The sequence below is a fragment of the Dipodomys merriami genome, unplaced genomic scaffold, assembly GCF_024711535.1.
Source record: "Dipodomys merriami isolate MVZ:Mamm:240054 unplaced genomic scaffold, mDipMer1.0.p SCAF_3, whole genome shotgun sequence".
NCBI lineage: Eukaryota > Metazoa > Chordata > Mammalia > Rodentia > Heteromyidae > Dipodomys > Dipodomys merriami.
Genome location: NW_027204492.1, coordinates 79,960,276 through 80,082,171, shown reverse-complemented (window position 1 = coordinate 80,082,171; position 121,896 = coordinate 79,960,276). Strand labels below are relative to the sequence as shown.

The following is a 121,896-nucleotide window of genomic DNA, read 5'->3' as shown; positions in this document are numbered from 1 at the left end:
GGTGTTATACACACTGAAGTCAAATCATTGAGTTAGAATGTTTCTACAAGTCACAGTTTTCCCTCGCTGAATAGAATATACTAAGTAGTAATCCTTAGTGACAAGTAGTAAAAATGATGTGATTATATTTCAGCCAGGAAGAATGTTTTTACCATTATTATGTAAGTGAGATCATTATGCATGAGTATTTGCATAGGACTTAGCAATGTGACTCTGCCTTATCTTGTTGGCTTAAACTCCTTGTATGTGTGAATTTTCATGCTCACACAAGAAATTTCATGATTGTCTCTTGTTTAGCCAGTATTGGGGTTTGAACTGAAGGCCTCCATTTTCTAGGCAAGCAGGCTACAACTTGAGTAATATTTTTGAGGCCCTAGCAAGTCTTGTAATTAAGTCCCCACAGGGCATATCTCTAAGTTAATGATACTAAAGTATGATTCTTAGCTCAGCAGTATTGACATGTCTCCCATATTTGTTAGAAATACAAATTTTCTGATATTGCATCATTTGCAAAGAAATGAAAAGGCCTAGAAAATGTCATACTAAGTGAATATGTCAGACCCAGAGACACAAAGGATACTTGTTTTCTCTCATATATGGAAGCTAGAATTAATAAATAAATAAAATATAAGCAATATAATATATAACATAATATTTGATATATCACATATACATGTATATATGTATATAAAGTATGTATATATGATATATTATAATAATGTAATATGTAAGTAAAATATAAGTATAATTTATAAATAAAATATAAGTAAACGCTCAGGTGCTATGCTAGTGTACACAAATGTATTAACTGGAATATGGTAGATTAAGGGGAGAACTCAAATGGTGTAATTCTTTAGAAGTTTAACTCACACTCCAATGAAATAAATACAACAAAATCAGTACAAGTGGTGAGGATAGAACCAAGGGGAGAGAAATGGATAAATGAAAAGACAGGAAGGGAGAGGAGAATGCAGTCATAAAATTCAATGTGTATTCTACAAAATGAAGAAAATTGGGGGAGGGGCTAGGTTGGAGGGTATAGGGAGAATGATTAAAACAGTGACATTAATCAAGATGCATTGTATTTCATAAGCTGCTTTGTTGAATGGAAACTCTTTTGTACAAATACTCAAAGATTAAAAAAGAAATACAAATTCTCATGTCCTACCACAAACCTACTGAGTTTTGGCGCATGGTCAAGCAATCCATGTTTGGCAAGTTCTCTTGATTATTTTCATGCAAACTAGAGTCTGCTTTAGTATACTTTTGTAAATTATATTGTTTGCAGTAAGTCTCTAGAAGTCTTTCTGCAGTTAAAGAAATTTCCTTCCAGCTGGGTGCCAGTGGCTCACACCTGGAATCCTAGATACTTGTGAGGCTGAGATCTGAAAGTATCAGATCAAAGCCAATCTGGGCAGGAAAGTCTGAGACTCTCAGTAAATTACAAAAGGAGAAAGTGGAGCTGTGGTGCAAGTGGTAGAGCACTAGCCTTGGGTACAAAGGTTCAAAGACAGTGCCCAGGCCCTGAGTTCAAGTCCTGGGACTGGAGGGAAAAAAAGGAAAAAGAAAAGGGAATTCCCTTCTATTCTGTTTTCTCTGTGTGTTTATTGGGTTTGGTTTAACTCAGGAAAGAGATTCTTTGAGTCTTTTATTGAAGTCAACTTAATATTAGGAGGTTTTGGATGTTTAAAACCACCTTCTTCTGTGAGACTGGCATATAATTTTTCCTGTATGAAATTCTTTCATTTGATTTTAGTATAAGGACTATGTTGTTATATCATCAAGTATATGGGAAAGTTTTTTCCACTGTGACTGGGATGAGCTTAATATAACATGAGAATGATCTGGTAAAATTCAACAGAAACACTATACACTATGCTAGTTTCCTTTTTTTTTTCTTTTCCTTTATGCTCAAGGCTCGGCACTTGAGCCACAACACCACTTCCAGCATTTTCTGAGTAGTTTATTGGAGAAAAGAAAGTCCCACAGACTTTTTGTCCAGGCTAGCTTCAAACCATGATTCTCAGATCTCAGTCTCCTGAGTAGCTAGGATTACAGGCATGAGCCACCAGTGCCCAGCATAGTTCTTTTTTTAAATTTGTAAATCCCACTGTAGGGGCTGGGAATGTGGCTTAGTGGTTCAGTGGTAGAGTGTTTGCCTAGCATGCATGAAGCCCAGAGTTTGATTCCTCAGTACCACGTAAACAGAAAAAGCCGGAAGTGGTGCTGTCGCTCAAGTGGTAGAGTGCTAGCCTTGAGCAAAAGAAGCTCAGAACAGTGCCCAGACACCAAGTTCAAGCCCCAGGACTGGCAATCAATCAATCAATCAATTAATCAATCTATTTTTTGTTACCTTTTTTAATTTCTTCTATAGCCAGTTCCCATTTTCTACTTTTTTTGAATAAATTGGTAATTTAATTTTCACTGAAAGTCATTCATTTTCTCTTAATTTTTAAATTTATTGATATAATGATAGGCATTCTATATTAGAAACTATTTTGTCTGTCTTGGGGCTTGAACTCTGGGCCTGGGTGCTGTCCCTCAGCTCTTCAGCTCACACGCTCTACCACTTGAGCCACAGCGCCACTTCTGGTTTTCTTGTGGTTAATTGGAGATTAGAGTCCAATGGGGACTTCTGTGCTTGGGCGGGCTTCAAATTATGATCCTCAGATCTCAGCCTGAGATCCTCAGGTAGGATTACAGGCATGAGTCACCTGTGCCCAGCATTGGTACATATCTTTTGTAATGCTATTTTTTTTATTGTGAAAATACTGTACAGAGGAGTTACAATTACATGGGCATGATAATGAGTACATTTCTTATCAAGCATTGTAGCCTCCTCCTTTGTTTCCCCTTCCCATCCCTTCCCATCCTCCCCCCGTCCCCCCACTCAATCCTCCCCACTTCCCCCCCCCACACACCAAAGTTGTAAAGTTCATTTTTGACATAACGACTTGTACATCTCATTGTTGCAATGGGTCCACCTGTATCCCTATTTGTGATGCTATTTTTATTTAAGCGTTTGACGATTATTTCTTCTCAGCTTGTCTTTACATTTGAGACTTTCTGCTTGCCTGTATGTAGATTCCATTTCTCAGAATTTCAGGCAATATCCAATGATTATCTGGAAGGAAAGGAATATGCCATAGGAAAGATGTAACAGTAGCTTACCTGTGAGGAACCAGAAACTCCAAAACCTTCTTGGTATCTCAACCCAAATATTCTCTTATACTTTTGGTCTAATTTGTCATATCTCCTATTGCAGCCTAGTAGTGAAATGTTGCTATGTGACCACTTCTAACTTAAATTCCTAGCCAAACACATAGCCTAGATCCAAGATCATCTGCTATGTTCTATATTTGTCTACTTGTACTTTATATCAACCTTTGGCCCCACAATCTTTTCTGAGTCTTCTACACATAATTATGACTGCAATTTTTTTGTGTGAATCCAATATTATTTGTGTTACTATTTCAGGACATGTTCTTGTACATAATTTTTGGTACAATAAAAGTACCATTTTGTTTGCCAGTGGCTTTAAAGAAAATTTGGTAGTGGTAGTAGTAGTAGTAGTAGTAGTAGTACTGTGATTTTAATTGGGGCCCTTGCATGTGCTAGGCAAAAGCCTTCTGAGCCTACCTACCTGAGTCATGGCTCTAGCCCTTTAGCATTTTCATGGACATAGTTTTTCCCATTGTTTCTAGGGATTTGGAATAAGGAAGAGAAGTGGAGGCAGGTGTTCAACTCACTATGTTTTTATGTTTTTGTAGTATGAGATGTGATCAGTTCTTCTGATTATTTTATTATTATTTTGCTGAGAGGTGGTCCCTCTTTTTTGGGGGGGGTCGGTCATAGGGCTTGGGCACTGTCCCTCAGCTCTTCAGCTCAAAGCTAGTGCTCTACCACTTGAACCACAGCACCACTTCCGGTTTTCTGAGTGCTTTATCGGAGACAAGAGTCTCAAGGACTTTCCTGCTCTGGCTGGCTTTGAACCATGATCCTCAGATCTCATCCTCCTGAATAGCTAAGATTATAGGAATGAGCCGCCAATGTGCAGCTTGATCTGGTTCCTCTTGATGCTAACAGTATCACATTGTATGTGTGTGTGTGTGTGTGTGTGTGTGTGTGTGTGTATGCAAAACCAGCTCACATTTGTTGAATTTTAAATTTGTGCAAAATTTTTTGCATCTGTACTTCAACTCCATAGTGTCCCCAAATGACAAGAAAACACCACCAATCAGTCTTTTTTTAAAAAAAATTATTGAGGTTAGGTGATTACATAAATTTCACATTATTTCACAGTATTGTGGAATAGTGATACTTACTTAAAGTCATGAACACATTTTAACCTTCACAAGGCAAATTGTCCTTATCATGGTCTATAAAGTGTGAATTCTATGAGCTTTGACAATACAACTATTTCTTCCACATCAGGTTCAATTACTGTCTTATTGAGTTTAATAAGTTTATTCCTTCACTTTCTATTTGCAGCACCCATGTTCCTTTGAAATCTCAGTCTGACCTGGCAATGGCCGATAGTAAATTTCTATTCTCAAGAGGAAGAGTTAAGTATCTCTGAGCATTCTTTGTTTCAGTGGCACATGTTCAGAAATGGTACCTTTCTGTAGTTGGAGAGCTTTAAATGTATAGTGAAAAACATTTTTTTCCTCTTTAAGGGAAAGAAAGAAATATACTCCACAAACTGCTTCATCTGGCTGTGCGGTTGTTCCTTTTGTCCAATCCATTCAGACTCTTTTATTTATTTATTTTCTTTTTCTTTTTTTTTTTTTTTGCACTAGAGCAAGAGAGACCAAAAGGTAACTTGAGTTACAAGAAACAAGACAGTGAATTATATATGTGCTTCACAGAAAAACAACAAAATTGAAAAGTCTACAAAATACAACAGAATTATAAAATCCATTCATCCAAGGGTGCTGGAAAGCAGGAAGGAGAGGTAGGAGGGTAAATGGCACACAGAAAAATGAAGTATTCAAATCAGTCCAGGTAGAGGGGCTGGAAAATGCTAGAAAATAGATTCAGAGAAACCATGTGGTCCATTCAGTAGTTTCCATAAGATTCTGCCTTATGTACACCAGAGACAAAGATTCCAGTTCCAAAAATAGAAGAGACTATGCAGAGGGCCCTTGGCAGAGTGGGCCCTGCCTTCCCTGGCAGGAGGAACAGAATAAAGAGCTGCCACAGCTTTCATCCATTCCCACCCATCCCTTCTGAATAGCAGGCAACTCAGTGGCCTGAAGTAACTTTCTATTTAGCTGGAGATGGATGGAATGGTGAAAACTTCTGTGTAGAGGTTGGGCTGTTCAGGAAAACTGCAGTTAGAATGTTTGTGGAAAAGCATATTCCTTCAGAATATTACCATGGTCTCGTGCTGGGTGGCTCACTCCTGTAACCTATTACTCAGGAGGCTGAGATTTGAGGATAGTGGTTTGAAGACAGCCCTGGGCAGGGAAGTCTGAGAGACTTATCTCCAATTAATCAACATTAAACTGGAAGTGGAGCTGTGGTTTAGGTTGTAGAGTGCTAGCCTTGATCGAAAAAGCTAAAGGACAGTGCCTAGGCTCTCAGTTCAAGCCCCAGCCCCAGCACACAAACAAACAAGAAGAGGTACATCCAGAAAAGATATATTTTCCATGGATCATTGGTACTTATGATGAATAATAAAAGAGGATAAACACTAGTAATACATGAAGATTGTATTGCTTGGAGGAAAGCTAAGGGCAAACCAAATCCAAAGTAATAGGGACAGTGCCTTTCTATGTTTGACAAATGTTGGTGCACTTCAATTCTTGTATTCCACAATATTCAAAGCAGTGCCATAAATTGAGAAGGGACATATGCAACAGATTAAGCATCTGACCAACAAATGGATAGGAAAGAGACTCATAAACATCCTCTAGATAAGGAAGAGAAGATGTAGCAAAAAGTTGAAGAGAATGTCAACAGTGATTTTGCTGACACTAGGGAATGGATGAGGCTTCCTCCCTCAATGCCAGGTCGGCTATAAAAACCAAACAACATTCACAAATGTGATAAGAACAAACAGGGGAACAGTGAAAGAGCACAGAAGATTAATGTGAGAAAGAATTCCAGCCACAACTGAACATCTCCATGTAGTGATGGATCACCAGTAATTCTAGCTATTACTGACTGAAACCCAGGAATAAATACTTAATTAAACAAGAGGAGACAAAACAAGAATACTCCACCATTCCAGTCATAGCACTGGAAAACTCTACTAATAATGTATGGCTCATTCTCTTTTGCTCTGTAGGCCAGGACACTTGCCCCTTTTTCACTGTTGTTCCTCTCTCTTTCTCTGTCTCTCACGCTCTCTGTCTCTCACGCTCTCTGTCTCTCACGCTCTCTCTCTCTCTCTCTCTCTCTCTCTCTCTCTCTCTCTCTCTCTCTCTCTCTCTCTCTCTCTCTCTCTGTGTCTCTCAAAATTTTATTGTACGGAAGGGATTACATTAACATAAGTCAGGTAATGAGGACATTTCTTTTTGAACAGTGACACCTCTTACATCATTTTCTCCCAGTTTTGTCGCTCATGACAAGGCTCCCTGACAAATTGTAAAGTTCATTTCCAATATAATGTCTAGTGAGTATCACTGATGAATTGGTTCACCCTTTGTCTCACCATTTCTGTGCTTCCTCTTCTCCTCCTCAAATCAGATAAACTTATATACAAGATAAAGTGTACAGAAATAAAAAAGTAACCAAAGAGAATAAATCAAAGAAAAGAGAAAAGAAAAAAATAGCACCTCAAACAGTATAATAAAAAACCTCTTGTTTCCATTTCCTGGAGTTCATTTTGACAAGCATCATTTTATATGATCCTATGCACATAGCTATTGAGCTCTTATGATCTTCTCCTCACTCTTTTGGTGGATATGAAAATCTAGCTTTAAGATGATACAAATAACCCAGACAGAGTCTTTAATCCTCTGCCAAATTCTGGGAGAGAGCTTTGACACTGTTAGCCATCTCCTCAATACTCTGTCAACTACACAGAAAAGAGAGAAATGCCTCCAAATCTTTCATCATGAAGAACCCCAGCAGCCTTTACAACCCAGCTCTGGCCCTGGTGCATGAGGCCTACTCCACCAGAAAGCTTCCACTGGGGACCAGATTTTTAAAATATCAACAGACCTTGGTGTGTGTGTGTGTGTGTGTGTGTGTGTGTGTGTGTGTGTGTGTGTGTGTGTGTGTGTGTGTGTGTGTGTGTGTGTGTGTGTGTGTGTGTGTGTGTGTGTGTGTGTGTGTGTGTGTGTGTGAACTCAGGGCCTAAGGGATCTTTTTGCTCAAGGGTGGCACTCTACCACTTAAGCCACAGTTCCACTGCTGTCTTTTTGCTGGTTAATTGAAGATATGATTCTCACAAACTTTTCTGCCCAGGCTGGCTTCCAACCTCAATCCTCAGATCTAAGCCTCTTGAGTAGCCAGGATTACAGCCTGAGCTACCGGCTCCAGGCTAGACTTTTCATGTTTATCTAGTCGAGGAACTGGTAAACAGGAACTCTAAAATGCTGCATAGATGAAAATGGTAAAACAGGACTAATGTTGCAGATAACTGTTTTTGAATTAATTTTTATGAGACTATTTAACAAAAATGTCTAGTTGTCTTAATTTTAATACATCAACATATGTTTGATAATCAAGCATCCAGAATTCTTTTAGGACTTACACTATGGCTAAATGTTTAGTGCTACTTCTACTCTACAAGTTAGACTTTAAAATAGATTTATTTATATAAAATTAATGCATGTTTATTAAAATATTAAAATGAAGCACAAAATTCAAGGAGGAGAGGGTAGATAAAAATCTATCCTAAATTCTACCACTTAAACATAATCAATCCTATCAAAAATTTAATTTCTCTCTTATTAAGTATATAGGGTTCATTTTGTTATTACTGTTAAATGAGACCATTTTTTTGTTGGCCATGAGGCTTGTGCTCAGGGACTGGATGCTGTCCCTGAGCTTTTTTGCTCAAGGCTAGGTTTCTACCATTTGAGCCAAAACACCACTTCTGGTTTTATGGTAGTTAAATGGAGATAAGAATCTCAGATATTTTCCTTCTCTGGCTGGTTTCTAACCACAATCCTCAGATCTCAGCCTCTTGAGTAGCTAGAATTACAGGTGTGAGCCACTGTTTCCAGGCAATGAGACCACTCTTTTCCTGATAGTCTGCAAACTTGTTCTTCAACTAACAACACCAGATATTTTCTCATGACAACCAACATAGATCTTCATTATTAATTTTTATCAACCTCTAATATATTTAATTATATGAGTCAAACTATGGTTCACTAAACTGACCACTTAATGATGGATAATATATTGTTTAATTCCGATTAGCAAATCTGTATTGTTAAAAATTCTTTTTTTAAACACAGATATGTGGTTTCATTAGATACACTGTAACATTTCTGTTTATGAATGTATTGTATTTTGATTGTATCCACCATCCCTACTATTCTTTCTGACTCTCTACTTTCCATCATTCCAGACTACTTCCTTTTCCCTCATCCCACATGATTGCTTTTCTAGTTCATTTAATTTCATTTTGTTTGTTTTACCATAACTGAGAAAATAGAGAGCACTTGACTTTTTATCTGGATTATTTCACTTAACATGATGTGCTCCCGTTCCATCCAATTTCCTGAAACACCACTATTTCGTTCTTCTTTGTGGCTGAATAATATGTTATTGTGTATATGTACTATTACGGTTTAATAGAAAATATCCCCCATAAGCCCATATATTGAAAGCTTGGTCCTAACAGTGACCAAGTGGTGGCATTATTTTGAAGGTTTTGGAAACTTAAGAGTTGGAGGCCTAGCTGAAGAAGAAAGTCATTGGAGCACACCTTTGAAAGTTATGCTTAGTTTCCCATCATTCCTCTGTCTCTGCCTCCTCCCCATCATATGGTGAACAGCCTCTTCTTCCACGCACTTCTACCAACATGATTTTCTGCCTCAAGTGGTTCAGAAACACAGAGCCAATCCACTGAAATTGTGAATGAAAATAAACTTTTCACCCTTTAAGTTATTCATATGAGGTATTTGATAATAGTGATGATAATTCCTTTAGCATTCATCTTTTTTTATAATACTGGGAGAGATGTTAATGTACCCAGTTACAATTGTGAGTCTGTCATTCTTTTAATTTCACCTCTCTCAATTTTTGTTTTATGTGTCTTAAGGTTATACCTACTGAATCTTACTCACTTAAGGTTATGTTGTCCTGGTAGTATTGATGAATTAACATAATAAGACATTGCTACTTATTTTACGTGCTCTAAGTCCACATTATCTGATATTAAGTGATTGTCTTGCTTTATTAAAAACAGCTTTTACATGCTATATAATTTCTATATTTTTACACTCAAATTACCTATACTGTAAAATTTTAAATACGTTTCATTAAATAGCATGCAATTTTGTTAGACTTTTTAATCTACCTTGACAATCATTGTTCTTTAATTAGTATATTTAAATAATTGACAATTGATTATTGATGTACAAGAGTTCAACCTTGCTCTTTTATTATTAAATTTTTAGTATGAATTCTATTTCTCTTCTCCTATAAAAATTACATAATATATTTAGGAATCTCATATTGATCCACATATTTCAGGATATATAATTTTTAAAATTTCAGCTCTAGGAATTGCAACATATGTATGATTTGTCACTTTCTTCTGATAATAATATTATACTACCACAAGGATGAAAATCTTATTTTCATTTATGTTCTGTTATTATGCCAACTTTTACATATCATTGTCTTACATATTGTATCGCCTAATAAAATTATTTATTCAAATATAATGTATACTTTAGAAAATTCATGAGCATACTATGCCTACTGTATGTCTATACTTCTTTGTGGCTGTTTGCCTTACTAAAGTTGCAATAGTCTTTCTTTTATCATTTACTCTCTCCTCGAAGAGTTTCCTTTAGTTACATTTTAAAAGGTGGTCTTTTTAACATATATGTGCCAAGTGACAGTACAGATTAAACAAGAACTATTGGACTTGTGGGCCTAGGTAGACTCCAACAAAATAATAGTGGGGGAGATTTCAATACCTGACTCTTATTAACAGATAGGTCATCCAAACACAATATCAACAAACTTCAGAATTAAGTGACCCTATAGACCACATGGGCTTACCATACATCTATAGAGTATTTTACCCAACAACTGCACAATGTACATTCTTCTTAGCAGCCCATAGAACTTCCTGTAAACCCAATAATGTTTTAGGGCACAAAACAAGCTGTAGCAAATATAACAAATGTGAAGTAATAAATAATTCACTGTATTCTATCAGTCCACATGAAATTAAAACTAGAGGGCTGGGAAGGTGGCTCAGTGGTAGAGTGCTTGCCTTGTATGCATGAGGTCCTGGGTTCAATTCCTCAGCACCACATAAGCAGCAAAAGCAGGAAGTGGCACTGTGGCTCAAGTGATAGAGAGCTAGCCTTGAGCTGAAGAGCTGAGGGACAGCGCCCAGGCCCAGAGTTCAGGCCCCATGACTGACAAAAAAAAAAAGAAAAGAAAGAAAGAAAGAAAAGACATTTGAAATTAAAACTAGAACTCAACCTGTATGCTACTTTGGTCTATTTGGTTTGTCTCATGTGACTGTGTTTCTCACTGATCTCTACTGGTACTACTTGCTTTCAAGTAGTATGGAGATGCAATTTCAAGATGGAATTGATCTAAGGATAGTGGTTTATATAGAGGAAGAGTTTCCAGATCTGGGACAGTGTTTGATGGGTGGAACCATGGAGAGTATGTCCTGCTTCTGTTACTTGTTGTTGCAGGATCCTCTCTGTTTATGTGGAATGGACAGGATTTGGAGGATGAAATGATTATAGTGAATAAACTCCTTTTGCCCTAGCTCTTCAGCCAGTGGTAGTAACAAGTATGGAGAGATCTTTGCTCATTTTTAATTTTAAAAAATTGTCTTGAGGAACCTCCATACTGGTTTCCAGAGTAGTTGAACAAGTTTACATTCCTAGCAACAGTGTACTAACATTCCCTTTTCATAACATCCTCACCAGCATCTGTTATTGTTATTTTGATTTGCATTTCTTATATTGCCAGAGATGTCGAACATCTCTTCGTGTATCTATTGGTCATCCTTACTTCTTCTTTTGAGAAGTCTCTCCTTACGTCTTTAGCCCACTTATTAATGGGGCAGTTATTTATTTTAGAGCTGATTTTGGGGGGATTAATTATTTTTAGCTCTAAGTATATTTTAGATATGAAACCATTTTCTGTTACATAGCTAGTAAAAATCTTCTCCCATTCTGTGAGATTTCTATTTATCTTGCTAGCTATCTATGTCCTTTGCCATGCAGAAATTCTTCAGTTTGATGAAATCTCACTTAATCTAGTTTTTCTTTGGTTTGTTGTGATTCTGGATCCTTACTGAGAAAGTTTCGTCTTATGCCAAGGGATCCTAGTGTTTCCTCTGCCACTTCCTGTCATATTTTTATGGTATCTGGTCTTACATTGCAGTCCTTGATCCATTTAGAATTGATTTTTGTACAGGGTAATATGTAAGGATTTAGCTTCAGTTTTCTGCATGTATATATCCAATTCTGCACGCACCATTTGTTGAAGATGCTGTATTACTTCCATCTGGTGTTTTTGATTCCCTTATCAAATATCAGGTGTCAATAGGACTCTGGGTTCATTTCTGGGGCTTCTATTCTGTTCCATTGATCCTTAGGCCTATTCTGGAGCTAATACCAAGCTGTTTTTTTTTTTTTTATTACTATGGCTTTGTAAGGCAGTTTGAAGTTTGGTATTAATAGTTCTCTAGCACTGTTCTTCCTGCTAAGGGTTATTTTTGCTATTTGGGGGGTCTGTCTATATAGACAATAGGATTCTACACTTCCACCAGAAGATAGTGTACCATTTGTAAGGAAAGAATTGGAAAAAAATATATTAAGTAAAGTCAGACCCAAAGAAACATAGGTTGCATAGTTTCCCTCATTGGTGGTAACTAGAATGTGCCAATAAATCTTCAAGTAAACACATTGGATGGCAAAAGACACAAAAATACACTTGGACAAGATAAATTATACAGATTTCTAGACATTCACACAGTGAAACTAAAGGAGAATGTGCTTAGGAAAGGATCACCAAGGTTCAATAGCTATGTGCATATGATTTTGTAAAATGATGTTTATCAAAATGAACTCCAAGAAATGGAAACAATAATTTTTTTTATTTTTCTTGTTTTCCTCCACTATGTTGGAAATAAACTATACAACTTGTAGGGAGGGGGTTGGGGGGAAAATCTGGGAGAAAATGAGGGAAGAGGAGACACTGTTTGAAAAGAAAAGTACTCATTATCTGACTTATGTAACTGTACCTCCTCTGTACAACCTCTTTATAATAACAATTAAAAATTGTCTTGAGTCTTTGTATATCAGGAAATGAATGCTTCATTTAACATAGTTCTCATAAATATTATCCCAGTTAATTTATTTTTCAATTTTATTCATGAAATCATTTTGCTTTGCTTTGTTTTTCCCAAAGACTATGAACCTAGACTAAATTAAGTTCATTGTGTTATAAATCATGCTACAAAGTTTTTCTCCTGCAGTTTCTAAGTACAGATTACTATTGATATTATGTGGAGAAACAACAAATGGATTAACTGCCAGAATATATCATAAACAAAAACCTTAGAAACAGAACATCTTGAGTTTTGTTTTTATTCAGCCATACCTCCTGAGAATTCAGTATAATACCAGTATATGACTAGGGATATTTGGAGTTACATATTTTTAAATTCTGATATTGCTTGCAAAATTTTACATGCTTATGTATGTAAATGAGGATATATTCCATTTTATATAGAAAGGTTGCATAGCACTTATTGGCTTCTCAAGGGGGTCAATGTACCCCCAAAGATTTAGATCAGCCGCAAAAAATAGTTTTCTTTCTACCAACTATAAGTGCTAAATAAATTAATTTGGTGAGAAATAAATGAAGACAAATCCTAAACTCATACATAGATAACAAAACAATATGTTGGAAATGATCTGTACAACTTGGGGGGGGGGTTGGAGGGAAGGGAAAGTGAGAGAAAATTAAAGGAGGGGTTAACAAGTTCTATAAGAAATGTACCTCACTACCTGCAACCCCTCTGTATATCACCTTCACAATAACATTAAAATTTTAAAAAAAGGTGGATCCTAATTCCAACTCTCAGATTCGCTTTCCATTTTCTTTTTCTTTTTTTTTATTGTGAAAATACTGTACAGAGGGGTTACAATTACATGGGCAAGATAATGAATACATTTCTTTTTTTTTTTTTTTTTTTTTTGGGTCCTGTTGTGGGGCCTGAACTCTGGGCCTGGGCACTGTCCCTCAGCTCTTCAGCTCAAGGCTAGCGCTCTACCACTTGAGCCCTAGTGCCACTTCCGGCTTTTTTCTTTTTGCTTATGTGGTGCTGAGGAATCGAACCCAGGGCCTCATGCATGCAAGGCAAGCACTCTACCACTGAGCCACCTTCCCAGCCCATGAATACATTTCTTATCAAGCATTGTAGCCTCCTCCTTTGTTTCCCCTTCCAATCCCTTCCCATCCTCCCCCTGCCCCACACCTAATCTTCCCTGCCCTCCCTCACTTTCCATTTTCTAGGCCTCTATTTGCTCATTTGTTAATGATAAACAAAATCTCTTTCACTTTCTTCTCAACATAAAGTTATTTGATATTTTATACTGATAAATCGAAGAAAAAATGATTCTTGTCAAATTGTAAACTAAGAAAAGAGGGACATTGCAGATTTTGTGGTATGCTGTAGCTCATCCTTAGATTTTTCTTGGTCTTTTTATTGGTTCTTGCTTTTAGTGGTAAATGAGATTAAGAATCTATCCCCTCCAATTAATTAGTCTCTCCTATCATTCATAAAGCCTGTATAGATTGCTTGTTATTTGTCAGGAACTTTACTGAATGTTTTACATATACTATCTCTCATCTTCATGACACCCATACTGGATAGGAATGATTCCAATTCTATTAGTACAAGGTTAGAGAGTCAAATACATGAACTAATATTTATACAGGGTTAGTATGATTAAAATCCATTATTACTGTAACTACATAAGTTAGATATAGATATCTTATTGCTGGGTAGATCAATATTCTTTGTTCATCTCCACAGGTAGAAGTAGAGCCCAAACACAAGATTAAGATAAAGACCTTAAATTCTAAACAATTAATTCTAAACATAAAGAATTCTTGTTAACAGCTTCACTGCTGGGTTTTCTTCTTTCAAGTATTAAGTTGTTACATATTAATTACAAAAATGAAGAGAAGAGATACATGTTTTTGTAGTAAGAAAGAATTCTACTACTTAAGTGTTGTTTGTTGGCCTCGAGCCTGTGGCTCACGCCTGTAATCCTATCTACTCAGGAGGCTGAGATCTGAGGATTTCAGTTCAAAGCCAGCCCAGGCAGGAAAAGTTTGTGAGACTCTTATCTCCTCCAATAAGCCACTCAGAAAATCAGAAGTGGCACTGTAGCTCAAATGTTAGAGCACTAGCCTTGAGCTGAAGAACTGAAGGACAGTACCCAAGCTCAAAGTTCAAGCCCCATGACCTACAAAAAAAAGTTTTTTATTTTTTCTGTTTTTGTATATATTTTTATTGTAAAAATACTGTACAGAGGTATTACAGTTATATGAGTAAAATAATGAGCTCATTTGTTATCGAGCATTGTTAGTTACTCCTTTGTTTTTCCCTTACCATCCCTTCCCTCCCCCACTCCCCAACTCTTCCCTCTCCCTCGCAACCGGGAAGTTGAAAACCTCGTTTTCAACATAGTGTCTTGTACATCTCATTGTTACAATGGGTCAACCTGTATCCTTATTTCAGCATTTTGTTATTTCCCTTCCCCTCCCCAAATTAGAAAAAAAATGTATATGCAAGATGCAGGGCACTGGAATCAAACTGACTGTCAATAAGTATAATGTTTATACAGATGACTTTGAAAATAATTCAATTGCAAAGAGAAAAATGATCCTTGTTTATGCAAGATGATATGAGTAAGGAGTCTCAAGATTCAAGATTTCTTTACAGAGATGAAGAAAACTGTTGATGGAATCAGATTAGTAGGTGGTTGAACAAAGAATAGAATCTGTGATGCAAATTAAAACCCCCATCATTAAAAGTAAGAACAGAGTTAATTCTCCACATACATGTAAGGAAGCCCAACTATTGTCTAAGTTGGTTAAGTCATACCTTACTACTCTCACAGTTATCTACTAGCTGTAGTTTCACTTTATTCAGTTACTTTATGTGTAAGCATGTGTGCCAGTACTGAGGCTTGAACTCAAGGCTTTGCACTTGAACCACACCTGCACTTCTGGCGTTTTCTTGGTTAATTAGAGATAAGAGCCTCACAGACTTTTCTGTTCAGGCAGGCTTTGAACTGTGATCCTAAGCTCTCAGCCTCCTGAGTAGCTTGGATTACAGATGTGAGCAACTGGTGGCTGGCCAGTTACATTTTTAATGCTAGAATAATCTTTCTCAAGCTTACCTTTCATCATGTTATCTTCCTCTTTGATTTTTTCAACATTCTATTTCTCAATGTAGCATTCATAATTTTTCATAGCAACCTCACCCTAATTTATTCACATTTTCCCTAGTCTTTGACATATGGACTTTCTGCACTGTGTATTTTTGCATTCTTCTCGGAACACAGAATACTCATTTTCATGACTTATATAGATTTATCTTGCTATTTCTGCCTGGAAAACCTCACCTTTTCTCTCTTACCAACCAAATAATCCCAAGACCATCAAGTCTTCCATTCTAAGTTGTCCATGCTCTCTGAAGCCTTTTCTAACTCCTGCAATATATATCTATGCTCATCCTTCCTAGTAACGCATTGTAAGTTTATCTTGGGAAATTTTTGTGTGGTTTTGGCTTGTTAATTTGAATTTTACAACTGGACAACATTCTCCTTGGAGAGAAAATGCACAAATTAGCCTCATTTCATTTTCTTGCACAGCCCTGTGAAGAGCCTGTGGCACCCTATAGATGGTTGCAGATTGATAGATGAACTCAGAATATGGATCAAAGAATTAGACCTGGCTGAATGAAGGGAAAGGAGAAATTAAAGATTATATCAAGGTTCTTAAATGGAGATGACTGAAACAATAATGTAGTTATTGGCTAGAAAATAGTGCAGAAAGAACATGTTAAGATAAGTGCTGGTTCTTTCCAAGTAAAAGATTCTTTGGCAATGGGAAGTTGGCTGGAGGAAGGACGATCCGTTCCCCCTTCTTTTTCTGTCTCAAATTGCTTTCCATTAACTTCCTTTGTGTATGTCCCTTCTGTCTTGTACCCTGCAGAGTATACTAATATTTAGACTCCAATAAAAGCAAAATATAATCCACAGACTTCATAGATCTTCCTTTCTCTCTATTGAGAAAAAGCATTTTTCATTACCTGATATTATTCTTAGTGCTTACTTTCAACTTTGTCTAGCCAAAGTCCTCCAAAGAGCAATATAATATTGAGGATGTGAATACTCCTCTGCATTGGTTTAATACAAGTAATTAGACCATATTTAATTTTATTTTATTTGTCAGTTATGGGGTTTGAACTAGGGGCCCAGCTACTGTCCTTGAGCCTCTTTGTGCTCAAGGCTAGCGCTCTACCACTTGAGCACCACTTCTGGTTTTTGAGTAGTTAATGGGAGATAAGAGTCTCACAGGGAATTTTCTGCTTGGGCTGGCTTCAAACGGTGATTCTCAGATCTTAGCCTCTTGAGTAGCTAGGATTACAGGCATGAGCCACCAGGGCCCAGCTGGACCATCTTTTAAAGATTTAGACTGTATTCATTCTCTGCAGGTGAAAAGCTGTGTAACATGTGATAGATATGACAGGCATGTTTCCTACTCTGATGAGCTCAACAGGAAATATTGGAAGCACAGTGGAGTTAAGCCCTGCAGATGTCCAGCTTAGAGACCCTGCTTCCCCCACTTTTGTTAGATATATGTATGTACCAGTGTGCTAAATTGGATTCAATGCCCATCTCCAGGGATGACCCAAGTTCCCACTCACCTGAATAACCAGGTTTTCTGGGAAGACTACAGAAGTACACTCAAATGCTTTTTGTTTATTAGTTCCATGTCCTTGCTTGCTGCATTTGTATTTGTCAAAAAGATAGTTGAAACGACTGAGAGAAAAAGCCTTCATTTACTCACAGGCAAGTCTTTTTAACCAAGAAAGCTCTATAATTACAGTGAACAAGGTTTTAGTTTTTCTTTGAAGATAAACCTTTCATTTCAATTTAGGCTATTATTTGGCTGCATTTTCCCATAGCTGGCAGGAGTGAATTAGCCTCAAAGTAGGGTTGCCAGACTTAGTAAATGAAAATACAGGACATTGAGTTAAAACAAATTTCAGATAAATGATGGATGATTTTTAGAATAAATATGTTATGTGCAATATTTTAGAAATACTTATATTTAAATACATCTGTGGTTTATATGAAATTCAGATTTAATGGAGTATCTTTTTTCTGTAGAATACACTAATACTTAGACTCCAATGACAGCAAAATGTTAAAGAAAAAGTGTTTTTCACAATATATAAACCACACATCATAATTCCTTCTCTTTATTAAGAAAAATCATTTCTCATTACCTGAAAAATTAGCCTGAAATCCTATCTACTCATGAGTCTAAGATCTGAGGATTATAGTTCCAAGCCAGTTAATGTAGGAAAGTTTGTGAGACTCATCTCAAATTAATTACCAAAAAGCTGGAAGCAGAGCTGTGGCTCAAGTGGTAGAGTGCTAGCCTTCGGCAAAAAAGCTCAGACACTGTGTCTAGGCCCTGAGTTCAAGCCCTAGGACTGGCATAAAAATGGGAAAAAAGTGAGTAGCATCAGAATAAACATGAGAACACAGGTATTACTTTGGAAGTGTGATTTTATTTTCTTTGGGTATATTAGTAGGATAACTGGATTTATGTGTATAATTTTGTCTTTTTTCTTTTTTGGTACTGGGGATCAAATTCAGGACACTGCACTTGCTAGGCAAGCTCTTTGCCACTGAACCACATCCCAGCCCTGTTTTTTTTTCTTTGAGGGATATCTATGGCATTCTTTATAATGGCTTTGCCAATTTGCCTTCTCCCAACAGTGTATAAGAGTTCTTTTTTCTCTGAACCCTCACCAAAACAAGATACTTTTTTCTGTATTTGATAATCACTCTATTAGAAGGGACCTCATTGTAGTTTTCCCTTGATGACTAAACATATTTAGAAGGCTTTCATATATTTCTTTTTCATCTGTATTCTTTTGAAAAGCGTCTATCCAGATAATTTGCCTATTTTTAAATAATATATTTATTTGGGTTTATTTTGTCACATTGGGCTTTGAGTTTTTCATCCAGCCCTTGTTGCTTAAGTTTTTTTTTTCAGACAGATTTCTTGTTCTTTAATACTAAGAAGCTGATTTTTTGTTTCTTTTTTTTTGAGTTTATTTACTATGTGGATATTAACCCTTTAAAAGACGAATAGCTGACAAATATTTTCTCCCATTCTGTTTGTTGTCTCTTCACAGTGTTGATTTTTTTTCCTTTGCTTTGTCAAAGCTTTTAGTTTAATGTAACCCAACTTGCCAATTTTTCTTAACTTTCATTTACCATGCTATTGTGGTCCTATCAAGGAAATCATTTCCTCTACCAGTATCTAGGATTTTTTCTCTGTTTCCTCTAGAAGTTTTAAGGTTCTAGGCCTTTTATTCAGCTGTTCTATCCATGGTGAATTGTTCTTGTAGAGTATGAGAGCTAGAGGTGAAAGTTTAGACCACTAAATGTGAATATAGTTTTCTTAGCATCATTTGCTTACAAGGCTGTTCTTTTCCTGGTAGATGTTTTTGGAAAGTTTGTGAAGTCACTTGGCTGTAGATGTCAGCTTTACCACTAAAATCTCTGTTCCATTAATCTTTGTGTCACTATGCTTGATTTTATACCAGTGTAACACTGTTTAGTTAAATGAAGTATTGTGATGGCCTCAACTTTGTTCTTGATCAAGAGATCTTTGGCTGTGTGGGATTGTTCCATGTTTTCATATAAATTTTACAGTATATTTTTCTAGTTATGTGAAGACTGTCATTGGTATTTGACCAAGATTTCATTGAATGTGTGCATTGCTCTGGGTAGTATGAACATTTTAACAATATTAATCCCTACAATTTATGAAAACAGGAAGTCTTTTTATATTTTTTGTTTTTCCTATTTCTTTAATAATAGTTTTTTTTTAATTTTCTTGAAAAGATCCCTTTATACCCTTGGATAATTTGATTTCTAAGTATTCTTGTAACTATTGTGAATGGAATTGCTTTCCTGATTTCTCTCTCAGAAAATTTATATATAGAAAAGCTACCACTTTATTTAAAAAAAGATGAGAGGTCTACATTACACGGGCTGGTCTCAAACTCATGACCTCAAGGGATCCTCTCATCTAAGCCTTTCATTTAGCCAGGATTACGGGAATGTGCCCAATGTCATTTACTCACTTTTGTATGTTTATTTTGTAACCTGCTACTTACTGAATTAATTTTTTTAGTTTTAATAGCTTTTTGGTTGAGTCTTTATGTTTTACTATATATAAGTATATGACCTGTAAAGAAAAACTAAGTTGACTCTCTTCCTGATAATGCACTTTGTATTTCCTTTACTTGCTTAATTACTGTGTCTTACTTCAAGTAGTATATGGAACAAGAGTGGGTGGAGGGGTTGGAGATGTGGCTCAGTTGGTAGAGCACGACCCAATGAGAAAAAGTGTTAGGTACCCAGTTCCAGGCTCAGAACAAAAACAAAAACAAAAACAAACAAAAAAGTGAAAAGAGAAAGAGAAAGAAAAGAGTGGTGAGAGAGAACAGCCTTGCCTTGTTCCTAATCTTAGAAGAAATGCTTTCAGATTTTCCCCGTTCAATATGATGTTTCCTAGGTTTTGTCACATCCAACTTTATTATTTTGAGTTATGATCCTTTTATATTTAATTTTTTCATCCACTTTTTCTTGATCCGTTCATCTACTGAGGGCCATCTGGGTTGGTTCCATATTTTAGCTATGGTAAATATTGTGCAATAATCATAATTGTGCTGGTAGCCTTAGTATGGCCTTGTTTGTGATCGTTTGGGGAAATGCCCAAAAGTGGGAGTGCTGGGTCATAGGGGAGCTCTATGTGGAGTCTTTTGAGGAACCTCCATACTGCTTTCCAAAGTGGTTGAACAAGTTTACATTCCCACCAACAATGCAGGAGGGTTCCTTTCTGGCCACATCCCCTCCAGGATCTGTTGATATTAGAATTTTTGATTATAGCCATTTTAACTGGGATGAAGTAGAATCTCAATGTTGTTTTGATTTGCATTTCTTTTATGGCTAGAAAGGTTGAGCATTTCTTCATATGTCTATTGGCCATCCTTCTTTCCTCCTCAGAGAAGTTTCTCTTTAAGTCTTATTTTTTTTTGGGGGGGGGGTCCCGTCGTGGGGCCTGAAATCTGGGCCTGGGCACTGTCCCTCAGCTCTTCAGCTCAAGGCTAGCGCTCTACCACTTGAGCCACAACACCACTTCCGGCTTTTTTCTTTTTGCTTATGGGGTGCTGAGGAATCGAACCCAGGGCCTCATGCATGCAAGGCAAGCGCTTTACCACTGAGCCACCTTCCCAGCTCTCTTTAAGTCTTTAGTCCACTTATTTATTGGGCAGTTGTTTCTTTGAGGATTTGTTGTAAGGGAATTTAGTTTTTTTTAATATATATATATTTTTTTAATTGTGAAAATACCATACAGAGGGGTTACAATTACATGGGCAAGGTGATGAGTATATTTCTTACCAAGCATTGTTGCCTCCTCCTTTGTTTCCCCTTCCCATCCCTTCTCATCTCCCTCCTCCTCAAAGTTGTAAAATTAGTTTTTCGACATAATGTCTTCTACATCTCATTGTTGCAATGGATCCACCTGTACCCCAATTTAAACAATTTGTTTTTTCCCCTCCCCTCCCCAAATTATACCAACATCAAATATAGTGAAAACAGGGGTTATAATCAAGTGGTTTTTCTTTCTTGCTATTATTTCTAACATATTTATAAGATGATTTCTTTGTTGCTTTGTATGTCCCTCCACCACAGGATTTAGTTTTTTGAGTCCAAGTATGTTTTAGATATGAGACCCTTGTCCATTGTATGGTTAGTGAAGATCTTCTCCCAATCCGTGGGCTTTCTATTGATCTTGCTAGCTATGTCCTTCGCCATGCAGAAGCTCTGCAACTTCATGCAATCCCATTTGTCCAAACTTTCTTTGCTTTGTTGTATTTTTGGGTCTCTATTAAGGATATTTCAGCCTGTGCGAAGCAGCCCCAGAGTTTCTCCTATTCCTTCCTGTAATGTTTTCAGGGTGTCTGCTTTGACTTCGAGATCTTTCATTCATTTGGAATTGGTACTGGTGTAGGGTGATATATAAGGATCTAGCTTTAGTTTTCTACAGGTGTTTAACCAATTTTGCCAGCACAATTTACTGAAGAGGTTGTCTTTCTTCCATTCTATTCTTTAGCTTCCTTTTCAAAGATTAGGTGGCAATAGTTCTGTGGGCTCATTTCTGGGTCTTCAGTTCTATTCCATTGCTCCTCAGGTCTGCTCTTGTGCCAATACCTAGCTGTTTTGATTACTATGGCATCATTGATCTTGTTGATAATTCATCACATCAACAAGAACAAGGATAAGAACCACGTGATTATCTCAATATATGCAGAAAAAGGATTTGATAAGATCCAACATCCCTTTATGATGAAGGTCCTGGAAAAAACTAGAAATCCATGGAATATTCCTTAGTATAATAAAGGCTGTGTATGGCAAATCTACAGCCACCATTATACTTAATGGAGAAAAACTAAAGCCATTTCCTGTAAACTCAGAAATGAGACAAGGATGTCCACTCTCTCCACTTCTCTTCAATTTAGTATTACAGCAATTTAGTTACAGCAATAAGAAAAGATGCAAACATAAAGGGGATCCAAATAGGGAAAGATGAAGTAAATCTCTCCCTCTTTGCAGATGACATGATCTTGTATTAAAGAATCCCATAGACTCCACTCCCAAATTACTCAAGCTGATTCAAAACTTTGGCATAGTAGCAGTGTACAAAATTAATCCTCGAAAATCAATGGCTTTTCTGTATGCAAACAATGAGTAGAGTGTGGATGAAATCAGGAAAGCAACTCCTTTTGTAATAGCCCCACAAAAGAATAAAATACCCAGGAGTTATCTAAAGAAGTGAAGGACCTCTATGATGAAAACTTTAAAAACCTAAAAAATGGAAATTAAACAGAACTTAGGAAGTGGAAAAACCTCCCATGCTCCTGGATTGGGAGGATTAACATCGTGAAAATGGCAATACTTCCAAAGGCTATCTACAAATTCAATGTGATACCTATCAATATTCCAACCCCATTCTTCAAGGAAATAGAAGAAGCAACCCAAAAATTCATATCGAACAATTAAAGACCCCGAATAACAAAAATCAATCCTTAGCAGAAAGAATAGTGCGGGAGAAATATTATCAATACCAAATTTCAAACTCTAAGCTTTTTTTAACCTAATGATCCTTTGTACTCTTTTTTTTTAAATACCGTTCAGAGGGGTTACAATTATATGGGCAAGATAATGAGTACACTTCTTATCAAGTATTATTGCCTCCTCCTTTGTTTCCCCTTCCCATCCCTTCCCATCTCCCCCACCCCGCACCCCTACTCCCAATAGTCTTAGTTTGCAGTTATTTTGTTTCAGAACTTGAAATATGTCATTCTGTTTCTCGCCTATAGGAGTTCTGTTATAAAATATGTTGTTAGTCTAATGGAAATACCCTTAAATGTGACTTGGTGATTTTCTGTTGTGGATTCAAAGAATGATCTTTCACCATTTGACTATAATATGTCATGGTGAAGATATTTTCTGGTCATGCCTATATAGAGTCCTATAGATCTTCTGTACACAGATATCAATATCTGTCATAAGCTCAAGGAAGTTTTCTATTATTTCATTGAATAGCTATTTTTGATACATTAGTTTTGTATCTCCTTACTTTTGGATATTCTGCAAATGCAAGTATTTGTCCCATTATTGGTATCACAGATCTTTCATTCAATTTTTCCCCTTTTCTTATTGTCTGTCCAGGATATTTCATGACCAGTCTTCAAATTCAGATGAAACCCCACCATTTGGTTGCTAAGTTTATAAAGTATACCTGATCCACGAGTCCAAGACCGTCTCAAAACCACAAACAACTCTCTCTTCACTGAACTTATTCACATCCTGCATTATCTTCCTAAATTCATTTAACTGTTTATCATGTTCTTTTGGATCTCATTGAACTTTTAAAAATCTTTAAATATTTTTATCATGTATTTCATTCATATAAAATTCTTTGGAATCTGTCACTGGTATTATTATGTTCTTTCAAAGGTGTCATATATTTTTTCATATTTTTGGTCCCTATATTAAGATTTGTGCTTCTTCTAGTGGATCAGGTATGTCTACCACTTTTATGGGGTAGCCTTCTTAATAAGTAGATTTCTCCTAAAGATGTGTCTTGGAGTATTAGTCTGTTAGGCAATATAGGTTTAGTTTGCAGCTGGACATCATAGTGTAATTTTCCTAAATCCTCTTTGGTTGTCATTTATAATTTTAGGCACAGTGTACATTGTGGTGGATTCAGAGATACTGTTCTTACAATGGGAATAGTGGTCCTTATCAGGTGAAAGAGGTTTTCCTAAGCAATGTTTGTACTAGTTCTGTTACTAACAAGGGATTCTGGCACTTGATGTCACTCAGTGCTGCAGGCCAAGACTCCAGCAGGAATGGCTGCACCCTTTCGTGAGGCTCAGCTGCAACCCAGACAGCAATGCATTTGTCAGAAAATGTGTAGGGATAGGTCACTGTGGAAACCCTGTTTGTGATATGGCATCAGGAGACTGTAGGGCCTGCTCTAGTGATAGTGGTACATGCCAAGGAGTGGCATTGCAACTAGCACCTAGCAAAGTTCCCGTGTACCTCTTTATAACTGTCTAAGCACACCTTAGCACAGGACAATGGAAGAAAATGGGGAATCTCTCTTCCAAACCCTGATTGCTTCAGCTGTAATGCTGTTCTGTGAGTGGGCAACAGCTAAAGCCGTGTAGCTTATGACCTTCTCAGTTTATCATAGTGGGTAGAGTAGCATCTCAATGCTCAATGTTCCATTTCCACCCTCCACCCTTTCAGTTACACGTGGCTTCGCAAAATTCAGAAGGGAGAGGCTACAGTTACAGACTTCCCAGAAGTCATTTGGGAGTTTTTCACTGCACATATATCTGACCACCTCCTTGGCCTCAAAGAACAACTTCCTTCCTTCCTTCCTTCCTTCCTTCCTTCCTTCCTTCCTTCCTTCCTTCCTTCCTTCCTTCCTTCCTTCCTTCCTTCCTTCCTTCCTTTTCTTTCCTTCCTTCCTTTTTTGATTCCTTCCTTTCTCTTTCTTCTCCACTCTCTTCTTCCTTCCTTCCTTCCTTCCTTCCTTCCTTCCTTCCTTCCTTCCTTCCTTCCTTCCTTCCTTCCTTTCTTCCTTCCTTCCTTCCTTCCTTTTTTCTTTCTTTCTTTCTTTCTTTTTTATTGTGAAAATACTGTACAGAGGGGTTACAATTACATGGGCAAGATAATGAGTACATTTCTTATCAAGCATTATAGCCTCCTCCTTTGTTTCCCCTTCCCATCCCTTCCCATCCTCCCCCCTTTCTTCTTTCTTTGTTTCTTTCTTTGTTTCTTTCTTTCTTTCCTTCCTTCCTTCCTTCCTTCCTTCCTTTCCTTCCTTCTTTTTTGCTTCCTTCTTTTTTGCTTCCTTCCTTTCTCTTTCTTTCTCCTCCCCTCACTTCTCTCTTTCTTTCTTTTCTTCCTCCCTCCCTTCCTTTCCTTCCTTTCCTTTCCCTTCCTTCCTTCCTTCCTTCCTTCTTTTTTGCTTCCTTCCTTTCTCTTTCTTTCTCCTCCTCTCACTTCTCTTTCTTGCTTGCTTTCTTTCTGTCCTTCCTTCCTTCCTTCTCTTTCCTTTCCTTCCTTCCTTCTTTTTTGCTTCCTTCCTTTCTCTTTCTTTCTCCTCCTCTCATTTCTCTCTTTCTTTCTTTCTTTCTTTCTTTCCTTCTTTCTTTCTTTCTTTCTTTCTTTCTTTCTTTCTTTCTTTCTTTCTTTCTTTCTTTCTTTCTTTCTTTCTTTCTTTCTTTCCTTCCTTCCTTCCTTATCTTTCCTTTCCTTCCTTCTTTTTTGCTTCCTTCTATTTTGCTTCCTTCCTTTCTCTTTCTTTCTCCTCCCCTCACTTCTCTCCCTCACTTCTCTCCCTCCCTCCCTCCCTCCCTCCCTCCCTCCCTCCCTCCCTCCCTTCCTTCCTTCCTTCCTTCCTTCCTTCCTTCCTTCCTTCCTTCCTTCCTTCCTTCCTTCCTTCCTTCCTTTCCTTTCCTTTCCTTTCCTTTCCTTTCCTTTTCTTTTTTTTTCTCTTCCTTTGGCTATGCAGTCCATGCTGTCTGTGAACAAATGTAGCTCAGACTGGCCTCAAACTAGTGATCCTCTTGCCTCAGCCTTCCAAGTGCTGGCATTACAGGCATGAGTCACCACACTTGGCTCTGATTTGGTTCTTGAGAATGGCATACTCCATTCTTTTCCATGTCACAACAACCATGCCCTGCATTGCATGACATCCAGTGTGCTTAGGTCACAGTTACTCTACTGGACCGAGTTTGTTTTACTTTTGAAGTGGAACCTGTGGAGTTTCATAGATGGACAGAGGAATGGATTTGTGACCCCTAAAACAATCCAGACTCAAACAATAGCTCACTAGCTCCTGGCTACAGTATTCTGAGATTACTGTATAGGTTTCTGGTTAGTTAACTAAGTGGACTTCAAGCCTGTGAGTATTGTGGACAATTTCCATAACTAGTATTGTTAGCACCCACACTGATAGGGTTTGCTGAAACTCTCTATTTCACACTTACCTTTGCAAAGGGGAGATTCCTTCTCTATTAACAGAGGAGCCAGGGTGGCAGATGTTGGGGTATTTTGCTCTTGTTACTATTCTGTCATCCTAAGTCTCTGAATCTTAGAATATTTCAGTCTTTTTCTAGCCAGTGTCAACTGTGTGCCCATAATTGCTCACCTCAAAATGTAGCTATATACTTTTTACTCTGGTTCTTCTTTGTGGATGAGGAAGTAAGTGCTAAATGCTTCTACAGCTATCTTGGATCGCATGTACTTAAATCATGACCTGTGAATCAGTAGGCACAGATAGAGGAAAATTATATTTGCCCTAGAATTACCACGTGCAATTTGGAAAATGGCATAAAGATCTATTTGTAGGTGGCAGCTGATTTTGATTCCCTCTTCTAGTGTTTCTAAATTGTTTTACTTTTAATTTATCTGAAGCTGTCAGCAAAGACTAAGGATGTGAAGAATAAAAGAAGCTTCTTTATAATCATAGAATGGACTACACATGGGACAAATTGGCCTTTTGGTAAGCCTCTGCTGCTTTTAGGCTGAGAACCTTTTTCCATTATGATGGCCTAGCAGTTAAATACATTCATTTTGGTGTTTGGGTAGGTAGTGGGGGGATGGGCAAGAAAAGGGGATGAAAGTATCTCTCACTAAAAAGCCTGGCACAAAACTGTTTTCAAAATGAGGCAAACAGCCCTTGTTGAAGTCTTTCTGAATCTGTAGTACTCTAAGATATTATAAGGTAAAGAGGGAATATATAAAATAGGTAGGCAATTTAAACAGTTTAGGAAGAAGAGATCCTTTAAATCTTAGAATATTTCCCTCCTTTGTTCTCCTGGAAAAAACATCCCTAAGGCTAGAGTGACAAATCCTAATTGCAACATAACACCTGCCCCTTCTTTCCTGTGGTTGCAGCTGTTCTGAGCACCATTGCATTCTGGGCTGTCAAATTAGTAAATCTAACACCTGCCTTACAGGCTGATTTGAGGAATTGGCTCTCATAAGAGTCTTTGTTTGTGTCTTCCTACCTATGGGTCCTTGACCTGTCTGCCTGCCTCTGATCCTACGAAGGCTGAAGGCAAATGAAAGCCATGAGACAACCATCTGAAGAATTAATTTACTGTCAAATCTCATGGATTTGGACTCTCTGACTAAAATTTTGAATAACCCAGGATATGACTGTGATGAATTTTAACTACTATAGTATATGTAATAAAACTTTTCTAAGCAAAATAATACCCTGGACAATATTTCAAGAGTAGATTGCTAACTTATTATGGAGTGTACACATTGTTTTCAAGCTTCTTAAGGGGATGGAGTTGGGAGAGATGGGGAAAATGATGAAAGGTCTGACACAGCAATATGCATGGTATTCATAAACTGATTTATTTAATTGAAACCCCTTTATACAACTACTTGGATAATTTTAAGCTGATATATAATTTATATATATTTAGTTATATTTATTTTAAATATATTTAGTACATATACACACAAAATTCACATGCTTATCTGTTAACTTTCTAAATCACCCCCCATCCAGTTCAATTATTTTTTTCTTTAAAAGAATTACTCTTGCATTTCTTTAAAAAACATCTGGTGTATCTCTAGTTCAAACCACCTTTTCTTCCCCCTTAAAATTAGAGAGCCTCAACTATTTAATTATGAAAGTCCTTGTAGGTTTGTAAAAGTAGTCAGTATTAAAGCTGCTTCAGCAATTTCCCTGGTACCCAGAAAACAATTCTGACCCCATCCTTTTCATAGAGACTGAATGGGTAACCCACAAAATATTAACAAAGGTGAAATAATTACCGAGTTCCCTTTAAAGAAAAACTCCAGTACCTCTGTTAATCATAATTAGTTTTAGCCCTCAGTGGCCAGGTGCTCATGCCTTGAAGAGAGGCTTGGGAAGGGATTGTCAAAAAGCATGCTCAGCAGGGTCCCAGCTCCTAGCAGGAGGCTTGTTGCCAGGCTAGCTAATAACTACAATTTAACTCTTGAGTATCCTCATTTGGACAATAAGGATGATTCAAGTAGAAGTGCTTTCAGGATCTAAGAAAATAGGCTTGATATATATATATATATTTTTTACAAATGATAATAATCTGTTCAAATAGTATTTGAAATTGCATTATTTTTGTTTTTTTAATCTATGGATTAATGAAATTAGGTTTTCTTTCATTTCTTTGTTTTTCATTATGTTAAAAAAATTTAAAAACTGCACAGAGCAATATTGGTCCCTGTGGTCTAATAATGATTCAGTGCCTAACATACAGTAAATCCTTTGTTCTGAGAAATCAAAACCAATCTTCAGCTTGTTCAACATTTTCTTGAATCTGATTCTCTCTCTTATTGTTTTGTTTTCTGAGACAAACACATTTCTTGTTTTTTGCTTTCATGGTATTCCCTAACAATCTGGCCCAGTGTACAAGGAGATCCAGAATAAGATTGTAGGAGGGTCTGGTGACAATTGAGAAAAAACATTTTTATGCCTTAAAAATAGCAAATGATAGTGAAGGGTCAAAATTTGTGTCAAAAAAACTTATGGGGAAAATATTTTTTAAAAAAGCACCCAAGTAAAGGCTTTGTATTTGCTATACTAAAACACAAACCATTCTTTTAAACTAATTCAAAGGAAAGGAAATCAGTAGGTAGAAGAGATATTTTTGCTTCCATGTTCATGGCACCATTATTCTAAGTGTTCTCGCCACAAAACATTTATATGTTATAAATTATATGTTAATTAGCTAGATTTAATTAAATATAGTATCTAATATAATATCTAAGTATATCTATATACTTCAAAACAGCCTGTTGTACATAGCAAATACATGCATTCACACCTGTCAATGATGCATCAAAAAACTACTTGGAGTTTTAAAAAAATATTATTGTTATTATTAAGATGTTTTACAGAGGTGTTACTGTCTCATAGGTCAAATATGGAGTATATTTCTTTTTGGACAATGTCATCCTTACTTTTGCTTTCCCCCAATTTTCTCCTCCCATCCCTGTCCACAAATTGCATAGTTCATTTTCAACACATTGTCTACCAAGTTGGAGTTTTGTAAGATAAACATTAAAACAGTACTAAAACAATAGAAAAATAATTATAGTGTGATCTTTTCTTTGAGATAACATAGGGCAATCTCTCAGAGTTTATCAGCAAGAAAGGTTGAGTTTTGAAAAAAATACAACTCTTAAAATTTTTGAAAGAATTAATACTAGTTATTATCATTTTTTGTCACTCCTGGGGCTTGAACTCAGGGCCTGGGCACTGTCCCTGAACTTCTTTTGCATAAGACTAGCACTCTATCACTTGAGCCACAGCACTGCTTCCAGCCTTTTCTGTTTATGTGGTATTGAGGAATCAAACCCAGGGCTTCATGCATGCTAAACAAGCATTCTACCACTAAGCCACATTCCCAGCCCTAATTATTGCTGTTTTGAGATATTACAATGGTATCTACAATGTAGATATCATTCCTGTTACTTGAACTCCAACTATGTGTCTGGTTACATATTTAGTATTTTGTATATTTTATCTTGTAGGTAAAAAATATCTGTGATTGTTTCTATTTCTTATCATTCCTTTCTTCTTCTTTCTTTTCTTTCTTTCTTTTGTTCTTGCTTTCTTGTACTGGAGTTTGAACTCAATACCTTATGCTTGCTAGGAAAGGACTCTACCACATGAGCCACACTCCCGGTCCTTTTTTTTCGGTCATGGGGCTAGAACTCAGGGCCTGGGCATTGTCCCTGAGCTCTTTTGATCAAGGCTAGCCTCTACCACTTTGAGCCATAGTGCCACTTCCAGTTCTCTGGTGGTTAATTGGAGATAAAAGTACCATGACTTTCCTGCCCAGGCTGGCTTGAACAGCCTTCTAGTAGCTAGGTGTGAGCCACCAGCGCCAGGCTCTCCTAGTCCTTTTTTGTTTCCATTATTTTTCAAATAGTATCTCACATTTTTGCCTGAGCAGGTCTTGAACCTCTGATCTCCCCACTTTATGAGTAACTGGGATTACTGGTGTGAGCCACTTCACTTGATCCAGGAATATGTTACATTATAGATGATAAAACTGTGGCTCATAACAGAAGTCAAGTCATTTAACTAAGGTCACATTACTGAAATAGAAAAATATTAAATGAATCAATCAATTCTTTCTTCTTGCAGCTAGGCTAGTTTTCCTAGAATTTCACATTTGAAACTTGTGTGGGAACTAAAATGTGTAACCTAGGAGGTGTTCAATTATTTTGCTTTAGAAATCTTTAACTATGTACCATAAAATAGTGATGTCCCAAATTTCAAACCACGTACCTTACTCAGTCAAAATAGTGAGAATTGATCCAGCAAATATTTACTGAGCCCAGTGTAACACAGGATTGATTCTGTGTTGGAGAAAAAAGTTAGTCTTTGTCTTCATGCATTTATATTCCAAAAGGGGAAAGTCCAATATACTGTTAAATAAAATATGAAGTCTAAAATGTGTTGTGAATAAAATAAATCAAGAAAAGAGGTTGAAAACTGTCTAGAACTCCTACATCATATACAGTGGTCAAAGAAAGGCATTTCTGAGAAGAGAGCTAGAAGTAGGGCAATGAGCCTGAAAAGAAGCAATTGCTCAGCTGTTGAAATATTCTGAAGTAACTGAACGGTAAGGAGCAAGTGACAAGCTACGGGTTATCTCCATTCTATGTTCATTTATGTATAAATTATGTAGTGGTATTATAGTAAATAAATACAGGATACTATGAAACACAGGCAGAGCAATTGTAAAACCTCAAGTATTATAAATAGATATATTAATATTTCTTTCCACAAAGCTACAAGTCATCTTGTTCCTTGTGCACTGGTGATTCCATACTGTATTAACTATTGGGTGACAGGACTATGGCTTAACATCATGCAATTGCAGCCATAGCCACTATCAAAGCATGTAGTTTCTTCTCAACTGCAATACGGTTTTCAGTATAGCCAAACCATTCATTCATTTCTCTACCTTAGCATCAGCAATGAATACCCAGAATATAAAGGTTGCCCATAAGGACCCAGAATCTCAGAAAGCAAAGTAAATAGTTTTCCCAGGATCCAAAGCTATAAAATGGTGAGACTTAGGGTTCCAAATTATGAGTCATATATCTAGGGTTCTTATTATTAATCACTTAGTGGACAAAGTAAATCCTCTAAATATAAGTGACCAAAGCTGGCACTGGTTATTCAAACTGTAATACTAACTACTCAGGAGGCTGAGAACTGAGGGTTGAGGTGCAAGAGCAGCCAAAGGAGAAAAGTCCATGAGATTTCTTATCTCCAGTTACCCTTCAACAAGCCAGAAGTGGAGGTGTGGCTCAAGTGGTAGAATGCCAGCCTTCAGTGGAAAAAGCCAAGTGAGAGGCCCTGAGTTCAAGCCCCAGTGCTGGCACAAATGTGTGTGTGTGTGTGTGTGTGTGTGTGTGTGTGTGTGTGTGTGTGTGTGTGGATATTTTTTTTTTTAATATTTTTTTATTGTGAAAATACTGTACAGAGGGGTTACAATTACATGGGCAAGATAGTGAGTATATTTCTTTTTTAATTTTTTTAATTTTTTAATTTTTTAATTTTTTGTGAACATACTGTACAGAGGGGTTACAATTACATGGGCAAGATAATGAGTACATTTCTTATCAAGCATTGTAGCCTCCTCCTTTGTTTACCTTTCCCATCCCTTCCCAGCCTACCCCCCGCCCCCCCACCCAATCCTCCCCACCCCACCACCGAAGTTGTAAAGTTCATTTTCAACATGACAACTTGTACTTCTCATTGTTGCAATGGGTCCACCTGTATTCTTATTTAAACGACTTGTTTTCCCCCTTCCCCTCCACAAATTATACCGACATCAAATACAGTGAAAGCAGGGGTTATACTGTGGGGGAGGGACATACAAAGCAACAAAGAAATAATCTTATAAATGCTTTAGAACAAATGCATGAAAGGAAAAAAACCATTTAAATACATATCTTAGGGTTCATTTTCCTAACATCACCTTATCTGACCTTTTCTGCTTGACTCATATATATACTAGATATTGCAAATAAGGGAAACCATGGGACCTATGTTTCTTTGGGCTTGGCTTACTTCACTTAATATAATTTTTTCCAAGTCTTTCCATTTCCTCACAAATGGGGCAATGCCATTCTTTCTGATGGAGGCATAGAATTCCATTGTGTATATATACCACATTTTCTTGATCTATTCATCTACTGAGGGGCATCTGGGTTGCTTCCATATCTTAGCTATGGTAAATAATGCTGCAATAAACATAGTTGTGCTGGTAGCTTTAGTGTGGTCTTGTTTATAAACATTTGGGTAAATGCCCAAAAGTGGGATTGCTGGGTCATAAGGGAGCTCTATGTGGAGTCTTTTGAGGAACCTCCATACTGCTTTCCAAAGTGGTTGAACAAGTTTACACTCCCACCAACAATGAAGTAAGGTTCCCTTCTGTCCACATCCCCTCCAGCATCTGTTGTTATTAGAGTTCTTGATTTTTGCCATTCTAACTGGGGTGAGGTGGTATCTCAATGTTGTTTTGATTTGTATTTCTTTTATGGCTAGGGATGTTGAACATTTCTTCATGTGTCTATTGGCCATCCTTCTTTCCTCTTCAGAGAAGTTTCTCTTTAAGTTATTTGCCCACTTATTTATTGGGCAGTTGTTTCTTTGAGGATTTGTTGTTGGGGGATTTAATTTTTTGAGTTCCAAGTATATTTTAGATATGAAACCCTTGGTGTGGACAGTTTTTATACTGACATTTCTTTACTGTTAAGAGTTCCATGCTTGTACACAAAGCTATGTATCCCCTAAAGTCAGCAGAGTCTGTCTCTTCATTCTTTTGCTAAAGAAATGGGATTGGGCCAATTCATAGGGAGACAGGCACTTCCAATATTTCAGTGAGAAATTTAAGTTCAGTTTAAAAAAGAGGTGAGAAAGAAGAGGTGAGGTGACCGTCATCAGCCATAATCTAATTGGGATTAGATATTGTGAAATAAGTTTAAAAACATGAGATATGAAGAAATAGGACTATCCCCAGAAATATGTACAGAAATCTTGCCTGGGGCAAATTTAGGCTTAGAGAGAAAATCTTCACTATAAAACTTATCTGTGATACAACACAAGAGATTAATTAAATCAACAGGTATTTACTGAAGAGTCATTGTGTGTCAGTTACCATGGGAATATAATTATTGTTATGAGCACACTAATGAAGATATCCAATTATACAGAGTAATTGGGGAAATAAAAGTACTCTCACTTGTTTAATGTCTTCTATGTGCCTTTGTGTGCATGTGCGTGCATGTGTGTGTGTGTATGTGTGTGTGTGTGTGTGTGTGTGAGTGTGATTCAGAACAGCTATACAAGGTAGACATTATTTTATTGCTTCTACCAAATTAGAAGATAGCGTTCAGTGTGGTTCTTTTCTCAAAGTTTATGATTTCTTGAAAAATCAAGTTAACAGTAGACATTTATTAACCTAATTCCTCATTCTAGCTTGCTAAGTAACCAGAGTATTGCTTCATCTTTTTTTCTCTGAAAGGAAGGGACTCTTTGTCTAACTATATTCAGTCTACTTTACTTACTAAATGCTGTTATGGTCTGTGTACAACCAAGTAGTTTTGATTCCAGTTGGAGGATTATTAATGGAATGATGTGAATAACCCCCCTATTCTTTTTAATAGGAAAGAGAAAACAGATGAATTTGCTCTTGGTTACAGACTGAAATACAAATTCAATGTTCTCTTTCAGTCTTGCCTGGCAGATAAATGGAGGGAATTTCACAGAGCGTGCCAGGTTGATGTTTTTCAGAGAACATTTCAGTCCTATGTAAATATACACAGTTCCCTCTCTTCACTTGCTAACGTTTTCCATTAAAGGAAATGCTCTGCTCATATTTTTAATGCAAATCACAAGAATCTGAAAACCAAAAGTTCTTCAAGTTACTTTTTTTGGTGTTCAAGAAAAAATAATTGTGCCTTGATATTTAAAACCTAGGTTTCCAATGCAGCCCGTGAAGTTACCCCGTTCCTCTTCCTGACCTTGAAGTCTATCAATGCACATCATTAAAATATCTTAATATCCATCTTAATGCTCATGCTACTCCATTCTTCAAGAACAAGCAAGCCTTTATTCTAAACTATTGAAGGTTACTTCACAGCCTGCCAATTTATAATTTAGTCTGCAATAATGGAAATACTATCATTTAAAATCACTGCACCAGGCAATGTGATAGTCTTGTATATACAGAAACTCTGAAGTTGCTTGTGTGTGTGTATGTGCCAGCAGTGGGGCTTAAACTCGGGGCCTTAGCTTTTTCACTTAAGGCAGGCATTCGACCCCTTTAGGCATACATCCACTTCTGGTATTTTGCTGGTTAATTAGAGATAAGAGTCTCACAGACTTTCTTTTTTTATATTTACTTTTTTATTGTAAAACACTGTACAGAGGTGTTACAGTTACATGGGTAAGGTAATGAGTACATTTCCTATTGAGCATTGTTGCCTCCTCCTTTGTTTTCCCCCTACCATCCCTTCCTTCCCCATCTCCCCAACTGCCTCCCCCCTGCCCTGCCGAAGTTGTAAAGTTCATTTTCAACATAGTGTCTTGTACATCTGATTGTTACAATGGGTCAACCTATATCCTTATTTAAGCATTTTGGTTTTTCCCTTCCCCTCCACAAATTAGAAAAGTGTATATACATGATGGCCTTTTTCTTTTTGCTTATGTGGTGCTGAGGAATCGAACCCAGGGCCTCAGGCATGCAAGACAAGCGCTCTACCACTGAGCCACCTTCCCAGCCCGCTTTTGAGCTTTTTAATTTTTTAATTTTTTTTTTCATTTTTGGGTCCAGTCATGGGGCCTGAACTCTGAGCCTGGGCACTGTCCCTTAGCTCTTCAGCTCAAGGCTAGTGCTCTACCACTTGAGCCACAGCGCACTTCTGGCCTTTTTCTTTTTGCTTATGTGGTGCTGAGGAATCGAACCCAGGGCCTCATGCATGCAAGGCAAGCTCTCTACCACTGAGCCACCTTCCCAGCCCCAGCTTTTGAGCTTTTCTGCTTGTCCTAGACATATACTAGTTATTGCAAATAAGGGAAACTATGGAACCTATGCTTCTTGGGGACTGGCTTACTTCACTTAATATAATTTTCTCGAGGTTTTTCCATTTCCTAAAAATGGGGCTATGTCATTCTTTCTGATGGAGGCATAGAATTCCATATATATATATATATATATATATATATATATATATATATATATATATATATATATATACACACATAAATCTCACATTATCTTGATCCATTCATCTAGGGGCATCTAGGTTGGTTCCATATCTTAGCTATGGTAAATAATGCTGCAATAAATGTAGCTGTGCTGGTAGCTTTGGTATGACCTTGTTTGTGGTCATTTGGGCAAATGCCCAAAAGTGGGATTGCTGGGTCATAGGTGAGCTCTATGTGGAGTCTTTTGAGGAACCTCCATACTACTTTCCAAAGTGGTTGAACAAGTTTACACTCCCACTAACAATGCAGTAAGGTTCTCTTTTGGCCACATCCACTCCAGCATCAGTTGTTAAATTTCTTGATTATAGCCATTCTGACTGGGGTGAGGTGGAATCTCTTATATGGACTGGCATCAAACTATGATCCTTAGAACTCAGCCTCCTGAGTAGCTGGGATTACAGCCATGAGCTACCAGTACCCAGCTCTCTGAAGTTATTTTTATTCCTTGTTTTTCTTTTTACAATTTGCTGCTGAGATTTAAGAGGTTTCTGATTTGTTACTAAACATACTCTGGTCTTGGGACCACAATTCAATAACTCTGCTTTCTACTTGTGTCTGATGACCAGAGTCCATCTTTTAACCAGTACAGAGAATATATCTTTATTTTTTTCACTACCAAATCTTTATTCCATATTGAAGTCTTTCTGTGAGATCATTTGCCTTTTCTTGTCATTATACCAAGTTCCTTTGCCTAGGACTGTTGTCTCCTACCTCTTATCATATTACTTTGACATAATGCTCTGCCTAGCTACATTACCTTTATCAAATTGGCTTTCCTGAAACCTTCTCCAAAATCTTCCTCTCTTTTAGCAATGTTAGGATGAATATGAGTGAACAATGGTGGGAATAAGCACAGATATCAACATAATATACTAATTCCCTATGCTTTTTTGTAACAGACTCTTTTTCATAATTTATTAATAATTCATGTTTCCACATTTCATGAAGAACACATGTACAAAAAAATAAAGCTTGATTCATCCAGTAGACATTATCAAGTACTTGTCTGTTGCCAAGCACCAGGATAAGTGCTGGGAATTATTTTTAAATCTACTTCCATTAATTTCTTATACAAAATAATGGGTGATGATATTCTCACACATAAATATAATGAACTTTGATCTTATTCACTCCCATATCACCGTCCTTTGCCTCTCCACATTTCACATTGATACCTTCCTCCTCTCCAGAGAGTCTTTCATTTAGTTAGTGTCTTTTTGTTTGTTTGGATTTCTAGATTTTGCATATGAGAAAAATATACAGTGCTTTTCTGTGTCTGGCTTATTTCACATAATACAATGGTCTATAGTTCCACATATTTTCATACTACAAAAGTAATAACTTCATTTTTTAGAAATAATACTCCATTACCTATCACATATCCTTCCTTCCTTCCTTCCTTCAAACTCCCTCCCTCCCTCCTTCCCTTCCTCCCTCCCTCCCTCTCTCTTTCTTTCTCTCTCTTTCTCTCTTTCTTTCTCTCTTCTTTCTTCCTTCCTTCCTTTCTTCCTTCCTTCCTTTCTTTCTCTCTCTCTGTCTCTTTCTTTCTTTCTTTCTTTCTTTCTTTCTTTCTTCCTTCCTTCCTTCCTTCCTTCCTTCCTTCCTTTCTTCTTCCTTTCTTTCTGCTTAAACTCAGGGCCTGGGCACTGTCCCTGAACTTTTTCTGCTCAAGGCTAGCACTCTATCATTTGAAACACAAATTTACCTCCTGATTTTGGTGTTTAATTGAAGATAAGAATCTTATGGATTTTCTTGCCTGGGTTGGCTTTGAATTACGATCCTTTGATTTTACTCTTTAAGTAGCTATGATTACAGGCATGAGCTACTGGTACCTGGCTGTATCACATTCTCTTTCTTTTTTCTTTTTCTTTTTCTTTTTCCTTTCCTTTCCCTCCCTCCCTCCCCCCCTCTTCTTTCTTTCTTTCTTTTTTTCTTTTCTTTTCTTTCTTTTTTTTTTTTTTGGTGCAATTCCTGGGGCCTCACCTCAGGACCTGGGAACTGTTCCTGAGCTTCTTTTGCTCTATCACTCTACACTTTAGCCACAGTGCCATTTCTGGCTTTTTTTCTTCTTCTGTTTATGTGGTACTGAGGAATCAAACCCAGGGCTTCATACCTGCTAGGCAAGCACTCTTCCACTAAGCCACATTCCCAGCCCCTTTTCTGAGTTGTTTATTGGAGATCAGAGTCTCATGGACTTTTCTTCCCAGGCTGGCTTTGAACTGCAATCCTCGATCTCAGCCTCCTGAGTAGCTAGGATTATAGGCATGAGCCACCAGTGCCTAGCTTTGTACCACATTTTCTTTATCCATTCATATGCTGATTGACATTTAACCCAAATTTGGTTATTGTGAATCCATAAAAGGAATGACTTACATTTCTTTATAAATATGCCCAGGAATGGTATAGCAGGATCACATAGTAGATCTAGTTTTAGGTTTTCAAGGAAACTCCATACGGATTTCTATAGTGGGTATACTAATGTTCTCTCTGTTTCTGTCCCATCTCTTTCTGTCTCTGTCTCTCTGTCTCTCTCTCTCAGTGGCAGCACTGAGATTTTTAAAAACATTATTGTAAAAGTGGCGTACAGAGGGATTACATGATTGAGGAAATGAGTATATTTCCTTTTGAACAGTGTCACCCACCATTCTCTCTCAGTTTTTCCCCTCCTGACTTCCCTCCCCACAAACTTGTATTGTTCATTTCTAACATAGTGTCTAGTGGGTTTCACTGCTAAATTGATTCATCCTTTGTTATTCCCACAAACAGTTCCTTCCCACGGGCCATTCTCCCAGAATTTTTTTTTTTTTGTCGGTCATGGACAGCCTGGGCACTGTCCCTCAGATCTTCAGCTCAAGGCGAGTGCTCTACCACTTGGCTACAGTGCAGCTTCCGGTTTTCTCAGGGTTTATTGGAGATAAGAGTTTCACGGAGGAAGTGGCACTGTAGCTCAAGCGGTAGAGCGCTCACCTTGAGCTGAAGAGCACTGGGATAGTGCCCAAGCCCAGAGTTCAAGCCCCACAACCGACAAAAAAAAATGCACATAGGTTCGGGGCTGGGATGATGGCTCAGTGGTAGAGTGCTTGCCTTGCATGCAGGAGGCCCTGGGTTCAGTTCCTCAGCACCACATAAGCAAAATGAAAAAGCCAGAAGTGGCGCTGTGGCTCAGGTGGTAGAGCTCTAGCCTTGAGCTGAAGAGCTGCCAGGCCCAGAGTTCAGGCCCCACGACTGGACCCCCCAAAAAAAAGGAGTTTCACGGACTTTCCTGCCCAGGCTGGCTTTGAACCGCGATCTTCAGATCTCAGCCTCCCGAGTATCTAGGATTACAGGCGTGGGCCACCGGGGCCTGGCCCCAGAATTTGTTGTTGTTTGTTCTCATGATGATAGCTATTTTGACTGGAGTGAGGCTGAATCTCAACGATGGTTTTATTTTTATTTCTTTTATGGCTCAGGATGTTGGGCATTTCTTCATGATTTTATTGGATATTTATACTTCTTCTTTTGAAAACTATCTATTAAATTCATTTAACTATTTATAAGTTGGGCAATGTTCTTTTGGTGTTGTTTTCTGATCTCTTTCTACGTTCTGGACAGTAATTCCTTATCGGATGAGAAACTTGCAGATCCCCCTCCTGAGCCCCCGCATGCTGTAGTCTGTCTCATCACTATGATAACTTGTTTCTTTTGATATGCAGAAACCTTTTAATTTGATGCAGTACCTTTTGTCAGTTCCTATTCTTATTTCCTGATTTATTGTCAGCCTATTCAGGAAGTCGTTGCCTGTTCCTATATTTCAACTAATTTTCTACTTCTTTTCAGTAGTTTCAAAGATGCAAGTATTACACTAAGTTCTTTGATCCATTTTGAATTTATTTTTAAAATTAATTAATTAATTTTACTTTTTATTGTGAAAATACCATACAGATTTTTTTTTTGTACAGAGTGGGAGATAGGGTTTTCGTTTAAATGTTCTACAGGTGGATATGTAGTTTACTGAGCATCATTTACTTGTTGAAGAGGTGGGATTTTCCCCTTTAATGTAATTTTTTTGGCATCTTTATCAAGTATCAGATGGCTATAGTTATATGGCCTTTTTTGTGTGTTCTGGTACTATGGCTTGAATTTGGGGCCTGGGTGCTGCCCCTGAGCTCTCTCTCTTTTTTTTTAATGGTGAAAATACTATACAGGGGTGTTACAATTACATGGGCAAGATAACGGGTACATTTCTTATCAAGCATTGTTTCCCCTTTCTTCTGTTTCCCCTTCCCATCCCTTCCCATCCCTCCTCCCACCCTCCCCTACCCAATCGTCCCCACCACCACCAAAGTTGTAAAATTCGTTTTTAAACATAAGGACTTGTACATCTCATTGTTGCAATGGTATAATTTGTGGAGGGGGAGGGAAAAAACAAATTGTTTAAAAAGGGATACAGGTGGACCCATTGCCCCTGAGCTCTTTTACCCAAAGCTAGTCCTCTAACATTTGAACCAAAGCTCCACTTCCACCTTTTTTGGTAGTTAATTGAAAATGAGAGTCCCATGGATGTTTCTGTCTGAGTTGGCTTCAAAAGGTGATCTTCAGACCTCAGCCTCTTGAGTAGCTAGGATTACAGGTGTGAGCCACTGTCGTTAGGCTTGTATGTGTTTCTCTTATGTTTCATTGGACTCAGAGGATACTATCAGTATTTTATATTATCACTGCTTTATTGTAGCTATTCTTATAATCACATAGGAATATTTCATCATCGTTTTTATTGGCATTTCCCTAGTTGATGTTGATCATCTTTTCCTGTTTCTCTGTCATCATGTCATCATTTCAGTGAAATGTGTCTTCATGTCCCTTGGCCAATGTTTATTTGGTGAAACATGCTATATTCATTAAATATTACTCATTTATGACAGAATCTTAAGACTAAAGAAATTAAACTGAGTGCTTGTGTCTTATGCCTGTAATTCTAGCTACTCAGAAGGTTGAGTACCATATGAAGCCAGCCCAGGCACAAAAGTTCTCAAGAGTGCATCTCCAGAATAACTAGCAAAAACTTGGGCTGGAGATATGGCTCAAATGGAAAGAATAACAGCCCAGCAAGTGTAAAGTTCTTAGTTAAAATTATGGTACAAGGAAAGAAGAAAGGAAGGAAGGAAGAAAGGGCTAATGTCTTCTGGCAAAGGTTTCATATTGCCGGTAGGATGTGAAATGGTACAACCACTCTGGAGAATAGATTTTCAATTTCTTAAAATACTAAACATACACTTACCATAATTTCCAGCAGTTGTACTATAGTATTGATCTTTAAACAGTCCCTTCTAGTTTGTAGCTTAGAATTTCATCTTTTCAATGGGATAATTACTTTTTTATTTTGATGAAGTCCAATTTATCAAAATGTTTGTATGTAGTATATATACTTTTACTGTCATCTCTAAGTGATCTTCACCATGCTTTAGACCTTCAAGATTTTCTCCTATGATTTCTTCTAAATGTATTCAAACATTCCATATTTAACTCTACTCATTTTGAATTATTTGTGTGCATGCATGTGTATGGTGTTGGAGCATATATGTGGTGGTATTGGGGTTTAAACTCAAGGCTTTGCGTTCTTGCATGGCGTTTTTGCTTAAGGATGGTGCTCGAGCACTTGAGCCACCTCTCCACTTCCAGCTTTCTCTTGGTTAATTGGCAATAAGAGTCTTATGGACTTTTCTACCTAGGCTGGCTACGAATCATGATCCTCAGCTTGCCTCCTGAGTAGCTAAGATTACAGGTGTGAGCCACTAGCGCCTGATTTCAGTTAATTTTTGTTTAAGTGTGAAATAATTTGAATTTTATTTATTTGCTCTGGCTATCCAATTGTTCTAACCCCATCTGTTGAAACCTTGTCTTTCTTAAATTGAATTGTGTTTGAACTTTTGTTAAAAACAAAACAGCTGAATGTATTTGTGTGGGTCTGTATTTCTGGGTTTTGTAGCCTGTTCCATTCAATAAATTTGATTATTATGGTTGTATATTTTGGTTATTATAACTTTGATTATAGCTGCATATTGTCTTGAAATTAATGAGTCTTCCCACTTTATTTTTTCAAATTCTTTTCACTTTTTTAAATATACATACTAACTTGAAATATATGTGCCTCTTCATACATAGTAGCTTCCTGTGTCTGCCATAACAAAATATCACAAACGATATAGCTTAACAACAGAAATTCGTTGTCTCACAGCTCTGGGAGTTGAAGTCTGAAATGAAGGTATTTACAGGGTTGATTTTTACCAATAGCTATGTGGGAGACTTTGTCTCATATCTTTGTCTTGGTTTGTCTTTGGTTTGAGGTGATCTTTGGTTTATAGGTGAAATGATCCCTTTGTCTGCATATTGTCTTCCTTTTCTTGGTAGTTTTTATGTTCTATTTTTTAATTAAAGTAGCCAGGTTAGATTAGGCTTTATTACCATCGTTGACCTCACTATTTTTTTTTATTGTGAAAATACCATACAGAGGGGTTACAATTACATGGGCAAGATAATGAGTACATTTCTTATCAAGCATTGTAGCCTCCTCCTTTGTTTTTGTTTCCCCTTCCCTTCCCTTCCCCCCCCAAAGTTGTAAAGTTCATTTGTACATCTCATTGTTGCAATGGGTCCACCTGTATCCCTATTTAAACGATTTGTTTTTTCCCTTCCCCTCCACAAGTTATACTAACATCAAATACAGTGAAAGCAGGGGTTATACCATGGGGGAGGGACATACAAAGCAACAAAGAAATTATCTTATAAATATGTTAGGTGTCAGTGCTTGAACTCAGGAGGCTGTCCTTGAGCTTTTTTTTGCTCAAGGATAGCTCTCTACCACTGGTGCCACAGCTCTACTTCAGGCTTTTTTTTGTGATTATTTAGAGATGAGACTCTCAGATGTTTCTGTCTGGGCTGGCTTTGAACCATGATCCTAAGATTTTAGTTTGCTAAGTAACTAAGATTAAAGGTGTGAGCCACTGGGACCTAGCTTCTGACCTCATTTTTTACTTGATTACTTTAGTAAAGATTCTATTGCTAAATTAGGCCATACGATGAAGTACAGAACATTAGGATTCTTATTGATTAGGTGTGGGACTGACACAGCTTATCATATAACACATATAGATTCTTTAGTGCAGATAAAAAGAAACATTTTAGAAAATATTGCTGGGTCCACTTAGGTGGACCCGTTGCAACAATGAGAAGTACAAGTTGTCATGTTGAAAATGAACTTTACAACTTTGGTGGGGGGGTCGGGGAGGATTGGGTGGGGGTTGCGGGGAGGCTGGGAAGGGATGGGAAGGGTAAACAAAGGAGGAGGCTACAATGCTTGATAAGAAATGTACTCATTATCTTGCCCATGTAATTGTAACCCCTCTGTACAGTATTTTCACAATAAAAAAATTAAAAAAATAAAAAAATAAAAAAAAGAAAATATTGCTGGGATTTTGAAAAGGATTGCCTTATATATCTGCATCTATTTGGAGAGAATTAATACCCTTGCTATGTTTATTCTTTCAACTTATAAACATATTAAATTGCTCTACTTGTTTTGGTCTTTGATTTCTTCTCTCTTATCAGCCCCTTATCATTTTAAGCATTTGTGTATTTTATTACATTTATGCCCAAGTATTCATTTTTTGATGATCACAATTACAATTTCAATTGTAATTTCACAGGTTTCTTGTTAGTATGTAGAAAATACAGCTAACATTTATGTTGATTTTTATCTACTAATTTTCTTTATTCACTAGCTGCAGTATTTTCTTTAATTTTTTGTATAGATAATCATGTCATCTTCAAACAAGGACAGTTTTGTTTCTTGGTTTTTGATCCACATGTATTTGTTCTCTTTCCTTGCCTATTGAAGTGTCTTGGACACCTCATATTACGTTAAGAGTGGTGAGGGTGACTATCTTTACCTTGCTCAAGATTTTCCAGGGAAAGCATATATGTACAATATAAGTTATGAAGTTACCTGTAGAACTTTTTTATAGATGTTCTTGACCAAATTTAGGTAGTATTTCCTATTTCTAACTTTCTGTGAAAGTTTAACATGAAATGAGGGTCAAATTTTGTCACATAATTTTTTTTGGGGGGGGGAGAGTCTGGTCATGGGGCCTGAACTCTAGGCCTGGGCGCTGTCCCTCAGCTCTTCAGCTCAAGGCTAGCGCTCTACCATTTGAGCCACAGCACCACTTCTGGCTTTTTCTGCGTATGTGGTGCTGAGGAATCGAACCAGGGCCTCATGCATGCAAGGCAAGCACTCTACCACTGAGCCACCTTCCCAGCCCTGTCACATAATTTTTTAAATCAATTGATGCAATCATGTCAAGGAAGTCAAAAAGCCTTAGTGAGGAAAAGTGACTCTTGGGAAATCAACAAGAAATCCCTAGATAGAATAGAATAAAAAGGGGAGCACAAAGTTTCAGAGTCTTCACACATTTTAGATAATTTGGAGTGTAGTGCTTCGAAGAATAAACATAAAGGAGGACTGATAGTTGTTTAGAATAAAAAGCATAATTATAATAAACTAATATAATTCCAATAAAAAACAAACAGCAGAGACTTTGACATTTGTTTTCATTTTTAAATCAAAGTAACACATGCAGCACATGCATAATTTTTATTTATTTTTACTGTCTTTAAATAGTTGGATAAAGGACATGCACATATTTTTTTTTAAAAGAACTCAAATAGCACAGCAGGACTTAGCGATAAAAAGTAATAGACCACACACATATTTCCTCTCACAATTGGCAAGCATACTTAACTATTGGGAATATTATCATAACTCTGTAAGTATGGTTAATCCCTCCTTGTAGAGACTAGAGGTGTTATGTATTTGTCTATGAGTGAAATGTCAAAAGTTGAAGAATTTTCTAAGTTTCAAAGTGAAATGGATTCTATTTTCTTGTTCTCCTTCAATATCTCAAAATCACAAAACATTTTCATTTTCTTTATATCTGGACCATGATACTCTTGCATAATTAAAAGTAAAATTTTCTTTTAATTTCTAGCCATTTGTTTTTCTTGTTTACAGAAGGAACCTATGCCTTTTTCATTATACCATTGAAAGTTTGCAGCTTTCTTGCTTCTATTCATTGAAGGAAAATCAGTTCATTCTCTTTCTTGGATACAGTTCTCTTGGAATTTGATGTCTTCCTGTTCTAATTTAGAGTGCTTTCTTTCTAATTTCAAATGGTTGCTGTCTAGGTTTGCTGTACTTCTATTGTCCTGGGAATTCTTTTCATTAGGTAGCAGGGTAATTTCCATGGTTTCAGGTATCACATACTCTGGACTACATCCTTAAGTTACTTGCTTGGAAAAAATGTTTAGGAAGCAAACTTTCTTAGTTTTATATATCCTAAACTATCTTTCTTTTGTCTTTTCATTTGAATGCTAATTTGGCTGGGTGTATGAGTTTAGGTTCAATATTTTTGTCCCACAGAATTTTCAAGATATTAGTCCATTATTTTCTAGTGCCACTGATGGAAGTTCTTTTTTTGAGGCAGTAACAAGATGCTTTATTTTTTTAATTTGAATTTTTATTTGTAAAGATTCTGTACAGAGGGGTTACAGTTACATGAGCAAGGTAATGAGTACATTTCTTGTAGAGAATTGTTACTCTCTCCTTTGTTGTTCTCCCATTATCCTTTCCCTCCCTCACTTCCCTCACTCCTCCCCCCACCCCGAAGTTGTAAAGTTTGTTTCCAATATACTGTCTTGTGGGTATCACTGTTGCAATGGGTCATCCTGTGTCCTTGTTTCAGCATTTTTGTTATTCCTCTTCCTCTCCCTAAATTGGACAAATGTATATACAAGATGCAGGGTACCAATATCAAGTACAGTTACAACAGGAGATATACCACAGGGGCAAGAGCATACAAAGGAAAAAAATCACATATTACATTAAGAATAATAACAATGAAGAAGAACTGCTTGTGTCCAAATCTTGGGGTTCATTTCGCTTAGCATCTTTTTATTGGTATATATTTTTATTGTAAAAATAGTGTACAGAGGGGTTATAGTTACATTAGTAAGCTAATGAGTACATTTCCTACTCAGCATTGTTACATCCTCCTTTGTTTTTCCCCTAACATTCCTTTCCTCCCCACTTCCCCATCTCCTCCCTCCCCTACTCCCCCAAAATTGTAAAGTTCATTTTCAACATAGTGTCTTGTACATCCCATAGTTACAGTGGGTCAACCTATATCCTTATTTCAGCATTTTGTTATTTCCATTCCCCTCCCCAACTTAGAAAAATGTATATATAAGATGCAGGGTGCAGACATCAAATACAGTGAAAACAGGGGTTATACCATGGGGGAAGAACATACAAAAGAAACAAAAAAAAATAGCATAGTACATTATAAATACATTAAAAACAACAGCAAGAAAGATAAAACTACTTGTGTCTATCTTGGAGTTCATTTCGCTTAGCATCATCTTACATGGTCATATGTACATAGCTTTTGAGCTTTTTTTTTTATTTTGGGGGGGAGTCCGGTCATGGGGCCTGAACTCTGGGCCTGGGCGCTGTCCCTCAGCTCTTCAGCTGAAGGCTAGCACTCTACCACTTGAGCCACAGCGCCACTTCCGGCTTTTTTCTTTTTGCTTATGTGGTGCTGAGGAATCAAACCCAGGGCCTCAGTCATGCAAGGCAAGAGCTTTACCACTGAGCCACCTTCCCAGCCCGCTTTTGAGCTTTTTAATTTTTAAATTTTTTTTTTATTTTTGGGTCCAGTCGTGGGGCCTGAACTCTGAGCCTGGGCACTGTCCCTTAACTCTTCAGCTCAAGGCTAGTGCTCTACCACTTGAGCCACAGTACCACTTTTGGCCTTTTTCTTTTTGCTTATGTGTTGCTGAGGAATCGAACCTAGGGCCTCATGTATGCAAAGCAAGCTCTCTACCACTGAGCCACCTTCCCAGCCCCAGCTTTTGAGCTTTTCTGCTTGTCCTAGACATATACTAGTTATTGCAAATAAGGGAAACTATGGAACCTATGCTTCTTGGGGACTGGCTTACTTCACTTAATATAATTTTCTCGAGGTTTTTCCATTTCCTAAAAATGGGGCTATGTCATTCTTTCTGATGGAGGCATAGAATTCCATATATATGTATATATATGTATATATATGTATATATATACATATATACATGTATCTCACATTATCTTGATCCATTCATCTACTGAAGGGCATCTAGGTTGGTTCCATATCTTAGCTATGGTAAATAATGCTGCAATAAATATAGTTGTGCTGGTAGCTTTGGTATGACCTTGTTTGTGGTCATTTGGGCAAATGCCCAAAAGTGGGATTGCTGGGTCATAGGTGAGCTCTATGTGGAGTCTTTTGAGGAACCTCCATACTACTTTCCAAAGTGGTTGAACAAGTTTACACTCCCACTAACAATGCAGTAAGGTTCTCTTTTGGCCACATCCCCTCCAGCATCAGTTGTTAAATTTCTTGATTATAGCCATTCTGACTGGGGTGAGGTGGAATCTCAATGTTGTTTTGATTTACATTTCTTTCTTTCTTTTTTTCTTTTTCTTTTGTTGTTTATGGGGCTTGAACTCTGGACCTGGGCTCTCTACCTGAGCACTTCAGCTCAAGTCTAGCATTCTACCAATTGAACCACAGTGCCACTTCCAGTTTTCTGAGTGGTCTATTGGAGATAAGTGTCTTACAGACTTTCCTGTCCTGGCTGGCTTTGAACCACAATTCTCAGATCTCAGCCTCCTGAGTAGCTAGGATTATAGGTGTGAGCCACCAGTGCCAGGCTTTGATTTTCATTTCTCTTAAAGGCAGAGATGTTGAGCAATTCTTGGCCATTCGTATTTCATCTTCAGAGAGGTCTCTCTTAAGGTCTTTAGCCTATTTTTTAATGAGGTGGCTGTTCCTTTGGGGGTTTGTTTTGGGGGAGTTTAATTTCTTGAGCTGTTGGTATATTTTAGATATGAGACTCTTTTCTGTTGTATGGCTAGTGAAGATCTTCTCCCAATCTGTGGGCTTCCTATTCCTTTTCCGTGCAGAAGCTCTGCAGTTTAATGCTATCCCATTTATCCAGCTTTTCTTTGATTTGTTGTGTTTCTGGATCTTTATTAAGAAAGGTTCGACCTGTGCCAAAGACTCCTAGTGTTTCTCCTATTTCAATTTTCAAGGTATCTGCTTTTACCTCTTGGTCTTTGACACATTTGAGTTGATTCCGGTGCAGGGTGATCTAGCTTTAGCTTTCTACATGTGTGTAGCCAATTCTCCCAGCACCATTTATTGAAAAGGCTGTCTTTCTTCCATCCTATTTTTTTGGCTCCCTTGTCAAACATTAGGTGGCCATAGGTCTGCGGGTTCATTACTGACTCTTCAAGTCGATTCCATTGATTCTCAGGTTTGTTCTTGTGCCAGTACCAAGCTGTTTTGATTACTATGGCTCTGCAATAGAGTTTGAGTTTGAGGTTCAGTATTGAAATTCCTCCAGCATTGTTCTTCCTGCTAAGAATTGTTTTTTGCTGTTCTGGGTCTTCTGTTGTTCCATATGAATTTTCGGATTGCTTCTTCTATTTCATTGAAGAAAGAAGTTGAGATCTAGATGGGCACTGCATTGAATTTGTAGATAGCCTTTGGCAAAATTGCCATTTTGACAATGTTAATCCTCCTCTTTCAAATTTTTGAAGTTTTCATTGTAGAGGTCTTTTACTTCTTTGGATAAGTTGACTCTTAGGCAGTTTTTTGAGGATATTGCAAATGGAGTTGTTTTCCTAATTTCAGCCTCTGTCTTATTGTTGGATTAGAGGAAAGCTACTGATTTTTTGTGGATTGATTTTTATACCCTGCTGCTTTGCCGAAGTTTTGGAAAGCTCAACTACCTTGGGAGTGGAGTTTATGGGGTTCTCTAGATATAGGATCATGTCATCTGCAAGTTTTACTCCTTTTCCTATTTGGATCCCCTTTATGTTTGCCTCTTGCCTTATTGCTCTAACTAGGAATTCTAATACTATATTGAACAGTAGTGGAGAGAGTGGACAGCTTTGTCTTGTTCCTGATTTTAGGGGAAATGGCTTTAACTTTTAATGGCTGTAGGCTTGTTATATTGAGGAATACTCCATGGATTCCTAGTTTCTCTAGAGCTTTCATCATGAAGGGGTGTTGGATCTTTTCAAATGCTTTTTCTGCATCTATAGAGACAATCATGTGGTTCTGGTGTTGCTTCTACTGATGTGTTGAGTTACATTAATTGATTTGCATATATTGAACCAGCTTTGCATCCCTGGAATAAATTCTGTTTGATCACAGTGTATAACTTTTTTGATTAGTTGTTGAAGTTGATTGGTCAGAATTTTGAGAAGTTTTATATCAATGTTCATCAGAGAAATGGGTCTATAGTTCTCTTTCTTCGTTGAGTCTCTGTCTGGTTTTGGGATGAGGGTTATGGTAGCTTCATAGAATGAGATTGGGAGTGAACTTTCATTTCTGAGTTCATGGAACAATTTGAGGAGAATAGGAGTGAATTTTCCTTTGAAGGCCTTATAGAATTTAGCTGTGAATCCATCTGGTCCTGGGATTTTCTTGGAAGGGAGGTCTCTTATTGCTGTTTCGATTTCATTACTTGATATGTGTCTATTTAGTTGGTTTGAGTCTTCTCAATTTTTGCTAGAAGTTCATCCAAGATGTTTTATTCATAAGGATTAAGATTATGGTTTTTATCCCTTAAGGCACACCTTTTTTATTGTGAAAATACCGTACAGAGGGGTTACAATTACATTGGCAAGGTAATTAGTACGTTTCTTATCAAGCATTGCAGCCTCCTCCTTTGTTTCCCCTTCCCATCCTTTCCCATCTCTCACCGCCCCCAACCAAAGTTGAAATGTTCGTTTTTCGACATAACGACTTGTATATCTCATTGTTGAAATGGGTCCACCTGTATCCCTATTTAAATGATTTGTTTTTTCCCTTCCCCTCCACAAATTATACCAACATCAAATACAATGAAAGCAGGGGTTATACTGTGGGGGAGGGACATAAAAAGCAACAAAGAAATCATCTTATAAATATTTTGGAAATAATAGTAAGAAAGAAAAAATATTTGAATACTTATCTTGGGGTCCATTTCACCTAACATCAACTTATCTGACCTTTTCTGCTTGACTCAGACATACACTAGTTATTGCAAATAAGGGAACCCACGGGACCTATGTTTCTTTGGGCCTGGCTTACTTCACTTAATATAATTTTTTCCAAGTCTTTCCATTTCCTCACAAATGGGGCAATGTCATTCTTTCTGATGGAGGCATAGAATTCCATTGTGTATATATACCACATTTTCTTGATCCATTCATCTACTGAGGGGCATCTGGGTTGCTTCCATATCTTAGCTATGGTAAATAATGCTGCAATAAACATAGTTGGGCTGGGAGCTTTAGTATGGTCTTGTTTGTGAGCATTTGGGTAAATGCCCAAAAGTGGGGTTGCTGGGTCATAGGGGAGCTCTATGTGGAGTCTTTTGAGGAACCTCCATACTACTTTCCAAAGTAGTTGAACAAGTTTACACTCTCACCAACAATGCAGTAAGGTTCTCTTCTGTCCACATCCCCTCCAGCATCTGTTGTTAGTAGAGTTCTGGATTATAGCCATTCTAACTGGAGTGAGGTGTTATCTCAATGTTGTTTTGATTTGCATTTCTTTTATGGCTAGAGAGGTTGAGCATTTCTTCATGTGTCTATTGGCCATCCTTCTTTCCTCTTCAGAGAAGTTTCTTTTTAAGTCTTTAGCCCACTTATTTATTGGGCAGTTGTTTCTTTGAGGATTTAATTTTTTTTTTTTTTGGTCGGTCGTGGGGCTTGAACTCTGGGCCTGGGCGCTGTCCCTCAGCTCTTCAGCTCAAGGCGAGCGCTCTACCACTTGAGCTACAGCGCCACTTCCGGTTTTCTGGTGGTTTATTGGAGATAGGAGTCTCGCGGTCTTTCCTGCCCGGGCTGGCTTTGAACCGCGATCCTCAGATCTCAGCCTCCTGAGTAGCTAGGATTACAGGCGTGAGCCACCAGCGCCCGGCCAGGATTTAATTTTTTGAGTTCCAGGTATATTTTAGATATGAGACCCTTGTCCGTTGTATGGCTAGTGACGATCTTCTCCCAATCCGTGGGCTTTCTATTGATCTTGCTAGCTATGTCCTTTAGGGCACACAATTTTATGTGGTTTTCTAATAGTCAATATAGATCTACTGAAATGCTAAGTAATAAGTTTGTAGAATGATTGTATATTGGAATACAGCTTAAGTAATGACAACTGTCAATAGAAAAAAGTGAAGAACAGTTCAATATAGAGGAAATGATACCTTTACTTCTTTTTTTCTAGCATTTTCTTTCTATTTATTTATTTCTATTTAGCGTAGTTTTAATTGGTATTCGCAGAAAACCATGTCAACATTGCACAAGAAATGTCTAGAGATCCAGTACAGCAAGACAGAGTCGTCTATCTTTTTCATATTCTTACAACTTTCTTTTTTTCTGGAATTTCTGATATTAGTGTTGTTTTGTTATTTATTTTGCAGGCAGTCATTTTCCCCCTAGGAATGTATAACTTTTTGTTCTTGATGTTTTGGAATTTCATGAAGCTGTCTTAGGTACTGATAATTTTTTTTAAAAATCTCTTCTGATTGAGTTCCTTTAATTCAGAAACTTTTTTTTCTTTCCCACTTGTGGAGATATTCTTCTTAAATTTTTCTAATTTTTCCCTTCCTTGGTTATGTCTCAAACATTTATTATAGAAATATTAGAATTCTTGAGTTATTACTCATTTTCTTTCATCATATATTTCTGCCTCTTGGACTTATATTCTGGAAGATATTATTAAATATGTATCTTAGGTGGTTTGTGTGTGTATGTGTGTATGTGTGAGAGAGAGAGAGGGGTGGTAGAGAGAGATGCTGGGGATGGATTTCAGGGCCTTGAACATGTTGTATTCCTAGCTTATTATTCCTTTCTTTTCCCTTTCCTCTTCTACTATTCCCCATATCATTTCCTCTTCCCCTTTCCTTCTCTCTTCTCTCCTCTCCCCTTCTCCCTTTTCTTCACCTTCCTTTTGCCAGTACTGGAGCTTGAATTCAGAGCCTCTCACTCATGCTTAGCTTTTCACTCAGTGCTGGCACTCTACAACTTGGAGATTTTTGTAGCTATACTATTCCTACATGGATTCTAGCTTCTGGTTTCTTCCAAGCTTTTTCACCTGAGAAAACATGTCCCAGAAATATGTGTATTTCATATCTTGTGGTGCTAGGGAAAGAACTCAAGACATTGTATATGCTATCACTGCGTCTAACCTTTAGCCCCCATACTTAAATTTTTGTTGAAATTTTCTATCTGATGATGACAACCTGGTTCTATTTGATTGTATGATTTTATTCTTCCCTCTATTCTTTTCTTGCCATTTAATGAGGTATCAACAGAAGAGAACTTAATGAGTATCTTTAATCAATCTTCCTGAAACAGAAGCTCTTTTATATAATTTGTTTATAATATTGAACAAAAGAGAGATCATACCTACTTCTCCTTTTTAGTTAAATTAATGGGGAATCCTAGAACATTAGCCTAGAGGTATTTGCATAGCTAATAGTGAAGGTTTAAAAAAAGAAAGAAGACCCAAAATGGAGAGAAATGATTTTGCCTTGAACAGAGGTAGGTAACTATGACCTGGACAGGTCAAGTTATGGATAGTTACCTTAAAGTAGAGATACTATGTCCCTGGAAACCTAGTATTAAAGCCTCTTTTTTTGATGCCAGTCCTGGGGCTTGAGCTCAGGGCCTGGGCACTGTCACTGAACATTTTTACTCAAGGCTAGTTAGTGCTCTACCACTTGAGCCACAGCTCCACTTCCAGCTTCCTTTGGGTGGTTAATTGGATTCTCTTGAACTTTCCTGTCCTGGTTGGCTTTGAATATGATCCTCAGATCTCAGCCTCCTGAATAGCTAGGATCCCAGGAGCGAGCTGCCAGCACCTGGCATTAGGGCCTCTTTTGGTGATCAATCATTCAACAAATTCATATTTAGTACCTATGATGGGTTAGTTAGATTTCAGTTCTAAGTTTCAGTCTACAGAGAGCTATCTAATAAGAAATACAGTTGGAATGAATGTTGAATGAATGTTTGAAAATGTTCCATTTTCAAAGAATGATATTTGTATATGCTGATATGTGTGTGTTTGTATGTGTGTGTAAATTTTTTGTTGCCCACTAGACTTGATAATTTCTGGAATGGAAAGAATTGGTAAGATATACAAAAAAATCCCTTCTCAGTGAGGGATATTGTGTCTGCAACAGTATATGTAATTACTTTTGAAATCAAAACCAATACAGTAAACTATGTACTTGTTTTAATTAATAGGAGCTCTCCTAAATACATGATTATTATTATATCTACTTGACTGTGTTTAGAATTTGCTGACAAAGATCTTTACCAAAAAGAAGAAAGGTTTCTAACTTAAGTATTAAAGCTTTTTTTCATTTAAATCAACCAGGGAACATTGGCTCAGATCTATAATCCTAGATCCTTAGTAGGCTGAGAGCTGAAGATCATGATTTGAAGCCAACCAGGACAGACAATCTGAAACTCTTACCTCCACATAATTAGCCAAAAGCTGAAAGAGGAGCCATGATTCAAGTGGTAGACAGCCAGCCTTGAGTAAAAAGGTGAGCAAGAATGCTCCAGTTCAAGCTCCAAAATTGGAAAAACAAACACCAATGTCCAAGAAGAATTATTGTATTAAGAGGTATACACATATCTTAGTATGGACACAATATAGAGCTTTAACCAAAATTCTATGTTACTATTTTCAAGTCCCTAAAGGGGGTTCTTCTAAATAAAGCATATGTCTAAGAGATAAATGTCCCTTAAATGTCTACTAGTATTTTTATGCAAGAAGGAATAATCACTGGCCACCAGTAGCTCATGCCTATAATCCTGGCTACTCATGGTTGAGATCTAGACAGTGGTTCAAAGCCAGCTTAACGAGGAAATTGGGGAGACTATTATCTCCAATTAATCAGCAAAAGTGGGAAGTAGAGCAGTGGCTCAAATGTTAGAGTGCCAACCTTGAGCAAAAAAGGTAAAGGACACTGCCTAGGCCCTGAGTTCAAGACCCAGGACATGCACAAAGTAAAAAAGGAGACATATGACATAGTACAAAATGGTAAATTGGAAATAATAAAGAATAGCAAAGATATACATGAAAATAGAATAAAAATGTACTTAAGATAAAATATACTTTAGAGAAACATTAAATATTATGAAGAGTTTTTTCCTATTGATAAAAGATACTATCAAGAATCTATAGCACTGATAAATCACATTCCAGACAGCAGAATTATGAGGCATATAAGGCAAAACTGCTAAAAATACAAAAAATGTGGACAGATACATAATCAGTATGAATTGTCAATCATGTGTGTCGGTTGTGTTATAATAAAAGCCAACTGTAAAATCTCAGTAGTTTGGTACAGTGAAAATGTATTACTCATGCTACATGTGCAGTTTGAATCACCAGAAGATTCTGTTTTCTGTTGACTCACTACTTTTTATCACTGCCACTATCTTAATATAATATATTGAGATAAACTACTGAAGAAGAAAAGCAGCAACAGAGAATTTTGCATGGAAATAGTATGCTTCTGCTTCCAATGACAGTTGAACTCCTCAATCCAATTTCTAGTTGGGTCCCATGCCCATAATTCTAGCAACTCAGCCTATCAGAGGATTCGGTTCAAAACAGTCCAGATGGGAAAGTCCATGAAACTTATCTTCCATTAACCGCCCAAAAGATGGAAGTGGAGCTGTAGTTCAGGTGGTAGAGGGCTAGCCTTGTGAGAACAGGAGGCCGTGAACTCAAGCTACGTGCACACACACACACACACACACACACACACACACACACACACACACACACAATTGCAAGGGTTAAAAGAAGGACAGTTTTTCCATGGGCCTGGAAAGCCTGGAGAAGAAGATATCAGTAAATATAAGATATATCTGGTACAAAGGATAATTTATCAGTATCTCCAAAATTTAAAATATGCATGCTTTCAATTTTAGTAACTATCCTTCAGACATACTAGGTAAGTAGATAAAGCTATATTGCAAGAACATTTACTTTGTAATATGTTTGTAATAGAAAAAATGAATTTTATGGTTACATTATCTAAAAAAGTATACTTTTCCCTCTCCCTGTTTTCTTATTTGCCTTATTTTTCTTAATAGCAACTATAATTACATCATAACAAATCATACTTATTTGTTAATTATTGTCCCCATGATCTTTATAAGGGAATAGTTTTCCTTTACCTAGAATAGCAATCGATGTGCAGTAGATATTCAATACTTATTGAATGAATAATGAATGGCTGACTAACTGGCTTAGTTCATAAAAAATATGAACATGGACATACTATGCTTCTGTATAAAATAATATATGACAATAAAAATGAAGAAAAGATGTCTAAGAATATTAACTGATAAGGAAAACAATGAGAAATAAGTGTAGAAAGATGATATAAGTAATTTTATATATAATTTTCCAATCACATATTCTTTTAGTGTGGATGTATGTTTGTGTGAGAGAGTGAGACAGAGACACAGATAGAAAGACTTAGAGAAACAGAGAGAGAGAGACAGACAGAGAGAGACAGAGAGAGAGAAAGAGAGAGAGAGAGAGAGAGAGAGAGAGAGAGAGAGAGAGAGAGAGAGAGAGAGAGAGAGAGAGAGAGAGAGAGAGAGAGAGAGAGAGAGAGAGAGAGAGGAATATATTCTGGGGTTTGTAATTATGGCCTGGGAACTGTTCCTTAGCTTTTTCACTCAAGACTAGTGTTCAACCACTTGGGCCACAGCTCCACTTCGAGCTTTTGTTTTCCAGTGTGTTAATTGGAGACAAGAATCTCAGGGATTTTCCTGTCTGGGATGGCTCCAAACCATGATCCTCAGATCTCAGTGGCTAGGATTACAGGAATGAGCCATCAATACCTAATCAATCACATATCCTTTAAGAAAAGAATTGTTCAGAATACATTTACTGTTTGCTTATTATGTAGGTTTTTAGATGCTATGATATACCAGTAAGCAAACAAATTTCCTGTTTTAATGAGCTTAAACTTTAGTGCAGTTGGCAAGGACTTGCATACACATAGAAATTCCCGAAAAGTTAAGGCATTTAAGAAACAGTAACTACCTATGAACAGGGGGTTGTGAACAATTTGGAAATTTCATTTTCACTATTTTATTCTATTCCATTTCTTTCCACAAATATGTTCTTAAATTTTTAAGCTTAAAAGCTCTTAGTACAACATAATTCTAAATATAAAAATGAGAAATTTGGGGGAAAATGAAAATACTTTATTTTCGCTTTTGTATAGATAGAATCCTGCATCCAATTATTTAGTCAACTTGTATCACATAGTTGTCTTAAATGCTAAATATAATCACCATTTTAATAACTGAGAATAATATGCTATTATATGGGTTTAGTAAGCTTACAAATCTATTGCCTACTAATAGGGAAAATGTTTTTTGTTTATTTTTTCTAGTGCTTGTAGTAGAGCTTGAACTCAGGGACAGGCCATACCTATATCTACCCTGTGGACCAGGTAAAAAGATGAGGGGGGTATAATTGGGTGGGGGGAGGGGGGTAAAATTGGGTGGGGGGAGGGGGGAGGCGGGGAAGGGAAGTGAAGGGTAAACAAAGGAGGAGGCTGCAATGCTTGGTAAGAAATGTATCCATTATCCTGCCCATGTAATTGTAGCCCCTTTGTACAGTATGTTCTCAAATAAAATAAAATACAATTTAAAAAAAAAAAAAAAAAAAAGATGAGTCCTTCCTTAGCATCGTATGTCAATGGATCTGTTAGCAAAACCATGAACATTTTGCTAAAATATTCCAAACTTTAAAAAAATTAGGTAAAAATTAAAAGTGGCAAGCATATTTTGAACTATAAATATGTTGTGTTTATGTTCAGCTACATAGCAACAGCATCTTGAGATAGTTAAGTGAGTAATCATATTTTTTAATAAATCAAGAAGCAGAGACAAGAATGGTGGCACATGCCTATAATTCCAACTACTTAGGAGGAGGAGAGTTCAAAGTCAACCTGGGAATATTAGTTAGATACTGTCTCAAAAACAAAATGTAAGTGGTAGATCATTGACATTGCATGTGCAAGGTCTTTTTCAATTTTTAGTAGGAAAAAAAATCAAGTCAGGCCGGGCGCTGGTGGCTCACGCCTGTAATCCTAGCTACTAGGAGGCTGAGATCTGAGGATCGCGGTTCAAAGCCAGCCCAGGCAGGAGAGACCGTGAGACTCCTATCTCAAATAAACCACCAGAAAACCGGAAGTGGCGCTGTAGCTCAAGTGGTAGAGCGCTCGCCTTGAGCTGAAGAGCTGAAGGACAGCACCCAGGCCCAGAGTTCAAGCCCCACGACCGACAAAAAAAAAAAAAAAAAAAAAAAAAAAAAAAAATCAAGACAGAATTAAACACAAAAGGATAGTTTCACAAAGCAGAAGATCAGATTATTAGAAAATAGTTGGTTTTAGTCTCATAGGTATAATCTAGAACTTGATTCTGAATATCAATTCTAGAGTCACAGGATACATATATATATATATATATATATATATATGTACACACACAAATTCACATATATACATACATATATACATATATATGTATATTCCAAGGCAGTCTAATATTTGACATTCATGCTTTCTTATCAAAGTTATTCTTAAAAATCTACCAAGGCCAACTCAAGTAATGTTTCCTTTATCAATCCTTTTTTTCTTTTGGTGCTAGTCCTGGGGCTTGAACACAGGGACTATCCACCGTCCCTGGGCATTTTTGCTCAAGGCTACTGCTCTACCACTTGAGGCCACAGCAGTAATTCCAGATTTTTGGTTGTGAATTGGAGAAAAGAATCTCATGGACCTTCTTGTCCAGGTTGGCTTCGAGCTGTCAAGTCTCTTATGTAGCTAGGACTGAGCCAAGGGCACCTGGCTTTATCAATCACTTTTTCACTTTATGAAATACTCCTCTCCAAATTTGTCTGATGGAATCCTAAGACTAGCCTAATGGTTTAGGAGGTATTTTCTGGCTGTGAACAAATGCCTTATTATAGAACCATTAATTAAGTTCAAAGTCAAACCTGGCTTAGATACAGAAATTTGGGAAATGATTTCATTCTGAAAATGTGAAAAACACATTTGAAGCAGATGATAACTCTAAGAAGAGTCACTCAAGTATTAAAATGATAATCTGAAAGTGCTTCATAGAAAAACCAAATTTTCTATTAGCTTTATCATGTAGGTTAAATTACTCAATCAACACAGGACAAATTGGGTGGGGAACCTGCCTGGGTAGGCTCCATAAATAATGGCCTCATAGAAAGTCTGTAGAAGGACTTTTGGTACCATGTGGTACTTATCCCCAGCAAAACAGTCTAGTCCCCTCTAATCTATCATATGCCTAGGAAAAGATAGAAAAATATTCCCATAAATGGACTACATGGAAACTTATCTGCTCACTTTAGAAAATATTTGGAAATGGCACAGAAAGGGAAACACCCACGTTAGTTTTAACAGTTGTTTTTTCTTTTGTTTATTTTTACCAGAACAATATTTTTGTCATTCATAGGACACAGAAAAATCTCCCCATAAGAGGTTATATAGAAAAATTAAGTTCAAAAGAAAAGAACGTGCATACTCAAATTAGGCAAGAATATGCTTTATCTTAAAAATATGTGAAGTAATATAATTGTGAAATGCCTTAATTCGCATGATATATTACTTGTTACATTAACCAGATTAAATTGCTCTGATAAATCTACATGTAAATCTATCTCTCTATATATTTATGAATGTATTTGCATGGCTGAGCATGTGTTTTAGAAATTCTAATTTTTTAAAAAGATCTTCTTCTAGCCAGGTACTAGCTCATGCCTTTGATCCTAACTGGTAGGGAAGATGAGATCTGGAAAATTGTGGTTTGAAGCCAGCCTAGACAGAAAAGCCCAGGAGAGTCCATGTCCAAAATGACCAGCTAAAAGCAGGGCTGGAGGTATGGCTCAGTGGTAGAGCACCAAAAAAGCAAACAACCCAAGAAAGCCTGAAGCCCTGAGTTCAAACCCCAGTATTAACTAAGTATTAAAAAGCACTAAAAAGATGGGAAAGTGGGTATTTTCACAATAAAAAAAGAAAGCACATAAAAAAAGATGGGAAAGTGGGAACAGCTTATGGACTGGAAAAGGGAGGAAAGGTAGGAGAATCAGAATTAAATCTGGTGCTCTCAGGTAGATTAAAAGGACTGGGGAAATTATGGGACCTGCCCAACTATGAAGGACAGCTCATTATTCAAAATATATTCTACATTTTTGGGAAATGCAGATGAGAATCACACTAGACAACCCAGTACCTAACAGACACAGAGATCAAACAATAGACTGTGGAGTCAGACTACTTTAATCTTTGCTATGACAAAATGTTTTACCCTAAGACTGTAAATCTCTCTACTCCTCAATTTCCTCCTCTATGGATTAGTTAATGCTTAACAAAACTTTTAGAAGAAGAGTGTGTGACAAAAGTGAGTGTTAAAAAATTTTGTTAAATAAGGAAACTTAGGCCTGAGAGTGTGGCTTAAGTTGTAGAGCACCTGCCCAGAAAGTGTAAGGTTTTCCAGGAATCCCACTTTTGGGCATTTACCCAAATGATCACAAACAAAGCTACCAGCACAACTATATTTATTACAGCATTATTTACCATAGCTAAGATATGGAACCAACCCAGATGCCCCTCAGTAGATGAATGGATCAAGAAAATGTGGTATATATACACAATGGAATTCTATGCCTCCATCAGAAAGAATGACATTGCCCCATTTGTTAGAAAATGGAAAGACTTGGAAAAATTATATTAAGTGAAGTAAGCCAGGCCCAAAGAAACATAGGTCCCATGGTTTCCCTTATTTGCAATAACTAGTATATGTCTGAGACAAGCAGAAAAGGTCAGATAAGTTGATGTTAGGTGAAATGGACCCCAAGATAAGTATTCAAATGTTTGTTCTTTCTTGCTATTGTTTCTAACATATTTATAAGATTATTTCTTTGTTGCTTTGTATGTCCCTCCCCCACAGTATAACCCCTGTTTTCACTGTATTTGATGTTGGTATAATTTGTGGAGGGGAAGGGAAAAAACAAATTGTTTAAATAGGGATACAGGTAGACCCATTGCAACAATGAGATGTACAAGATGCTATGTCGAAAAACAAACTTTACAATTTAGGTGAGGTGGGGAGAAGTGTAGTTGTGGAGATGGGAGGGAAGAGATGGTAGGGGAAAAACAAAGGAGGAGGCAACAATGCTTGATAAGAAATGTACTCATTACCTTGCTCATGTAACTGTAACCCCTCTGTACAGTGTTTTCACAATAAAAACTTATTTTTTTAAAAAAGAAAGTATATGGTTTTGAGTTCAAACACCAATAGCAGGGAAACGTGTGTGTGTGTGTGTGTGTGTGTGTGTGTGTGTGTGTGTTACCTAAGCCATAAAACTTGATATGTCTACCTAGGTTTCAACTTCTCCTTTTTTTATTTACTAAGTTTAATAAAGTAAATTTTCCTCAAGCCAGATCTAGTGGTATATGCCAACACTTTGGAGGCAAAGGAAGGTAGACTGGAAGCTTGAGATGAGCCTAGGCTACATAGTGAGTTCAAGGCAAGCCAGAGCCACATAGTGAGACTTTTTCAAACAAAAATTCAAGAAACAAGTATTGTAGCTCGTATTTCTTCAAGTTTTAACAAAGTAACTTGTACACTCTGGACTTTCGAACATAAATACAAGCCTGTGGTTTCCTGTCAAAAGCAATAAGCTAGAAGGAAGTTCATGAAATGGCCATTAAACACTTAATCATTTTTTGTGTGCTTTAACTAGGGCTTTAACTCAGGCCCTCAGGCTCTTTCTTGGCCTTTCCCCTCAAGTCTGGCATTCTACTGCTTAAGCCTACACCTCCACTTCTGACTCTCCAGATGGATAATGGAGATAACAATCACAGGGACTTTTCTGCCTAGGTGGTATTGGAATCATTGTCCTCAGATTTCAGACTCCTGAATAGCTAGGATTACAGGCATGAGCCACCAGTGCTGGGCTTACTTCAAATTACTCTTAGAATAGGAACATGCTTAATTGAGTGTCTTAACTTTTCTTAGTTCCAACCCTGCAAACTGATTTTAAAATTTCTAATTGTACTCTTCTATGTACTTTAAACTGAGATGTTGACTTTGCAATCTACAATTTGTAAGAGAACATGAGATTGTAGCACAGAAGAAGCCATAGAATAGGAAATAGCATCAACAACATGCTTCCACCTTTGTTTATGCAGACTCTTGCTTCCAGCCCCCCATTGGTTGAGTCCTCCTCCTGGTAGATTGGTTTCTAATGTGTAAGCAACCATTATACCACCCCCAGTTTGAGTAGTAAGGAGACTACAGCATTGAAAAATATGAAAGGTGTTGGTTTCTCTTTTTGTTTATCACCTATAATACATTCATCAAAGTAGGACAGACAAGCATATACTTCTGTCTTCTGTGTGTCTATTACTGTGTATAAACAAGGCAGAGCTCCTCATGAAGCTTAGTGAGTATGGCTTTAACATCTGCCAGGGTCATATGATATAAACACAAATTTCTACATTCTCCAGCCAATTTCCTATTGTCTGCACTGCCTTCCGTCTCATGGATTGCTTCTTCCCAGGGTGAAGCCTTTAGATCTTACTTTGAAAACATTTTATTCTAGATAGGTAGATAAGTATGTTGGAAATCAGAAGAGGTAGATATTTACATTGTTGCATATAAAGAACAGGGACTCATAATAAAGCTTGACAAACTAGGAAGAACCCCCTTTTGCAAATCTGAGGAAGAATGAGACATGGACCACTCAAGGCCAGAAGGATGGACGTCTGAAAGTTTTTATTTTAATTGGATAATTCTTCAATTTCTCCATTAATATGCCTCCAATATGCCTTTTCAGCTTTCCTCAACATATTGTCTAGATAAAAAAATCACTACAAGTGGTTCAGCCACATACCACTTGCTCCCCAAGCCATATGCCAACATGCCATCTAATCATATATTTCCTGTAGTTTTTTATGTCTTATATTTCTAGTTGTATTTTTAGCACTTTCTGAAAATTTATAAGAAATTATTGCAATTTTTTGTATTTGCTATAAGACTGGTTTTATGGACTAAAATGTATTTTAGTGTCAGGAAACTTCCTGAGCTACAGAGAAAATATGTTGTTTGCAGCTACTGAATGAAAAACTCTGTGGATATCTATTAAGTCCATTTGAGCTACAATGGCTTTGATGTTTCTTTGTTGAATTTTTGATGAGCATGGGGTGTTAAAGTTGCTTATTGCTGTATCTGGAGCTATCTATCTCTTTATGTTCAGTGATGTTTGTTACATGAAATCAAGTGCACCTGTCTAAAGCATATGTATTTCTATTTCTTATATTTTTATTTTTTCTACCTTAGTGTTATTGTAAAGGTGATGTAAAAGGGGATTACAGTTACCAAAGACAGGTAATAAGTAAATTTCTTTTAGAACAATGTCACCTCTTCCTTCGTTTTCCCCCAGATTTTCCCTCCTGACACCCCTCTTCCACAAGTTGTATAGTTCATTTTCAACATAGTGTCTAGTATCACTGCTGAATTTGTTCATCCTTTGTCCCTCCATTTCTGTGCTCCTCCTTATTCCCTCCATAGGGTTTCAATTTAACATGTCAGTTTGTAAGTACAATGTACCTTGTTTTGTGTTGTATTGGTACAAGGGCTTGAACTCAGGGCCTGGGTGCTGTCCCTGAGCTTTATTTATTCAAGGCTAGAGCTCTACTACTTGAGCCACAGCTCCTCTTCTGGTATTTTGGTAGTTAATTGGACATAAGGGTCTCTCAGACTTTCTTGCCCAGGCTGTCTTGGAACTGCCATCCTTAGATCTCAGCCTCCTGAGTAGCTAGGATTACAGGTGTGAGCCACAGGCGCCCAGCACTCTCTTATGCTTTTAAGTATGGATCTTATGAAATTGTATTCTCTTGATGATGACAGTAATGAAGATAGGACAGATCATTCATTCACTGGGACTTTCTCTCTGTCCATATGTCCCTCTCTGTCTCTGTCTGTCTCTTTCCCTAAGACAAATGAAGAGTGTAGAGTGAATTCCCCTCCGAAATAAAAGAGAACTTTTCTTAAACTTTCTCTTTACTTTTCTCATTTTGTAAGTGTAAGACAATCCAGGTGCCAGTGGCTCATGCCACTCATGCTACTCAGGAGACTGAGATCTGAGATTTATGGTTCAAAGCCAGCCTGGACAGTTCTAGATATAATCTAGATATCCAATTTTCTAATATCATTTATTGAAAAGAGTATCCTTCTCCACAACATGTTCATAGCACCTTTGTCAAAATCAGTTGCTTGTAAATGTATAGGCTTACTTCTAGGTTCTGTATTCTGATCCATTGATATATGTTTCTGTTTTTGTCAGTACCATGCTGGTTTGCTTACTACTGCTTTGTAGTATTCTTTATGATCAGGTAGCATTCTTAGGTCTGCTCAAAATGACTTTGATTACTTGACATTCTTTGTGTTCCACAGAAGTTTAGAACTTTTTTCCAGTTCTGTGAAGAATTCCAGGGGTTTCAGTAAACCTGTGAATCACTTAGATAATATGAATGTTTTCATAATCTAGGAACATAGGATATCATTTTGCTTTATTGTGTCCTCTTCAATTTTTCATCAATCTTTTATAGTTTTCACTGTAGATATCTTTTACTTGATTAGTTAAATCAATTCTTAGATTCTTTTTTTTTTGAGGGGGGGGTCCGGCCGTGGGGCCTGGGCCTGGGCACTGGCCCTCAGCTCTTCAGCTCAAGGCTAGCACTCAAGTGGTAACTTGAGCCACAGCGCCACTTCCGGCTTTTTTCTTTTTTCTCATGTGGTGCTGAGGAATCGAACCCAGGACCTCATGCATGCAAGGCAAGCGTTCTACCACTGAGCCACCTTCCCAGCCCTTACATTTTTTTTGTAGTTATTGTACATGGGGTTGACTTCTTGTATTCTTATTTAGATAATTCGGAACTGACTTTTATTTCTTCATTGAATTTCTCTGTTTATATATTTAAAAGTTTCTCTGTGCCTTATTCAAGTTCATTGAGTTTTCATACAACAGCTGCTTAAAATTCTCTGAGATTTCTCTCCTATATTGATTACTGATAGGTTGATTTCTGGCACGTCATTAGGTGAGATCATGATTTCCTAAAAGTTCTTGATGTCATCTAAACATTTAAAAGTCAATGATTTATTTAGTTTTTCTAGCCTGATTTTATTTGTGCCCACTTTCCATAAATTTTAACAGGCAGCTCATTTTCTCTGGGTCTGTAAACACTTCCAATATTACAGCAGTACAACACTAGATGGGACCCAGGTCCAGATTTGCCAGGAGTCTGCTATTGGAATGTTTTCACCATTTCATTAGGGAGGGCAATCAAAATCCGGAATTTCCCAAATATGCCATTGTTTTATTATTCAGAAAGACTACTTGAAAAGTGTAGTCTGTGCTCACAACCCTCTCCCTGGGGCCAGGATATTTAAATCTGAGTGTTTTGTTCATAGTTACTGACCTGTAGTCTGACAGTATATGATTCTGTCCAGTTATGGAAAGAATCACTATGGATGAACAAATGCCAGTCTTCTATCTCACATCTGTGTCCACTAAAGCCATCAAAACATAGTCATGTGCTAAGTTCACAGTTCACCAAGATTACTTAACACTGGATAAGGACTAAGTGCTCTACCCACACTTGTATGAGCTTCCTATTGCTGATATTAATTTATGCATGGTCCAAGACCACTGCAAATGGCCATAGAGAATTCTAGCTGGAGTAGAATCTAGGTAGGTTGAGGTCTCATATCTTCCCCTAGGACTAGAGGGTGTTGCAGAGACTCTGTCCATAATCAGGTCTGGGCTGATATCTATCAGGATCAGCTTCGTGTGAGATTTCACCAGCTCCACATGAAGTTCCATGGCCAACTTGTGATTACTACCTATGCTTACAAACCTCAGTATAAGAGGGCTGTTGTACCATGCTATGAAGACTGAGTTAGGGGCACTGTTGGAGAAGGCAGATCCTTAGAGTTCTGGGTTGTTGCTCATCTGGGACATGCCTGAGTCTCTTAGTCACAATGGCCTATGTACTCTCAGGGGTACAGTGAGACCCACACAAAGCCAACATGTGTCTGTCCCATTATGACACATGCTTCCACCCAGTACCAAGATAGATTAGACTTCCATCTATGAGCATCATCCTGGCAATAGCTGTGCAACCTGAGGTTAGGAGGTATACTAGTAATTCCTAGTCCATAGACTATGTTTCTTGAGGTTCTTAGTAGGCAAAGTGGGTGAAGCCTACGCACAAAGCAGATACTATTCAGGATTTTCTTTTGCCAGACCTGCCTGTTATTCTTGTGTTTACCCATTCCTGGAGTGCTTGCAGCTTACAGGCTTTCAAAGGAGAGGACAGGTAGCCTCTCTTTGGTCTCTTATTCTTGTTAATTTAACATGTAAAAGAAGGTAGGGTGAAAGGGAAGTTTAACTGTTTATTTCCCCTTTACTCATTGATTTTTATGTTTGAGTCGGCCCTTTTGATATTTGTTAAAAATAGTATGATTTCCCTGTCTTCTCATCTATCTCTCCTGCCTCACAGAATTACATCACATATGTTATAATAGCTTTCATTTAAAAGATGAAAGAGGCCTGGCATAGTGGCTCAAGCCTGTAATCTTACCTACTTGTGAGGCTGGCTCCAGGACAGTCTGGGACAAAAAGAAGTTCTTGAGATTCCACCTCAAGCAATGGCTGGGTGCTCTGGCTTGCCCATATTATCTCAAGGATCATAAGGAAGCACAAGTAGGATGAATCCAGCCCAGGGTGGCCCAGGAAAAAAAGGGAGCTCTGATTGCAAAACTAATGAGCAAAGGAGTTTGAGGCATGGCTCAACTGGTAGAGCATCTACTTAACAAACATTAGGCACTGAGTTCAATCCCCAGTATCTCAAAAGGAAAAGAAAATTAAGAAATGAAGGAAGAAAAAGAGAGGAAGGAAGGGAGGGAGGGAGAGAAGGAGATACATTACTGGAGAAGTAAGGAAGAAAGAGAAAGAAAGAAAGAGGAAAGAAAGAAAGAAAGAAAGAAAGAAAGAAAGAAAGAAAGAAAGAAAGAAAGAAAGAAAGAAAGAAAGAAAGGAAAGAGAAAGACAGGAAGGAAGGAAGGAAGGAAGAAAGGAAGGAAGGAAGGAAGGAAGGAAGGAAGGAAGGAAGGAAGGGACATTACTGGGGAAGGAAGGAAGAAAGAAAGAAAGAAAAGTACTTGAGAGGATGCAGAGAAAAGATAACATTGTTGGTTGAAATGTAAATTAGTATATCCATTGTGGGAAACAGTTTTCTCAAAAACTAACTAAATTACCCTACAATCCAATAATTTCTCTTATGGGTCTATATGCAAAGGAATTATCAACAATATGTTGAAAAAATACCTCCATTCTCATGTTCACTTGCAGCATTATTCACAGTATCAAAAACGTGGAAATAATCTATCACTACAAAAAATTTCTCATTGTATTATACTTCATTCTCTTGCTTTCTCCCTAACCACTAGCAATCAGTAAATTTGTTCTGCATTTCACTCATATTGTCATTTACAAAATATTTTACAAATGGATTCACTCAGAATGTCAGTGTATGGCTTTTTGTGATTTTTTTCACTCACAAAGAGATTAATTTAACTGTTGCATGTATCAACTAATTCATTTATATTGGTGAGTTACATTCCATGATAGTATAGTTTAAAATTCACTCAATGAAGGACATTAGATTATGTATAATCACTGGCTATTATGAATTAAGCTGCTATGATACCAATGTACAGGTTTCTGTGTAGGCCTAGGTTTTATTTATCTGAGACAGATGCTCAATTGCAATTCCCAAATCACACAAATCAACACATTTTACTTTTATAATAAGTTGTCGTATTTTCCAGAGTAATCACCAGCTTATGTTTCCACCAGTAAACTATGAGTGATTTGGTGGTTTTTTTCTTTCATACATCATTCCCAACACTTGGTATGATAGTTATTTTGTTTTTTTCAAATTGTAGTCATTCTGAAAAATATGTAGTAATACCTCATTGTCTTAGTCCAGTTCTTGCTGATGTAAAAGAATAGCTGAGATTGGGTGATTTATAGTGAACCGAAACTTATTTCACTTGTAGTTCTGGAGGCTGGGAAATCTAAAATCTGAGGGCCTTAATCTGGTGAGTTACTTCTTTATGAATCATAAATGATGAATGGCCTCACTGGCAAGAGAAAGTCTAAAGATACTGTTCTTGAGATAACAAACCCATACCCTCAATGATGACAGTGCCTTCCATTGGAGAGAAAACCTCTCAAGATATAAAGGTCCTCCCCAGTATGGTTGTACTGGGAATTACATTTCCAACACATGAATTTGGGGGATATATTCAAACCACTACAATCAGTGTGGTTTTAAGCTTGCATTTCCTTTGTTTTGAAATTGATCATTAACTTTACTAGGCAAAAATATCCAGAAGTGTTGTGGTTCAATTGGTAGAGTGCTAGCCTTAAGTAACAAAGCTCAGCAACAGTACCCAATCCCTGAGTTCAAGTCCCAGGACCAAAAAATTAACAACTATAGATAGTTGTTATTAGGGGCTGGAGGCATGGCTCAGTTGGTCGAGTGCCAGCCAATGAGCCACAGTGTCAGGTACCGAGTTCAAGTCCCAGTCTTAGATTTTAAAAAAAGAAATAAAATAAAATATCTATATATTTGATCAAATATGACTGCTTGTTGTAAAATTAGTTTAGACCACTATCCATAATACCTGTGGACTTCATCCAATCAATTGAAAGCCTTAAAATAAAAGACTGACTGAATCCACTGACTCACACTTATAGTCCTAGCTGTGTTTTGGAAGATTGATTGTTGAGGATTGCAGTTTGAAGCCAGCCTGGGCAAGACAGTCCATAAGACTCTTATCTCCAATTACTCAATCCAAAGACAGAAGTGGAGCTTTGGCTTAAGTGTAGAATGCTAGCTTTGAGAAGAGAAAAAGCCATGTGCGAACTAAAGGCTCTGAGTTCAAGTCTCAGTACCAGCACAATAAAAAGAAAATGAAAGAAAAAAATTGATCTCCTCCTAAAAAGAGAGATTTTAGTATCCTAGCTACTCAGGAGGCTGAGATTTTAGCATCACAGTTCAAAGCCAGCCCAGCCAGAAAAGTTTTTGAGATCCGTGTCTCCAATAAACGATTTAGAAAAAGCCAGAAATGGCTTTATGGCTCAGGTGATAGAGTGCTAGCCTTGAGTACAAAGAGGCTCAGGAACAGTGCCCAGGCCCTGAGTTCAAGGACCAGAAAAAAAGAAGCCCAGGGACAATGTCCAGGCCCTAATTTCAAGCCCAAGGACCAGCAAAGAGAGGGAAATGAGAGATTGAGAGGAGGGTGGAGAGAGACAAAGGGAGAGAGAGGGGGAGAGGGAGGGAGGGAGGGAGTGAAAGAGAGAGGGGGAGGGAAGGAGGGAGGGAGGGAGAGAGGGGGGAGAAATTGATTTTGACCTTTAGCAACTGCAACATCAATTTTTTTCTGGATCTCTAGTCTACCAACCTTCCTTATAGATTTTTGACTTGCTAATATTATGTATTTTTATAGAATTATATGCAGTATAGTTTTATGCTATTAGCACTATGGTGGCTGTGTTAATACCAGCATTACTGCAAGTATCTAAGTACTACATTTTGCTACATTATTAGGACAAATGTCCTACATGGTTTAGGTGACAGGATTTTTTCAGCTCTGTTACAAGCTTATGGGATCACTATCATTGATGTGACCCGCTATGGTTATGTACTGAAAAGATATATTTAAGAGATTGGCTTACCTGAGGGGACTTTCTTCTCTAATAATTTTATTAGTTACTGTGAGATATTGAAATACAAATAGTATTTGTCTATCTTTTTTCTTTCACCTGTCCTAGTTTTTGCTTCATGTAGTTTGATATTCCATACTTCTGTGCACACATAGATGTCCTTCTGTCATCTTGATCATTTTATTGTGGTGCGATATTTTGCTTTGTTGCAAGCAATTTTCTCTACTGGGAGTTTGATTTTATCTGATATTAATATAGCTTCTCTTACTATATGTATGCTATCTTTGTATAGCACATTACTAGGAGGTATACTTTGTACAGCATACTCTTCTGGGAGGTCGGTTTTATCTGACATTAATATAGCCTTTATTGTTATAAGTATGCTATCTTTGTATAGCATACTTCCTTGCATTCTTTTATTTTCAACTTATGTATGACATTGAATTGTAAGTGAATGTCTTGTAGAGAAATGGATCACATATTTTAATCCATTCTGCCTATCTATTTTCACTGAAGTTATTGATATATTAGGTTTCAAGATTGCCAGTGGATTGTTTTCTGTTATGTCTTCTGGTTCTTTTTATTTATGTGTATGTATTTGTGTGTGTGCACTGGTATTGGGACTTGAACCGAGAGCTTGGGTGCTGTCCCTTTGCTTTTTCACTCAATGTTACCAGTTAAGGCACGGCTTTATTTCTGGATTTTTGCTAGTAAATTGGAGATAAAAGTCTCATGGACTTTCCTGCTTGGGCTGGCTTTGAACCACAATTCTCAGATCAGATCTCAGCCTTCTGAGTAGCTAGAATTAAAGGCATGAGCCACCAGTGTTATCTAAAATATATTATCTTTTATGCATTTATTAGTGGTGGTCCTAGGTATTAAATACCCATATATATTTTATTGCAGTCTGTTGATACTATTGTTTCACAACTTCAAGTGAGATGTAGAAACTTCTCTATTGCTTAGGTCATTTTAGCCTACTCAATTTTTAAATATAATGGTCTTAGGTATTTTCATTTAGTACATCAGATAATGTGTTACTTTTGCTTAGACCGCCAAATGTGACTGAAGATATTTATAAGGCAAGGAATAGCCTATTATGTTTCACATTATTTATTATCAATTTTGTTTTTTCACCTTTCTGAAGATCTCATCTGTCTGTTATCATCTTATATGTAGGTAAGCCTATTAGTGACAAAATCTTTTAATACTCCCTTATCCCACAATAATTTATTTCTTCTTTATCACTGAAGAATCATTTTGGAAGACATAGAATTTCTGACTGACAGTTCTTTTCTTTCAGTGCTTGAAAACCTGGCTTCTATAATTTCAGATAAGAAATACACTATCATTCAAGTTGATATTCCTTTATAGTTTCTCTGTTTTTTTTTTTTTTTTTTTTTTTTGCAGTGCTGGAGACTAAACCTAGCCAAGTGCTAAACCTTACTCCCTCTCAAAACTTGTACCGCAGGCTACAAGTTAAACTCATGACTTTCTTGCTTCATCCTGTTTAGTTCATTTTGTTATCAGCATGTACCACCATAGCCAGCTTTCTGGGTGTTATAAATATTTTTGTTTTTAGAAACTTCATTTTTATTATATGCAGGTTTCTTTTTAAGAATATTTTTATTGTAAAGATACTGTACAGTTACATGAGTAACGAGTACATTTCCTATTGAGCATTGTTACCCCCTCCTTTGTTTTTCCCCTACTATATCCCTTCTCTGTTCACTTCCCCAATTCATCCCTCCCCCGCTCTCCTGAAGTTGTAAAGTTGGTTTTCAACATAGTGTCTTGTACATCTCAGTGTTACAATGGGTCAACCTATATCCTTATTTCAGCATTTTGTTATTTCCCTTCCCCTCCCCAAATTAGAAAAATGTATATACAAGATGCAGGGCACCGGAATCAAATACATTGACAACAGAGGCTATACCATCGGGGAAGAACATACAAAAGAAACAAAAAAATCACATAGTACATTAAAAATAACAGAATAACTTTTGTTTCCCAATATTGGGGCTCATTTCGCTTAGCATCATCTTTTAAAATATTATAAAGATTTTTGTCTTGGTTTTTATTTCAGAGTTAAATCTTAAATCTTTAAATTTACATTATTAAATCTTTAGATTTATATTTTTAGCCAAATCTGAATAATTTCCTGTCTTTTATTCCTAGAATATACTTTTCTTGTTTTTGTTTCTTTGGGTTTTAAAATAATTTTATTATTATTATTATAAAAGAGATGTCCAGAGGAGTCCAATTACATAAGTCAGGTAATAAGAGCATTTCTTTTTGGACAATGTCACTCCTTCTCTTGCCCTCTCCCAGTTTTTCCCTCCTATCTCCACCCATAAGTTGTGTGGTTCATTTTCAACATTGGGTCTAATGAGTGCCACTGCTGCATTTGTTTACCCTTTGTCCCTCCATTTCTGTGCTCCTCTTACTCTCCCAAAGACAGATAAACGAACCAAGACAAAAGGAAAAAAAACAAGAAAGAAAAAAACTCCTTGTTTCCATTTCCTGGAATTCATTACGATAAACATTATTTTATATGATCAGAGGTGTGTAGGCATTGTGCCTTACTGTTTCTCCCCTAAGGGTGTCTTCCTTTGGTCTTGCTGTGTGCGGATGCCTATAGTCCTTTATAGTTTACCATACCCTTGTATATTTTAGATCTAAGTTCTGCATATGTGAGAAAACATGCACTCTGAGCTTGGCTTACCTCACTAGGTCCATCCATTTCCTGCAAATGACATAATATTATTTTTTCTAATAGCTGTATAAAATATCATTGTGTATAAGGTACCACATTTTGGATCCACTCTTCTATTGTGGTGCATCTGGGTGTTTCCATAACTTGGCAATTGTGAATAGTGCAGCAATGAATGCGGATGTACAAATGTCTTCATGGTATACTGGCTCATGATGTTCAGGGTAGATGCCTAGAAGTGATATGGCTGGGTCGTAGGGAAAAAAAAAGTTTAATTTTTTGAGGACCTTCCAGATTGCTGTACAGAGTAATTGTATTAGCGTGTATTCCCACCAATTGTGAAATAGGGTTCCCTTTTCCCCATATCCCTGCCAACATTTGTTGATGTTCAACTTCACTGGGATGACATAGAATCTCAGAGTTGTTTTGCTCTGCATTTTCTTTATGGCCAGGGATAATGAGCATTTCCTCATGAGTTTCTTTGACATGCTAGCATATTTTTAAGGACTTACTCTATCTCTCCTTTGCTTCTGTGACTCAGATGATGTGAATATTAGCTCTATTGTCCCAATCATAGCTCTTGAGTTTGGGATCATTTCTTTTATTCTATTTCCTTTCTGCTGTTCACATTGGATAAATTCTATTGATATGCTCTTAAGTTTTCTGTCATTGTCACTCTACCTCTGAGTCCATCCATTGGATTCTTTTAAGCTATGAATTTGATTTTGTTCGAAATCTTCAGGAACCTTGATCTCTAAGAGGCTTTCTCTCTGTGGCTCATGTCCCTAATCCTAGACACTTAGGAAGCTGAGATCTGAGGACCGTGGTTTGAAGCCAACCTGTGCAGATCCTTTTCTCCAATTAAACATACAAAAACTCTATTGGATTCTGAATAGAATTTTGTTTCCATTACTTTAAATTTTCTGTTCCATAAGTTCCTTTATAAAAGTAATTTATATACTTTTGCTGATTTTCTATTTTTTCAGAAAATGCATAATTGATTGTGGGGACATTTTTATGAGATCTACTTTAGTATTATAATTTGCAGATAATTACAACATCTGAGTCATCTTATGGTTGGCACTTGCTGATTGTCTTTTCTCATTTAAATTGTAATTTTCCTGTTTTTTTTTACAAGAGGAAATACTTTCTTTTATACCCTTGATATTTAGATATTAGGAGGCTCTGGATCTTTTTTAATCTTCTTATTTTTAATAAGCAGTTCCCTTGTTTAGGCATAGCATGAGGAACAGATGGACATGTGTATTCACCTGTTCTCTGGTCGTCAAGAATTATACTCAAGCAATACTGAATAATGACTAACTGTGCTTTAATGCTAATTAGGGAGTGGAAGTTTTGTCCTTCCATGAGCCCTTCTAACGCTTTCTTAAAATCAGTCAGAGATTCACACCATATAATTGCATGAATGTATAAACTCACTCCATGTAACTTGCTGACATCAAATGGAATGGAAGAATTGGGGCAACTTACACTACTTTTGTCTTCCTGAACTTTAGTGGAGAGGAGGATGAGGAAAGGGGGGACTCTGACTTGTCCTCACTTATTACAGCAAATTTTCTGTCTTAGATTCCAGGTGGAAGTAGGATCTCAGCTTCTTTTTTAATTTAATTTAATTTTTTAATTTTTTATTATTGTGAAAATAACATACAGAGGGGTTACAATTATATGGGTAAGATAGTGAGTACATTTCTTACCAAGCATTGTTGCCTCCTCCTTTGTTTCCCCATACCATCCCTTCCCCTCTCCACCCCCCACCCCTCACCCCCCTGCCACCCCCCACCTCCCCCACTCCCCACTCTGCCAAAGTTGTAAAGTATGTTTTTCGACATAAAGTCTTGTACATCTCATTGTTGCAATGGGTCCACCTGTAACCGTATTTAAACAGCTTGTTTTTTTTCCCTTCCCCTCCACAAATTATATCAACATCAAATACAGTGAAAGCAGGGATTATACCCTGGGGGAGGTACATACAAAGCAACAAAGAAATCAACTTATAAATATGTTAGAAACAATTGCAAGAAAGAAAAAAAACATTTGAACCCTTATTTTGGGGTTCATTTTTCCTAACATCAACTTGTCTGACTGTTTCTGTTTGTCTCAGACATATACTAGTTATTGCAAATAAGGGAAACCATGGGACCTATATTTCTTTGGACCTGGCTTACTTCACTTAATATAATTTTTTCCATGTCTTTCCATTTCCTAACAAATGGGACAATGCCATTCTTTCTGATGGAAGCATAGAATTCCATTGTGTAGATATACCACATTTTCTTGATCCATTCACCTACTGAGGGGCATCTGGGTTGGTTCCATATCTTAGCTATGGTAAATAATGCTGCAATAAACATAGTTGTGCTAGTAGCTTTAGTATGGTCTGGAGCTCAGCTTCTTAAATAGCTCACTGATGTCAGCATAGGGAATAAGCAAAGCAACTATCACCGTCTCCTTTCCTGATGCCACATGGAAGCAAATGTTCACCTCTCTACCCAACCTTGCTGAGAAGAATGGGAAATTTTGCAATCCGAGTGCTAGTTACATTTTCCCCACACTGCTTAATTTAATCTTGTAGGTGCTGTATGGGAACGGAAGTTTACCCCGCGTTGGACTGCACTACACCAAAGGTGGAGGAAAGCTGAACAGCAACTACCTTTGTCTCAAAACATCTTGTTCAGCCTCACATTTATGCCCAGTGAGAGCAGAGAATCAGCTCCCAACTGCAGTACTCTGATACTACTTTAACTGGAGAAAATTACCACATCCGCTTCTACCAAAGAAAGGACCTATGTATCTGCTCATAACCACTAACTCTGCTATTAAGAGGGAGTTGAGTGGGGCGCAGGTGGCTCACGCCTGTAATCCTAACTACTCAGGAGGCTGAGATCCGAGGATCGCAGTTCAAAGCCAGCCCGGACAGGAACATCCATGAGACTCTTATCTCCAATAAACCAGTAGAAAACGGGAAGTGGTGCTGTGGCTCGAGCGGTAGAGCGCTTGCCTTGAGCTGAAGAATGCAGGGACAGTGCCCAGGCCCAGAGTTCAAGCCCCACGACTGACCAAAAAAAAAAAAAAAAAAAAAAAAAAAAAAAAAAAAAAAAAAAAGGGAGTTGAGGTCTAGGTCTAAGATACATGTAATAGAACATTTACTTAACACACATGCAAAGCGCTGAGTTCATTCCCCAGCAAAACACACACGCACACACGCACTCTTTGCTTCTGTCCCATTGAGGAAGATCAGCTTCTTTCTTGCCCCTAAGTGGGGAAGAGTGGGGATTTAGAGTGATGACATCTGGTTCCATGGTAAGGGAAGGTGAATTGCCTTCTACAGCCAAATCCATTAGAGAACGAGGCATGCACTGCTGCTTGCATGGAGTAGAACAGATACTGTGAAAAAGATTTTCTTTTCTGTTAGAGAAACCTTTTCCAGGAGGAATAGTATCCTCCCCCCTCTCTCCCCTCTCTCTCTCCTCTCTCCCTCCCTCCCTCCCTCCCTCCCTCCCTCCCTCCCTCCCTCCCTCCCTCTCTCTCTCCTTTCTCCCTCCCTCCCTCCCTCCCTCTCTCTCTCCTCTCTCCCTCCCTCCCTCCCTCTCTCTCTCTCTCCCTCCCTCCGTGTGTGTGTGTGTGTGTGTGTGTGTGTGTGTGTGTGTGTGTGTGTGTGTTGACAGGTCAGGGCTGAAGGCTTCTAAAGAATCTCACCTGAGGGGGGGAATGATGGAAGGGGTGACAGTGATCAAGACACATTGTGCTTATAAATTGACATTTTGAGTTGAATCCCCTTTGTACAGCCACTTAAAGATAATAATTATGAAAGGATTTTGTCTGGGATGTAGGGTAGGTAATTAAAAAATCCCAGGGAGGTTACCATGATGCTGTTCCTCAAATCCTAAAGTCCCTAGACAGTACAAATTCTTTTTTTTCCATCCTTCAGAGAATTCTAATATCTTCTAATCTCTGTTAATTATGTTATTTCTATTTTTTCAAAACAGTGGTTGGGATCCAGGTTTGTGTGTGTGTGTGTGTGCACGTGCATGCGCACGTGCATGCGCACGTGCATGCTCATGTGTATATGTGCTGGTTACTAGGGTTTGAACTCAGGGTCTGGATGCTGTTTTTGAGCTTTTTCATTCAAGGCTAGCACTCTACAACTTCTAGATTATTTATAGTTAATTAGAGATAAGCATTCTGGGATCTGTTTGCCCAGAACTTCCATCTTCATCTCTGCCTTCTGAGTAGATAGGATTTCCGGCATGAGCCACTTAGCACTTGGCTGGCGTCCAGGGTTTTTTTGGGGGGAGGAGGGGTCCGGTCGTGGGGCCTGAACTCTGGGCCTGGGCGCTGTCCCTCAGCTCTTCAGCTCAAGGCTAGCGCTCTACCACTTCAGCCACAGCACCACTTCTGGCTTTTTTTTTCTTTTTGCTTATGTGGTGCTGAGGAATCGAACCGAGGGCCTCATGCATGCAAAGCAAGTGCTCTACCACTGAGCCACCTTCCCAGCCCTGACGTCCAGGGTTTTTAAAGGACGTAAAGGACATTGTGTTATTTCTGTTTTTCTTTTTCAAAACACAGTGGATTCGCATCCAGGATATTTTTTTGCCAATCCTGGGGCTTGAACTCAGAGCCTGGGCACTGTCCCTGAGCTTCTTTTTGCTTAAGGCTAGAGCTCTATCACTTGAGCCACAGCACCACTTCCAGCTTTTTCTATTTACGTGGTACTGAGGAATCAAACCCAGGGCTTCATGCATTCTAGGCAAGCACTCTACCATTAAGCCACACTCCCAGCCCCTAACATCCAGGATTTTTAAAGGTATAAATTGTAAAAGGGAGGCCCTGTGTGCTATGGTCATGATGGAAGCAGAAACAAAAGTATGAATCTCTGTTTCATAAACTTACTCAGGAAACTTTGACTCATGATAAAGTTTGGGAGCTACAATAACTTAATGAATAGTTTTTATAGAACAAGTAAACCATTGAGAAAATGTAGCAACATAACCTAAATTTCAGATGCCAAGGTGGCCAATATGAAGAGAATACATGATATAGTGACAAATATACTTTTCTAGAAAGAATATAACAGAGAGAGGGGGGCGGGGGTTGTAAGGTTAGATGTGGTGTTGCCAAAAAAGGGTTTACTTGAAACATTTTGGCAGTAGCCAGTATCGAGGCTACTGTAATTTAGAGCACAAGCTCAGACTGAAGTTCTGAAATCCTTAAATTCAGTCCTCAGCTTCCCCGAATTCTAGCTGTGAGATTTTGGCCAAGTTACTTATCTGAGCATTTTCCCCCAACTCTAATATGGGAATAATGAAAGAATTTACTTCAATGTGTTGCATGGATTACATGAGAATATATCTATATATCTCTACTTTTATCTACATCTATCTAATTATCACTCTATGTATATATCCTCATGTAAGATGTATATCATTTACTATACCATTCAGCAAAATGATTTGTACATACTATGTGCTCAATACATGGTAGATATTGCTAATATTTTAGGATTCTTCTTTGACAGTATTACTCAGGATAATAACAATTATTCATTTGGGTAGAATGCATATTTGAGAATTCCATTCTGTGAATTTGTCTTTCAATGACAGGCTGTAAAAGTTGTGAAAGAGCTGTGGTATTTGCTAAGATGACCTTTGTATGTAATGTTTAACCAGCAAGTAACAAATTTTTTGGAGCAAAGCTCTTACTCAATTCTTTCCAGACCAGACAGTGTAGTGTGGTTTTCATTTGTTTTTTTTTGTTTGTTTTGACCATAACTGAAGTATGGTTGGGGACAACATCATCTGTATAACACCTGTGCAAACATTTTATTTTTCCTCATGGGAAACAAAGGTAAGTACAGAAAAAGAAGAGATAAGACTAATGCAAGAAGGGAGGGAATGAACATTGGTCTTAGATATAGTAATCATTCTATTCTCGCAGAAACCCTACAAGATTGGTTCTGATATTGTCACTAATTAATAGATGAACTTCTAAAAATTTAAGCAACTTGCTCACAGTCCCAAAGCTACTAAATGACTGTTCTAAGCTGGTACATGAACTCAGAACTCTTATTCTAAAATCCATGCTCTTTCTGTGTACCATTTTGTTATCTCAGAGAAAATTCCATTTTTCTTGACTACCAGTTTTCCTTTCTTAAAAAGTTGTTAAGCCAGGGGCTGGAGGCTCATGCATGTAATTCTAGCTACTCAGGAGGCTAAGATCTGAGTATCACGGTTCAAAGCCAGCCCAGACAAGAAAGTTCATGAGACTCTTATCTCCAATTAACCACCAGAAAAACAGAAGTGGCACTGTGGCTCAAGTAGTAGAGTGCTCGCCTTGAGCTGAAGAGTTCAGGGACAGCGCCCACACACAGAGTTCAAGCCCCATGATTGATAAAAAAAAAGTTGTTGCTATAAAAGTTATTACAGAGGGGTTACAGTTACTTACGTCAAGTAATGAGTACACTTCTTTTTAGATGATGTCACCCTCAGTCTTTGTTTTCATGAATTTCCTTATCTACAAGCTCTGCAACTTCTTCCTTGAAGTTATCAGAGAGCAAAGGTAGCAATCTTAAGATTTAGGAAAACACTGGGAAGCATAAAAATCCACAAAGGCCTTGAAAATATTTGTAGGGACTACAAAACTGCCATGAAGGATAGAGAGTCATCAAAATATGGGGTTAAACAAAGGGAAAAATACATCATTAGAATCAATTAACAACAATGAACTGGAGATGAGATGCCCGTGCCATGTAATTCATTTATACTTTCAACTGAACTCCTGCTATGTACTAGGCTCTCTTTTAGTGAAGAGTACAACAGAGAAAGTCCACAAGAGGAGGAGCCCCCATTCCAGTGAGGAGGATTTGCAAGTAAAAACCTATATATCATACACATATGAAGATATACTGATGATTTGGGCTCTGATTTTGCTAGAATTGTGAGAGGAAACTTTGCTAAGGCATACTATCTAAACAGAGATAGTAGCTTGGCAATCTAGGCCACTGCTCTGTAATCATAAGTAAATGCTTAAGAGATATGCAGGGAAATTCTGAAAGCTGAAGTTCATTGAGTGAATCCACTCAAGGGATGAAAGCTCAGGTGTGTGTGTGTGTGTGTGTGTGTGTGTGCTCAGGTATGTGTGTGTGTGTGTGTGTGTGTGTGTGTGTGTGTGTGTGTGTAGAGAATTGTTGAACCTATGCAGAGGAGTAAGCACAAAAACATCTGGAAGCAGGGGCAGAGATACAGCTCCCATATTCCCCACACTACAGGACAAGAAATCCAAAAGATATATCAGGAAAAGATGCAGCTTGAAATTTTAACTCAAGAAATATTTAGACTAAGCTGGGCACCAGTGGCTCATGCATGTAATTCTAGCTAATCAGGAGGTAGCGATCTGAGGATCATGGTTCAAAACCATCCCAGGCAGGAAAGTCCGTGAGAATCTTTTCTCCAACTGAGAACCAAAAATAAATAAATAAAAAATAAATAAGAAAATCTGGAAGTGGAGCTATAACTCAAGTGGTAAAGATCTAGCTTTGAGCACAAAAGCCCAGGTACAGGGCCAAGGCCCTCATTTCAATATGGGGCCCTGATCTGTGCAGGATTTGCACAGAAAGAAAAATAAAGAGTTTATTTAGGGAGAAATCAAGTGAACATGAACTTAAAATTGTAGTTTATAGAGTTAGGTATTGCTCCAGAATTTCACCAAGTAAGTTAAAGGTGAACAGAGTCCAAATCTAGTCCAGTCTTATAACAAATGGGGGAGGATAAAAAATGTTAGTAGATTGTATTCAACTGACTAGAATTTTAATCACATTTCTTTCCTGCATGTTGCTACACTGAGAAACACTGGGTACCCAGTGTATCCTGTGTTTCCTGGGAAGAGTGGACAAGATAGATACATTCTGAGAACCTCCTTGGAAAGTTGGGGTATTGCCACTGATAATGTTGCTGAAGTCCTTGGGACTCAAACAAAGGCAAAAATGTAGCAAGGAGATTTCTAATGTTTATTGACACAGAAATAAGGAACTGTTAGGTAGTACAGCAGCTTTAAGGATTGCTGACTGATGGCTTTGTCAGAGAAACACAAATAAGAAATGACTGGATGCCATGTGAGAGGCCCTAAATTTTTTTGGGGGGTGGTCCGGTCATGGGGCCTGAACTCTGGGCCTGGGCACTGTCCCTCAGCTCTTCAGCTCAAGGCTAGCGCTCTACCACTTGAGCCACAGCTCCACTTCCAGCTTTTTTCTTTTTGCTTATGTGGTGCTGAGGAATCGAACCCAGGGCCTTGAGCATGCAAGGCAAGCGCTCTACCACTGAGCCACCTTCCCAGCCCCAGGCCCTAATTTTTTTAAGTGTTGTTGAAGTAATAAGGGATGACTATATTGAAAATAGTTTCTGAGCTTTGCTTATATTCTAAGATATAAATAAATAAGAATCATTTGGCAGAGCCAGGCATTGGTGGCTCACACCTCTAACCCCAGTTACTCAGGAGGCTCAGATGTGGGCTTCAGGGTTTGAAGAGAGCCTGGACAAAAAAGTTTGTGAGACTCTAATCTCTATATAGCCAGCAAAAAGCCAGAGTGGAGGTGTAACTCAAGTAGTAGAGTAACAGATTTGTGCAAAAAAGCTCAGGGACAGTGCCCAAGCCCTGAGTTCAAGCCCCTGTACCAGCACAAAAATAATAAACAAGAGTCATTGAGCAATACAAGGAGAAGCAAGGTATGCACTCTTTAGTCCCATGAGGAAAACCTACACTGGCCCTCTGATCTCTCTTTATGCCAGCATTTCTCCATGTCAACTTTCAAGATGTTTGCTGATCATAGATTTGTCATATCTCCCAATAATTATATTGGGAGGTGTTAAGTGTCTCTGACTCACTGTGTTCACATGTTTTTCCCCAGATCCCTTGTATTAATGTAAGAATACTGAAGTCTACCTCATTTTAAGCCTCCGGCTGCCACTGTCATTCAATAATTAATCACTCTCTTTTTCTCTGAATTGATATTTGATCTTGTTTTTCTCTAATTGCACACATACTCAGTTTTAAAAAAACAAGTTAAAATCAATTCTGAAGACAGTTAATCTCTTTTATTTAATAAATATCAAGTCTGTCTCAGATGTTCAATTTTCTGTCTATAATGTGGCATAGGTGTCTTTGGTTACACCTATATATTAAATTAAAGAAAATAATTAGAAGATTTGATCTATGGTCCAGGTGAAATGGCTTTCCTGAAAGCCTGTATGATCTTCTTAACTAATTAAATTTAAATAAATTGGGCCCGTGGCTAAGTCAACAAGTGACTCTTAAAGGGGCAATTCACCTTTTTCTGACAAATGATGACTTTTAGCTTTTTTCAGTTTCCCATTTCCAAGCTTGGCATTAACTTGTACTCAGCAATAACATAGCCTCTGACTTTCCTGACCACATGCATAATGAGAATTGCTTTTATTCTATATTTTGATATTTAAAATCTAATTGAAGACCTTAGTCATACCACAGGGAAAACAAGTTCTATCTGTATGATTTTTCAGCAAGTCTCACAACTTTGTTAGCCACCAGGAAAGTGTATTTCTAAGGGCCTGTTAATCCTAAACAGTAAAGCTATATGGTGATCTTAGAGATTTAATTCATTGGAATAATAATTAATTATTTTACTTATTTATCCAACCAATACTCATAGAGTTCCTATTACATTCTGAATTATTTTGTCAAGTTCTAGCAATAAAAGGAAAATTATATATAATACTAGGCTTCAGGGAATGTCCAGTGTAGAAGGGGGAGAAGATCAAGCCACCAAAGAACAATTAAAAGTTATGGGAGGCTGGGAAGGTAGCTTAGTAGTAGAGTGCTTGCTTAGCATGCATGAGCCCTGGATTTGATTCCTCATAAACAGAAAAAGCTGGGAGTGGTACTGTGGCTCAAGTGGTAGAGTGCTACCCTTGAGCAAAAGAATCTCAGGGACAATGCCCAGGCCCTGAGTTCAAGCTCCAGGACTGGTAAAAATAAATAAATAGTAACCCCACTGTACAGCATCAAATAAATAAAAAGTTGTGGGTTGCCGGGTGCTAGTAGCTCATGCTTGTAATCCTAGCTACTCAGTAGGCTGAGCTTTGAGGACTGCAATTCAAAGCCATCCCAGTCTATGAGACTCTGATCTCCTATCTTTCAGAAAACTGGAAGTGGAGCTGTGCTCAAAGTGGTAGGGTACTGGCCTTGAGCAAAAAGAGATCAGGGACAGCACCCAGGCCCTGAGTTCATCTCCATGACTCACAGACACACAGACACACAGACACACAGACACACAGACACACACACACACACACACACACACACACACACACACACACACACACACACACACACGGAGTTACGGGTTGAGAGTCCCAGTAGTGGATTGGAAGAAAACATCACTTTCCAGCTTTTCTTTGATAATGAATCAAAACAGCTAGACAGCCAGGTGCTTGTGGTTCATGCCTGTTATCTTGGCTACTCAGGAAGTTGAGATTTGAGGATTATGGTTTGAGGACAGCCTAGAAGAAAAGTCTGTGAGACTCTTATCTCCAATTAACAAACAAAAAGCTTGAAGAGGAGGTGTGCTTCAAGTTGTCAAGCACCAGCCTTGAGTAAAATAAGCTAAGGGAGAGTGCCTGGGCTCTGAGTTCAAGCCCAGTACTAGCACACATATACAAAGACAAACAAAGCATAGAACATCTAGCTACTTGAGGGGGGTAACTGAGAGGTTACACTGGAGTTCAACATTGGAGAGACAAAGACTTCAAAAGGCCAAGAGTATCTGGCTATTCAAACAGAGGGTGAGAAAGAAGTCATTGAGGGTAACAGAAGGGAAAAGCAGGATAGGAAAGGCGGACAAAATTGTTATAACTACAGAAACAGAGCAAAGGGCAATGTGAATGTAGCTGATCTGGGGATTGCATAGTACCCTGCAATTGAAAAATGCTCTGCTTTTCTCAGTATATAAGCATGGTGCTATAATGGAGAAGTATCTTAAAAAGTTTTGCTCAAGTTTGCTGCTTTGGGATACAATCCCTACATTTTTCTTTCCCCTAGAACTCACAGCAAATATTGCCATATTGTACTGGTCAGCATCTATTCTGTGGCCCAGTGTGCCCTTTGTATAATATTATTGCAACAAGTCCATTTGAAAAATATATGCAGAGTGATCAAGTTGGAGGCATGAACAAGAGTGAAGGGGTAACACGTTTGACAAGAAATATACTTATTACCATACTTCTGTAACTGTAAACCTTGACAATAACAAAAAAGAGTTTAAAAGAAAGACCAGCAGCTAGCTGCCATCTGTGGCCTGTAATCCTAGCTACTCAGGAGGCTAAGATCTGAGGATCACTGTTCAAAGACAGTCTGGGCAAGAAAGTCTGTAAGACTCTTTTGTCTCTTAACCAGCAAAAAGCCAGTAGTAGAGCTTTGGCTGGAGTGGTAGAGCACCAGCCAGGGACAGCACCCAAGACCTGAATTCAAGCCCCTAGGATCAGCTGCAAAAACAAACAAACATCAACCAAAATAAAAATTTTAAAAAACCCTAGCAGCTCACATGATCTGCTAAAAGAGGGCCAGAGGACTGAGCCAGTATGTGTGATTGTGTGTAGGGACTGGGCTTCTGAATGCCATAGTGTGTGCAGTAGAATATACTATAATTGCTCTGCCCTCCTTCCATCCAGTACAATTAGTTGCCCTGACCTCTGTGTGGGGTTTCTGAGGCCTCCTGGGACTCAGATGGGTCCTGAGAATACACTGAATTAATATGTCCAGAGGACACTCTAGCCAAAAGAACTGTTTTCCATGCTACCTTTGACTAGCAAGCGGGGAAGCTGAAAGAATTCCAACAAGCCCTTGTCTCAAACTGCTCCTGCTGACTGACCTGCAAACAACACACACAAAAAAGGAAAAGGTTGATAATACTCAGCCCTTTCTGTCTCCAAGGGGAGCAGAGCCCAAGAAGACACAGAAAGAAGTGCAAATTGGCATAAGAAGTGAATATTCACTCTTGTGAGCTAGCAGAAACAAAGCTTTTATTTTTTCATGAAAGGTTCTCTCATATTTGCTAATTAGCTCATTGGGTTTTGTGTGTGCATTCCCCTCCTTTCTTTGTGGTGCTTTCTATTGAGCACAACACTTCAAGTACATTCAATTACTCCACACATCTGCCTAGTCTACTAGAAGAGCCTCGTTGTTGTGAGACTAATAGAGAAAACGTAAGGGAAATAATTCAAGACATTGGTATAAGCAATGCTTTTGGGGGGCGGATATGATCCCTAAACTATAAAATCAAATGTAGAAATAAGCTGGACACTGCTGGTTCATGACTGTAATCCTAGCTACTTGTAAAGTGGAAATAAGGAGAATCATGGTTTAAGGCCAAAATATTTGACATCCTATCTCAATAGAAAAAGCTGAGCATGGTGGTGTGTGCCTGTCATTCTTTTTTTTTTTCTTTTTAGAAGCTTCTTATTTTCAAGTCTTAAATTTAAGTTCATGATCCATTTTCACTTGACTTTGTATATATTGAGATACAGGGGTCAAATTTCAGTTTTTCCTATATGGTTATCTAGTTTCCACAGCACCATTTATTGAATGGAATTTTTTTCTACAATTTATGTGTTTGGTACCTCTGTCATGCATTAGATGTTTATAAATGCATGGGCTTATTTTGGGACACTCTGTGCTATTCCATTGTTTTATGCATAATACTTTAGTATAGATTTGCAGTATATCTTGAATTCCAGTATATATGGTATTTCCAGCCTTTTCTTTTCCATAATTGTGTCAATTATGAATCTTTTTATTTTATTTTTATTTTTTAAAATTTATCATCTTGAAGTAGTTGTACAAAAGAGTTTCAACGTGTCAAGCTATGAATACAATGAATCTTGACCAGTGTCAACACTTTCATTATTTGCCCCATCTCTCTGAACCCCACACATCCCTTCAAGTTACGTAGTTCCATTTTCATATCCGACTCTCTTGTTTCATATGAAGTTCAGGATTTTTTTTTATTTCTCAGAAAAAATGCAGAATCCAGAATCCATTTATTTAATTTTGCATGTTGTTTAAAAAATTTAATGTCAAGGTGATGTACAAAGGGGTTACAATTACATAGGTAAGGTAGTGAGTACATATCTTGTTGAACTTGTTACCCCCTCCCTCATTTTTCTCCCACTTTCCTTCCTCTCAACCCCCCTCCCCAATTTGTACAGATCATTTGAAAGTGTCTTGTTATGTAACTCAGCTGGGTCTGGACTTTTAAGTGTGAGTTGGCCTCACACATGCAACCCACTTGCTTCTATCACCTAAGTGCTGGGATTATGGGCAAATACTTTGCCTACTCTATTAGGATTTTGATGGGAAAGGCATTCAATCTGTTGATTTATTTAATAATAAGAACATTTAACAATACTAATTCAAATCCATCAGCATAGGTAGTCTTTAACTTTTCTTTGAATCTTCTTCAAGTTATTTTTTCAGAGTTTTGTAATTTTCATTTTAAAGGGCATTAATTATATTCCTAGGTGTTTTATGCTTTTTTGGTAGCTATTGTGAGTGGCACTCCTTTCGGAGTTCCTTCTCAAGTCTGATATGAGTATATGAAATGGTAGTCATTTTTGTATGTTGGCAATTTTATCCAGCAACTTTCCTGAATTCACTTATCAGTTCTAATTGTCTTTTGGTTGAGTCTTTAGGTTTTTCTATATAGAGAATCATATATCTGTAAACAGGAATTTTATTTCATCAATTCCAGTTTTTGTGCTTTTTCCTTATATAATTGCTATATTAAATAAATAAGGTGAGAATAGAATGTATTTCTTGCTCCACATAGTAGAGAAAATGATTTAACCTTTCCCCCATTAAGTATGATGATGGTGTGTTATGTGTACCTTTTATTGTACTGGTGGGAAGGAACTTAACTTTAAATTTGTTTAACCAGTATAGTGAACATTGAGGAGATTCTTTAAAAAAAACCCAAATCTACTATTTGATTCTTAGAAAAAACCCAAATCTACCATTTGATCCAGCAATTATATTTCTGGGTATATAACCAAATGAAACAATATCATCACGTTAAACAAGTACCTGCATGCCCATGTCTATTGTTGTACTGTTTACTATAGCCAAGATATAGAATCACTAGTGCTAAGTTAAATGAGTTAGAGAAAGACAAAAACTCCATGTTCTCTCTTATATGTGGATATTAAAGAAAAAATGTATCTGAATACAGATTAGAGATTACTAGATGCTGGAAAGGGAGTGGAGAATGGAAATACAGGGAAATTGGATAGTAGGCACCAAGAATGGTTAAACAAATGTAATAAGTTGTGGAGCTCTATAGCACAGTGCAATAGCTACAGTTCACAACTGTTTATTGGATATTATATGAATAACTTACAAAGGAGGAGTTTGAAGCTTCCAAACACAAAATAATGATAGAGAACATTAATTACCCTGATTTGATCAGTACATATATATATGTAATGAAACATCACATTGTAACATATATACATAAAATTATTACAAGTTCATCATATTTTTAAATGTTTAAGGAGATGGAAATGTTACCTGCTAATATTTATTTTATACTGTATGTGGGTATCTAATTATCACACTATATCATAAATTTGTATAATCAAAATATTAATTAATGAAAAAGAGTGTGAGGTCTAATCCAAAGTCTCTGAATTTGAATGCTGATTCTGCCTCTCAGTGGCTCTGTATTTCAAGCAAGCCTTTTAGTCTTTCTGTCTTAGTTTCCTCAATTCCAAAATAAAAATAATGATTGTGTCTTCACATTGAGTTCATGTGATATGTAAATGAGATAGTTCATGTTTAAGAACTTCTAAGAGTGACACAGTAAATGTTCAACATATCATCTCCAGAATTTTTGAGAGCAGAAACTCAAATTTTAATCAGGAAATATCTCAGTTCAAAATATATTTACAAAGAACAATTTCTACTGGAAATATTGCCAGATCTATACATTCCAGATTTCACTTTGTAAACCAAGCCCATTAGCTCTCCCCTCACCTCTTTGTGTGTGTGTGTGTGTGTGTGTGTGTGTGTGTGTGTGTGTGTGTGTGTGTGTGTGTGTGTGTAAGTTAACAAATTAATAAATGAGAGGAGGCCTTTGGTGATGTTGGCCAAAGAAAGCTAGAAATGTGTATGAATTTATACATGTTTTCTTTACTGAGACATTGCTAGAATTTCATCACAAGAATAATACGATTTTCCCTTGGTTCATATGAGAAGCTAAATATCCATATTAGCGTTTACCGCCCCCCCCATGATTACTTTATTTTATGAAACACAGTATTCAGAAAATAGACTCCACGCTTCCTTATGTACATAAAAATTACTCATATCTATGTGTTCCAGTCTTACTTTTTATCTGTTGATAAAAGCAATAGAAAATTCTCAAAACCCAAGCACAAGCAAAACTCAATTTGTTCTCTTTGCCCAATGACAGGTTTGGTACAAAGTTTTTATAACCTACTTGTATTAAACCTGATTTCTAATAACAGAATAGCATTCATATACTCTTCTCTCAGATCCCTAAATGTATCTCTTGAACTAGTCTTTATTTTTATCCTACCCCAGGCTCTGTCCTTTTTCTCTTCTGAAGAGAATTTAGGTCTCATCTAGAGCCAGTGGCAGTACCATTCAAATATTATTTGTCTCATCTTCAATTTCATGATACCCTGTCCTTCCTCTCTATATGCTTTTTCCATTGTACAATATTATCCCCTATCCAATTTTCTTTCCAACTTCTCTATTACCAGCTTTTCTCTCTTGGACAACTTCTGAGTTACTATTATACCATACACTAATTTCTCACCCACATGTGCTAAGTATATGTGTATGACTATACCATATGGCATCACAACCCAATGAACTCCCCAAAAATGTTACTAATTTATTAATTTCAACTGGAAATAATATTCTGAATTATTTCACTGGTGTTGCCCTTCCTCAGCAGCATTGTGAATAAGAAGCTATAATACTGTTACTTTCCACTGTACCCCACTCCAAAAACTAGAAATGAGAGTTATTTGATTGCCTTTTAAGAATTAAATTATGAGGCCAACACATCATAAATCAAATAAAACAGATGAAAAAATCATCCCAGGAAACAAAATTACTTTCAGGACCCTGAAGAATAAATACATAGTGACTTGACTCTATTAACATCTTAAGAAAGAATAAGTTACGCAACATAGTGGGAAGTGAGTCCTCAAACATTGGTAGTACCTAGTGAATAAAGATATCACAGAAATATAACCTCAAGTACTTTCAACTCTAAGCAAAACCATATTTAGTCATAATATTCAATGTATATATAGAAAATGAAACTAAGTAAATTGAGAGGATATGAGGGAAAATAATGAAAGGGGTGACATTGATCAAGATGCATTTCACAATTAACTGACATGTTGCAATAAAATCCCTCTGAATAACCCTTAAAGATTATGTAAGTATAAAAATATATTTATTGGAAGATTCAGGACTCACATGAATTTATGTCATTAAACTTTAGGTTATGAATCATAGTTTACTTAACAACCATCCTACTACATCTCATCACACAACGTTTTGATGATTTTGCATGTCTATTCTGATAAATGATGTCTTAGACTTACAATTTACAAGCAGTGGGTAATAAAACAGATCTCATCTTCTAGTTCTAATTTTCATTTGGCTTTCCTTTATGTGTTCAAGGAGGAAAATGTGCTGAATTCATAGACATATTTCCGGTCAGTGTCAAAATGCTGTTTCTCATTGAAAATGAAGAAATTGGAGTTCTTTCATCTGCTTTCACATTTGCTGAGTCAGTTTCTCGTGGTCCTGAACTATTCTAGTTGTTAGCAGGAGTGAGCATTTGGACCTGCAAAGCAGAGAACCAGAACTTGCAATGCAATCTTACTTTCTTCTTCTCCTCTTCTCCCTCCTCCCCCTCCTCTCCCCCCTCCTCCTCCTTTTCTCATCCTTTTGTGCCAGTTCTGGGTCTTGAACTCTTGCCATTACTTTTGCTCAAATTTGGTGCTCTACCATTTGAGCCACAGCTCCACTTCCAATATAATCTTTCAATGTGCAACTTTCTGTATCTGTGTTTGTATACCCACGGAAGAACTTCAAAGAACTACAAATGTCCTGACACATGTGTCTGGAGTTTGTCGTCATGTATTTATTTATACAGTTGCACAAGTTATAATTGTAAGGATTTTATAAATATTAACATTTTGAGGGGCTGGAGGCATGACTCAGGGGGTAGTGTGTCTGCTAGTAAGTGAAAGTGTCAGGTATTGAGTTCGAATCCTGGTCTTGGACAAAAGTATTTATTTTAATACTAACATTTTTGAAATAAATGTTATTTCAAATATACCCACAAGGCTTTAACTACTGTAGCAAATTTGAGATCCATTTCATTCATCTTTTTAAAAAAATCTTTTCATAGGGCTGGGAAAGTGGCTCAGTGGTATAGTGCTTGCCTTGCATGCATAAGGCCATGGTTTGATTCCTCAGCGCCACATAAGCAGAAAAAGTTGGAAGTGGTGCTGTGGCTCAAGTGGTAGAGCACTAGTCTTGAGCTGAAGAGATGAGGGACAGTGCCCAGGTCCAGCGTTTAGGCCCCATGACCCACACACAAAAAAAATCTAATGATAGAATCCTTTAAAAACTGTAAATTTTATATTTTTGCTTTTCCCTTTGATCTATATTTCCATTTGTTTCTTCCTTTGCCAGAATTTTTAAAAAATATTTTTATTGTAAAGATACTGTAGGGGTTACAGTTACATTAGTAAGGAATGAGTACATTTCCTATCAAGCATTGTTATCCCCTCCTTTATTTTTCCCCTATTATCCATTCCCTCCCCACCTCCCCAACTCCTCCCTCCTCCACCAAGGTGTAAAGTTCGTTTTCAACATACTGTCTTGTACATCTAATTGTTACAATGGGTCAACCTGTATCCTTATTTCAGCATTTTGTTGTCTCCTTTCCCTCCCCAAATTAGAAAAATGTATATATAAGATGCAGGGCACCAGAATCAAATACAGAGACAGGGGTTATACCATAGGGGGAAGAACATACAAAAGAAACAAAATAATCACATAGTACACTAAGAAGAACAGCAACAAAGACAAAACCCCTTGTGTCCATATCTTGGGGTTCATTTCACTTAGTATCATCTTATATGGCCCTGTGTACATAGCTTTTGAATTTTCTGCTTGTCTGGCAAGATTATCCTAGATGTATACTAGTTATTGCAAATAAGAGAAACCAGAATTTTTGCCCTGAACAAATGTTAGCATTTTGAAAAGCCTTTCTGTTGTCTTTATGCCCATACTTCTCTACTGTAACAGTTAAACAAAATAAAATTAACTTTAATGCAAAAATTGTTCCTATAATTATTGTTAGCATACCACTGATAAAAATATAAATATTTTACCATCTTTGGTAAATATATGAAAAGTTAATTGGAATTTCATTTGGATACTTTTTTCCTATTCATCTATCTTAACATGAATATTACTCACTATTAGATAGTATTTTCTTATCATATTTTTAGTAAATATAAGCGATGCAATTTGTTAAATATATGCAACTCTACATGTCATTGTCATAGTAATTCTCTCTCTTTGATTTTCTTCTAAATAATAAGCAAAACAACATGATCTATCTTCATAATTAATTTAGTATATTTTTCTGGTACTGAAGCTTGAATTCAGGTTCTTGCGCTCTTGCAAAATCTTTTTCCATTCACAGTTGGCACTCTACCACTTAATCCATACCTCCAGTACTGGGTTTTTGTTTGTTACTTGGAAATAAGAGTCTATGACTTTGTCTGTCTGGGCTGATGCAGAAACACAAGCCTCAGATCTCAGCCTCCTAACTTGCTGGCGTTACAGACATGAGCCATTGGTACTTGGCTTCATAAATTATTTTAATGTCTTACAAGCTAACAACTCAATTAGGTCCTTCAATTTTGCCCAAAGCAAATAAATGAAAAATCACAGACTTGTGGAAGAATTATTATGTAGTCATTAGAGTTATTTAGTTTCACAATCCAGGCACTGATACATATTTCAAGTTGTCTCTTGTGGTTTTTATACCCAAAGGCAATGAGGAATGTACCCCAGCAACATCTTGGTTGTGTGGCAGAAATATGTCTTGAATCCTGTAAAGTAGGGAAAAGTGTATTGCAAAAGGGGATGCCTTGACCTCAGAGGTATTTTCTAGCTGTTTAGTTTTAGACACATTGAAATGGAATTGGTGGAAATAGATTCTTTTTAAGCTCTTTTTACCTACTACTGTTTGGAAAGACTTGGTGAAGATAGGACTGAAGATTCTTTCCTTAGATGACACTTTTACCACTTCTACATCTACTGTTCCAGATGACTTTTAACAAAAATTCAAGTTTTTAATGTTAACTTTTAACTTAACTCAAAATTTTAACTTTTAACGTTAACTCAAGTTTTTAATATTAACTTTTAATGTCAACTCAACTTTTTTTTTTTTTTTTACTATCTCTATGGCTTGAACTAAGGGCCTAGGCATTGTCCCTGAACTTGTTTGTGTTCAAGGCTAGCGTTCTACCACTTGAGTCACAGTGTCACGTTCAGCTTTTTCTGAGTAGTTTATTGGAGATAAGATTCTTACAGAGTTTCTTGCCTGGCTGGTTTCAAACTGAGATTCTCAGATCTCAGCCTCCTGAGTAGTTAGGATTACAGGTGTGAGCTACTAACACAGCAGCAACTCAGCACTCTTCTATTAGTTTCGCCATCTACAGAGTACAAGACATTTTCCTATGTCTATTGAATTCTCCATAGATTTGTACCTTGGTATTTTCAATATCTGATGAGACTGGACATATATCATTTACCAATATGTGCCACCTTCAGACTCTAAACCAAAAACATTGAGATATGTAAAAATAAACACTTGCTGGGTGCATTGGCTCATGCCTGTAATCCTAGCTACTCAGGAAGCTGAAATTTGAGGATTATGGTTCAAAGCCAGCCTGGGCAGTAAAGTCCCAGTGTTAACCTCTCAAATTAAAGATAAGTAGATAAATACTAGACTTCTTATTTACTTCATATATCGAATGCCTTGAAGAGATGTTTTATAATTCAACTATGTTTTGACTCCTCTTATTTCCCTGTTGCATTTAGTGATTCCCAAGTACTTTCTTTTGTATGGCTTTTCCCACTCAGCCCCAATCTTGGGAATTGCACACAATGCATGTTGAGGAAGCATCTGCTCCCACTGCTTCCAGGTGTATTTATGTCTTGCAATTTGGAACGAAGCTTCACATATAATGTTTTCTGTGGTGACACATTCCCATTCGACTATAATAGAACCAGTGTCAACTCTTAACAATGTGGTAAGTTAAATAGGCTTCATAGGGCTGTCTCGGAAATTTAACATCTGCTTTAGGTAATTATTTGCATCACTCACAGAGCATGGTATTGCTACCGATCAAACGCAGGGCCTTGAACTTCAAGCACTCTACCACTGAGGCCAAACCATTAGCCCAGAAAATTTTAAATGATTACAAAGACCCCTATGGTCACCATTCTATTCTTTTTTTTTTTTTTTTTTAGTTCTTTAGCACTAGGACTGAACTCTGGGTTCTGTCCTTACAGGGCAGGTGCTCTACCACTTAAATTGTTCTTTCAGCCTTTTATTAAGAGCATTATTTTAAAGGCAGGGTCTCACTTTATGTACAGATAGGCCTGGACTGCAATCCTATTACCTTTACTTCCTCCTTGTTTCTGGGCATGACAGGTACTTCACTGTGCCCTATGATTCTACTGTACCTAGGTTATCAGGTAGAAAGCCGCCCCTCTCAGTCATTGAGTGAAATGGAACCTCACAAACTTTTACACCTGAGCTAGCCTTAAACTATGATCCTCTGAGCCTGGGCGTCGATGGTTCACACTTGTAATCTTAGCTACTCAGGAGGCTGAGATCTGAGGATTGCAGTTCAAAGCCAGCCCAGGCAGGAAAGTTCGTGAGACTCTTATCTCCAATTAACCACCAGAAAACCGGAAGTGGTGCTGTGGCTCAAGTGGTAGAGCACTAGCCTTGAGCTGAAGAGCTCAAGGACAGCGCCCAAGTCCGGAGTTCAAACCCCACAGCCAACAAAAAAAAAAAAAAAAAAAAAAAAAGAGAGAAAAACTATGATCCTCTGATCTCATCCTCTAAAGTATCTTGGATTATAGGCTGAGTCACTGCTCTCCATAACCACCATTCTAAAAGATATTCAATTTACATAGCCTCTAAAATGATAGGTTCACCTTCTAACAGTTATTTTGCCATTCATTTCTACCTTACTGTTGTGAATTAAATTGAAAATAGCAGTTGCTCTATTGATTTCTATCTTCCCATGAAATGCCTAGTGCCTTCCTTTTCTTCTTCAAAGTCAGTCCTCTGAATCACTTATTATTTAATCCTATATGAGCCTTTTCCTCTTTCCCCTCATTTTGTTCCAATCTCTTAATGATTTCATAAATCTCAAAGGAATTTAGTTCTAAATTCTTTTGAAAGACACTCATGAGATGCAACTTATACCATACTTTATAATATAAAATCTTTTTTGACAAAGTACAATGAGGCACACTTGCCCTCTCATCTCATATTTTTTTCAAGTTCTGGTTTTCAACTGCAAGTCTCTTATAGTCATTGAACTGGTGGATAAAAGACATGAGAAGATAAATTGCAGGAAAAAATTAGTTTCTATCAACAGCAGCAGCACCATTATCAGAAAAAAGTGTTTCTTCCTATAGAGACATATTTATACTCTCAGTAGAGTGAATACTGTACAGTCTGAGAAAGTAATTCAGTTATGTGCTTGGCTTTATCTAATTCCCTTCAGTACTACAGGCTTCGGGACGTAGAACAAAGGGGAAGCCCAAACTTCTCAAAGGATCTCAAACCTGTAATCCTATCTACTCAGGAGGCTGAGATCTGAGGATTGCAGTTCAAAGCCATCCTGGACAAGAAGTCTATGAAACTCATATATCTACCAAACAGTGGAGCTGTGGCTCAAGTGGTAGAACACTAGCATTGAGCAAAAAAGCTAAAGGACATAATGCAGGCTCTGCTTTCAAGCACCAGTACTAGCAGCAGAAAAGGGACAGACAGAGGGGAGAGTTAGTCAGGAATGCAGTCAGAACCTTCCATGCATATGGAAATAGGAAAAAGGAGGGGATGTTTGGGCTTGGGAGGGAACTGAGAGAATGATGAAAGGGATGATTAAGATGTATGGTGCTCATGAACTGACATGTTGAATTGTGACCCCTTTATACAACTACTTAAAGTTAATAAAAACATAATTTAAAAAGCCAATCCAGGTGCTGGTGGCTCATGCCTGTAATCCTAGATACTCAGGAGGCTGAGATCTGAGGATCAAGGTGCAAACCCAGTCAGGTAACTCTGTGAAACTCTTATCTCCAATAACCTATTCAAAAAAGCTGGAAGTGGTCATATATACATAGCTTTTGAGCTTTTCTGCTTGTCCTAGACATATACTAGTTATTGTAAATAAAGGAAACCATGGAATCTATGCTTCTTTGGGCCTGGCTTGCTTCACTTAATATAATTTGTTCCAAGTCTTTCCATTTCCTAACAAATGGGGCAATGTCATTCTTTTTTATGGAGTCATAGAATTCCATTGTATATATACCACATTTTCTTGATCCAATCATCTACTGATGGGCATCTGGGTAGGTTCCATATCTTAGCTGTGGTAAATAATACTGCGATAAACATAGTTGTGCTGGTAGCCTTAGTATGGCCTTGTTTGTGATCGTTTGGGGAAATGCCCAAAAGTGGGATTGCTGGGTCATAGGGGAGCTCTATGTGGAGTCTTTTGAAGAACATCCATACTGCTTTCCAAAGTGGTTGAACAAGTTTACATTCCTACCAACAATGCAGTAGGGTTCCCTTTTGGCCACATCCCCTCCAGCATCTGTTGTTATTAGAATTCTTGATTATAGCCATTTTAACTGGGATGAAGTGGAATCTCAATGTTGTTTTGATTTGCATTTCTTTTATGGCTAGAGAAGTTGAGCATTTCTTCATGTGTCTATTGGGCATTCTTATTTTCTCTTCAGAGAAGTTTCTCTTTAAGTCATTGCCTTATTCATGTAACTGTAACCCCTCTGTACACTATTTTTGCAATAAAAACGTATTTTTTTAAAAAGCTGGAAGTGGTGCTGTGGCTCAAGTGGTACAGTGCTCTCTTTGAGCAAAAGAAGCTTAAGGACAGCGCCCAGGCCCAGAGTTCAAGCCCCAGGACCGGCAAAAAAAAATTCCAACATTTAGGAGTCCACATAATTAAGAATATAGAGAATCTGGTGGAGGTTGGCAAATCAGAACATATGTCTTATCAAAGGAGTACAGACACTATTCAACTCAAGTAAAATTATAGCCCTTCAAATATGAGTCCAGTGTTGCCTGATCATCTAGTTTTGAAGGAAAAGTGGGAAATCTAGTTTTGTGTGGGAAACTTCAAATTTTTATTTTATTTTTAATTTTTTAAATTTTTTATTGTAACAATATTGTACAGAGGGGTTACAGTTATGTGAGTAATACAATGAGTACATTTCCTGTTGAACATTGTTACCTTCTCCTTTGTTTTTCCCCATCCAACCCTTTCTTCCTCACCTGCTCAACTCCTCCCCCCCCCACCCAAAGTTGTCAAGTTCATTTTCAATGTAGTGTCTTAAAAATATGGAACGCTTCAGGAATTTGAGTGTCATCCTTGCGCAGGGGCCATGCTAATCTTCTCTGTATTATTTCAATTTTAGTAAATGTGCTGCTGAAGTGAGCACAACTTGCAAATTTTAGATGTTGATGGGCAAAGCCAGACAATAATTCCCCAATTTGTAACTTATGCCTTAGAGGTCTAAAAAGGGTATAGGGTTTCTGAGTATTTAATAACGACCGTCCAGGTACTGGTGCTGGTGGCTCATGCCTATAATCCCAGCTTCTCAGGATGCTGAAATGTGAGGATCGAGGTTTGAGGCCAGCCTATGCAGGAAAGTCTGTGAGATTCTTATCTCCAATAAACTACTTAGAAAAAGTCAGAAGTGACGCTGTGACTCAAGTGGTAGAGGGAAAGCTTTGAGCACAAAAGCTTCGGGACAGTGCCCAACCCCAGAGTTTAAGCCCCAGGATCAGGAAAAAAATGACTTGTGCATTATTTATAAGCAAAATCATTAGATTATAAGGAGCACAGAATATTTAAGTGCCAAATAGACTGGATCTTTGCTCTTGTTTTTAACTGTTTTTTTTTTTTGCATTGATACTGGTTTTTGTTTGTTTGTTTTACCAAGCGTAACTTCATTGCATTTACTTTGTTCTAAGAGGGAGTATGTATCCGCAATTACTATCTTTCTCATGTACTTTCTGTAACTACTAGAACCTTGAAGAGAATGTGCATTTGTCTCATTTTTCCTGATAAAGATATTGAGATTCTGAGAAATGAATGAGCTACTCTAAAGCCACCCAGCAATAAAAGACAAAGCTGCAGTTGTGATCCCAGTCTGCTTGGCTAAAATGTATCCTCTTGCCATTATGTTTCTTTATTATTTCTCTAGTTCTGACCATTATTATTTGCTCTCAAGTGCATCAACAGTTGTTAGGAACAATCATAGGATTTCCCTTAACTTCTATGGATATGCTCCAGGAAGACAACACAACACATTTAATTAATACAACCAACTCAAGACCTCAACAGCAGGAATTACATTCTCGGGATAATTTCCTAAAAGTTGAAATGCTAAGTAAAATTATCTGTATGTTTTAATAAATGTGTGTGTGTGTGTGTGTGTGTGTGTGTGTGTGTGTGTGTGTGTGCATGCTCACCAGTACTGGAGCCTGAATTCTGGGTCTGGCACTCTGTCGATGAGCATTTTTGCTCAAGGCTAGATCTCTACCACTTGAGCCACAGTCCCGCTTCCAGCTTTTTGCTGGTTAACTAGAGAGAAAAGTCTCATGGACTTTTCTGCTTGGGTTGGCTTGGAATGCAATCCTCACATTTCAGCCTCCTGAGTAGCTAAGATTACGGGTATGAACTATAAAGAGCCGGGCCTAATAAACTTTTAAAATTTATTAGCAAATTGACCTTCAGGTACATTATGACTACCATGTAACTTAATTCTCAGGAGCGTATGAAATATCTTATTTCTCACAATGCTTCTCCTTGTCCTTTGTGTTCTCCTTCTCTTTGTCTATGGCTTATTATGAGTAGTCCTAGGCAGTCTGGATTGACAATGTCAAAACTGAATACTACTTAAGTTTTAAAATTTCATTCATTCATTCATTCATTCATTGTAGTACTGGAAATTATGTCCTGGGCCTTGTATGTCCAACAAAATAATGTCTCAGTTTTTTTGTCAGTTTTAGGGCTTGAACTTGGGGCCTGGACACTGTCCCTGAGCCTCTCTTGTACTCAAGTCTAGTGCTCTAGCACTTAAACCACAGTGCCATGTCCAGTTTTTTTTTTTTTTTCGGGGGGAGGGGGGTCCGGTCGTGGGGCCTGAACTCTGGGCCTAGGCGCTGCCCTTCAGCTCTTCAGCTCAAGGCTAGCACTCTACCACTTGAGCCACAGCGCCACTTCCTGCTTTTTTTTTTCTGCTTATATGGTGCTGAGGAATCGAACCAGGGCCTCATGCATGCAAGGCAAGCGCTCTAGCACTGAGCCACCTTCCCAGCCCCTCACGGGGACTTTTCTGCCGAAGCTGGCTTCAAACTGTGATCCTCAGATCTCTACCTCCTGAGTAACTAGGATTAGAAGCTTGAGCCACTGGCACTGGGCTTTAGTTCTTTTTTTTTTTGCCAGTCCTGGGGCTTGAACTCAGGGCCTGGGCACTGTCTCTGAGGTTCTTTTGCTCAAGGCTAGCACTCTACCAGTTAAGCCACGGTGCCACTTCTGGATTTTTCTGTTTATGTGGTACTGATGAATCAAACCCAGGGCTTTAGGCTTGCTAGGCTTGCCTAGCCATATTCCCAACACTCAGCTTTTTTTTTTGTTTTGGTCGTGGGGCCTGAACTCTGGGTCTGGGCACTGTCCCTCAGCTCTTCAGCTCAAGGCTAGAGCTCTACCACTTGAGCCACAGCGCCACTTCCAGCTTTTTCTGCTTATGTGGTGCTGAGGAATCGAACCCAGGGCCTCATGCATTCTAGGCAAGCACTCTAGCACTGAGCCACCTTCCCAGCCCCCCTCAGTTGTTTTTTAAGTTCAAGAAAAGAAAACTCTTTTTTCTATTCCTTTTCTTCTAAATTTCACTATAAGATACTTTTTGTAAGATACTGGTTAATGGTATCTACTTTCCCCGTGGAGTGTTCTGTTTTTGCAACAATTTGTAAAATGTGGATTTATGACTTTCCATTTATAGTTTTTCTTCTTTGTTTTAGAAAGTTTGTTATAATGGTGAAATTATATAAAAATGTGTTCTAATATTTTTCTGTAAATTTCCTGATTTAAATTTTCATCTAGAGTTTATTTTGATATTTAATATATAGATTCATAGATGGCATTCTTTCATAGTGTCCCAAACTCTTATGTGCTTCTATTTTTCTGATACCACATCTATTGTTTTGACAAGATTTGGTAAGAGAGAAGGTAAGAACAGGCTTAGCTGCCATCTGGAACAATACAGCTGATTTTTGGAAATATTTAATTTTGTGTTCATTTCCTTCATGTCTCTTATTTGCTGTTAAGGTTTTTCTACTGTTTCTAAGTAAATTTTGCCCATAAATATTTTCCTAGAAAAGTAATACAGTCATAGTTTTTCTTTGCTAGTTCATTTTAACTCTGTATTATATTAGACAAGATTGTTACAAAGTATTCCCTTATAATTTTCAAACATATGTCCTTCATATGGTCACACAATACTAGTTTTTCTGTATTTGTCTGTTGCTCACTCTTTAAATTTTGAATAATTAATGCTGTATTTCTCACTAATAAAGAGTTCTAACTTAAAACATTGCAACATTGATTTGATTGTAATTTACTTTTGCATTACAGATTGGAATAATGGGAAAAAAAAATCAAATCACATAATCTATGAGATAAATGAACTCAAAGACCTGTGCTTATCGAAGACTCCGGGAAGGGGGAAAGGGAAAGAAGGAGTGTGTTTTTGTTTTTCCATTGTGTACATTGGTGAAGAAATTGTAAGCTAAGAGTCACTGAAATAATAATGGGTATCTATTTGTCTTCTTTCTTTTATTTTGGTGTGTGTGTGGGTGAGCGTGAGGCTTTACCTCTGGGCCTGGGTGCTGTCCCTGAGCTCTTTAGCTCAAGGCTAGTGCTCTACCACTTGAGCCATAGCGCCTCTTCCAGTTTTCTGGTGTTTAATTGGAGATCAGAGTCTTATGGACTTTGCTGCCGGAGCTGGCATTGAACAGTGATCCTCAGATCTCAGACCTCTGAGTAGCTAGGAGTATAGGCGTGAGCCACCAGAGCCCAGCGTTTTGCTTCTTAAAAGTTCTTAGATTTATTTATATTCTGTTTTATTGTGTGCTCATTAATGTTTACCTTTGTTATTTTGTATCTGAACTTTCATTTCTCTCTTAATTTATTTTTTGTTTTCTTTCTCATTTGAATGCTTAATTCACTTATATTCACTATTGTTTAAATGTACAAATTTGAGTCTGAGTTTATCCATATATTCCACAGTAAATCAAATATAATTAAACTGGAGCTTGATAAGAATATAGGTTCTTTCACACCACTTCAATTTGTTTGGAATAAAGTCTAGATATCTTCATTCTTTCATTAACAAAAATTCTGTTGTACTAAGAATTGAACCCAGGAACTCCTGCAAAACATCTCTACAACTGAGCCAAGGCCTATAATCCTTTGTATCGTTTCCCAAGTAGCTGAGATTATAGGCCTAAGCAGCTATTACCCACAGTTGAAATCTGTATTCTTAGCCAGTTCCTAACAAAAGAATGGTAATAATTGAGGTACATATGTAATTGTTGAAATATACGTTTTCATTCATTCTTATAAATTCATACCATAAGAAGTTTGATTTATATTTTGTCTCAAAAATGCTCAGTTTTGCAGGGTGCCAGTAGTTGTAATCCTAACTACTCAGGAGACTGAGATTTGAAGATCAGGTTCCAAGCCACCATGGGCAGGAAAATCTGTCCTTGAGACTCTTTTTTTTTTTTTTTTTTTATGAGACTCTTATCTTCAGTTTAACCACCAAAAGCCTGAAGTGGGACTATGGGTCAAATGGTAGAATCCTAGGCATAAGCAAAAAACAGCTCAGAGACAAAAGTGCTATTTTATGTTAATTTTCAAGTGGTTGTTTTTCCCCTTCATGCCTTCATTATTAATATCCCAGAATCAACACACACACAAAAGTGCTATTTTATGTTAATTTTCAAGTGGTTGTTTTTCCCCTTCATGCCTTCATTATTAATATCTACCTTTATTCATTTTAAATGAAAGATGGCCTGTGACATTTTCTCAATGTCTCATTTTATTTTGAGAAAATTTAAAATACTATATCATAAAACATATGAATTCTTATAAGCTAGGATTAACTATTGCTGATATTTGGTCATATTTGCTTCCAGTTTAAAGATAAAATACATTTTTACATATTTAAGTTCTCTTTAGTTACTACCCTGAATCCTATTCCATTTCCTCTCCTTTATTGGTTTAAGTTTGGTATGACTCCTTATAGTTTACTTCTTTTTGTTTTCATTCTTTAGCCATGGTGGGAATTGAACATAGGCTTCACAAATGCTACTCAAGTGTTCCTCCATTGAGCTACATACCCATAAGTCTTCTATTATATTTTAAATAGTATTTCTTGGGGCTGGGAAGGTAGCTCAGTGGTAGAGCGCTTGCCTTGCATGCATGAGGCCCTGGGTTCGATTCCTCAGCACCACATAAGAAAAAAGAAAAAAGCCAGAAGTGGCGCTGTGACTCAAGTAGTAGAGTGCTAGCCTTGAGCTGAAGAGCTGAGGGACAGTGCCCAAGCCCAGAGTTCAGGCCCCATGACCGACAAAAAAAAAAAAAAAAAAAAGAAAGAAAAGAAAAGAAAAAGAATATTTCTTATTCACTTGACTGCATGTATAGACACCATAGAGTGATGTTAGGTATGTGGTACTTAATTCGGTTTTGGAGATCCATACATAATAATTTGCTTAAAGTTATTAATTTAACTCTGAATTATATTATCAACATTAACTATACTACATATACTGTCATATTACTATACTATAATATACTATAATTACTATAATATTGATTGATATCACATAACTATATTTGTTCCTTATCTCCAGATTTATTGAGATCTTTGTGACCTAATGACTTTAAAATGTTAGTAAATAGTAAATTGGGAAAAAGATTTTCACTACGGTTTAAATCAGAATTTGAAATATATATATGTTTGAAATTATTTCTATTATTCATGCTTTCTTCATCAATGCTTCTACATTTTTATTTATCTCACTTAAAGCATAATGAATCAGGTTTTTAAATGTCTACCACCACTATTGTGTGCCTGTCAATTTGTACCTGTATTTTCCACCTGAAATATGTATTTTTTAAATTACAACTGCAGTGATTGGTAATTAAAAAAACAAATTCAAAATATTATAATAGAAAATAGGAATTATTCAAAATTCACAAATCACTATCATTACACTAATGTACAACCTTCCAGATATATTTTGCACATACACATACAAGTTGTTTAAAATCAGCTTTAAAATATAATTAATTTATTTTTACACTGAATGTTTATGTCTATATTGTTCCTAATTGTGTAGAAATATATGAAGCCAACATTGAAAACACTCCACGATTTTCCTGTCAGTGCAGTGTATTTTATGAACACCTTTAAAGATATTTTAGATCACATAAATTAACCATCCATCTTTAAAACACGTTGCATACTATTTTATTGTGTAGTAAAATCATAGTATGCTTGACTCACTCCACGTAAACACACATTTAAAAATATTGATTATTTCTTAAATGCTACAGTGTAAATGCATTTTATACATACGTATTTTTACATCCTCATCCGATCGTTTTCTTAGAGGAGGTCTGTAGATGAGGTATTTCTAAATAAAGGCAGAATTATTGAAAATGTCCACTTGTATTTTCCAACTACCCTGTGATTAAAACGATTTACACTTTCAACTAGCATGAGAGTGCATTTTCTGGGCTTTCCGTCAACAATCTTTATCATTATTTTTCATCTTTGCTAGTGTGATAAACCGAAAGTAAAAATCTCATTGTTTTAATGGGATTTTCTTTGATTGCTAGTGAGTTTAAACGCCCTTTTATATGCCTATTGGCCATTTGCACTTCTTTTGTAAAATGCACGCTCCTGCCCTGTCTTCTTCCCTTCCCCCCCTTCGGGGTGTTCCACGTCTCTTTTTGCTTTGTCAGAGCTCTTTACTATTCAATTTTCGTCTTTTACATGGGATCCGTTCAATCCAGGTTTTCATCCTTTCCCTGCCTTACGGATTGCATATATATATATATATATATTTACATATATATGTATATATATACATATACACATCTACGTGTATATGTATGTATGTATGTATGTATGTATGTATGTACATTCTCCATTGGTTTTTCAATGCCTTGTTAAAAAAAGAAAAAAACTGGTTCCCGGTTCCCGGTCCCCGTTCTCAATCTGCCTCCCTCCCTCCTCCCTCCATTCCTTGTTCCTTCCCTTCCCCCTCTCCCTCCTTCCTTGCCTCTCCTCTATTCACTGATCATCTAGTGTCGTGTCCATTCCTTTCTCTCTCTTTGTTTGTTTCTCTCTCCCCCTCTTTTTTTTTTTCCTTCCCCTTTCAGTCAGTGCAGAAGTTTTTAATTTCCACCGAGTCAAATCTATCCATCAGGGCCTGGCGCCGCGTCAGCAAAGTGGGGCGGGGAGGCGGGCACGGAGCTGGGGGAGGGGCCGGGGCGGGGAGGAGCAGGCGGAGCGGCTGCAGGAGTTGCTGGGAGTGCGCGCGGTCAGATCACAAGGCGGCGGAGGAGAAGGCCCAGAGACCTGAGCTCCGAGACTTCAGCCGCGGCCTACGCCGAAGCCCAGTCTCCATCCGAGGACCCGGGGAACCGCAGTCTCCATCACTGAGGTACCGTGCTCCGCGCTGCTCGCCCGGCCAGGCCCAGCCCCGCTGCAGCGGCGCCTCTTTCCTTCCTCTTTCCCTCGCTCTCTCGCTCGCTCGCCAGCGCCTTCCCTGCCCGCCTGCGTCACCGCGGCCGCCATGGCTGAGAACGGCGAGAGCAGCGGTCCCCCGCGCCCCTCCCGCGGCCCAGCTCCGGCCCCAGGCTCGGCAGCTGCTACTCCGGCCGAGCCCAAAATCATCAAAGTCACTGTGAAGACTCCCAAAGAGAAAGAGGAGTTCGCGGTGCCCGAGAATAGCTCGGTTCAGCAGTTTAAGGAAGCGATTTCGAAACGCTTCAAATCCCAAACCGATCAGCTTGTGCTGATTTTTGCCGGAAAAATCTTAAAAGATCAAGATACCTTGAGCCAGCATGGCATCCATGATGGACTGACCGTTCACCTTGTCATCAAAAGCCAGAACCGACCTCAGCAAGGCCAATCCACCACGCAGCCTAGCAGTGCCGCGGCAACTACTACTACCACCACGGCATCGACTCCCAGAAGTAACACCACACCTACTACCACAAATAGCAACCCGTTTGGGTTGGGGAGCCTGGGAGGACTTGCAGGCCTTAGCAGTCTGGGTTTGAGCACCACCAACTTCTCTGAGCTTCAGAACCAGATGCAGCAGCAGCTCATGGCCAGCCCTGAGATGATGATCCAAATCATGGAAAATCCCTTTGTTCAGAGCATGCTTTCGAATCCTGATCTGATGAGGCAGCTCATTATGGCCAATCCACAGATGCAACAATTGATTCAGAGAAACCCAGAAATCAGTCATCTGCTCAACAACCCAGATATAATGAGGCAGACTCTCGAAATCGCCAGGAATCCAGCCATGATGCAAGAGATGATGAGAAATCAAGATCTGGCTCTCAGCAATCTCGAAAGCATCCCAGGTGGCTACAATGCTCTACGGCGCATGTACACTGATATTCAAGAACCGATGCTGAATGCCGCACAAGAGCAGTTTGGGGGTAACCCCTTTGCCTCAGTGGGGAGCAGTTCCTCCTCAGGGGAAGGTACTCAGCCTTCCCGCACAGAAAATCGGGATCCACTGCCCAACCCTTGGGCGCCACCGCCGGCTACTCAGAGTTCTACGACCACCAGCACCACTACAAGCAGTGGCAGTGGGTCTGGCAGCAGCTCCAGCAATACTACCGGGAACACTGTGGCTGCAGCTAATTATGTCGCTAGCATCTTCAGTACCCCAGGAATGCAGAGCCTGCTGCAACAGATAACTGAAAACCCTCAACTGATTCAGAATATGCTGTCGGCACCCTACATGCGAAGCATGATGCAGTCGCTGAGCCAGAATCCAGATCTGGCTGCACAGATGATGCTGAGTAGCCCACTGTTTACGGCCAATCCTCAGCTGCAGGAGCAGATGCGTCCTCAGCTCCCAGCTTTCCTGCAGCAGATGCAGAATCCAGACACACTGGCAGCCATGTCAAACCCGAGAGCAATGCAGGCTTTAATGCAGATCCAGCAGGGGCTACAGACATTAGCCACTGAAGCACCTGGCCTCATTCCAAGCTTCACTCCAGGTGTGGGGGTGGGGGTGCTGGGAACGGCCATTGGCCCTGTGGGCCCAGTCACTCCCATAGGCCCCATTGGTCCTATAGTTCCTTTTACCCCCATAGGCCCTATTGGGCCCATAGGACCTACTGGCCCTCCTGCAAGCTCTCCTGGCACCACCGGCTCTGGTGGCCCCACTGCGCCCACTGTGACCAGCTCTGCACCCAGTGAGACCACGACTCCAACATCGGAATCTGGACCCAACCAGCAGTTCATTCAGCAAATGGTGCAGGCTTTGGCTGGAGCAAATCCTCCACAGCTGCCGAATCCAGAAGTCAGATTTCAGCAGCAACTGGAACAGCTCAACGCCATGGGGTTCTTAAACCGTGAAGCAAACTTGCAGGCCCTAATAGCAACAGGAGGCGACATCAATGCAGCCATTGAGAGGCTGCTGGGCTCCCAGCCATCGTAATTACATTTCTGTACCTTGAAAAAAATGTATCTTATTTTTGATAATGGCTCTTAAATCTTTAAACATACATACACACACACATCTTGCTTTACTTTCATTTTGATTCTTTTAAATCTGTCTAGTTATAAATCTAATATGATGCATTTTAAGGTGGAGTCCTTCACTAGCTTCTTCCCTCCTTCCTTTTCCTCTCCCCTCCTTCCCTCCCGCCTCTTTCCCTCCCCCATCCTTCCCTCTCCTCTTCTTTTTTCCCCTCCTGCCCCTCCTTCTCCTCGCCCCTCCCACCCACCCTCTCTCCCTTCCCGCCTGCCCTCTCCCCTCCCTCTTTGTTTCCTTCCTTCCTTCTTTCCTTCTTTTGGTTTCCTTCCTTCTCTGTCTTGAATGGTGGGAATCAATGCTGTTTCACTCAAAAGGTGTTGCATGCAAACACTTCTCTTTATTCTGCATTTATTGTGATTTTTGGAAACAGGTTAACAGCCTTCACAGTTGGGTGAACAAGTTTTGTCCTACAGATGTCCAGTTTATTTGCATTTTAAACATTAGCCTATGATAGTAATTTAATGTAGAATGAAGATATTAAAAACAGAAGCAAATTATTTGAAGCTCTAATTTGTGGTACAATATTGCTTATTGTGACTTTGGCATGTATTTTTGCTAGCAAAATGCTGTAAGATTTATACCATTCATTGGTCGTTTTTGCTATTATTTGTACACAGTACAGTAAGCACAATTGGGACTGTACATCTAGAAGTATTACTGTAGAATCTGAGCAGAATATGTGTAACCCAAATAAGAAAGAACGTGAGAACTATTTCTGGATTTAGGTATGTGTCACAATTTTGTAGAATCTTACAGCATATTTGATAAATTTCTCAGTGAAAATGTTGGCTAGGCAAGTTCAGTTAAAATATAGTAGAAATGTTTATCCTGGTATCTCTTAAGTATACATTAATTGTACAGAAAACTTAAACAGTGTAACATTGTGTCACCATTTGCAGATTGACTGTATATGACTTAATCTTTGTGCACCCTGAAGGATCAGTGTAGTAATGCCAGGAAAGTGCTTTTTACCTAAGAGTTCCTTCTCAGCTTCTCCCATAAAGAGACCCTAATATGCATTTTGAGTTGTAATTGGAAATGTAACTTTTACTGGAAGTGTCATGTGATGTTTGCATTACTTTAACTGCTATGTATAAAGGAAAGTGTATCTTTTGACCTTATCAGTTATTTCTCTTGTGCACAGGGAAAATGCATTAAAAATGACTAAAAAAAATAAAAAAAATTAAAAATGGATAAATCTTTTCCTTTTTTGCCTTCTGACCCTAGAGTCAAGTTTAAGTATGTTAGACTACACCAAGAGAATATAGGTTACCTTTAAACTGTTTCTTTGAAAAATTTTCCCATATCTGAAATAATTTTGATTTTGATTTAAGTATTCTAACTTACTTTCCCCCCAAAGCTATCTAATTTAGTTGGTATTTTTCTCTTCCCCCCACATTTGAAATATACAAATTCATAGTTTTTTGTTTGAGATCTCTTTAGTTCCACTGAACATTGTAACCCTGGTATACCATCCAGCCTGTGGTTATTGAGTTAGAAATATGATTTCATGTTACATAGGGTGAGTGTTTTCCATACATATATAAAATTTTCTGACAGTTCTGACATGTTTATTTTTATCAGATGAGCACTGCAGTTTTCCCAACAGTTGAAAATTTGGCGGGCTCATTTTAAATTAAAATAGTGGTTAAGACCTATACAGTTATATTGCTTTCCAGAAACATGTTGCTTTATTTTTAAAACTTTTTATATCCATCAAGAGGTTTTTATTTAAGTCCTGTATAACTTGTGACAGCTATATTTCCAGGTAATATACACTTGTAGCAAGCTCACTGATACTACTAATGGGAACTCCTTTGTGGTTATTTTGTGCAATATAGGAGATTTATTTTCTTATGAAAACAATTTTAGATACTCAGTTGATCCTTATTTTTTTATGTAGCAAACAATTGATCACATAATGATAAATTATATGTTCTCTTTTTCAAAATTTCCAACATAGTTACTGACTGCATAGGCTAAATACATTTTCTAACAGGGCTAAATATTTTAACCAGAATATATCTCCTGCAGCAGTTCTAAATGGAGTTATGAAAAAAATCCTCTAGGAGACAAGTACATCAACACTGTATATTCCAGTCCTTATTATATTGTACAATAAATATTGGTTATTATATTTTTAATATTAAGGTTAAAAAATATATACCTATTTATATTTGGCCTATCATTGTTTCTCAGAACAAAAACTTAGGCAGTGGTAATTTATTATTTCACTCCTATATGGTACTAGAAACTTGAAATAATCCTACAAATATACTTACACAATACGTTGAAGAACTTTAAAGATTTAGATAATTATAGAAATAAATACTAAAGCTAGAGGAATAGCAATAAGTCAGTGGGCATAAGAACATGGATATTGTATGAGAACTGGCTCAGTCAATTTAGCAGATAAGTTTCATTACACATTCAAGGTACAGAACATTCCTTAGTTAGCTTTGCCAAATATTTAATTTTAATATGTTTGGTTTTTCTTCCTGAAAAGGTCAAAGACTTTATTAAGTCTATTATTTTTTCTGCTTTCTAGTTCATTTGGTATTTAAAATAACTTTTTAGCCTCTTTTAAATTAGGTTTACATGTTCTTCCTCCTATCTCTTATGTGGTATGATTTTTCTCATATTGCAGGTTCTTTTTATACTCTTAATTTTATTTTCATCTACTATTGGGACATGACATCACACCATTTATTCAGCATTGAATCAAAAGGTATATATCCTGATTTACTATTCCATTACCACCAGTAAGAGTAGAGTGACTCCTCATATCATTGCTTACTGGGTTATAACCCTCTAATTTTCTGGGTTGTGGAAATTTATATTACAGACTAAGCAATTCCACACGATATGGTGGTAGAGAGGGAACTAAGACGAGGCAATCCTAGCAGGAGGATTTCACCACCAGGAGAACTTCACCACCTGAAAATTTCACTTTGCTCCTTTGTCTGCCTCTGCAAGTACGTGCTGGTATGATATATACTTTCTCCATTTATTGTGGGTGGAGTGGTCAGTAGGGGGCAGATACACACACTAAAATACCTTACTTGTTCACTAAAGGGGCCTCTTGCATCAGGTTAAAACCAAGTCAGTTGAGAAACCCTGATCAGGAGACACTGCTATTTGGGTGTGGCTAACCTTGCCCTCTTAGAAAGGGCAGCTTGCTTTAAAGTCTATTGATCTGCAGTGTCAAAATAGGAACAAATGGAGAAAAATTGCTGTTAAGGACCTAGCCCGGGGATCAGTGTTGCAAGGTCAAGAGAAACATGTGAGCTGTGTCTCATGATCACAAAGGGTCTCAAATTCAGATTTTTAATATTATCCTCCGATGACTTATGCTTGGAATCCTAGCTACTCAGCAGGCTGAAATCTAAGAACTGTGGTTCAAAACCAGCCTGGGCAGGAAAGCCCATGAGACTATCTCCAATTAATTACAAAAAACCAGAAGTGGTGCTGTAGCTCAAGTGGTAGGGTGCTAGCCTTGAAGAAAGGGAACTCATGGACAGCACCCAGACCCAGAGTTCAAGCTCCAGGACCAGCATAAAATGATGATGATGATGATGATGATGATGATGATGATGATAAATAATCTAGCTACAGCCAAAGAGTCAGACTTACCTGATTACAATTTTTTAAAATCATTTTGCTTAACTAAGTAAATGCAAAAGTATAGACTCTGATGAGTCTGACATTTCTAATTTGTATTTTATTTAAAAATATACATTGGGAGGTGTCAATGCAATAGATATAATGCAGTATTCCCCTATCTTCTAAGATTTTCTCATCCTGGACTCTTTCATTGTCTTCACCCTTCACCTCTCCCCAGTCCTTGTAAAATTAAAAGAAATATTTATTTTACAAGTGATGTTTTATTCACCATTGTTTTCTCCATCCAGTCCTTAATTATTTAAACTAGAAAGTTTAAATGGTTTTCTGCCATGATTTTCCTTATATGTCAGAATATCACATAACTTTCTCAAGTTAGTAATAAGCTGCACCAATATTATGTGTTTCAGAACTTAATTGAGAGTTCTGGTCTTCTTGTTATTTCTACAGGTTTTATTCAGATTTTTGTCTCCCAGTTGATTTGTGGGAGGAAGAGCAAATATTAAGAATCTATTCTTATGTTATTTTCCCCAAATCTGTTAAGGGACTTGAGGGGAAAACAATTTAGTAAATGTAGAAAAGAGAAACATAATCTGGCAGACATCAGACAAGCCATACCCATGAGCCTATTTTTACCAAGTAATGGACATGAATGCCTAGGCTTTATACATTTTGAGGATGGGTGAAAACCCTTGGCTAAAGAAGCTTTAAACCCTTAAACTGAGCAGTTTGGAAAATACAGCCTCAAAAAAAAATATGTTTCTGAACCTATAAGGACAATATTATTTGCCAAATGAGTATGAATTGAGGCATAAAGATCCAGCTGTACTGAGCTATTTGAGCATGGGATGAGGATCTCTAAGATAACACTTTCAAAATCCAATTTTAGAACTACTTGACCTAATATGACCTTACAAACCTGATTTCAGAGAAACTTCAGTATGTCATTATTAAGACAATAATTGATAAGCATGATAGAGGAAAATAGATGGTTGCTTTCTTCTAACATGGAGTTTATGACTGTCAACACTAAATTTCTCTCAGATTGGGATAGTCATAATCATTAACATAGTCCCTTATGTTCAACTATTATAACTTCATAAGATGGCACTGCTATTATCCTCTCCAGTTTATAGGTAAGAAAATAAGCTGACATTAAATAATTCCACAAGCTTACACTGCTATTAAATGGCAGGGTCAATATTTAAGCCCAGTTCTGAGATTTCAGTGTGTTAGCCAGTACACTATACACCCCCTCTAGTTATACTAAGCTACTGTTTATTAATCTATCAGATTTTGTGATTTGTATACTAGCAGGCAGGCCTGGATGTTCAGTTTTGCTGCTATTTGCACTAGAATAGGTTACACAAAAATATACATGTGAAATTCAGTTTTGTCACAGATCAATAACTGAAAGTTAGAGCTTTGCTTTTCTGGCTTTCAAGTTATGACTAGTATTTGAAACTGCCCTTTAATACATCTGTTCATGATGGCCTAATACTTACAGTATGTCTCTAAATTGGCAATCACTTGGGCCACTTGTGCTTCAGCTGCTTTGGAGGATGATTGCTGCCTTCCAGAGACCTAGAAGGCAGTAAACACTGAGTACCCCACTAAGGCATTTGACAGTTCCTAAAAGTATCCTTGAAAATTAAATAGATTAACATCAATTTGATGATAATGGCTGGACAACATATGAATTTGTAATTTGGACTGGTGAGTGTTCAACAGTGTACTAGTAAATATGGACAGAAATTTCTTACTTCAGGTCTGTCCCACTGAGGTTATATTTAATGACTAGCATGAAAATAGCAATTTGCATGTCTGTCCCATTGCAGAAAATATAGAAGTAGATGGCAGAATAAATGTGTTGAACATTAGTTCATTAGTAAGACCCTCAAAGTCCTTAGAAGCTGAGAAAGAAATCTAAATCTAGCAGGAATAAATTACATAGAATCAACTATAAATTGCTGTATGTATTTCAAAAGCTCAGTTATCAAGACTTGCCTGCTACGTGGCTTAATAGCATCTATGCCAAAGATGTTGATTCTAATTCACCAAGAGATCACCATGAGTTATTGATATGAGGTTACAGGTCATCCATGTATAATGAAATTTTAGGCTTCATTAACAGGCATGGTGCCTAAAACAAAGAAGGAATATTTTGTTCTGTACTTGATAGTTTATGTTGGGAGATTGGATCACATCAGAGTGTAACAATTAAAATGGACGCAAACTTCTGGAAAGTGACCACAGTGGAGACTAAATTACAAGCAGACACAGAGCAATTATTTTAGGTCAAGAATGCTTTAAGTCTAAAGAAGAGTTTGGATATTTTCAAGTAATTGAAGACATAGGACGCAAAAGAGCAGTGACATTTACTTGGAGTACCTCCAGAGGGCAGATTAATGCAGATGATACAAGGTATCAGAATTTTGGCTTTACTGTTAGGAACTTCTAGCAATTAATTGAAGATACTTTTCCTTCTGGTGATGTTTAAGCAGAAACTCACTTTGTGGAAATGTTCAAGAAGATGTGATACACCAGGTAGAACTTTGGAATAGAGAATGTCCAAGATTCTTTACAGAGCTTCTCATGGAAGTTGCAAGGTCTGGGCTCATAGTTGTTCCTGGATGAAATCAGGTTACCCAGACTTCTATCCTGCATTTCATAGTTGAGTAAACAGCAAGCTCAGAAGTAGACCATACACCTGTGTTGATATAGACAAAGCAAATTTATTGTTAATATTATTTTTAATGCTATACCTAGGAAAAGGAACCAAAGTACCAGATCTTAAACTAAATGTCATGAAGTACTGAGAACATGGTGATGGGGAAATAATAGAGGTGCTTCTGTTAAATGATTCTGGTTAAGGAGGGTACAAAGGTACTCTGATCTTTTTTTTTCTTTATAGTATTCCCATACCCTGAGGTTTACAGGGTGAGAGGAAGCTGAAATGGATGGAAGAATGTAATGTAATAGCAGAGGCCATGTTTTTTTGTGTGCTATTACTCAGGCTTGAACTCAGGGCCTGGATAATGTCCTTTAGTTTTTTGTACGTGGCTTTAAATAAAAATTGAATTTAAATAGTTTTAGATTTACATGAAAAATTTTAAGACAGTTCCCATATACTTTATACTAACTTTTTCCCTGTTGTTGATCTTACATTAGTATGGTGTATTTGCTACAAAATAAGTAAATAAATAGATAAAGCCAGGTGCCAGTGGCTCATGCCTGTAATCGTAGCTACTCAAGAGGCTGAGATCTGGGGGTTGCAGTTAAAAGCTAGCCAGCCCAGGCAGGAACATCCATGAGACTCTTATCTCCAATAAACCACCAGAAAACCAGAAGTGGCACTGTGGCTTAAGTGGTAGAGCACTTGCCTTGAGCTGAAGAGCTCAGGGACAGTGCCCAGGCCCAGAGCTCAAGCCCTACCACTGATAAAAATAAAAATAAAAGCAAATCAATATATTATTAAGTATAGATTTTATTCATATTTCCTTAGTTTTCACCTAATATTTTTCTGCTCATGCAAACCATCTAGGATGCCATATTATTTATATCTAGTCATCTCATCTCCTTAGATTCTTATTGTGACAGCATTTCAGACTTGTCTGGTTTCTGATAATATTCACAGACTTAAGAAGTGCCTATATTTTGTGTGATGTCCTCAATTAGAATTTATCTGGTATTTGTTCTCACAATTAGGCTGGGGATATGGATCTTTTAAAGCAACATCACAGAGGTAAAATGCCATTTTTATCATATCATATCAAGTGTCAGCATGACCTTACGGATATTGACATTGATCACTTAGTGGAGGTAATATCAGTTGGAATTTGTGTGTGTATGTCCCTGAGCTAGTGCTCTACTACTTGACCCACAGCTCTACTTCTGGCTTTTTCTGAATAGTTTATTGGAGATAAGAGTGTCACAAACTTTACTGCACAGGCTGGCTTCGAACTGTGATTCTCAAATCTCAGCCTCTTGAGTAGCTAGGATTATAGGTGTGAGCCACCATCACCTGGCCAGTTGGGTTTTTGGAGATTTTGTTTGGTTTGTTTTTTGTGCCATTATTGGGGAATGAACTCGGGGCCTTGCATTCTCACTTGGCTCTTTTGCTGAGTACTCTACTGGTGTTGTACTTATTGAGTAATTCCTGCAGTTTTGGCTTTTTGCTTTTAATTGGAGGTTAGAGTCTCCAGGATTTGCCTACCCTGGATGGTTTCAAACCTTGATCCTCATATCTCCACCTCCTAAGTTGCTAGGATTACAGGTGTGAATCACCCTGTCAGAGACAGTGTTAGTTTTATTCTCTTAAAATGTTACTCACTTTCTCTCCTTCCATTTATTTCTTTATATTGGCTTAAACTAGTTATACAGAGGAGGAGTTCATTGTTTCATTTTCACATGTTTTCAATATATTCTAATTAATCTCACCCCTTTTATCACTATTCCCTTCTCGATTTACTGTATTCTTTTGATGATAGTTTCTATGTGAAACCCGTACTTGGTTGGAAAATTATGCACCACTTCCTTGAAATTAGAATATCTACATAATTGATACAGAAATTTGAATGGGAGATTTATTGCCAAAATTTATTTATGTAATCATGTATTTATGTCAGTATGGACTCAAGAATATTTATTTTATACGTTGGATTATAACACAATTAATGATTTGTTCCTCAATATTTCTAGCTGTGGCCATTAATTGCTGTGTGGGGTTGACTTCTAAGGCCTTTGACCCATCTGTGTCACTTGATTGATTGATTGATTGATGGTCCTTGGGCTAGAACTCTGGGCCTAGGAGCTGTTTCTGAGCTTCTTGTGCTCAAGCCCAGCGCTCTACCACTTGAACCACAGCACCACTTACTGCTTTTTCTGTGACTAATTGGAGGTAAGAGTCTCAGAGACTTTCCTGTTTGGGCTGGCTCTCAACCATAATCCTCAGAGCTCAACCTCCTGAGTAGGTGAGATTATAGGTATGAGCCACTGTAATCTGGCCATGTGTATTGTTTTTAGAAATTATATTCTTCCTTACTATCACTACTAGTTTTTCTAGGATCACTTTGTATACTTCCTATCCTTCTCTTAGAATTCCAGGTTTCATTTTGAAGAGATTTGCAAGCTGGGGTGGCTCATGCCTATAATCCTAGCTATTCAGGAGGCTGAGATCTGAGGATCCTGGTTCAAAACCAGCCTGGTCTTGATAGCCAATTAACCACTAAAATAAAACTGGAAGTGCAGCTGTGGCTCAAGTGGTAGAGCAAAAAAGCTCAGGAACAGCACCTGGGCCCTGAGTTCAAACCTCATGACTGTCACAAAAAATTATATTAGAAGTGAACATCTAAATTTTAGGCATGCTTGTTGTGACTGGGATTTAATTGATTCCAGACCCTCTCAGCAAACAAATCAAAGACATATGTGTATATATGTCTCCATAAACAGTTCTTTTATATATAATCACCTACATCTTTTTTTAAGCCAAATGTGATTTTACTGATATGCCAAGTCTAATCTGTTACCCCAAAGGTAATTAATGGCTGGTCATCAGTGGATGACCAGTAGGAAACTGAGGTCTGAGGATTGTGGTTTGAAGCCAGCAGGAAAATCCATGAGACCCTTATTTCCAATTATCCACCAAAAAGCCAGAATTGGAACGTGGCTCAAGTGGTAGTGTGCCAGCTTTAATCAAAAAAGCTAAGAGACAGTAACCAGGCCCAGCAGCGCGGGCGCGTGTGTATACACACACACACACACACACACACACACACACACACACACACAGAGTGTATACACACACACACACACAGAACAATTAATAATCCATGTGGATCATCCAAGTCATCTTTCATTATTTATTTGTAAACTTTTATTGAAACAGTGAGAAACCATGTTCTCTCATGAATAGCAGCATCAGAAATTATAATCTGTAACTTGCAGCAGGGAAATAACCTCATCAAATAAAGTATAGTACTTATGTATGGTTGGTTTACTTTTAGACTTACAGATTCCATTTGTTTCCCAAGTCACTTAAATATGCACTTTTTATATACTTCAATGAAATTTTCATACACTTTAATATATTCTTTCATATTGTGTATTTTATCTCTAAGAGCCCTCAATCTCCTAAATGAATTTTGAAAAAAATATTGTATACATAAAGATTCATTTTTAGACTGGTGCCCTTGAGCTCACACCTGTTATCCTAGTTTCACAGGAGGATGAAATCTAAGAATCCTGGTACAAAGCCAGTCTGGGCAGAAAAGTTCATGAGGCTCAACTCCAATTAACCAACAAAAGCTGGAAGTGAAGGTATGACAGTGTACCAGCCTTGACCAAAAAGCCAAGCAAGAGCATGAGGCCCTGAGTTCAAGCCCTAATACCAACACACACACACACACACACACACACACACACACACACACACACACACACACACACACACACACCACACACACTTACTCTTTATGCCTAAAAGTATTTTGACAAATGAATAATACCATGTATTTACCATTTCAGTAAAAAAAACTCACCTGTAATTCACTTACCTCTGGAAATGACCAAACTTTTTATTGTCACTAGGGTTTAGCCTTTTCCAGTAGGTCATACAATTGGAATCATACAGTATGTAAGTCTGCTAAGTGGCTTTTTTCACTTAACAATTTTAGAGTCATTTTAAAGTCATTCATATTTTTTGTGTCTCATACCTCATGTCTTTTTAATCATTAAATAACATTCCTTTTCATTAGCAAACTCCAACTTATCATTTAACTGATTCAAGACACCACTTGTAGTTCTTAATGATCATGTATGAAATGAATGTTCATATATAAATTGCCTCTTTGATTTGATTTGGTGTTTTCCAAATTTGTGCTTATTCTTTAACTTTAAAAAATTGTTTAGCTGGGTGTTGGTGGCTCACACCTGTTATCCTAGTTACTTAGAGGCTGAGATTTGAGGATCATGTTTCAAAGCCAGTCCATGCAGGATTGATTATGAGTCTCTTATCTCCAATGGAATGCCAGAAAAATAGAAATGGAGCTGTGTCTCAAGTGAGAGTGCTAGCCTTGAGCAAAAAAGCTTAGAAAGTGCTCAGGCCCTGAGTTCAAGCCTCAGAACCAGAACACACACACACACACACACACACACACACACACACACACACACACACACACACACACACACACACACACACACACACACACACACACACAATTGTTTAGTCCTATGTTAGGGTCTAATGCCCATCACCCTACCTTCTTAGGAGGCTTTGATCTGGAAGACTGATGGTCAAAGCCTAGCGGGTAGAACATTTTGAGAAACCGTCTATAAAATAACCAGTGAAAAGCCAGACTAGAGGTGTAGCTCAAGTGGTAAGAGTATCAACCAGGCAAACAAGAAGCTCTGAATTCAAACCCTAGTACTGGTGAAAAAAGAAATAAGTTTCTTACAGATATGTATTCATAAGGTAAATTTCAAATATAAAATATAATGAAAAAAGAATTTGGTGTTGTTACAATTTTATGTATTTTTATATATTTTTTTAAGTAACAGAGTTTGAATTCAGGGTCTCACACTTGCTGTATAGGCACTCTATCATTTGAGCTACGTTGAATTGTTAGGTAAATGATTCACATACTTAAAATATAAATAGATAATACCTGTTTACCCTCCAGAAAGGCTATAGCCATTTAGAAACTTACTATAAAAAATGTTAACTTTCCATTTCTTCCTGTGTTTGTGTTAGTTCCTGCCTGTGACATTTAGTATGTAAGTAACTATATCTTTTTTTAATTTGGCATGTTTAGGTGATACATGGTAACATTTTTCTATATGCTTAATGGCCACTTATGTTTCTTATATGAATATACTACTCATACAGTTACAATATTCAAGGCACATATGTGAAAACAAAAGTAGGTAAGTTGAGGTGATAGGTACGTTTGCGAGAGATGAGGGAGAATGATGAAAAGAGTGATGTTGATCAAGATGCATTGTATTCACAAACTGACATGTTGGATTAAAATCTCTTCATACAATTTTTAAGAATAATAAACTGAATTATATACATAAAAAATCACAAATAGGCTGTTCATATGAGTCTGTTTTTGTTAGGTATTCATTTTTTTCACATTAACTAAAAATCTTAATATAAGATCTTCATTGGGACTGGGAAGGTAGCTCAGTGGTAAAGCGCTTGCCTTGCATGCATGAAGCCCTGAGTTCGATTCCCCAGCACCACATAAGCAAAAAAAAAATCTGGAAGTGGCGCTGTGGCTAGAGTGCTAGCCTTGAGCTGAAGAGCTGAGGGACAGTGCTCAGGCCCAGAGTTCAGGTCCCATGACTGGACCCCACCCCCACCCCCACCCCCCCGCAAAAAAGATCTTCATATATTAGCTATATTAATGCCTGTCGCAGTATCTTTAGCATTTGTCTGTTAACTGTGTAAAGTTGTTTTTTGTCCATTTTCTTAAAGGTACAAGAACCACTCTATACCTTTAAATTGGGTATCAAATTTCAATGTGAGTTTTGCAGGAGATAAATCACATCTAAACCGGAACAGTTGCCATTGTTTATTTTTTTTTCTTTTTTATAATTTAATTTTATATAAGGTTTTTTTTTATTATTGTGAAAATACTGTGCAGAAGGCTTACAATTACATGGGCAAGATAATGAGTACATTTCTTATCAAGCATTGTAGCCTCCTCCTTTGTTTCCCCTTCCCATCCCATCCTCCCCCCACCCCACCCCCCACCCAACCCTCCTCCCCCCCACCAAAGTTGTAAAGTTTGTTTTTGACATAACGACTTGTACGTCTCATTGTTGCAAAGGGTCCACCTGTATCCCTATTTAAATGATTTGTTGTTTTCCTTCCCCTCCACAGATTATAACAACATCAAATACAGTGAAAGCAGGGGTTATACCGTGGGGGTGGGACATACAAAGCAACAAAGAAATCATAAATGTGTTAGAAACAATCACATGAAAGAAAAAAAAACATTTGAATACATATCTTAGGGTTCATTTCCCTAACATGAACTTATCTGACCTTTTCTGCTTGATTCAGACATATTTTTCTTTTTTTAAAATAAAGCAGGCAGAATGGGGTTATTTAAAAGGTAAAGTAACAATAGAAACAGTGAAAGAAATTGAAATGATATGCAGGGAGGGTTTCCAGAACTGATTATCCTGCTTTCTAATTTGTTAATATATGCATTTTTCAATCTTTTTTTAATGCCAGTTCTGGGGCTTGCCCTCAGGGACTGGGCACTGTCCCTGAACTTCTGTGCTCAAGGCTAGCATTCTACTACTTGAGCCACAGCACCATTTCCAGCTTTTTCTATTTATGTGGTACTGAGGAATTAAACCCAGGGCTTCATGCATGCTATGCAAGCACTCTACCACTAAGTTACATTCCCAGCCCTAATCTTTTCCTTAGAGTATCTTTCGTTTAAAAAAGGAAAGAAACCCTTCCTGTTCTAAAGTCTTCTACATTTTACTTTTGTAATTTTTTATGTACAAATTCTTCGCCAGGGTTTTGCCTTTGTATATAGTTCGAGGTGAACTAGTTTTCATTCCAAATGGATAATAAACTCTAACATCATTTATTACATAGCCTGTCTATCTCTACTGAATTCAAATCTTATGTTTTTCTTTTACTAAATTCCTGTGTATATACTTATGAAATCTGTTAAACTCTACTGACACATTTGTCCATTCTATCAGTTGCAGATTATTTTAATTTCTGTAGCAGAAATTCTTCTACCTAGGAGAAACCCCCTCCCAATAGTAGTTATTTTCTTGTCTTTTGTCTTCAAGCGTGTGTATGTGTGTGTGTGTACTGGGGCTTGAACTCAAGGCCAGGATATTTCCTTTGGCTTTTGCACTCATCTTTTTTCCTCACAGCTGGCAATCTACAGCTTGAGCCATGCCTCCAGTTAGACTTTGTTTTTTTTTTTTGGTGGGGGAGGTACCAGTACTGGGGTTTGAACCCAGGGCTTGGGCACTGTCATTTGGCTTTTTGTTTAAGGCTGGCACTCTGTTAATTGAACCACAGATCCACTTCCAGCTTTGGGGTGGTTAAATGGAGATAAGAGTCTCCTGGACTTTCCTGCCCAAGCTAGCTTCAAACCACAGTTCTCAGATCTCCGACTCCTTTATAGTTGGGATTACAGGCATGAGCCACCAGCATCCAGCCAAATGCTCTTTTACTGACTCTCTTTCTTAATTCTTTCCCCTCTCATGTTGCATTAACTAGAATTTTCAGAACAGTGCTAAATATTAGTGAGAGTAGGAGACTTCCTTGTTTTGTTCCTGACCTTATTAGTAATGGATTTCACATTTCAACTTTAAGTTTATTTGCACTTGATTTCTAATAAATGTTACCTATCAAGTTAAGGGAATTTAATATTTTAATGCAAGAGTTACGTTTTTTTAAGTCAAGAATAAATGCTGAATTTTCTTAAATGCTTTTTGGCATTTATCAGAATCGTCATCTTTTTTGACATACTAATATGTTGAATTACATTATTAGCATATTGACTCATCTTCCTGTTCTTAATCTAAACATCAAGTTGATTGTGTACTCCTATTTTTCACTTGCTAATCTTGCATTTATAATGAGTAGATTTACAATTTTTGATTCTAAATTTTTCTGAAACTCTCAGTAGTGTTTTCTTTTAGTTTTTTGATGCTGGTCTTAGGTCTTAAACTCATGGCTTGGGTGTTATCCCAGAGTTTTTTTCTCAAAGCTAGTGCTCACCACTCAAGCCAAAGGCTGCACTTTCAGCTTCTTTTTGATGAAAATTGGGAGATAAGAGTCTCATCAACTTTTTTGCCTAGGCTGGCTTCTAACTGCAATCCTCAGATCTCAACCTTCTTAGTAGCTAGGATTATAGGCATGTGCCATCAATTCCTGGCCAATTAAATTTTAAAAAGAAAAATAAAATTGATTTTGAGCATATATTGATGTTTAAGTGTGGCACAAATCTAAGGTGTTCAGGGGCTGGGAAGGTGGCTCAGTAGTCATTTGGCTTTTTGTTTAAGGCTGGGAAGGTGGCTCAGTGGTAGAGCGCTTTTCTTGCATGCATGAGGCCCTGGGTTCGATTCCTCAGCACCACATAAGCAAAAAGAAAAAAGCTGGAAGTGGCGCTCTGGCTCAAGTGGTAGAGCACTAGCCTTGAGCTGAAGAGCTGAGGGACAGCGCTCAGGCCCGAAGTTCAGGCCCCACGACTGGACCCCCCTCCAAAAAAAATCTAAGGTGTTCATTGTCATAGGTTATTGCACACATAGATTCCATTAGGACTATGTTCAAATTGCACAATCACTTGCACTTAAAAACCTATTTGTGTATAAAAATATGAACAGACTGAGACAGATGAAATGGCTTTAAAATAGGTTTCTGTTCATGTAGTATTTAATATAAAAAGGAGTGTGTGTGTGTGTGTGTGTGTGTGTGTGTGTGTGTGTGTGTGTGTGCAGGTCCTGGGGCTTAAATTCAGGGCCTGGCTGCACTTTTTGAAGTTTTTCCTTTTTTGTTCAAGGCTAGCTCTCTACTACTTGAGTCACAGCTCCACTTTGGCTTTTTGGTGTTTAATTGAGGATGAGAGTCTCATGGACTCTCCTGTCCAACCTGGATTTGAACTCCAGTCCTTAGATTTCAGCCTCTTGATTAGCTAGGATTACAGGCATTAGACACTGATGCTTGGCCTCTGCTGTTTTTTTTTAATTTAAATTTAAATTTAATGTCAAGGTGATGTACAGAGGGGTTACAGTTACATAAGTAAGGTAATGAGTACATTTCGTGTTGAACTTGTTATCTCCTCCCTCATTTTTCTACCACTCCCCCCCAAGCTGTACAGATAATTTCCAACATATTGTCTTGTGAGTATCACTGTTGAATTGGTTGCCCCTTTGTCCTTTGTCTCACTGTTTTGTGTTCCCTTTCCCTTCCCTACTTCAGATAAATGCATATACAATACCCAGGGTACCAAAATCAAATAGAGTGACAACAGGGGATAAACCATAAGGGGAAAAACACAAAAGAAAAAAAGAAGTCACGTAGTACATTAAAAACAACAAGAGCAAAGAGAAACCTCTTGTGTCCATGTCTTGGAGTTCATTTCACTTGGCATCATCTTATACGATCATATGTACATAGCTATTGATCTATTCTCATCTGCTAAGATTATCCTAGATGTATACTATTTAGTACAAATAAGGGAAACCATGACCTATGTTTCTTTGGGTCTGGCTTACCTCACTTTTTATGATTTTTTTCCAAGTCCTTCAATTTCCTTACAAATGGGGCGGCGATGTCATTTTTTCTAAAGGAAGCATAGAATCCCATTGTATGTATATACTACATATTCTTGATCCATTCATCTAGCAAAATTGGTTAAACACATATAGAAAACTAAAGTTAGATCTTTATATATCACCCTGTAACAGAATCAACTCCAAATGGATCAAAGACCTTGGAGTCAAAGCAGACACTCTGAAAACATTACAGGATGGAATAGGAGAAACCCTAGGTCTCCTTGGCACAGGCCGAAATTTTCTTTTTGTTTCTTTTTCTTTTCTTTTTTTTTTTGGGGGGGGGGTCCGGTTGTGGGGCCTGAACTCTGGTCCTGGGCATTGTCCCTCAGCTCTTCAGCTCAAGGCTAACGCTCTACCACTTGAGCCACAGTGCCACTTGCAGCTTTTTTTCTTTTTTCTTTTGTGGTGATGAGGAATCGAACCCAGGGCCTCATGCATACAAGGCAAGCTCTCTACCACTGAGCTACTTTCCCAGCCCCGAAATTTTCTTAATAGAGACCCAGAAACACAACAAATCAAAGAAAGGTTGGACAAATGGGATTGCATGAAATTGCAGAGCTTCTGCATGGCAAAGGACATAGCTAGAAAGATCAATAGAAAGCCCACGGATTGGGAGAAGATCTTCACTAGCCATACAATGGACAAGCATCTCATATCTAAAATATACCTGAAACTCAAAAAATTAAATCCCCCAACAACAAGTCCTCAAAGAAACAACTGCCCAATAAATAAGTGGGCTAAAGACTTAAAGAGAAACTTCTCTGAAGAGGAAATAAGAATGGCCAATAGACATATGAAGAAATGCTCAACCTCCCTAGCCATAAAAGAAATGCAAATCAAAACAACATTGAGATACTCCTCACCCCAGTTAAAATGGCTATAATCAAGAACTCTAATAACAACAGATGCTGGAGGGGATGTGGCCAGAAAGAACTCTACTGCATTGTTGGTAGGAATGTAAACTTGTTCAACTACTTTGGAAAGTAGTATGGAGGTTCCTCAAAAGACTCCACATAGAGCTTCCCTATGACCCAGCAATCCCACTTTGGGCATTTACCCAAATGCTCACAAACAAGACCATACTAAAGCTACCAGCACAACTATGTTTATTGCAGCATTATTTACCATAGCTAAGATATGGAACCAACCCAGATGCCCCTCAATTCTCTTTTTTTTAAACCAATTCCTTATATTTATAATTCCAGACTAATAGTATAATTGCCTGAAATGAGCATTCTCATAGGAAACAACCTCATTTAAATAATTGGGACCAGTTTGGGAGTTCCATGAGCTGCTGCTTTTTTCATTTTTGGTTTGTTTTGTTCTTTTTGAGGTAAGTCCTTGCTATATTGCCAGGCTGATTTTGAATCCCTGGGCTCATATGAGTCTCCCACCTGAGCTTCCTGAGTAGCTGGAACTATAATTGTACACCCCCAGATGTGGCTTTTATGTGGTATTTTCATATAATTTGAGTCTTAAGATTTTTTCCTGAGGTTAATTCCAGGAGGGTAAAACATATTCATGTTTTGGGAAATGTTTCCCAAATG

The 121,896-nt window shown here is 37.6% G+C and overlaps 1 protein-coding gene, 1 non-coding gene and 1 pseudogene across 2 annotated transcripts; 1 reads left to right on the top strand and 2 right to left on the bottom strand.

Moving 5' to 3' along the window:
- Window positions 1-5,244: 5,244 nt before the first annotated feature.
- LOC138839867 (etoposide-induced protein 2.4 homolog pseudogene) lies at window positions 5,245-64,475 on the bottom strand (annotated as a pseudogene).
- Window positions 64,476-94,873: 30,398 nt separating this feature from the next.
- Window positions 94,874-94,980, bottom strand: LOC138840616 (U6 spliceosomal RNA). Its single transcript, XR_011376168.1, has one exon. It is a non-coding gene; the product is annotated as a U6 spliceosomal RNA (small nuclear RNA).
- A 7,159-nt stretch (window positions 94,981-102,139) lies between these two features.
- On the top strand, window positions 102,140-105,596 carry Ubqln2 (ubiquilin 2). The gene has a single exon (XM_070040364.1). The coding sequence runs from the start codon at window positions 102,416-102,418 to the stop codon at window positions 104,303-104,305; it is 1,890 nt and encodes a 629-aa protein (XP_069896465.1). The 5' UTR covers window positions 102,140-102,415; the 3' UTR covers window positions 104,306-105,596.
- Window positions 105,597-121,896: the final 16,300 nt, after the last annotated feature.

What these genes read in the sequence shown, in the direction of transcription:
- Ubqln2 (XM_070040364.1), top strand. Translation starts at nt 102,416, where the DNA reads ATGGCTGAGAACGGCGAGAGCAGCGGTCCCCCGCGCCCCTCCCGCGGC.